General features: G+C 41.6%; 1 long non-coding RNA gene across 1 annotated transcript; it reads left to right on the top strand.

Annotated features, from left to right (window-relative positions):
- The first annotated feature begins 32,857 nt into the window (after window positions 1-32,857).
- LOC309622117 lies at window positions 32,858-88,188 on the top strand. Its single transcript, XR_014240525.1, has 3 exons — window positions 32,858-32,973; window positions 51,874-51,949; window positions 87,591-88,188. It is a non-coding gene; the product is annotated as an uncharacterized lncRNA (long non-coding RNA).
- The last annotated feature ends 23,812 nt before the right edge of the window (window positions 88,189-112,000 follow it).

Genomic DNA, 112,000 nt, shown 5'->3' with positions numbered 1-112,000 from the left:
TAATTTAGTTCTTTTATTTATAAAGATAGCTTAGCTTAATTCTGTCACTGCTATAAACACCGAAATCTGAAAGATTTGCTAGGTAAGGCTATGGGCTTTTTCTCTGTCTCCTCACTTCAGGATCCAGAGAGCATTTTTTTCCTATTGGAAAATAATGGTTCTCTATTACTTCATTTAGTGATTTATCCATGTAATACATAGCCATATATTAAGTGTTTATGAAGTATCGACTAATCTCAAGTACTTTGCTATGTATTCAAAATAAAAAGTGCATTCATTTTTGTGATATTTTGCTCTAATATGTTCTAATGAATATAGCACCTCATTTTAGAAATACATATATTGGGGCTTCCCTGGTGGCTCAGTGGTTGAGAATCTGCCTGCCAATGCAGGGGACACGGGTTCGAGCCCTGGTCTGGGAAGATCCCACATGCCGCGGAGCAACTGAGCCCGTGAGCCACAATTACTGAGCCTGCGCGTCTGGAGCCTGTGCTCCGCAACGGGAGAGGCCGCGATAGTGAGAGGCCCTCGCACCGCGATGAAGGGTGGCCCCCGCTCGCCACAACTGGAGAAAGCCCTCACACAGAAATGAAGACCCAACACAGCCAAAAATAAAAAAAAATTAAAAAAAAAAGAAATACATATATTGCTTTGTTTTAAAAAATTCTTAGTAAGAAAAGCAAAGTAGAATTATGTCCTAGTGGTAATTTACACATTATACATATATACATATGCATGCAAGATATGCATAATCATATGTTCATGTATACATTATACATATATAATGATGTGCATTAATATGTATATATATGCATTATAGATATACACACTATATATATAGGTATTTATAATTCATAAGAAGTAAAAGATAAAAGAACAATATAATAATGGGACCATAAGAACTTGATACTTTAAGAGGTAACTAAAATACAATTTTTCAGCTATTAGGTGATTTAATTTGCCCACTAACTATCCCAGATATCTCACTCTGGAACCAGGAATTTCATCAAATAAACTATTGAAGAGTTTTACTACTCTTTGATCTACTAAGAAGAGATGAGCAAAAGTCAAATCAGGAAAATCAGTGCTCATAGGCTGTATTGAAAAAGTGATTAAAAATTAAGCCTGCAGTTTTGATTTGCATTTCTCTAATAATTAGCGATGCTGAACATCTTTTCACGTGCCCCTTGCCCATCTGTATGTCTTCTTTGGAGAAATGTCTATTTAGATCTTCTGCCCATTTTTTGATCAGGTTGTTTGTTTTGATGATATTAAGCCACATGGGCTGTTTGTAAATTTTGGTGACTAATCCCTTGTCAGTCACATCATTTGCAAATATTTTCTCCCATTCTGTGGGTTGTCTTTTTGTTTTGTTTATGGTTTCCTTTGCTGTGCAAAAGCTTTTGAGTTTAATTAGGCCCCATTTGTTTATTTTTGTTTTTCTTTTCATTACGCGGGGAAGCAGATCGAAAAAGACATTGCTGCGATTTATGCCAGAGAGTATTCTGCCAATGTTTTCCTCAAAGAGTTTTATAGTGTCCGGTCTCACATTTTGGTCTTTATTCCATTTTGAGTTTATTTTTGTGTATGGTGTTAGAGAATGCTCTGATTTCATTCTTTTACATGTAGCTGTCCAGTTTTCCCAGCACCATTTATTATGAGACTCTTTCCTCCATTGTATAGTCTTGCTTCCTTTGTCGTAGATTAATTGACATTAGGTACATGGGTTTATTTCTGGGCTTTTTATCCTGTTCCATTGATCTATATCACACCAGTCAGAATGGCTATCATCAAAAAATCCACAAACAATAAATGCTGGAGAGGGTGTGGAGAGAAGGGAACCCTCTTGCACTGTTGGTGGGAATGCAAATTGGTGCTCCACTATGAGGAACAGTATGGAGGTTCCTTAAGAAACTAAAAACAGAGCTACCATACGATCCTGCAATCCCACTCCTGGGCATATACCCGGAGAAAAACATGGTCTGAAAGGATACATGCACTCCAATGTTCATTTCAGCACTGTTTACAATGGCCAAGATATGGAAGCACCCTAAATGTCCATCCATAGAGGAACGGATAAAGAAGATGTGGTACATATATACAATGGAATTTTACTCAGCCATTAAAAAGAATGAAACAATGCCATTTGCAGCAACATGGATGGACCTAGAGATTGTCATACTGAGTGAAGTAAGTCAGACAGAGAAAGAGAAGTATCCTATGATATTGCTTATATGTGGAATCTAAAAAAAAGGGATACAAATGAACTTATTTACAAAACAGAAACAGACTCACAGACTTAGAGAACAAACTTATGGTTACTGGGGGGAAGAGTGGGGGGGAGGGGTAGTTAGGGAGTTTGGGATTGACATGTACACACTGTTATATTTCAAATGGATAACCAACAAGGGCCTACTGTATAGCACAGGGAACTCTGCTCAATATTCTGTAACAACCTAATTGGGAAAAGAATTTGAAAAAGAATAGATACATGTATATGTATAACTGAGTCACTTTGTTGTACACCTAAAACTAACACAACATTGTTAATCAACTATACTCCAATATAAAATAAAAAGTTAAAAAATAAATAAATAAATCAGAAAATAAATAAATAAATAATTAAGCCTGTGCATAAACCTACTTTGGATCAGTATATGAGTCTCATTGTTAATGTTATGGGCTGAATTATGTTCCCCAAATATTAATATATGTTGAAACTCTAACCCCCAGTACCACATAATGTAACTGTATTTGGAGATAGGTTCCTTAAGGAGGCAGCTATGTTGAAATAAGTTTATTAGGGTGGACGGTAATCTGATTTGACTGGTGTCCTTATAAGAAAAGGAAATTAGGACACAGACGGGTACGGAGGGTAGACCATGTGAAGACTCACGGGATTAATGCCATCGACAAGCCATGGACAGAGGTCTCAGAAGAAAGCAATCTTGCTGACACTTTTATCTTGGACTTCCCAGCTTCCAAAACTGTGAGGAAATAAATTTTTGTTTGTAAGCTACCTAATCTGTGGTACTTTGTTATAGCAGCCCAGGAAAACTCATGTAGTTAATATTTGAGCATTTTGTCCTTTTAGAATGTGAGTGTTCCTTAAAATATGAATTTTTCCTGTTTTTGTCATAAAAATAATTTGTCAACTTAATAGTATATAAAGCTACAAAATTACCTTTATTGTTTTGTTGCCTGATTAACTCATATAATAAAAAGTATAGTGTGCTACATATTTGAAAGAAAGCATTTTATATGATATTACAGATAATGTTAGCATGAGAAATAATCTGCAAATTTTATTTAATATCTGAATACTGTTTTATAATTAAATACATGCTTTATTAGATAACAGATTAACATTTTAAAAGTTGACTTCAATTTAGGAATAGCGAATGTGAAAAAGAAAAATAGCTAATGGTTTTAAGACATCAGTAGTAATTGCTCTACAACTCAAATATGCAGAATAAAACCGTGATGTATTTTGATAAATTACAACATTTTAATGTAGCTTCACACAATTTAACATGCTTTGAAAAACATGGCATTCTAACAGGGATAGAATCAACAATGATATAATACTGGAAAATGTTAGTTAAATTTCTACCCACTCAATTCAATTGTTTTAAAAATTTAGCTTTAATTGATATGTGAAGTGTTTATTATTGTTGCATATGTATGTATGCATATATGTATATATGTGTATTTGTACATCTACATAAATACATAAATATGCATATGCTAAGTGATGTCTAATAATTAAAGACAGAATGAATAGATCCAGGTTTGACTCAAGTCTGTAAGTTATTAATGAAAAACATTTGTCAATGAAATAATTTTGTAATGCATTTATCCTTTATCTACCATGAATATTACATTACTGTGGAAACTATCTCTTGTCTCTCCAAAGTTATTAAAAATTATATGCATTTCAGTATCTTGTCTGGGGATGCAATTAAAGACTAGTAATCACAATTAAGACATTTAATTTTTTTCAAAATTGATTTAAAAAACTTTAAATATGACTTTAAATATGACTAAAATCACATCAATTAATGTCACATAAGATGGCACTAAAAGGAAGATGAAGCGCATATTTGCATTGCAATTGTCCCCTTGGAAATAAATGCAGTTCATACATTGAATAATAAAGGGAATAATTCAAATCCCATCTGAAAATCTAAATGAAATAATATGTCCGATTTCATTTGGTGACCAATTTGGAAAGCTCTTTGAAATACACTGCAAATGATAATTCTGCCTTATTAGTCATTGTTAGACCTTTTCGTAGCATGTGAAAAATAGAAATGCACAATTTGCCTTTGAAACCAGACACGAGAATGGGTAACCTCATGAAGTAGTGAGTTTACCAGGGGCTCTCAAAAAGCAGCTTTAAGGTGTTCTACCATAAGCTTTTAGGACAGTCTATCTAGGATGTTGTAAAAGATATATACATATATTAGGGTGTTAACATGAATCTATGGTTGGCAGACCAGAAATGAATTATGTTTATAGATCTCATTCCCTTAAAAACAGTGGGATCTAATTATCCTCCTTTTGCTTAGCAGGAATATAGATTAACCAGAGACAAATGGTTATATAAAATATTTTCAGTTTTTGGCAAAAAAAACCTCTTCTTTCTGAATGTAGTAAGCACTATAATACACAATCCTGTCCTTTGGCTGAGAGATATAAATAAAAAATGATCTTATTCTGTCAACAAAAGGATGCTTTCTATGTACTTTCTTTTTCTGCTTCAGGTACCGAGAGAGAGAGAAAGAGAGAGAGAGAGATTCCAAAAGACATGCAGGGAAATACTTCAGTACCAAACACTGAAAGAAGAGATGTGTTATTCTTTAAATTGAAATATTTATAACTAGTGCACAAGAGGAGTTATAAGAATGTTTTGGCAAGCTCTCTGGAATCTTCAAAGCAAATTGTAGGCCTTCAGGATGAATTTTGATTACATATTAGATTTCAAAGTAAGTTGGGAAAATTTTAATCAAAGCTTTTCTTAAGACTGGGCTTGGAATAAGTGGATAGCACTAAGGATTTATTGAAAATTTCAAAATTATTGTTTGTACGGTATATTCTGTTTAATTTTAGAATGTTTTCTCTATAAGAATGATCTACATTTTGACGTTTCCTATGCTTCTCTATTTCAGTGATGTTTTTATTATTTAAAAAGCAGAGAATTCTTCGATATCTTTATCTCATTTATGTCAGGCACACAGAATTAAGCATGTAAGGCCAAGATATTTACTGTCATATATGCACCTTGTTGAAGGAAAAGCCCATTAGAGAGAAAATACTAATAAATTATAAATTTTGAGTTAACAAACATTTAAAAAATGTTTCCCATTTTTCCAAAAGAATTTGTGGTGGACTACAAAATACGTCTAGTATAGGAACATAGAGATTGGCAGGATGGAAACAATAGAGTACTATTAAACTTGTAAGAGCCTGAAAATAGAAATGTGTGCAATAAATTCGGTGCAGTTTTCTAATTTGAATGACAAAATTAGCTTGTAGCTTTCTGGCAGCGAAAGCACAAAGAGAATTATGCTCAGTTACAACTTTCAAAACTTGTAACTGGTATGTTAGTTATATGAACAAGTTTCAAAATTCATAACTTGTTTATAAAATTAATACACCAGTCCACTAAGAAATTCTAACAGGGGAAATGGTGCAGTTCTGGCTTAAGTGAGGTGAAGATGCCAGCAGAAGGAAAAACAACACCATTACCCAGAGAAAAACAAGACAGTATAGAATTCACAAGGTTTCTGTGAAACCTATAAATAACTGAAATTACTTTCCCTTATAACTGAGTCATTTTGCTCCAAGGAAAACTGCTCCTCTTTGATAGTTTTCAGCAAATCAGCTTGCCGAGGGAGAGGAAAATAAAACAACAAATTCTTACACGTTTCTCTTTTCATTGAGTTTCTCCATTTTTTGAAATTCATAAGACTTCCCTCTGCTGACAGTTTATGTGTGATTAATTTTTTCTTGTATATAAGTAATTTCAGTTGTATGTATAAATTACATATTGCAGGGGTTTTTTATTTTCAGAAAAGTAAAATTTTTATCTCTTACTGACATCTGAGAAAGTTAATCCTGGAAACTCCCTTAATAAATTAAATGATTCTTGTAATTTTATATGACATGTTCAACAACATTCTTACAGTAAACACAATAAAGTTTTCAATGTATAGTTATAATATTGCTAAATGAGTTCAATTGCACAACTACAAAATGTATTTCTAGAAAGCAGCTCTATGTAGGAACAAGCCACTTGTGCTGCTGTGTGCTGATCAACATGATTTAACAGTAAGATTTAGAATGTCTCTATTAATAGTTCTAAAGTTTTAGGGTAAGTTAGATTCACTTGAAAGGTTTTTAAAGTGCAGATTCTTCTACAAGTTCCAATCATAATTCTGCTTATTGGGTTTGATTTTTAATCCAAGATTTTTCAATAACTAACGGGATAAGTCTAATGTCTATGGCCCAGGACAGCACATTGGAAAACACTGATTGGGGTTTTTTAAAAAAGTGCTTTGTAGATGCAGACGTAGAGAATGGACTTGAATACACGGGGAGGGGGAAGGGTAAGCTGGGACAAAGTGAGACAGTGGCATGGACTTATATATACTACCAAATGTAAAATAGATAGCTAGTGGGAAGCAGCTGCATAGCACAGGGAGATCAGCTCAGTGCTTTGTGACCACCTAGAGGGGTGGGATAGGGACGGTGGGAGGGAGATGCAAGAGGGAGGAGATATGAAGATATATGCATATGTATAGCTGATTCACTTTGTTATAAAGCAGAAACTAACACACCATTATAAAGCAATTATATTCCAATAAAGAGGTTAAAAAAATATGCACCTTAAAAAAAAATTTTTAAGTGCTTTGTAAATCAGAGAAAATATCTTACAGAGTTTATTTCTCCCAACTGAGAAGTAACTATGCTACCAGTCATTTTATTCATTTTCATACACAAATCTGCACATGAATATTCATAGCAGCTGCATTTCTAATAGTCTCAAACTGGAAAGAAGCCAAATGTTTATCAGCAGGTGAATGGATAAACAAAATGTTGTATAGCCATACAATGGAAGGCTACTCAACAATAAAAAGGAATAAACTACTGCATCTATGTAAGAACATGAATACATTTCAAAATTATTATGCTCAAAGAAGCTAACATGTGATTCTATTTCCATAAAATGCTATGGAATGTAAACACATCTTTAGTGAATCAAGTAGATCCAGGTTTCCTGGAGCAGGGGTACCGGATGGGATGAAGTGCAAAGAGACGTAGCAAATTTTTGGGTTGGTTTTTTTTCACCTCTTGGTTGTGGTAGTGATGTCATGGGTGTACAAAGATGTCAAAATCCATTAAACTGTGCACTTTAAATAGGTGAAGTTTACTGTACATAAATGATTTACCAAAAAAGTTGCTATTTCTGAAAAGAAGCAGCCATCTTCCTTCATTTGAACAGTCATTCTTACCCAAGAATGGCAAATGTTTTCCAAATAAGCTAGACCATAATTGTTTAAAAGGATAGCAAATAAACAACCAAAGTCTTAGAATTCTACATTATTCAAAATTTTTTTAAAAATTTTAAAATGGAATATTTTCACAGAAGTTATTATCATCTGGCTCTATTATACAAAATTCATTATTAGGTATAGATTGTTTTTATACACTTGACACATCACTTTTATAAATATAAACCAGTTATATAGTTGGGGCAGAGAAATTTCTTTCTCAAGGTACCTAAAATGAATTCAAGGGATTTGTGGTAAAACTCAGTCATTTTTTTTCAGTTTTAGAAATTTCACCTGACCAAATTCTATTTCCCTCCGGGTAGACATGACTAATAATCAAGCCCAGAGCTTGATTTTATGGATTGCAGAGTTGTAATTTCATTAAATGTTCTATATTAACAAGTCTCTTAGGCTAAGGAAAAGGTACTAAAGGGGAAAGAGTAGAACCTTGAGATACAAGATTGGGATATTTAGACATACATAATAGAGGTTGAGAAATCTGAATAATTAAATTCTCCTGAAACTCCCTTGTTTTGCAGAAAGCTCAATGCCTTTCTTTCCAAGGTAATTAGCCTTCACATGCATTAAAAAATAAACTACTGAGGGAATTCCCTGGCAGTCCAGTTGTTAGGACTCCAATCTTTCACTGCAGGGGGCACGGGTTAGACTCCTGGTCGAGGAGCTAAGCAGCGCAGCCAAAAAATAAAAAAATAATAAAATAGTAAACATAATTAAAAATAAATACTGACTGATCCTTAAAACTCTTCTTGAGACTAAACCTCAGGATCCCTCATTGCTTCCAGACCTATAAAAACTAAACACACAAAATTCAGATGGCAAAGTAAAAGTCTTTTTATGTGAGCATATAGCTTGCTTATCACTAAAAGTATTTCAGGTTCTCCTTTTCCTTTATTGGTAGAAGTCTGGGAATTCCCACGGTGTTAGGTCCAGGAGAATAAAACATAACGGTGAATTGGGCCAAATGCTCTTATAGTTAACATCACTTTGGATTGAGGATTTCATGTGATGGCTGAAGGAGCTGGAAGTGTTGTTTACAGTCTACTAAGTTGGCTAATTAAAGCCTGGACCTAAAAATGACTATTCATTAAGTTGAAATGCCAGAACTTCCCTCCAAACTATGGTTTTAAAGTCTTTGGGAATGATCATATAATAATGGATCTTTTTTTAAAGTTTGTTCAGTCACTTCTTACCCATACCACCCAGGAAGATCTGGAGTCGGTTCTTGAAGTAAGACATTAAAAGTTGATTAGTGAGAAGACACTAGTATCCTTCAAATAATTTATGGTGCTTGTCCTTTGTAGATTCAAGTTAATGGTGATGGATGCTGCAATTAAATTTTTTCCCTGATTTCCATGGAAATAATGGGATTCAGGAGATGTAGAGGCAAAGTGGCAGTAATTAACCATCAGAAAAAATCTTGGTGCAATTATCACAATAAATCACAGAAAGAGACTCTTAGTAGGAGTGTTGTATTATTCAAAGATCTGTAAATATGTCTAACTAATCACTGGGTAACCGGGAATGAAATAGGTTGGTCATACTAAGATAATATATGGAGGAGAGAAATTCTATCTGGTGGGCAGTCCCCATTTTTTAGTGGACTTTCTGGTTTTTTTGGCCGTGCTGTGCAGCTTGTGGGATCTTAGTTCCCCAACCAGGGATTGAACCCGGGCCCTTGGCAGTGAGAGCGTGGTCCTAACCACTGGACCACCACGGAATTCCCAAATTTAATGTTTTTTTTTTTTTTTTTTGGCAATCCCCATTTTTTTGAGGAAGCCCAAGCAACCCCTTGAGGGGTCATGTCTGAGTTCCCAGCTCTAGCCAGCACCAACCTGCCTGTAATATGTGTGAACCATCTTCAAAGTGGTTCCTTCTGCCCCAGTTGAGCCACTCCATCTCATACTATGTGGGTTAGTGATAAGCCACTCTCTACACCCTTTGAGTTTTATCTAGATTGCATATTCATAAGCAAAATAACTTACTTTTGCTCCTTTAAGTCATGAGGTCTTGAGGCGGCTGTTTATGCAACAATAAATTACTGGAACAGGCATATTGAATTTTTCCTCTAAATTGAAAGATGCATTCCTATAACTTGTACTACCCACCGCAAAGTTATATGGCGCAACTCTTAGCGCGCCTCTTTGAATTTTAGAGACAATATATACCACATAGGGCTACATTGCATTGATCTATTTTGAAAAGCAGTTCATGGCTTGATACTAAGACATCATAGGAACTAATGTCTAATTCTTGAAACCCCAGAGACTTTAACTGCTCATCATGAACTTGTTAATATAGTATCTGCCACATCATGGATTTGGACACATACAGTAGGAATCTATTTTTAAATGGGAATGGTATACATGAACCTGATTGCCTGCATTTCCTTCAGTTCCTGTCTCAAGCTTCATGATGAAGTCTCCACAATCAGACAACAGAGGAGAGAGAAAAAACAAAATGCATGGGTCTGGATGATGTTTGGGTTGGCTAAGCCTGCTGCACCGTATACATGTGAACACTTATGTTTTCCGAGCCCTACGGAGGGGTGACTGAAGACATGGGAGAGGCGAAATCCTCCCAAAGGACAGAAACACCTGTGTTTCAAATAATACACTATGCTGTTCACACGGTGTGGAAGAGAATGTGGCCTGAGGTTTGGGTCTTAACACAAGGTCAGTGATCGATGGTACAGATGACTGGACAAGGGCTTGGAAAAACAAGATAATTTAACTGGTAACATGGAGTCCTAGGGGGTTGGTCCAAAGGGTAATTGATTCTGATTATTTTGGAGGAAATTAAGTCGCTATTACAAAAGGGGAACAAGGAAGAATATTTCTGGAAATCAGGACATTCAATGAAATAACTTTTTCCCAGAGAGTTCAGGTCTATAGAAAGCTATAGCGATCCAAAAAAAGACTATCACTGGACTGAGGTACAGCGGGAGATAAGGATAAGAGGGAAAGGATGATGGAAGCAAAAAGCTATACTGACGACTAGGTAGAGACGTGGAGCTCTTACAGAGTCTGTGACTGCAGTGCCCACTGTTTCCCACCAGCTTCGGTTGTATAGAGTTCAGATTTACAGATGAACAAACAAGCTGAAAGAGGCTTCACCAATACCAAGCTTACTTAGCTTTAAAAATCAAGACAGATGATGTAATTGAAAATGATAGAAGGAGGATCTTCAAAAATCCTCTCCTTCTTAAACTCAATGAGAACACTGGCAAGGCTTTGGTTAGAATCTACTTTTTCAGAACTCTAGAACTTAACTAAATCATTGCAGCAATTCAGGGGGCCCTTATTTTTTAAAAATGGCTGAATTTTGGTAACAACAGCAAGCTTTGAGGTGTTTTTACTAGTCCTTATTTTCATTCCCTGTTCCCTCTCTACAGTAACCTTGAAAAACAACCACCTGTAAACATGGTGAAAATCAGCAGCCTGGCAGCCACTGGAAGAAGAGAGTAGGGTTGGGGCCGAGATTCTTTATATGAGCACTGCCATTGTTTGAGCTGTCTGGTGGTTTCCCAGACACCACTTACAAAGTTGTCATTATTATATTTGACTCAAAGCTTATCTAAGGAGAACAAACTTTTCCGGGGGTGGGTTTTCAAGAACAATCAGAGGCAACAGTTTAATATTGTGACTGCCTGGGGAGGTGAATAATGGTTTGGGAAAACAAAAGGTTAAAGAAAAAGCTTACAGTGAACGCTAAAAAAAGATGTCCATAGAGGACTTTGAAAGGCTCTAACATATTCCTGGAAATCTAAGATACCACATGAACAATTAGGGCTGTGCCTATACGCAAACTTGTGTCCATGCACAGGGAAGAACTGAGAAGCCCTAAGCTCTTACCTTAACCCAACCTGGAAGCTCTGTGCAAGTAGAAGGTGAAGACGAAGGTGTAGTGGAACACTGCCCCATGAGCGTCGAAGGTGGGTACCAACATGCATGTTGAATCACCCAGCAAAGACTGAGACACTTGTTAGTGTCAGGAATTTAAGGAGATCTGTGTTCAGTCTGACCACTAAGCTTGACCAGCAAGGTTGTCAACAGCCACACAAGATAAATAAAACAGACATCACATAATTATTTCAGAAAAGAAGCTAAACAAACAGCAATAACAAGCAGCAACAATAAAGAAGCCCTGGTGTGGAGTAGAATCTGATTTCCAGATTTGCTACATTATTTAAAAATGTTCACTGTCACAGCCAAGAAAAGCCCCGTTGACACAATGGCTAAGTATAATATGGTATCTTGGAACAGAAAAAGGACAACAGGTAAAAAGTAAGGAAATTTGAATAAAATATGGACTTTAATAATAATGCATCAATCTTGGTGACTTGGTTGTATTAATAATACTTAATTGGAACCAATGTACCATACTAATGTCAGGTAATAATTCGAGAAACTGGGTGTGTGGTATATGGGAACTCTTACATTATTTTTGTAATGACTCTCTAAATCTAAATCTGTGCTAAAGTGCAAAGTTCATTTTAAAATAAAATAAATGGGACTTCCTGAAAAAAAATTCAGACCATTTCATCTGACTTTCATTGTTAGAACATTACTTTGACTCACACAAGTGATTAATACAGGTGTGTCTTGTACTGATCCAGGGAAATACAGTTTTCAGAAGAACATGTAGGGAAGCAGTGGTGGGAAGTAGAAGACGCCAGGTAGCAGCAGCACCCTGAGAGGACTGTTGGCTGGAGAAAAGGAAAAGGCTGCACAGTGTTGATACCACGGCCACCTCCTAGTTTTCAAGGTTCTAGTAGGTGAGAGAAAAGCTCTCAGTTATTTAGAAAATATTATTTGAGGAAACTCTGATAACAGATAACAAATGTTTTGGTATTAATATGCTTAATTTTCACCTATAATATTAACACCTTCTTATTCTCACAAACTGTTGCATGTAAATCGGTTTCCATGTAAGTTGGTAAAAATAAAAAATGGTAGAATTCTTAAAATGCAATCAACTGCTGTTCCATTTATAGGAAGTTTTTTTTAAATTTTGAGGGCACATTCAATTGGTTAACTTAAAAATAATTGGAAATTTACCAAAACCCAAAGAGAAAAATGGGAAAAAATATATGATCTGTTGGTTCAAAAATCAGCAAATTCAAATCTTTAATAAACATACATCAGTCTCACTGCAAATTTCTGGTTTTACATGCAAAAATAAAGTATCTGTTGTTAGTTGTTCCTATTAAAAGAATAGCAAGCCTGCTATTATCCAGTTGTAGAAACTGCTCTGGGAAATATTCTCATACATTGCTGAAAATATAAATATTGCACATTTTCTAGAGGGTGTATTTTCCATGTGTACCAAAGTCATTTAAACTATGCATGCCCTTTGACACCAAAATCCAAATTATAAGAATTTATATTAAGAAAATTATTTGAAAAGTGATACTGGATATATATTTTCAAATTAAAAAAAAAAAAAAACCTCAGATATATATCCACAGGATATATTAATGATAGAATTAGCCATTAAAAAAATGAGACATTATCAGATGCATTTAAGTGAAAAATATGATATTTTGTGAATAGAAAATACATGAAAATAATAACGATGATAATGATAGTATTTGCTGAGTAATGACTTTGTATCAAACACTTCTGCAAATACTTAACATGTACTAAATCATACACTTCTATCTCCCCCTACCCTTACACAGTAAGATAAGTATTTTACAGAGGAGAAAACTGAGGCACAGAAAAATTAAATAACTTCTCTAAGGACACATAGCTAAAAATTGTAGCTGAGATACTAACTCAAACAGTCAGGCTCTGAATGCCAAGGTCTGAATCACCATCCCAATAACTCTCTAGCTACACTGAGGATGCAGAAGATGATTCAATTTGTATCACAGAGTGAACCAACAAATACAATACATGTCACTTATGTCCAGGGAACAATTTGTCATAGAAGCAAAATGGCCATTCTGCATTGGTTACACATCTGTAAGAAAAAGCTTTCTATCTCCAGTCCAAACAGAAACTTCTTTTACTCACTAATAATGAAGGCTCTGAAGTCAACCAATGAGATATATTTTATAAAGACAGAAGAGGCAATTTTTAGTTCCAATATATCATGCATCATATGGTTTACTCTGAGTTTTGCAATATTTATTTCGTCTCTGGCTAACAGGAAAATTTCATCTTGTCAACTGGTTGTCTAGGAGCAGTATTTGATCGCTAGCTGAACTTCTGCCAAATGCTTTCCTTCACCAAAAAAAAAAAAAAAAATGTATGTTTGAAGTAACTGTTTTATAGTTCAGTCAGCTGAGATTGTAGAGAATTCTTCTGAGCTAGGTTTAAAAAAGCGTTTGGTTTAGTAATAAGGACTTTCCCCTCTCTTGACCACAAAAGCACTCTGTGACTAGACACATGCACCTATAGGATTCAATATTGAACTAAAATTTGTTTTACTTTGTGGAGGTGTTTGAGTTTTTGTTTTTCTTCAAGTCTGCAAATTTGCACATTTATGTAATGTTGAGTATGCTTTGTGATATTTTGTGGAGATGTAGCTGAATAAAATCCTAAGTAGAAAATCAGTTTATATCATAAGATAGGTGAAACAGTACTCCAGTTATCTAGAACTATGTAAAAACCTATCATACAAATTGGTGAATTAAACGATACTGTATTGCTATGTTTGAAGATTTTGTGTGTCAGAATTTCAACTGTGTGATTGTTCAGTTCCCCCTGGGGTAAACTAGGATTCTAGGTAATGTTCAGCTGGCAGCATCTCTGGTCAGGAATGTCCAAGATGATATGATTCATAAGCCCAGGACCTTTGCAGGATGACCAGAAGGGTGGGCTCAGCTGGGCCTTCCTCTCCTTTCTAACCAGAGCATCCCCTGCCATCTGTCCTTTAGGGTTATCAGACATTTTACCTGTGTACTTAAGACTCCAAGATTCCAAGGCAGAAATTGCTAGTCCTCTTAAATGCTAGCCCCAGGACAGGCAGAGAGTCATACTGCCACACTCTACTGGTCAGAGCAGTCAGTGGCCAGTTTACATTCAAAAGAGAGGAAATAAACACCACTGCTCAATGGAAAAAAATACCAAAGAACTTGTAGCACTATCAATACCCCACAAACAATGATCTTTCTATAATTTTTAAAATACTTGCAGAATGTCAGAGAGTATACAGAATCTAAATTAGTTTATTGTTATTTCTTTACATGGAACTCTAACATAGACTTAGGAATACTTTTATCTATACACATTTAAATACACTTCATTTGCCTTCAGATTCAGCTTTGAGTACAGCCTGAAAAAAGAAGATTTTTATAATCAAGTTTTCACAACGAAATAATGTCTCAAAAATAAATTAAATTTTCATCAGTATCAACGACTCACAAAGCTCAAACCATAAACTAACACTGTCATTGAATTCCCATTTTCAACACCAAGACTGAAATATCAATCAATCTTTTGTAATGATTATTAAATCACATATACACTCAGTTGAGCCAAACTATTTCTCATTTCTCTTGGAATGTAAAATTCATATTATTAATTCTTCTTGGCAAGTTGGTAGTAAAAGCCACTATAATAACTATATCTGTTGTTAGAAATATTTGCATAATTAATTCACCTGGTTAATTATATTTTATGCTTAGGAAGCTGTTATATCAACAGAACATATAATTAACCCTCTTGTAATTTTTTGTTAAATTTCAGCTTTATTGAGGTATAATTGACATATAAAATTGAAAGATATTTAAAGAGTACATTGTGGTGATTTGATATATATATTTATAGTGAAAGGATCCCCCCTGCAATCCAGTTAATTGGCACATTCATCACCTGCTAGAATGACAGGAATACACATTTTTTGTCTTATTCTCACCAAAGTGTACTGTTTTATTTTATTTTCAACCATTTTTAATTAAAGCATAGTATAGATTTATACAAATATTACTAGACCACAAACTTATATTTATTCAAAAAATAAAAAATTTAATTCTAAAAACATTTTTGAAATTATTTTTCTCCTCCAGGTAGTGGACTCATACTCACATGTTGAAAACTTAAAAGGTCTGTTTCTTGCTATGTTTTCACTTCAGTGGGTCCAATTATTCACCTGTGGATCAGTGCCAATGCCACACCAGGTAAACGATGTTGACTGCTTGATTCATTTCTCATGATACTCAAAGCAAAATGCTGCATTTGGGTTGGAAGCTCATCAATCTTTGAGGTTGAGTGCAGTGAGAATCCTAAGTGCACTCTGTTCTGACAGCATTAAAGATGAGATTTGAAGCTCTCCCACTGCAGCACTACAGCTTACCTGTAGTTGATACTACTGTAAATGACAGCCTCATAGTAATCTAATCAATAATTTAAGTTTTCTCCCCTGGACTGCAACATCAACCAGGGAAGGCATTTCTAAAGTAATACATTTGGTGTTTGGATAAAAGAGTTTTGGCATTTCAGAGCAGTGATTCATCCAAATTGAAATGTTCTATTTGCAAACTCCGCCGCATTCATTAATGATTTAAAACCATCTACTGTCTTTCAGCAGTTTTTCCATTGTTTATTTCCACCAAGGTGGGGATAATTCACTTCATTTTTTTCCATTCCAGGTTGTAATTGAACAAATATATTTTATGGCATGTTACAGCATATCATTACTTTGGCACTCTGTAAATTTCTCACCTGAGAGGAGTGTTGAAATTGTGGCTATACAGTTAACCATTCACTATTTTTGTTCAATATTTGTAATTTATCCACTAACATCCATTCATTTATTATTTATACCTCACTACTTCTAAACTTAGTTTCAAGTGAATTATTAATCCAGAATTACAAATTGTAAAGTTCTAATGGAATAAGTAAAATATTAAGTAAAAGCACACATGTAAAATTACAACTTTTCTTTAAAAAATAATGAAAAAAAAGACTACTTTGTAAAAATATTTAGTTTATTTTTCTGATAGAATAGTAGAAACCTTGAGGTAATCACATGTCATGTATTTATGTTTAAACAAAATTTAATGTAATGAAGGTTTTCCTAAGATCATATATATATATATATATATATATATATGATCATAAGACTATCAGAAATTTATTTGCATTTATTCAGTTATTGCAATCTGCACCACATGTTTTTCAGGTTATGTTGACTCTCATTTTGTCTAAGACTGAAAATAACAATTTGCCATGTTAACAGAAAATTTATGAACAAGTAAGCACTTTTGGGACAATGGGAGCATCATTTAATCTATTGTGACTTTTATGTGAAAGTAATTAATGTGATGGGAAAAATAAAACTTAATAGTGTCTTTGCCCGTTTGCAAATATATACCAAAGAATGTGTTTACGTTTTAGAAAATTATAATCCTAAATTTTCTCAGAAAAAATTTTTGGTTTATTTTCTACCCAATGGATCAGGTGTTATGTATAAACACATAATACTTAAATTTTAAAATGAATTCATTTTAATCAAAAGCTGGGTTGTTTTAGAAAAGATCAACAAAATGTAAAAGCTTTCAAAATTGAAAGATTTCAATGGAAAAATAGGGAAGATTGAATTACAAAAGTCAGCAGTTAGAGAGAAAATTACAACCTACTTTACAGAGATTTAAAAAAGATTACAAAGAGATACTAAAAACAACTGTCTACCACAAATTAGACAATTCTTAGAAAACACAAACTACCACAAGTACCTCAAGAAGAAATAGAGCAATTATGAATGCAATAAACACATAGACAACATCATACTTAATGGAGTAAGACTGAATACTTTCCTCCTACCATCTGGAATAAGACAGAATTCCCTCTCTTGCCACTCCTATAAACATTGTACTGGAAGTTTAAGTTAGGATAATTAAAGAAAAATGTAATAAAAAGCATCCAGATAAATCCATTTTGCTAGGTATGGGGTAAAGTATTGTTCAGGGAGTTTAGCTGAAGACAGCAAAATCCACTCTAAGTTAAGCATGAAGAAAATTATTAAAGAAAACATATCAAATTACTGGAAGACCTACTGAAATAGGCTGTAAACTGAATTTCCAGGCATAATTCATAATAGAGCCCCAAATAGCTGCCCCAATAAAAAGCTGCAGTCTCCAGTGATCCTAGAAATACATAGCCTCTGCAGCTATATACAAGCAAAATGAAATTTTTTTTGGAAACAAATTTTCCTCCAAGAGTTTCCAAGGACATTTTTGTCATTTTGCAAACATGTAATATTACATATTACAAATATGTGCTCCATCAAGAAAATAAGGGTATATAAAGGGGAACAAAGATGCAAGAATCAAAGGTTAGTGTGGCAGGTAGACACACAGGAGGTCCCGCATGACCTCAGTCTCATGGTTCTTATGCAATTGTGTGACCTCCTCCAATTGAGTGTGAGTGAGGTATGTGGCTTGCTTCTAAACAATAGAGGATAGTGAGTTCCATATAATTTTCATGTTGACTTGTTCAACATGAAAAAAAAAATCCTAAGACTTTCTTTGATTTTTACAATGTTGTGACTTTTAAAGTTACTGGCAAGTTTTGTTCTATCTAATGTTTATCCTAATTAGATACAGATTATACATTTTTTTTTGGTCAAGAATACCGTTGCATCCTTTCAAGTGGTACAAAATTTTGAGTTGTCACATTAGTGATGAACTAATTTTTTTTTAAATTTTTATTGGAGTATAGTTGCTTTACAACTTTGTGTTAGTTTCTGCTGTGCGGCAAAGTGAATCAGCTATACGTATACATATATCGCCTCCTTTTTGGATTTCCTTCCCATTTAAGTCACCACAGAGCACTGAGTAGAGTTCCCTGTGCTATACAGTAGGTTCTCATTAGTTATCTGTTTTATACATAGTAGTGTATGTATGTCAATCCCAATCTCCCAATTCATCCCACCCCCCTTTCCCTCCTTGGTGTTCATACGTTTGTTCTCTACATCTGTGTCTCTCTTTATGTTTTGAAAATAAGTTCATCTGTACCATTTTTCTAGATTCCATATATATGTGTTAATATACAGTATTCGTTTTTCTCTTTCTGACTTACTTCACTCTGTATGACAGTCTTTAGGTCCATCCACGTCTCTGCAAATGGCACAATTTCGAACTAATTTTGATTGCATGATTTGTTGAAGTCAGCCAAGTTTCTCCACTGGAAAGTAACTGTTTGCCCCTTTGTGATTAGCAAGTGCATTTTGTGGGGAGCTATTCTGATATCATGCAATTTTTCATTTTTCATGGAACTTTTTCCCACAGTTTATGCATCCGTTTATATTTTATGCCAAAATTAATCATTGTGTCATAGTTGCCATATGGCGGTTTTCTAATTCCAACATTTGACTTACATTTATGATTTGTCCTTTTACTGTAAGAAAGAGCCCCCTTTTCTCCCTATTCATGGATTTATTTATTGTATCATTATAAGTACATATAACAGCTCTGAAGGAGCCTTGATTTTTTTAGTGGTGAATGTAATTAGAGCCCAAGTTTTCAGTGCTAGTTATGTTCCCAGCTCTCACTTTTTCAAAGGACATAGCTAAAGCACACACACACACACACACACACACACACACACACACACACACATTACAGTTGTTTTTCTCATCTATCTGTTGAAAACCATGAGTTCAACACTAGTACCTCTAATTCCAATTCTAATTCAATACCAGAATCTATAATCTAACTTCCTCCCTTTCATTTCTGTATCCCCTGACTGTGGGGTACTGTAGTGGGATTCTCTAAAGTAATATTTTTTTCCTAAAAACTCTATTAATTTCCATAAGTTTGATCTTTTTACACTCCTGATGTGGGTTAATCATCTAAACAAAATTTACTTAATTTGAAATTTCTTTGTGATAATCTCTTTGCTCACTTTTGGTATCTAATATCATTCAACTTAATATTTCAGCCAAAACTTACATATTGGTTCCCTGTTACATATATACTTTGGTACTGAAATAGTTAAAAATTATATTTACCTTATACGTTATTCTTTAAAAATAAAACATGGAGGTAGGACATCTGAAAATTTTTCAATGTAATAGTTCCCATAGTTTCTTACATTCTAAGAATTTAGTCTTAGAATGTAACTCTATAAATACTCTTAACTGCTTTAGTGGAACATCATCAGATTACCAGTAACTGTTTTCACCTTCCCTGTTCTTACTGCATGGCATCTTCTTATATAACTCTATGATTTGGATTTAAGTTGGATCTGAGTTACAATTTCAAACCTCTCAATCTAAATTGATAAGGGAAGAAGAGCTAAGAGTTATTTTTTACCTGAATAAAATATGTAGAACGCCACCTATTCAAACATGCTAAAGAATATGCAATTTACATGCCTAATAGGAAAAAATCCACAGTTGAATATGCTAATTTTGCCCTAAATCAGTAAATGTGGAGGAAAATACCCAAAATAAAAGTAGCAATTTTTGAATTCTAGATAATAAGTAATAAAATACCATCAAACAGGAATATTTTGTTCAAGTTATCCCTTTTTAAAATAATTTTCTATTTTTCTAATATTTTAAAAATTATTTATTATCACTCTTTGATATTTGATTAACATATGTTTCTTTGTTTTCCAAACTTTCATACAGAAAATTATTTTTTACTATATTAATACAAAGTTGACCTGTGTAAAAGCATCCCTAGAAGAAGCATCTGAGGCAAATCACACTGTAATATTCATACTTTCAAAATGGAAATTGATATAAAATTTTGTTAAAGCCTATATCATAGATTTAAAGTTCAATAAATTATTAATAAAGAATATTTGAGATAGAAGTGGTCTATATATACAAATATATATACACATTTGTATAGTGAACACTGACTTATTCTAATATTTTTATGCTTATCTTCCATTATAAAATCAAAATAAATGTTAAGCAATTCTAATTATTTTGCTGCCTGCATTATTCTTGAGGGATTAGGAAATAAGTATCAGTCAAATATTGTCTTTTGAATAATTGCAGGGTACAAAAAAAAAATCATAAAAATATCCAAGAGGTAATTTATATGATCTTTGAAAGTATTCATGTAGTGGTATAAATGTGAGGAAAAAAATAATTGAAGGATTTAGAATATGATATGATCTCTAAAGACATTTTGCAATTCTAAGATTTTCTAATTCTCTAATTACAGACTTCGAAGTGGTGAATATATTTTAAATTTAAGCCATTTATTACTATTATATAGTTCAAAGTCATAAATGAATTTACAATGTCAGTTCATTTTGTTTTTTAAGTGGTATATACTATTTTATTTCCCATAGTTAATTTTCCAAATCAGAATCTACCCTGCATTTTTAGAAGACTGCTGTGGTATCTTCTTCTTTGTAAATTAGATTCCTATTAACCAGATTCAGAGAGTATGGTACAAAAAAAAACATAATTAAAATGATAAATAGGGTTGTTTAAATCACTGTTAATGATCAATACATCATGGACTTCAAACAAAAGTCTGGACACTAGTATTGGCATATGTACTTGACTAGCAGGCCTCGGTAAGGGTCCTGAAAACCTGCTTAGTAGATCCTACTTATAAACGTGGCATTCTAAAAAGGAGGCCAAATTATAAGCAGAATTTTATTTGGACAGAGTGGAATAAGAATGAAGGGAATTGGCTGGTCATTTAAAGGTGGTTAACATGGCCAGCAATCAGCTAGTATCCCAGAAATGAGGCAGTATCTTTCCCAGGATAAGGTTCACACATCTCACTCCTCTCATGCCAAAGGGTAGGTAATATAACACCAACTCAACCCACCTTTGGAAAAAATCTGGTGCCCTATTCTGGTACATAACATATATAGTAGCCTGACCAAGGTCATTTTGTAATGATACAATTTTCAAGCCAACTTTCTTCTTCAGAATTTCACAAAATGAAATTTGCAATGTGCTTGAGATGAAAAAAAATTAAAGATTACTGTATATTAGAGAAGCTATATAAATGAAATCCTAAATTACAGAAGTTTTACATAGACATGTTACTTTTTAGCTCATATAATTCTTCCATGCATGTATTCTTGGTTAGTGAGTCTTTTTTCCACATGGTGATTCAGGTTCCCAGGCTCCTTCTACTTCGTTTTTTTTTTTAACATCTTTATTGGAGTATAATTGCTTTACAATGTTGTGTTAGTTTCTGCTGTATAACAAAGTGAATCAGCTATATTTATACATATATCCCCATATGCCCTTCCTCTTGCGTCTCCCTCCCACCCTCCTTATCCCACCCCTCTAGGTGGTCACAAAGCACCAAGCTGATCTCCCTGTGCTATGCAGCTGTTTCCCACTAGATATCTATTTTATATTTGGTAGTCACTGGGTCCATAGCACCCAGCTAATTGTAACTGAAAGTGATGGTGCAGATGCCCTTCTTCAATAAACTCTTGTCTAAGAGTGTCATACAGTTCCATTCAGAGTGGAAAGAAACAAGTCACTTGGCTGTACCTAGGTTTAATGAGGCCTAAGAAATATAGGCCCTGGTGGGCAGCTGATTCCCATCAACAACTACACACTTTGGAAGGAAAATCATAAATTTTTGTTGGATAACCAGCTATGTCTGAAACCTGTTGATTATCAATTCCATCTTATATAGCTGAGAACTGTGACTCAAAGGTTAATTTTTTTTCCAGTATTACACAGCTAGTATATGGTAGAGTTATGATTGAAAATTTCATATCTCTTTCCACTCCACCACCCTCAAAATGCTTGTGTTTTATTTCATTTGCCCTGTATTATTAGGTCACATAAATATAAACATGTACTAAGAAAAATATTGGCAATATTTATAAACTACTGCTCATAAAGTTTATAAATGCTCTTTTTCGTATACCAAATTCTTCAAAGAACAGAATATGAAGCAGAGGGCTTTTGTGCTTCTACATTACTCAGGACTGCAGAGAGAAGAGGATTACGTCACCTTACCTAAGGATGGGGCCTGGCTGCTGGGAGAACCACCCATGTGATTAGAGGGTTGGCACTTTCGGTCCCATCCCCCTGACCTCCTGCGAGAGGAGAGGGAGTGGAGGTTTCATCGATCACCAGTGGCTAATGGTTTAATCAGTCATGCCTGTGTAATGAAACTTCCATAAAAATCCAAAGGGACAAGTTTGGAGAGCCTCCTAGTTGATGAATAAGTGGAGATTTGGGAGAGCAGTGAGTTAGAAGTGGATTTGGAGGCTCCTTGCCTTCTCCTCATGCCCTGCCTTGAGCTTCTCTTCCATCTGGCTGTTCCTGAATTATATCCTTTTACAATAAACCAGTGATCTAGTAAGTAAAAGGTTTCTCTCAGTTCTCTGAGCCCCCCAAGCAAAATGAACAAAGGATGGGTCTTTAGAACCTTCAGTCTGTAACTGGTTGGGCAGAAGCACAGGTAACCATCTGGATCAGAATTGGCATCTGATGTGTGTGTGTGAGGGGCCATTCTTTGTGGGACTGAGCCCTTAACCTGTGGGATCTGACACTGTCTGGATAGTTAGTGTCAGAACTGAGTTGAATCATAGGACACTCGGCTGGTGTCAGAGAATTGCTTGGTGGTATGGAGACTTCTGACTCCTCTCCCTTCATCAGAATTGGAATTGGAAGTTGAATAATTTCAATGAAAAATACATAGTATTTTCCAAATCTAGTTCCTATATAATTAATCCCTTTAAATATACTATTTTTAAGCTGGTGAACTAAACTCAACCCTAGGCTCATTAAAGCTCAAGTAAGTCTTATTTCTAGGATTAGAATATTGTATTCAAGGATCCACAAAGAATATTTGAAGTTCCCATATATTTTCAAATATATATATATAATGGATAACATATATAATAACTTACAAAGTTTATGTACTAGACAAAATTGTACCGTTTATTCTATTTAAAATAGCCTATTACGGTATAAGATACAGAGCTTAAAATAAAATTGCTGTCACTGAGCTATTTGTTCCCTAGCAGATGTCAATAAAAAGCTTTCTATTACATGTTAAATAAAGCCTTAGTGAAGGTCGAATTTAGAATAAAGTAGAGATGACCTATTATAATTCATAATAGACAATGACAGCAACCCTTCTTATGTTCAATGTCAAACTCTCCCTGAAGAAAAATTTTAAGGAGTTACTGGAGAAGCAGGTATGCCTCATTTACAGGGGCTATTTTCTTCTCTTTAATTTCAAGTAGAGTGAAATATTGTTAGAGCCTACAGACAAGTTCAAGTGGAAATTTTACCTTTGTTAGAGTTGTTTGTGTAGCTGAAATGTCCACAGGCTCAATCTCTTCAGTTCATCCGTGGCCAGGTAGGTGTATGTAAACAATTAACCTCCAGATACAAAAACCAAGATGACAACTGCATGAGAACAACAAAATAGTCCTCTGGCTGGTGTCTCTACATAATATTTCATGGTGTCCTTTCTTTGCTTTACTGAGTCCCCATGTGTCCCAATGCACAACCCACGGTGCTTCCTGAGAAGGCTCACTGCCCATGTGCTAATGCACTGAGAACCCCCAAATTCGGGTGAACAAACTGTTAAAAACTCAAAGTTGCCATGATAAGTATGATTCTGTGTAGAATGAATAAAAGAGCCTTTCAACAATTTGTTATGTGTCTTTTTAACTGGGGTAGCTGGCATTGTTGCGGCTGCATCCCCCTCAAACTCAAGTCTATGTACCACAAAGCCACTTACTGCAGACACGTGTGGCTCTCTGATGGCTTTATTTCATTTCAGATGAGCGGGAGCCCGTGAACCTGGGGCCCTGTTTTCCCGAGAAAGTGTGCCTGCGATTCTCAAAGGCGAGCTCAGCCTGAGCTGCGGCCTTTCAAGGGGGCCTCAAGATCAGAGGGAGCTTGGCCTTCTCAGAGCCCCCTGAGCTTCTGCGGAAAGGAGGCTGTTAGCGCAGGCTGTACGTGACATCGTTTGGAAGAATGCCTCCTTCAGTTTGAAGGAATTCTCCTTGGTTGACTTGTTGTTTGCATTAGTGGAGGCAAGTTAGATTTTATGTATAATCTTAAATTCAGCAATAATTTGGATATTTCCCTTAACCAGAGCCATTGGGGTACAGTCTTTTTTCATTCTTCATAGAGTGCGTTGGCATAACTTTTACTGTGTTCTAGGTCCAGTTGTTGATGTAGTTACTCCTCCCTCCTAGGCTGTCGGCTCTTTGGTGGCAGGCTGTTCATTCACTTGGCGGGTGTTTTGGGGGCGTCTGCTGTGTGTGGGTGGAGGGCCTGGGGACACGGAGGGCGGGATGGGTATGGCCCTGCTCTCCAGGGGCTCTTACTGCAGTGGGGGGACAGAGCACACAAGTAAAGCAGTAGGGGGTGACACAGCTCGTGACACGCGCCATGGAGGAAATGCCGCGGGGCGTTGCCGTGTCCTGGCCTGCCACCTGTCCTCCGCAGCAGGTGGTCCAGCGCCTGGCATTTCACGGTGTGGAGTTGATCTGTTCTCTGGCCGTGACTTTACCAGCGTGGGGACGTGAGTGGCGCGGCCCGGGATCTCACGTGAGCCTCCGTGGCAGCTGAGGTGCACACGCCCTGTTTGGGAGCATCTCCCCCGCCTCTGGCCTTCTCTTCCTGTCCACGGTGCTGTCCCTCCGTCGGGTCCCTGCGCCCCCCACCCCCCTGCGTGAGACGCCGATGCACAGCTGTCTCCACGGCTCCCCTTCCCGCTAAGGAAGTCCAGCTCTGGAGCCTGTCGCCGGGGCCACGGAATCAGGGTCCTCACCGCCTCTTGTGCAGACGCCCGTGCCGCTTCCCGGCTCTGCCTCCTGAGGCCCCTCCCTCACGTCGCCTGCTTTCCCGTCACCGTGTGCTCTGTTCTGCGTCTTCCCAGGCCCAGTTGGGATGCCACGTCTCCCCTGCTCACGCCTCCCCGGGGGTCAGGGATCCTGTGCTCTTCTGAACCTTCTGTGTCTGCCCCTTGTCCCTGCTTACTCTCCAGCTGGCCGGTTCTTTGTTCACAGGCACCGCCATGTGAATTGCATCTCCCTGGAGATAAATCAGGTCAACAAATGTTATCAATGAACAAGGTCGATAAACAGAATGAGTGAGTCAGCGCATCCGTGGACGAGTGCATCGGCGCCCTCTCCCTCCAGACTCTGCGGGTGGTTCTTGGTTTCGTCTTCACCTGCCAGCCATCCCCACGTTTTCCTGCGTGTACAAGTGCTCAGTACAAGTTAATACAATCAATTGGTATTTCCACCAGTAGCGTTTCTGTTACCAAAAACTCCTACTCACAGAATTATGAAAAAAATCAAAGATCCCTTCAAGCTAAAAGAATGTTATGAGATTGAAAATTTTTCTTTTGCCAAAAGGACATTATGAAAACAAGGGTCACTAAAGATACAGAAATTTCCGTTCACTCTTGGGCTCCTTACCCACACCACCACTGCCGTTTTCCCGTGTTGCCGACAGGCCCTTTCCCCTGGGGATCAGAGACCCGCGTTGTTACAGGAAGAGACCAGTAGCTGCCCGGCCCCCCCGCTGTCCTGTTCCCAAGAGCGTGCCTTCCGCCTGGGGGTGCACGTCTGTGAGACTGGAAGCCCTGATTGGGGGTGTGCTTGGGGTGGGGTGGGACGGAAACAGAGCCTGTTGCTGCCGAGAGAAGGTCGATCCGTGTCACTGGGGTCCCTCTCAGGGCCGGAGGTTGACAGTTGAGCGTGGCCCAGTGGTGCCGTCTTGCCTGACCAGGGGGCAGCGCGCGGTCCTTGCTTTGTCCTTGATCTGTTACCCTTGTCTGCTGACAGCCCATCCACCCACGTGTGCCCGGGGCTGTGGGCTGCGGGTCTTCAACCGCGTCACAGAATTGGGCACTCTGACAGGGTATAGTCCGTGACCTTGCATTGAACATTGTTTATATTAGAATTAAACATTCCTACTGCTCAGCCAGTCTGATCATAGCATTCGTTCTTTTTGCCGGGCCGAGGAGTTTCATGAATTTACAGTCTTGAGTTGTGACACTTCTCTGGCCAAAGCAGGATTTTTCCCTACATTGGAGCCCAAATCTATGTAATGGAGTCTCCATCACCAAAGTGTCAGGGTTTCAAATTTAAAACTCCCAAGTTGAGCGATGCAGCAGATTAGACAGTAGAACGGTTCCAGTTTGCTCATACAGAAGGGACTATTTTTGATTACCAGCTAAGCTTCTAATTACGTGAAGGGGTTTATCGCAGGGCGCGTGCCCAGTGGGTGATGGACGTAGTCGTAACCGCAGTGTTGGTCCCCTCCCTGCCCTCGCCGTTCCCCAGCAGGGCCGGCGCTCTTCCCCACACCTCGTGCTGAGTGAGGCCACCGTCCAGCCCGCGCTGGCGATCCTGGAATCCCGTGATGGTCCCAGCGCTGTTTAAACTGAGCAATTTCCCCTTTCCAGTTAGCGAGGAGGCCGTGGGAATCCCGCCCCCAGCAGACGGAAAGCTCGGTGAGCTTGTGCGGCAGTCCCACGGGGCCGGGGACAGGGGAGTATTTCTTACGCACGAGGTCCTGCTTTTCTAGAGCTGTTGCCGTGCAGGGAGGTTAGGGACCAGGGTTCCTCCCTCCTCTCCACATGCAGTCAGAGGCCCCGGTGCCCGGCCCGTCCAGAGCGGCGGCGACACCGAGGGGACCAGCACAGCCTCTGGGCCCTGCCCTTCCCGGCCCGCCCTCTGCCCGCAGGCCCCGTGTCTGTCGGGTGGACGTGTTCTCCTCAGCGGGCTGTTTTCAGATGAAACGGCCCCGGCACCAGAGGACGCGCCGTGGAAACTCAGGAGCGACACTGGGTCCGTCCGTCCGTCGATGGGGGCGGTGTCCCGACTGCCTGGTGGGCACCCGCGTCCTCACAGTGTCCTAGGGTTTTGCGCTCATCAGCCTGCCTGTTCCTTTATCCACTGATGCTCTCTGTCTCCTGCACACGGAAACACGGGCAGGACATTTTCTGCTCTCTATTTGCCTCAGACAGGTTTTGCGATATTTCACAGCAGCAGTTATATCCCTGTGTGGTTTTCTCCTGACCAGGCTGAGTACCTTCCATTCTTTTTAAGTTTATTTATTTCTTTTTATTTATGGCTGTGTTGGGTCTTCATTTCCGTGCGAGGGCTTTCTCTAGTTGCGGCAAGTGGGGGCCACTCTTCATCGCGGTGCGCGGGCCTCTCATTATCGCGGCCTCTCTTGTTGAGGAGCACAGGCTGCAGACGCGCAGGCTCAGCAGTTGTGGCGCACGGGCCCAGTTGCTCCGCGGCATGTGGGATCTTCCCAGACCAGGGCTTAAACCCGTGTCCCCTGCATTGGCAGGCAGATTCTCAACCACTGCGCCACCAGGGAAGCCCCTTCCATTCTTTTAATAGTTTCCTGTATCTGCCCATCCGCCCACCTGCCCACCTGCCCAGTCTGGCAGAGGCTGGCTAGCACTGGCCCCACCCACTGAATGCCAGCGGGTCCCCTCACTCTAATCATTCTGACCCCCAAACACCCTGCAAGCTTCTCAAACCATTTACAGTACCACCACCGTTGGGCACTTTTTCTCTAGGGTTATTTACCTGTGGAAAAGACAGACTTTAGTTAAACTATCCCAATGGCTTAACCAACATTTTTTCCCCTATTGCTAAAATAACTGCATTGTGAAAATGGATGTTCCCTTTTTACCCTGTACCTTTCCATGGAGAATAAAGAGTGACAGCTTCCTACCCCACCAATCACACCCCGGGGCATTCACGGTTCTCCTCTGAGCAGTGTTCTCTGTGTGCAGGTCTACACAGACGTGCCGCGGTGGAGTTTTCCTTATAAATGGAGTTGTTGGTAAAGATGGGATTGTTTTACAAATTGCTTTTTAAACAGTCATATGGCAGAACAGCATTTTCAAAGAACTTATTTAAATCATCCCCTAAAGCTTTTCTATGATCTAAGAAGACAAGTGAGATTATTTTTAATTAAATGTCTGCTTTTACGTCCTGTGCCTTTATATTTGGTTGTGGTCTACTTGGGACTCCTGATCTACTGGCCGGGGCTGTGGTGGTCAGCGCCTTTTCTGCCCCCCCCCCCAGGCGCCCCTTGGGTTAGCCTGTGCACTTGTCGTCCTCCCTGGCACTCTGAGGGCTCTCTGGGGTCACCTTCCTCAACGTGGTGTCCCCGGGGTACAGGGCCTGGCCCCTGAAGGGAGGTGTCGTGGATAACGTGGGGAGGAGGGCTGGGTGCAGTGTTACTCGTGCCAGCGTTACTGTTTGTTTGTGATTAGAAGATAAACGCAAGACAGAGAATCTAGTCCGGTTTTTGATGAAACAGTTTGGTTTACATTCCGTTATTTTAAATAACATTTAAATGTTGCCATGGTGAGTCCCCAGCGGTCCTGGCTCCCAACCCTGCAGGGTGGGGGGGGGAGGCTGTGTGGGCCCTGCCCCGCCCTGGGGGGCCCTGTGCTGCGCCGCCCTCCCGCCTGGAGCATCTTCACGGGTTGTGTCAGAATGGGCCCACCCCCCAGGTCCCAGGGTGCTGCAGAGCCACTGCCGCGGCCACAGCCACAGCCACGTTGTTATTTAGGCCTCACCTCCGTCTGCTGCTGGCCTGGATCTGTCTGCTCTCCTGTACCTGTCAATGGATCATTTTTTCCCTTTGGGTCATGTTTCTTCCTTTGAACCCTGGGATGGCCCGGGAAGCCTCACTTCCGTGGGTCTCTCTCAGTGGTCTTGGCTGACGGCCTTTCTTCCGGCCTCTCCGCTGTCACTGAGTCCCACCTGGCGTGGGCTCCATGGCCGCCGGCCTGAAGCCCAGACTCCTGGGGCCTGTGCAGAGTGGGGCGGCTCCGTGTTTGGGTTTCCTCCCCTCCTGGTCGCCCCCCACCCCGACCCCCGGGCTGTCCCAGGCAGTGAGTGAGCTCTGGTGGCAGGTGTGCACCCTTGGGCCAGAGGGTCTTGACCCCGAGAGCTCGTCCCTGCCCCGTGGTGTGGGCTCTCTGGGGGGTTAGTAGCTTAGCCTCTATCAGACCGAGCCTGTACCACACCTGCCCTTTTGTTCGTGGTTTGGTCCAGCTGGGCCCCCTCGGAGCCACCAGTGCCCCCCGCCAGGGGCAGTCACCGTGTTTCCTGCTCTTGGGCCCGTCCCTCGGCTCTGACTGTGCTGCCCTCTGTACTCCCCTAAAAAAACCACGGGGGGTATTTATCTCATTCTGACAATAAGGGTCATTCCGATTCTCTTGGCTTTTCGAAGACAGATTAGCATAGGGGCTCTCTGAGTTAAATGCCATTACTTCGTTACATCCAAGAGTACCAAATGGCCCATTGTGAGAAATGACACCGATATTTCCTGGGATAAAATAATAAGCCAGCTAAACAGACGAAGAAAACTCACCCAGTCTCCTGCCCACAGCCCGCGGCAGCTCGCACCCTGCGGACCTGGGCTGAGGCAGCCCCGCTGCTCGTGACCCAGGAGAGGAGCCTGAGGTCTGGGGAGGGCTTTAGTCCCCTGCTTGCCTTTTCTTATAGCTGAGGAAGTTATCTCAGTGCTTTGAAGGCCCTTGAAAGAGAGTGCGTGGATGGAAGACCTCCAGAGGAGCCCTCTGATTATTGTTGACTGACTCGGTTCCCTGAGAACGGAAAATCAGTCCAGCTCTGCTCTAGTTTGGGGGGGATGCTGAATCGAGTTTCCCAGCGAGGAGGTCTCCGCCCTGACGAGGTGACTTGCACTCCTGTCTGCGAACTTGATCTTGCAGCAGGAAGGGCGTCGTGACGGGCGGGACCCGGTGCTGGGCGGCCCTTACAGCGCAGGGCAGTGAACCCCGGGGAGATGTGGTTTCCCCATCTGTGAACTGGCGGCGATGACACCTCCCGCCTCGGCTGCCACGAGAAATTCCGGAGCCAGACAGGCCATCCGCAGAATCAGGTGGGCCTCCATCCCAGAGTGTGCTCAGGGCGTGTGGGCCTAGGGTGCCTGCTGGGACCGCAGAGTTCCGAGGCCGGGCGCCTTGCTGGGCCAGCCCGGCGGGCAGAGCGGTGCCCAGTGCAGGAGGGAGGCCCCCAGCCCCGGAGTGGGGCAGCTGGGCTGGTGCAGGTTCATGGGCGCACTCGGGCAGAGGGGAGCTCAGGGCTGGCCCCGGTGCACTCTTCATCCCAGTCCCATGTCACAGGGAAGGGGACAGGGCCGCCTGGGTCTGCCTGCCAGGGCCTTGGCTGAGCACACAGCCTGGGTTCGAGTAACCCACCCCTCCCCCATCATCTGGGTGACTGTCTGGAACCTAAATGTTTTCGTTTTCCATTTATAAGGTGTTTTCCCCTTTAACCCACCAGCTTCTTGGGGGCGTTTGTTCCTCCTCATCTCTGTGCCCAAGGGTCCGGAGTTTAGGGACACAGGGAGGGCCTGCTGCCTCTCGTCACTTTGCCCCGACGTGGGGATGACCCAGTGACCACCGAGGGGCGGGGGATAAACACAGTGTGGCCCGTCCATACAGTGGAAAGTTATTATACCATAAAAAGGAGGGAAGCACTGTCACAGGCTATGACACGGTGACCCTTGGAAACATCGTGCTCAGTGAGAGAAGCCAGACACGAAAGGCCACGTGTCCTGTGATGCCACTGAGGTGAGATGTCCACACAGGCACGTCCACGGGGGCAGGACGCAGCCTGGCGGCTGCTGGGGGCTGGGAGGGGCAGGGGAATGGGGAGTGACTGCTAATGAGGCCAGGGTTTGTTTGGGGTGATGAAAATGTTCTGGAATTAGATCGTGGTGATGGTTACCCAACCCTGTGAATACACTAAAGCCCACTGAATGGTACACTTTAAAAGGGTGAGTTTTACGGTATGTGCATTGTATCTCAATAAAATAACCCTCCAAACCAAACCAAACCATCAGAAACTCGTTGCGTGAATGAGGGAGGAGATGAAGGAAGGCAGGTAAGAGTGCTGGTTTCCTTTGCCCAGAAGGACAGACGTGCCTCCAGGGAGACGCGGTGATTAGGAGTTGGATCTGCTGTGTGGTCTGCACGGCCGTGAGGCTGTGCCCGGTTGGATGTGTGTCCGGGGCCGTGGCCTCCTCTCTGGGCTCCTGAGGCCCCCCACAGAGGCCCCAGCTGGTTGGTTCCCTCACGGGGTGCTGGCCTGGAAGGACCCTCCCTGTTTTTACTTTCTGATTTCCGCTGTGAAGGGAGGACGGAGTGGGAGGGTGTTCCCCGGGCGGCTCTCCCAGCCCAGCACCTGGTGGGAGTCAGGCCGTGTCGGGCTGCTGCTGGGGAGGCGATCGAAGCCCGGGTGTGAGGTGTGCGCAGGTGTGGAGGGCTGGCCTGCTCTGTGGGAGCGGTTACGAGCCCGGGCTCCGGGACGGATGGCGGGTCCATACCCTGACCCCACTCCTTACCAGGCCGTCACCGGGCCGGCTCGTTGTTCCTCTGTACCCCATTTCCCAAGGGGCGCAACGGTGGCCGCAATAGAGTTAATGCATTTAAAACATGAAGAAGAGTGCCTGGCATCTAATAACCACTCAGTAAATGTTAGCAGTTATCATTGTTATGATTATTGTCATTTTTACCTGCTTAAAACTTTCTAAATATATTCCGGGCTGAAATGTTTCTTTTCGTAAAGAACATTTTCCTTGCAAAGTTACCATGCACCTTTGCAAAATACAACAAAAGTAAATAAAATTAAAAGAATACGATGCACAATTTTTAAAACATTTATGAGTGTTATGCTGGATGATAGCAATTTTTATAAGGATCTAAAGTTAATTTCTTCAAATGTCTGATAAGCCATTTCAATTAGGCATCTGTTTTGCATTTTAAAGCTTTTAAGTTATGCTTTCTCATTAGATTTTTTATGCTTGGAGGAGGAAATTATTTAGAGCACCATTGTCTATTCTTTCTTTCAAACACATCTGTGTTTTTGCTTTCTTGGTATTTGCTCATAGCATAGAAGTATTTACGCAGTGTGGTTTTGGGAACTCTCACCTTGGAAACGGGTTTTTAGAGGGGTTATTACTGAATGAATATGTGAATATATGAGAAGCATAATTTTAGAAATCTTAGGAAAAAACGTTCAGACCTCAGTTAGGAATAAGTAATAAATTGATATTTTAGGTCCTCTCTTATGAGGATGTGAAATGCCTGAGAAGCAATGATTTACAATATGTTAATTATGTTAATTGGAGAGGATTCAGAATATTAATTATCTGCAACTAATTAGGTATCAAAATGGAGACCCATTAAATGATGCGGTGGAAGATGCCAAGTCATCTAGCTGGAGCGAGGAGAACGGGGCGGGGGCGGGGGCGGGGAGGTGGGTCCTGCCCGCAGAGCGCACGCAGAGCGCACTTCCTCGTTCGCCCCGTGGGCTAACGGCTCCGTGTCTTCCCCCCGCCCCGCGGCACAGATGACGAGGACGTGGACACCGCCGACGTCTCCTGCGTGCCTGCAGACGCGCTGCGCAACGTGGAGGCCGACACGTACTGGTGCATGAGCCGGCTGCTGGACGGCATCCAGGTGAGCGCCCGGAGGCAGCGCCGCCCCGCCCCGCGGCGTCCCTCGGGCGGAGTTCATGCTCCTCAGGGTGACTGTGTGTCTGCGGGCGCACACGCGCCTCTGGAGCCGGTTGGGGGGCACAGTGCGGGGCTCGGAGGGACCAGGCCCCCCCCTGCAGAGTCCGATCCCCGCGGGTATTCCACCCCCCTGCCCCCCCCCCCAGCTCCACTCGGCCGCCGGTGACTGTGGTTCTGCCCCCCCAGCACGGGGGGTCGTTGACGGGCCGCTTCACTGTCTGCGTGAACTGTGTTCAGAGGAACCCGCCTCTTAAAGGGCATCAGATTTGGGGCTTCCCTGGTGGCGCAGTGGTTGGGAGCCTGCCTGCCAATGCAGGGGACACGGGTTCGAGCCCTGGTCTGGGAAGATCCCACATGCCGCGGAGCAACTGGGCCCGTGAGCCACAACTACTGAGCCTGCGCGTCTGGAGCCTGTGCTCCGCAACAAGAGAGGCCGCGACAGTGAGAGGCCCGCGCACCGCGATGAAGAGTGGCCCCAGCTCGCCGCAAGTAGAGAAAGCCCTCGCACAGAAACGAAGACCCAACACAGCCATAAAAAAAAAAAAAAAAAAAGTAACAAATGTTCAAGTACAATTGGGGTCTTTAAAAAAAAAAAGGGCATCAGATTCAAGGCCTTGGCTCCGCATCCGTGACACCGGGGCCCGTCAGCCGCCAGCCGCCAGCCCCACCATCCCCGCCCGCCTCGGGTCAGGGATCTCGGCGCTCGAGGACCAGTGACGCTGCCGGGTCCCAGAGGGAAGCGTGAGCTGGGGGGCATCCTGCCCCCCGTGGGTGGGGCTTCTGCTGGACCTGGTGTCAGCTGGGCCCCTGGCTGGGATTCTCCCTGGAAAGCCAGAGTCTTCCGGGGCCTGGGATGGTTTTATGGCATCATCCATTCCCCTAAATCAGGGGGAAACTCAAACACAGTGCCTGGGGAGGAAGACGTTGGCAGGTCAAGAGCAGGAGGACGGGCTGGAGCCTTGCGTGTGGCGGGAAGTGGCCGCGGTAGGTAGACGGCCCTCGAGCCAGCTGTGGGCCATTTTAGGCTTGTCTGGTGCCCACACAGCTTTCCCAGACGCTGGCCTGGGGCCGGGGCTGCACCCGCTCTGGGGCGGGAGAAGGGATTTAGGGCCGAGCTCCCGGGCTCACCGCGGGGTGAAGGGGAGAGGTGTGAGCGCTGCGGCACAAGGCATAAACCACGCTCCGCCGACACGCCTGCGGGGCAGACTGGGCCCTGGAGGGGGACCGTGAATTTGCCAACAGAGGAGGGGAAGAGCCCGGGGCAGGGTTTTGGTCTGAGGTTCGTTCTGGTCACTCACGGGAGGACGGTCCAAAGACGGCCGCCACAGGACGGAGGCTGTGCGGGGGCCTTGGGTTCTGCCAGGATCCCTTTGTCCCAGGTAAGGAGGGCCCTTCCCCCTGAAGAGAGAGGACTGGCGTTGCGGATGCACTCGTCACAGGCGTTTCCCGCCAGCTTTGGCTTTTCCTGAGCTGTTGTCATAGCAGGCATTCCTGATGCCGCCCACTGGAGAGGCCTCAGCTAAGCTGCCTGATTGGAAATGGTCCAAGCAAGGCTTTTCTAAGATGTCATCTAAAGACTGACTGAGGCCCTGAGGTTTAATTTGAATAAATCAGCTAGGACGATTCTGTTGAAGAAAACTGTGTGGGTTCTCATTCCCCTTGATAACTTAGGAATTGACAAAGAGAACGCAGAAGCCCTTTCTGGAGTTGAATAATAGAAAGCTTGTATCTGAGAGCCCATCAGAACGCCTCCTTACTGATTTTGTATCTTGTAAAGAAAAATGTGCCTGCTGGCGACAGATTTTGGCCCCAGCATCAATTCATCATTTCCCTACTCTGCTAATGTTTTCATATTTTTCAGTCTTTCTCCCAAAACTTAAGACTCTTTTCCTCCTTGGAAAGGAGATTGAATCGTAATCTGAAACTTTTTATAAATTTCAGATGTCACTTTTCTGATCATGAGTGATGGAACTTCTGCTATTTAAATACAAGATTGTCCGGCTTCTATTTGTAAATAAAATCAGCTGTACAATGAAACTGATGCTGGCTTTTCATTTTTCACCCGAGATTTGTTGTCTGATGAAATGGTTTCTTGACAGGGGTGCTGCGTGGAAGGCATAATGCTTCTCTGGCGTGTGTGTGTGTGTGTGATTACCACGCACGCCAGGCCAACGGCAGCCGTCTGTCTTTCTGTCACATGCTCACGACTGATTCCACGTGATCCTCACGTGAGCAAGCGTTCAGCGATGCCCATTACCAGCATCCAGGGAGTCTGGGGGGGCTCTTCTGTAATTCCCTTAGATGAGGCCATCCCCCGTGACCCTGTGCGAGCTCCGTGGGGGACTTTTCAGCGTGTGCAAGTACTGTCGCCATTGTAGTTTGGATAAGTGTGAGGCTATGAACTGACTTAAAATCAAGAGGAAACATGGACCAGGTGTCATAAACCCATTGTATGCTATTATAAATAACATATTTTTATGATAAATGAATATTTTCCAAAACAAAAATGTTTAGTGAGAAGAAAGGCATGGTTTTACTTTACGTGCCTTGACAGAAGACAGCTGAATTCTCATATGTGTTTCCCCAGTCAACCTGTTGTAATATGTTTTTTTGGTTGAAGTATATGAAGAAAACCCAGCCTCTCACAGGTATGTAGTTGGAAAAGGGAGAAGTATTTTAACAGCCCTTTCAGATGATTGTGGATGTTTTCCCTTTAATGCTGTACCACAGCCGAACAGATGGTAGTTTCTTAAAGGTCACTTGCAGTGTGAATGTGAAGCCGTAGCAGTGAACATTTTGTGCTCAGTCACAGTAAAATCCATTGACCTGTCTTGTACTTGGAATAGATCTTTTACAAATGCATGGTTCTGTCACATCAGACACTGGTCATTGGAAAATCCTGGATGCCTGAGGTATGTAGATCATCTAAACATTGGTGCGTTTCATCGTACAGTATCAAAAAATCACCTTTGTGAGTGTTACCACCATTCTCATAAGGAACTGTCAAGCCCAGAGTGGTGGATAAAAGTTCTCTAAAATTCAGATTTTGGCTTAAAAGTGCAAATATTATTATTGGCAGCAAACACTGTGAATTGGTTCCCTTGAGGTGACAGGGTAACTTTGTTCATTTTTGAGAAAATTTCTGCCAGATACCCAAGTTTGAATAACCAGTTTGCCTGTTGGTCATTCTTTCAAGTACGTTTTCTCTTGGAAAATGTATCCAGTTCTGCTCTCAGCTCAGAGAATTGCACCAAAAATTGCTTTTCTGGAAGAAATCAATGTTTTTGGGTTCACGTCTCCAGAGCTTTACATGTTCTTCCCATTTTTCCCATAGAATACTGAAAAGATGTTTATCAAGGGTCAAGATTTAACCCAATACTAATCATAAGATTAGGAACTTTTCCTGTGTCACCCAGGACATCCTTAAGTGAAGTGAAACTCTCTCTTTTTAAACCACGAATGTGTGGCGTTGAATACGGTTGTGAATGCTGCCTTGGTCCGTGCCGCGAGCCAGCACTTCTACTTGCCACCACTTCTGTAGCATGACAGCAAATGCCAACACGGCGACAGAGGTAGATGATGCCCCAGTCTCATTATGAATGCAGTTTGGACCTCACAGGCTGCTTGAAAGGATCCCAGGGAGCCCAGCGGTTGGCTGAGCACCGTGGGCGCTGCAGCCCCGCAGGGAGAGATGCTCGCAGGGAGAGGCCCCCAGGGTGAGCTCACAAGAGGAAAAGTACAAGACGGAGAAAGTGCGCCACGAGTGAACGTCGGCTGGCACTGGGACTGGGGGAGCTGTGCCCGGGGACTTGGGATCCTACAACAGTGGATCTTTCTGCCCGTGTCCTGCTCCTTGGATCCTGGGCATCGTGAGTTGACTGCATGTCCAGGGGCCATTGGGAACGTGAGGTGGAGGGCCCTGACGTGGGCTTTCCCGTCTCGTTGAAAGGATAGAGCCACACTCGGGTCTCATAATGAGGTCGATTGTCCTCAGGTATGACGTGAGGAGTCCAGCCAAAGACTTAAGGGGGAATTCCCTGGTGGTCCAGTGGTTAGGACTTGGCACATTCGCTGCCATGGGCCTGGGTTCAATCCCTGGTCGGGAAACTAAGATCCCACAAGCCACGCAGCGTGGCCAAAAAAAAAAAAAATTTGGTGGGCCATTATTTCTTCCAGTGGTTTCACGGATTGTGTCTTTCTAATGCCGCCTTTGGAGGTGATTTTTGGTTAGGTCACCAAAGGCCAGTCCAGCTGATGGGCTGCTGCTTTACAAAGGACCGCCTTGCGACAGGCCAGCAGGACCTGGGCCTTGGGGCCGAGGAGGAGAGTGCCCGTGGACTTTCTGAGGAAGGAAGCTGCTCGAAGGCTCTGCTGCGGCGCCGGGCAGGGCAGGCCCAGGTCCCAGTCCAGGTGGGCGAGCCCTTCTCTGGCTTCTCGGGGATTGTTCTTGGGCCTTTGCCCGCCTTCTCATTTCACCAACGACATGACGCCAGGGTTGTCGGGGAGCTCTCACCTCTTGAGTTACGGCTTCCATACTTGCCCGCCCTGCAGTCGTACTGTTACTCTCAGATTCATTACTTAGCAGGACAGCCTCTTTGAGTAGAAAAGAACTGTTGCCTTTTATAATTAGTCATTTACGTTTTCTTTCCTTGGGGAAGAATGACTCAATTCTAAGAACTGGTTGCTGGTGTGGAAGGGATGGGAATACTGGGGAAAGTGACGATATTATCTTGGAACTTGCCAGAGAAAAGGCTGGAAATGTGGTGGTGTAGTGACTGGCAGAGAAAGGCCGGGAACGACCAGACCTGTGACTGGGGGCTGGAGGGGACACTGTCTTGCGGGGGGCGGGGTGGTCCCTCAAATACAGCTGCTGTGAGTTAGCCAGGGGGAGAAAAGGGACGACGTATCACAGGGAACCAGAGCCTGCACAGGGAGCCCTTGGAGAAGGTTCTGCTCCTAAAAGGAGAGCGGCCCGAGGCACGCTCAGAAGGTGGCCCAGGATCTTCAGAAGGAGCCAGAACCTCGATCTGTTGCCACCTCTCAACCAAACTCCAAGGAAAGAGAACAGAGGGCCGGTGCGTTGCTTGGGAAGGTGGTGGAGAGGATGCGTACGTGGCCTTGACGTGGCTTTTGTTGTTTGCATCAGGAGTCTCCACCTGGAAAGGGCAGCGGAGCAGCAGGAGGAGGACGCAGAGCCAGACATCGTGCCCAGCCCGCGGGTGGACGGTGGATGGCCGGAGCGCCCGCTCCACGTGGCGCTTTCCCGTTTCACGTCCAGATGCGTCACGCGCGGGGTGGAAGCACCTTCAGAGCTGTGATGTTAGAGCTCCAGTCGATAACAGTGAGGACTCTTGGCAACATTTTAGAAACGTTTATTAAATAGACAAGAATGTGTGGGTTACTGGGCTGAAGCAGAAGATTCATTAAGAGTGAGTTATTGTGCGCCAGTGTAAAAATGAAGATTAAAAAAAATTCAATTTACAGTAGCATTGAAAACAGTGAAATCCATGTCGTTGCCTGGATGAATCGTTCATTCCTCTTAATTACAAAGCAGTGCTCCATCGTGTGACTCTGTCACAGTTTGGTTAAACATCCTCCAGCTGGTGGAAGCCAAGGCTGTTTCCAGTCTTCGGCCGTTAGGAGTGAAGTTTCCGTGAGCACTCATGTAGTCGTCCTCTTGTTGACGTGTATTTCTTGTCTCTTGGGTCAATACGTAGGAGTGGACTTGCTGGGTGATGGCGTAGGGCTATACTTAGTTTTTATGAAAAACATCCAGATCTTCTCCCCGAATTGGTTACGCTATTTCATAAGCCCGTCAGCAGTGAGGTCTGGTTGCTCCACGTCCTCACCAGCGTTGCACAGCCCTGTTTTCATCTCTGCTGGTTAGCAGTTGTGTGTGTGTGTGTGTGTGTGTGCGCGCGCGCGCGCGCATGCGTGTGTATCTATGTATCTGTATTGTTGGGCTGCACTCCACAGGCTTGCAAGGCCTTTACTTGCCCAGCTTTAAGAGTGAAGAAAGAGCCTGGAGTCAGCAACAGAGACATCAGCGGTTTAATGGACGGGGGAGCTTAGCTCCTGGAGCAATGCCTCACCACGTGCGGCGGGCGGTGGGCAGGACATAGCAGCTGTCTTCACTCCCGGGAGAAGGGGCCGTTGCCAGTTTTAGGGGGAATTGACCTCAGGTGGGCTTGTCAGTTACCAGGGAAACCAGCAGAGAGGCATGCCCCTCATGGCCCCTTTGATAAGAACAGTCACTAGCTGGGGCCTGGGGCAAGTATGAAGGAAGGTCAGTCACATGAGCAGGTGTAGGTGAAGCAGGCGCTGGTCCAGCAGGGATGTACAGAGAGCAAGAGAACAGCCATCCTGAGTGGCCTGACCATACGGTGTCTAGATATCTATATCTGTATAGCTATATCCATATCGAGAGAGGGAACGAGAATATTTTTTCCCAAGTTTGTGGCTTGTCAATTTACACTTTAAAAAAAAAATTTATTTATTTATTTATTTATTTATTTATTTTTGGCTGCATTGGGTCTTCGTTGCTGCACGCAGGCTTTCTCTAGTTGTGGCGAGCGGGGACTACTCTTCGTTGTGGTGCGCGGGCTTCTCATTGCAGTGGCTTCTCTTGTTGCGGAGCACAGGCTCTAGGCGTGTGGGCTTCAGTAGTTGTGGCACGTGGGCTCAGTAGTTGTGGCTCGCGGGCTCTAGAGCGCAGGCTCAGTAGTTGTGGCGCATGGGCTTAGTTGCTCCGCGGAATGTGGGATCTTCCCGGACAAGGGCTAGAACCTGCGTCCCCTGTGTTGGCAGACGGACTCTTAACCACTGCGCCACCAAGGAAGTCCCTCAATTTACTTTTAAAAAATGTCTTCTGCTGAGCAGAAAATTTTAATTTTGATGAATTCTAATTTATTATTTTTTGTGGTAATGGTTGTCTGTGTCCTAATCAAAAAGCCTTTTCCTACACCCAGCATACCAGGGTATTCTCCTATGTTTTTCTTCTAGAAACTATAATTTTAGTTTTTACTTTTAGGTCTGTCATCTAGCTTGACTTAATTTTTCTGTATGGTGTGAGGAAGGCCCCATGGTTCTTTTTTAAAATATAGATTTCCTAGTTAACACAGCACCATTTGTTGAAAACAGTTTTGTTATGTTTCCAGAGTAGATTGCTTTGGCACCTTTTCTGAAAATCAAATAACTGTATACATGTGTGTCCATTTCTGGACACTCTATCATGTTCCATTAATCTATTAATGGGTTGTTATACCAGTACGTACTGTCTTCACTACTGTAGCTTTTCTTGGAGTTCGGTAAAGTCCTCCAAGTGTGTTCTTTTTTAAAAAAAAATTATCTTGAGTATTTTTGGTCCTTTGCATTTTTATATAAAGTTTATCATTAGCCATTTCCTACCAAAAAAGCCTTACGGCCTGGGATTTAGAATGGAATTATAGGGCTTCCCTGGTGGCTCAGTGGTTGAGAATCTGCCTGCTAATGCAGGGGACACGGGTTCGAGCCCTGGTCTGGGAAGATCCCACATGCCGCGGAGCAACTGGGCCTGTGAGCCACAATTACTGAGCCTGTGCGTATGGAGCCTGTGCTCCGCAACAAGAGAGCCCACGATAGTGAGAGGCCCACGCACCGCGATGAAGAGTGGCCCCCGCTTGCCGCAACTAGAGAAAGCCCTCTCACAGAAACGAAGACCCAACACAGCCATAAATAAATAAAAATAAATAAATAAATAAAAAAGAAAGGCAAGTAGCTTTAAAAAAAAAAAAAAAGAATGGAATTATATTTTGAATCTATGTGTCAGTTGTCCCAGAATTAACAGTATTAACAGTGTTAATTTATTCTAATCTGTAAGCATGGTATAGTTTTAAATTTATTTAAATGTTCTTTAACTTACCCTAATAAACATTTTGTAGTTTTCAGTGTATGGGTTTTGCTCATCTTTTGTTAAATTTATTTCTAGATTTTTTTTTTTTTTTGATGCTCCTTTAAATGGTATAGCTTTCTTGGTAAATTTTGTTTTTTTGATTTTTACTGATAGTTTGTACAAATACAATTGAGTTTTGTAAACTGACAGTTTTTCAGTTCCTATTGTTGTGTAACAAATTACTCCAAAACTTCCTGACTTAGAACAACTGTTTTATCATTCTCACAGATCCTGTTGGTCAGGATTTCAGTCAGGACACACCACGAATCTCTGTCTGTGCACCACGGTGTCTGGCACCTTGGTGAGACGGCTTGAAATCTGGCACAAGTTGATGCCTAGGGACTGGAATCATCTGCAATCTCACTCTTTTACGTGTGTGGTGCCTGGGCTTGGACGACTCTAAGACTGAGACTGTAGATTGAGCTGCCCACACATGGCCTCTCCATGTGGCTTAACATCCTCATGGCACAGTGGCCTTAGGAAAGTCAGACTTCTGACATAATGGTTCAAGGCTCCCAGTAAGACTTCCAGAAAGCAAGTTGTTAGTTGCATTTTTTCATGACTGAACCTCAGAAGTCGCATAATATCACTTCCACTCTACTCTTTTGGGTAAAGAAGTCATAAGCCTACTTTAAAGAGAGGGAAATTAGACTCCATCTCTTGATGCAGGAGTGCCCTGGTCACATAAAAGAATATATGGGATAAGAGATATTGTTGTGGAAAATATATGCCACACCTCGTTTCTTGTAATCTTGCTAAATTCACTTATTAGTTTTAGGAGCTTTTGGGTAGATGCTTTAGGATTTTCTATGTGCATAATCATGTCACCTACAAATAAACAAAATTTTACTTCTTTCTAGGTAATATGTGTGGCTTTTATTTCCTCTTCTTGCCTTATTGCATTGTCAAGGACCTCAAGTACAATGTTGAACGGAAGTGATGAGAGCAGACATTTTTACCTCCTTCCAGGTATTGGTGGAGAGGGTGAAACATTTAGGTGCTCACCATTAACTTTGATGTTAGCTGTTGACTTTTCGTAGATGCCCTTTATCAGGGTGGTTTTGACAGTGCAAATTCCACAGACAAGGAGTCTGTATTTTTAATAAACATTCTGCCTTATTTTGGTAGGTCTTTTTCTTTACATTTGAGGAATACCAGTATATAAAGGGCAAAGAGATTGAGGATAGAATTTGTAAGACTTGGTGGAAGAAGAGCTGGAAGACAGATCATAGTTTGCTGAGACTTTTAAATAATTATGAATCAGTATTTTGCCAAATGCTTTTTCTTGTGTTGAGATGGATGGTCATATGATTTTTCTGACTTACTCTATTAATGTACTGAAGGACATTGATTAATTTTTAATGTTAAGCCAGCTTGCATTCCTGAGATAAGTCCCACTTTGTCGTGAGATGTTAGTCTTTTTATATGTTTCAGGATTCTCTTTGATATTTTATTTTATTGTATTGTATGTAATATATTTTAAAAGAGTTTTATATCTCTGTTCATGAGGAATACAATTGACCCTTGAACAACACAGGTTTGAACTGTGCAGGTCCACTTACACGTGCTTTTTTTTTTCCTCAATTAAATACGGGTAGTACTGCATGATCCAGGGTTTGCTGAATCCACAGATATAGCACTGCAGATACAGAGGGCTGACTATGCGACTTGAGCATCTATGGATTTTGGTATCCATGGGGGCTCTTGGAACCAACCCCCTTTGTATACCAAGGGATGACAGTATTGTCTTCCATTTTCTTTTCTTCTGTGTATTCTCTTTTTCTGTTTTGGCATTAGGGAAATGGTGATTTCATAAAATGCTCCTGTGATTTCTGAAAGAGTTTGTGCAAGATTGGTATTGTGTTTTTCTTAAATACTTGATAGAATTCAACAGTGAAGCCATCTTGGCCTGGAACTTTCTTTGTGGGAAAGTTTTAAGTACAAATTCAGTTTCTGCTCTGGGTAGGGCTCCAGATTTTCTATTTCTTTTCTTGTCAGTTTTGATAATTTGTGTATTTTAAAGAATTTGGTCATTTTAAACAATTGTAATTTATTGACATACTGTTGTTTACAATATTCCCTAATTCTTTTAATGTCTGTAAGAACTAAAGTGATGTCTTCAATTCCTAAAATTGGTAGTTAAACTAATTGATATGTGTCTTGAGATCTGTCACATAGTCTATCTTGATGAATGTTTCATGTGTCCTTGAGAAGAATGTGTGTTCTGCTTTGTTGGGGAAGTTTCTGTAAATATCAGTTAGGTCATGTTGGTTGATATGTAGTGTTTTTCCTGTGTTCTCTACCCTTACTGATTTTCCATCTGCTTTTTCTATCAACTGCTGAGTGAGGACTTCTGGAATTTCCAACTATAATGGTTGATTTGTCTCTTCTTTTAGTTTTGTGAGGTTTTGCTTCATGTTGTTTGAATCTTGGTTATTAGATACACACACATGTAAGATGATTGTTTTATTGATGAATTTATATGCTTATTGTTATGAAATATTCCTCTATTTCTGGTTATATCCCCTGTCCTCGATTCCAGTTCCTCTGATATTAATATAGCCGTTCCATCTTCCTTATGATTAGTATTTCCTTGGTATGTCTTTTCCATCCCTTTGCTTTTAATCTGTTTGTGTCTTCTTATTTAAAGTACTTTTCTTGTAGACAGCTTATAGTTGGATTTTGCTTTCCTACCCTTTTAGTGTGTGTTTAGTTCATTTACATTCAGTAATTATTTATATGGCTGGGGTTTACACTGCCATTTTGCTATTTATTTTCTATTCATTTCATCTTATTTCCTCCCTTTTTCCTCCCTTCTTTTGCATGCATTGGGTACTTTTTAAATTAATGGACCCTGTCTTTTAGGGCAGTTTCAGGTTTACAGAAATATTGAGCAGGAAGTACAGAGAGTTTGATATACTCTGTTGCCACCTCTTCACACACACAAGGTTTCTCCTGTTATTGACATCTTGTGTTCGTGTGGTGCCTTTGTTACAGTTGATGAGCCAATATCCATATGTCATTATTAACTAAAGTCCATAGTTGACATTGGGGTTCCCTCTCTGTGCTGTACATTCTGTGGGTTTGGACAAATGTATAATGACATGTATCCACCATTATGGTATCACACAGAGTAGTTTCACTGCCCTAAAAATCCTCTGTGCTCCACCTGTTCATCCCTCCCTCTCCCTGAACCCTTGACAACCACTGGTCTTTTCACTGTCTCCATGGTTTTGCCTCTTCCAGAATGTCATTTCCGTGGAACCACACAGTGTGTAGTCTTTTCAGATCGGCTCTTTTCACTCAGGGAGACTTTCTTATTATTCTTGTTAGTTTTCACTCTGGCTTATGGGCCATCTCTCCTCTCCCCACCTTTCTTTCAGTTAGTGGTTACTTTTTATAGCACGTATTTATAACTTACCTAGACTCCCTTCAAATACTGTTGATCTTGGTGAGACAGCAGTGAGTGGTGGCTTGAAGCGAGATCTTAGTTCCCTGCCCAGGAAGTGAACCTGGGGAGCCTGGGTGAAAACCAGGAACCCCAGCCACTAGACCAGCTAGGGCTAGAGGCTAGAAGCAAAGCTGCCGTGGCGTTTGCCCCCGTTGAAAAATGCATTTCTCACGGAGGCAAAAACTGTAAAAACAGGTACAAAGTTAATTATTAGAGACACAGCACAACAAGTGGGAGAGCACACAGAGAAACAGTTGCTTAGTTAAGACAGAAGCAGGGCAGAGATGCACACGGGGAGAGAAAGGGTGTGGGCGTCCCCCCATAATGAGGAGGAGCCCAATAAAGAGGCGGTGAAGTCATTCATATAGGGCAGTTCTTCCGGGTTTTTGTTTACCTTTGGCCAATCATCTGGTTTCTTCTTCCACACGTGACCTGCCGTAGGCCCCTCCCCAGCATGCGTGCGCAACTTTTTTCCAAGATGGGGTTTCAGCCCAGAGGCCTGTGGGACGGCCTTAGCATCACCTGTTATGGGGTGGTGCCCCCTCCTTTTTGACCCCCAAAGGAGGCTTACTGCGCGTGTGCAATCGGGGAGGTTTCCTTGACCTCAGGAATGGTCATCTTATCTCTTTACTCCGGCAGACCTCAGCTCCTGCTATTAACTTTGGCCTTGGAGTGTCTGGGGAAACAAAGCTCCAATTTACTCCGCTTGTCAGACTCCAGCTGTCCAGCCCAGGGGCCCATCTACCTCTACCTCACTGGTACACCACCTTCTGCTGCTGGCAGGCCCGTGTCTGAACGCAGGCATTCAGCATTTCCCGTTTCCCCCGCGGTTTACAGGAGGAGCACTGGCCGCTCTGCCAGGGCTGGGGGAGCCTTCAGCCTTCACCACGTCCCATGTCCGATGTCACCGGGGAAGCTGGGGAAGGGGTGGGTCGGTGGGCGGGTGGGCTCACCTTTGGTGTGGACGCTGTCTGGGCTCCTTGAGAGATAACAACTCATTTCACACCTCCAGCGCCTTGGGAAGGAGCCGTTCCTCATCATTTTACAGATGAGGAAAGAGAAGATCAGAGAAACTCGGCTCGCGGGTGGGAAAAGAGTTGGCTTGATAGATTTTTACAATGCTCTTCCATCTGCGAAACATGCCACGGAGCTCTGTCCTTGTCCTCGTCCTTCTCCCCTCTTCCCAGAGACCGTGGCGAAGACGTGGAGGGTGTGAGTTTACCCACTGCCTCTCAGCTTGGAAGGACAGCTAATGTGATCGATGACACGATCAAGGTGCAGAATGAGTTCCACTGACTGCAGTTCCGGCTGAGAGCCAATCAAACAAACGAGCTCACAGGAATAAGTGAGAAGCCCTACGTTCAAGTTCACAAAACCAAGCAGTACAGTTCGTTGAATGCAGCCTGGACAGCCTGGGTTGACTGCGTCGCCAGTGGGATGCTCTCATGGCTCTCGTGCCCAGATTCTGGCTTTGGTCTTGTAGCTGACCTCTCGCATCCTCGCTGGCCCCTTCTGTTACGCCCCACCTTGCGGCCAGAGTCATCTTTTCCAAATGCAAATCTCGTAACCGTGGTGGCTCCCCATTTCCGTGTCAGTAGCTTCCTTCTGTAGCTTTGCTGGGGTCTCACCCTTCGCTCCCCCGTGGCCTTCCAGCCTCCGAATGGTCTTCTCCCGTCAGCCCCAGCTTCCTTGCGGCCCCTCCCGCCGCACTGGCCTTCATTCACGCCTGGAGTGTGCCTAGCTTCCTTCTCCCTGCGTCTAGGCCCGGGCCTCACGTCCTCTGCACGCAGAGGTCAGGTCAGGTCCTCAGGTCAGGCCCCCGTTCTGTGCCGTGACGGCTGTGCTCCCCAGGGCACAGCGAGCCCCCATGCGCATTTGCGTGGCCTGCGTGATGAACGTTTGCTTAACGACCAGACCGTCATCTCTGGACAGAAGGCCCGTGCTGTTCTCCTGCCCAGCTGTGTTGGGAGGCCTAGGACTGCCCCCGGGCCCCGTGACTCCCAGCATGTAGCTGTGCTCCCGGCCGTGATTCCTCCCAGCGCGGTCGTGTGAGGCGGCAGCGGCCAAGGGAGAAGGCCCAGGGGGACCCAGGCGCCAGCTGCCCGGAGTCCTGCCCTGGTGGAGTCGCAGGAGACGCCTAACTCCCCAGCGACGAGTTGGCACCGTCTGCCAGGAGCTCGGTAGAGGCTCTGCGCCCGGGGTCTGTACCGAGGCTCTTCACATAGGTACCTCTGCCTGGCACAGACCGGCAGGAAAGCAGGAGCTCGGCGTAAACCACAGCGCTCAGCTGAGGCCAGCGAGCCATTCCTGCTGGTGCGGGAGAGGTGGGAAAACCCGAAATCCCCGGTCCCAGGCGCTGGCTGAGGGAGGGCCGACCTGGCAAACCGGCCTGTCTCAGGATGGCGGTCTCCGGCCTGCTTTTCCGCACCGTCTCTGCTCCGGCCTCGGGGTATTGTCTCACGCACGAGGCACGCAGGCAGTGTTCACTGCACAGAGGGAAGAGCTCCCGGTCTGCTGTGGTTCTGCTGATGCATCAGTTGCATGGATTGGGTCATCAGGGTGCCTGAAATGGGGCCTCGTACCGCTGAGTTGTTCCAGACGCAGGTCCAGGGCAGGTGAGGGAGGCCAGTGTGGTTTGAGCCTAAGAAGGCAGCTTTCTCGGAGTGAGACTGGCCAGGAAAGGGGTGTGGGACTTGCTGAGGGCTTGCATCTCTGGTCTGGGGGCACAGCCCCTTGTCAGAGGTAAGAGGGAGTCTCAGTTCTCTGGGAGCTGGGAGTTTTAATAGGCAGGTGCTGGGGTCCTTCCGGCTAAGCCGATATGAGTGTATCTTCCAGCTCTTCTCTGAAATGCTCCTTCAGAAGAGTTGATTCTGCTTGTCAGCTGAAGAGCGCGGAAAATGCTGTTCGGTATTGCTGGAGGGTGAGGCGGGAACAGCAGCATGTGCGAGGCAAGCCTGGTGTGCATTTTTTGATTTTTTTCTGTGAAAAGGTAAGCAGAAAGGTAAAGTCCGTCTGCTACGGACTTCACTTTCTGTAAAACATTTCCCAGAAGGTCGTTGTATTCTTCAGACCTTCCTTCCTTCCCTCTGACCCGTAAGTTTTACATATTCTATCGTTTCTTAAAGACACAAAATCAAATCTCAGTTTGAAAGGATAAGCATGTTTACTTTTCATGGAGTATTGTTAATATTATGACTGTTACTATTTCTGTAAATATACCACATTCTTATTTACTTCCTATTTTGCCTGCCTAGTCATACATCTATTCAGCAGATGTTTTCTGTGCCAGATGTGTTACTGGCGCGGGTTTGGATGGCATGCTGGGGCGGCGCCCCTGCCTGAAGTGGGCAGAACCCACGGTCTCATCAGGGGCGCTGGTGGAGCCCTGCTGGGCAGCCTGAGTGCCAAGTGCCTCTCCTGAGGCCACAGAACATTCTTTTCCCCTCACACCTTCCATCTCAGCCTCTGGCTCTGGAATGTCCTTGGTGTGCCCTTCAAAGGCTTCCTGGCTGCTAAGCGGGGCCGTCCTCAGCCGACCACGCTGTGCCCCTTCTGAAGGCTGGTCTTCTCTGCCCCCCGCTCCCTGCCTAAATCCAGATGCCAAGGCCACACCTGTCAATCTTCTCAGGTCCTTTCACAATACAGATTTTTTTTTTTATACTCTCGGGTGTCATTCTTTTCTTATTATTTGGATTTTCAAGAGAACTCATCTCCCCTATCTGGGTTTTGAACAAACTGAGAAATAAAATAGTGGCAGATGGTCAAAGAATAACTTTTATTTCTTTTAAATGAGAAGCTTGAAATCCTGTCTTAGTGTGAGAGCCAAATAACCTGGCTGACTGAATCCCAGGATCATTCAGGCTGACCCACCCTGTCAGAGCCAGTGCTGGGCCTGGGCAGGACCCCCTCACGTGCATCAGAGCTGTACCAGGAAGCAGCCTTCTGGGGGTTAGGGGGAGCAGTCTTCTTGGGGGAGCAGCCTTCCCGGGGTGGGAGCAGCCTTCCTGGGGGAGCAGACTTCCTGGAGGAGCAGCCTCCCTAGGGAAGCAACCTTCCCAGAGGGAGCAGCCTTCCCAGGGGGAGCAGGCTTCCTGGGGTGGGAGCAGCCTTCCCAGGGGGAGCAGCCTCCCTAGGGGAGCAACCTTCCCAGGGGGAGCAACCTTCCCAGGGGGAGCAGCCTTCCTGGGGTGGGAGCAGCCTTCCCTGGGGGAGCAGCCTCCCTAGGGAAGCAACCTTCCCAGGGGGAGCAACCTTCCCAGGGGGAGCAGCCTTCCTGGGGTGGGAGCAGCCTTCCCTGGGGGAGCAGCCTCCCTAGGGAAGCAATCTTCCCAGGGGGAGCAACCTTCCCAGAGGGAGCAGCCTTCCCAGGGGGAGCAGCCTCCCCAGGGGGAGCAACCTTCCCTGGGGGAGCAGCCTTCCTGGGGTGGGAGCAGCCTTCCTGGGGTGGGAGCAGCCTTCCCTGGGGGAGCAGCCTTCCCCAGGGGAGCGGTTTTCTTGGGGGAGCAACCTTCCTGGGGGGAGCAGCCTTCCAAAGGGGAGCAACCTTCCCAAGGGGAGCAGCCTTCCCTGGGGGAGCAGCTTTCTTGGGGGAACAGTCTTTCTGTGGGGAGCAGCCTTCCCCCGGGGGAGCAGCCTTCCTGGGGGATCAGCCGATTCTGAGAGCTGGAAGGAGGGCTGAACCTACTGGCTGTTTAGTCTCCCAGGCTTAGCAGTTGAAGTTGCCTTCTTGGGGTGAGTATTTCTGGGGATGGAGATAGTGCAGGAGAGGCACCAACTGAGTTCCCTCCACTGGGAAGCAGACCCCGGGTTTGAGAGTGCTTCCTTCAGCTGGCTGTTTGCGTAACCATTAGGTCCCTTCTCGGCCAGGGGTGTGGCCCGCCTTGGAGCCCACAGCCCATCGGGACAGGCCAGCCCCCAGTGGAACCCCCGCTCCTTTGAGGATTCTCTTGGGACGCCGGGGAGAGGGCATTAGAGCCTGGTCCTGATGGCTCTGAAACGTGTCAGAATTGAACATTAATTCGATAACCTGCAAGGCCTCTACCTAAGGCTGCAAAACCACTCTTAGTTTATTTCTCATCCTTAATTATGTCCTGCTTGACTGTTCCACCTGGCTCATCAGAAATTCCACCATGAGGTGAAATGCCAGTGTATAAGCTTCCAACTACACAGCATGCCCCGAATTTGAGTATAAATCTCCTTGTGTTACCCAGTTTCAGAGAGAAATTGTCTTAAAGACCAACCCTTGTAAGTTCAAGTCCAAAGCCAGAATTTCCGTTGCCCATTAATGTCTAAGTCTGTGAAAGCTCACGGCTTGTGCTTACCTTGTGGTGCTGCCCTGTCTCGGCCGGAGGGGCGCCCGGTGTCTCACCGGGACACGCACGGGCCTTTCAGGGCCCAGAGGTCCTGTCCATTGAGCGCCAGTCTGTGAAAGCCCTCGCGTCACAAGACTTCAAAGTGTGGCAAAACCCACGAGCTTGTCGCCGTGTCTAGAGGACACATCACGCCGGGCCCCTGTGGCAGCCGCCCCGGGAGCACCGTCCCCCTGCGCAGAGCAGGGCGCATGTGGGGCCTCAGCGTTGCTCTGGGTCGGGGCACCGCACGGAGCTGTCCTCGGTTTTGCCCTCGCGGGGATGTGACAGTTGGATCCAGAGGCTGTCGCTTGAAATCGACTTGGGGGAAACCTCAGCAAGAAGTTAGGTGTGAGTCTGCTCGTTTTCTGTTTCTGCGGGAAGGAGGTCCTTGTCGCCTTGTAGGAGTTTTAAGTTCTGTGTCATCGTGCTGCCACTCCTGCTCTAGCAGGAGGGGTGTGTGTGCGTGTGTGCGCACGCGTGTTAAACCCAGAGAGCGCCGACCGTGCCGGGATCGGAGCCCCCCACGTCTGACTGCTCAGCCTTAGGCGCTGCTGCTGGTGTGAAGGTCCTCCTCTCCCCCATGCTGTGTCGTTGGAGACCCCCTCGCAGGTCCTGGGGCGGGTGGCACCGGGAGTGCTGTTCCCACGTCCCTGGGGCCTCCCCCGTGCCTCCCTGAGGACAAGCCATCCTCTCCCAACACCGGCCCAGCAGGAGCTCCCCTGAACCGCCGGGGCCCGAGGCCCCACGCGCTCACTCGAGTTCAAGGACCCGCAGGCGCAGCGCGTCGTGGCTTGAAACAACACACGTTTGTTACCTCATCGTCCTGGAGGCCAGAAGGCTGCCATGCACCTGGGGTGCTGGATCAAGGTGTAGATCAAGGCGTGGGCAGGGCTGCGTCCCTTCTGGGGCTTCAGGGAATAATTCGCTCCTTGGTCTCTTTCGAGCCTGTGTTGCTTGGGTGGTGGCGCCTTTGCCCGCCTTCCATGTCCGCGGTGGCGAGTCAAGCGTCCTCGCAGCTCTGACTCTGACTCTCCTGTCTCCTCCTCCACCTTCAAGGGCCCCGGGTCACACTGGGCCCACCTGGGCCATCCAGGATGCTTTCCCGGGTTCAGTCCCTTGCTTAGCAATCTTTGTCCCCCTTGCCTGGCTCCAGGAATGTGCCCTGGACATCTCACATGCATCTTACATCTTACCTGCAGTGTAAGTGCATCACTGCAGGAGTCCAGTTGAAACCCTCATTCTGCAAATGGTCCCTGAGCGCCGGCAGAGGCTCCTGAGGGCAGTTCTGTGGGGATGCCCTGGGGCGGGACACAGAGGGCGCCACCTTCTCCTCCGGCTGGTTTGTGTTCTCAGGTGATGGCAGTGGGCACCCGGCCTCCTGTCCCTGAGCCTTCATGCACCTGCCACTCACAGTGCTTCCGGAAGCCTCAGAGCAGCCCTACACGTCGGCACTGTCATTCTCACTTTACAGATAATGAAACTGCAGCCCAGAGGGGTGGTGTTACTTGCCAGCGTCACACAGCATCTACGTGATAGAGCTGGGCTCTCGTTCCAGGTCTGCCTGACTGGAGACCCCCCTCCCCCCGCCCAGTGCCCACACTGGTTTTCCTGTCTTAGTTTATGAACTTCTTCACCTGAGTTCACTGAGACTGAAGTCCCATGTTCACTCTGCGCTCACGCAGTGACCACGTCCTTGGCCCTGGGACGGCCGGCGTGACGCTGGTACTGCCAGGTCGCTGTTACAGGTCGGCCCCCCTGCAGCGCTGAGGGCTTTGCCCCTGTGCCAGTCAGAGCAACTTCCGGCCGGCTCTGGCCCTCAGTGGGCTGTCTGTTCAATTTAAATGTAAATGTCTGCATTTACATATAGACACGCCCCATTAAACGTTCCTGAGATTGGTGTGTTCCCCTGTGACATCAGGGGGTGTCGGACTTCACCTTCTGGTTCGTGCTGCACACTGGTGGTGTAACGCAGCCTAATGCCTTGTGCGTTGATCACTTTGTGAATCTGTTATGTTGTGAAACTGTTCACCTTTGTTCCCGCTGCCTTTTTCCCCTTTGGAAAGCGGGTTTTATTTTCCATGCATATGATATTCGTTGTTATTTTTCCCTTAGGACAACTACACGTTTGCTCAACCTGGGATTCAAATGAAAGTGAAAATCTTGGAAGAACTCGTGAGCCGGATCAATGGTAAGCCAGCTTCCTGGGCTCCCCTTTCCCTGCGGGGCGGGGGAGAAGGTGGTGGAAGGCTCAGGACTCGCCGGCCATCAGCTGACAGGATGCCGTCCTCGCCCAGCCCGTGGCCCCTGGCTTGTGCCTTCCACGCATCCTTCTGAGGCCACCCGCCGCTAGAGCAGGAGCCGCTGCCATTCCTTTTACGAAGGCGATATAATCAGAATTCAGTGCCGTCACTTTGCAGGAAGTAATGAGTGCGTCCTAGAAGCAGGCAGCTCTTACTCCTTATTAAGCCTGGTGATTGTCATAATCTGGGTGACAGCCGGGTTGTTTATGGCCGTCCTCTGGCACACTGTTCCTGCCTCTGCACACATTTTGCTATCAAGGATGCTGGCATAATTTCTCCACGGAATCCAATTAATTACCGAGTCTGAAAATAGCATCTTTAATATTACAGAAAAATTATAGTATGTGCTCGGCCATTTTAGATTATGCTTTCATGTTTAAGTGGGGGCTTTGAAATACTTTCTCCCCTCATCCTTAAAATAATTCCCCCTATGATGTGCTGACTGTCATATTGCAATAGCAGAGTTTAATTAAAGTTGAGAGATAATGCTGCCCATTTCAAGCATACTCTCCTGATAGTTTGTTAAATTAATGAACAGAGCATTAACAGAGGGATACCAAGCAGACCTGGGCATGGATTTGTGACACCAGCTGGCTGGTCAGTGGTGATGTGCAGAGAAGACACAGGCTGTGCCATCAGGAGCCCTGTGTGAGCTTGGTGGGTGACTTCACTGAACCTGCAGAGAAATCGTACTTTGCTTAAAACGTAGACACGCCGCCCGTGTTCCAGGGCTGCCTTCCAAGGACAGGCATATCCCGGCGTCTCTTCCCCTTGCTGTACCTTCAGCAGTAGAAAGTATATCGGTAATCATCTTCCCAAGAAAGGCACTTGGTTTGGGAAATGATGGAATGACATTATAAAATGGAATCATACAAATTATCAACTCCATTCTGTTCCTTGATTGAACCTGATTTTCAGTTGTATCTAATGGTTATTACCTAATTTCCATATTATGAAGTTCTACACAGTTCTTCCACTAACACTTTGATTCAGTATATTTAGTTGCTTTGCAGCTACCTATTCAAAGTACTGTTTTTGGCTTATGTAACTGCATTTATGTACATTTATGCTTAACTTCATGGTGAGATCTTTGTTGGACGCTCTTGGGTTTTTTCCCTGCTAGCAGTTTCACACCTTTCCCCCAGCCTCGTTTTGTTCTTTGAAATACGATTTGCAGGAGCTGTGAATTACACTTCCTTAGCAGTTCTTCTTTTCCTCCTGTGTCTCTTAGAAGGCAGATTTTGTATTTTTGTGGAGGTTGGAAAGTTGCGGTTGGTGCTTATTTGTTCCAGGGTTGCAGTCTGGGAAATAGTTGAGTTGATTTTCTCTGGTGCTGTGGTTTAGAAGAAGCACATCACAGGTTTGCTGGATGATGGTTTAAAAGAACAGCAGAAGCAACCACAGGAATCCCAACCGGATCTGGGCTTTTCAGTAAATCCCGTTTGGCCCCGAGACTGGGGACAGAGTAATGGGTGAGGCATAGAGAGAAGTTCAGAGGTAAGAGCGGGTGCTCTCAGCATTTCTGTTAAATCAGTTTGTTCCCTACTTATGAAACAATTTTTGTACATAAGATTAACAGTTCATGCCAATCATTGAGTAATTTACTGCTTCAATAATAAATATACGTTAACACACCATGGGCTGATAGAATTTCAACGTACAGAGTACTGGAGGAGATTTTCACTCCAGATTACACCTGGAATGTTTACACATATTTGAAAGTGAGATTTCACATTTTTGCCGTGTATCCGAGTGACACACCTTGTACCTTTATTGTCCTTATGTCTGTTACATCTGATGTCAATCTTTGAGGTTGCACGATCCCTAGTTGCCCCCAAGTTCAGCCCTTGGGCTCTTCGAGAGGCTGCAGTCAGAGCCCCTGTGACTGAATCCGGGGGCTGGGCCCCCTGTGGGGCAGCCTCACCTTGGAGTCTATGCTCATGCATCTTTTGTGACATAAGATAATGTAAATGGAATATTTTTGCTATCTTTTTTATTTTTTTTATTTTTAGCTGTGTTGGGTCTTCGTTTCTGTGCGAGGGCTTTCTCTAGTTGCGGCGAGCGGGGGCCACTCTTCATCGCGGTGCACGGGCCTCTCACTATCGCGGCCTCTCTTGTTGTGGAGCACAGGCTCCAGATGCGCCGGCTCAGTAGTTGTGGCTCATGGGCCCAGTTGCTCCGCCGCACGTGGGATCTTCCCAGACCAGGGCTCGAACCCGCGTCCCCTGCATCGGCAGGCAGACTCTCAACCACTGCGCCACCAGGGAAGCCCAGAATATTTTTGCTATCTTTTGATTGAAAACACCGTGAGAACCTGTTTCAGTTTTTTTTTTTTAATAGATCCTTATTGGAGTATAATTGCTTCATGATACTGTGTTAGTTGATGTTACACAACAAAGCAAATCAGCCATATGCATACACATGTCCCCATATCCCCTCCCTCTTGAGCCTCCCTCCCATCCTCACTATCCCACCCCTCTAGGTCATCACAAAGCACTGAGCCGATCTCCCTGTGCTATGCTGCTGCTTCCCACCAGCCAACTGTTTTACATTCGGTAGTGTATATATGTCGATGCTAGTCTCACTTTGCCCCAGCTTCGCCCTCCCACCCCATGTCCTCAAGTCCATTTTCTATGTCTACCTCTTTATTCCTGCCCTGCAACTAGGTTCATCAGTACCAATTTTTTTTTTTTTTTTTTTTTTAGATTCCATATATATGTGTTAGCATACGGTATTTGTTTTTCTCTTTCTGACTTACTTCACTCTGTATGACAGACTCTAGGTCCATCCACCTCACTACAAGTAACTCAATTTCATTTCTTTTTATGGCTGAGTAATATTCCATTGTATATATGTGCCACATCTTGTTTCTCCGTTCATCTGTCGATGGACACTTAGGTTGCTTCCATGTCCTGGCTATTGTAAATAGTACTGCAGTGAACATTGTGGTACATGACTCTTTTTGAATTATGGTTTTCTCAGGGTATTTGCCCAGTAGTGGGATTGCTGTGTCATATGGTAGTACTATTTTTCATTTTTCAAGGAACCTCCATACTGTTTTCCATAGTGGTTGTATCAGTTTACATTCCCACCAACAGTGCAGGAGGGTTCCCTTTTCTCCACACCCTTTCCAGCATTTATTGTTTCTAGATTTTTTGATAATGGCCATTCTGACTGGCGTGAGGTGATACCTCATTGTAGTTTTGATTTGCATTTCTCTAATCATTAGTGATGTTGAGCAGCTTTTCATGTGCCTCTTGGCCATCTGTATGTCTTCCTTGGTGAAATGTCTATTTAGGTCTTCCACCCATTTTTTAATTGGATTGTTTGTTTTTTTTGATATTGAGCTCCATGAGCTGTTTGTATATTTCGGAGATTAACCCTTTGTTGTTTCATCTGCAAATATTTTCTCCCATTCTGAGGGTTGTCTTTTCATCTTGTTTATGGTTTCCTTTGCTGTGCAAAAGCTTTTAAGTTTAATTAAGTCCCATTTGTTTATTTTTGTTTTTATTTCCGTTACTCTAGGAGGTGGGTCAAAAAAGATCTTGCTGTGGTTTGTGTCAAAGGGCGTTTTTCCTATGTTTTCCTCTAAGAGTTTTATAGTGTTTGGTCTTACATTTAAGTCTTTAATCCGTTTGGAGTTTATTTTTGTGTATGGTGTTAGGTAGTGTTCTAATTTCATTCTTTTACATGTAGCTGTCTAGATTTCCCAGCACCACTTATTGAAGAGGCTGTCTTTTCTCCATTGTATGTTCTTGCTTCCTTTGTTGTAAATTAGGTGCCCGTATGTGCACGGGTTTATCTCTGGGCATTCTATCCTGTACCATTAATCTATATTTCTGTTTTTGTGCCAGTACATACTGTCTTGATTACTGTAGCTTTGTGGTATAGTTTGAAGTCAGGGAGCCTGATTCCTCCAGCTCTGTTTTTCTTTCTCAAGATTGCTTTGGCTATTCGGGGTCTTTTGTGTTTCCATACGAATTGTAAAAGTTTTTGTTCTAATTCTGTGAAGAATGCCATTGGGAGTTTGATAGGGATTGCACTGAACCTGTAGATTGCTTTGGGTAGTATAGTCGTTTTCACAATATTGATTCTTCCAATCCAAGAATATGGTATATTTCTCCATCTGTTTGTGTCATCTTTGATTTCTTTCTTCAGTGTTTTATAGTTTTCTGAGTACAAGTCTTTCTCCTCGTTAGGCAGGTTTATTCCTAGCTATTTTATTCTTTTTGTTGCAGTGGTAAATAGGAGTGTTTCCTTAATTTCTCTTTCTGATTTCTTGTTGTTGGTGTACAGGAATGCCAGAGATTTCTGTGCATTAATTTTGTGTCCTGCAACCTTACCAAATTCATTGATTAGTTCTAATAGTTTTCTGGTGGCATCTTTAGGATTTTCTATATATAGTATCATGTCATTGGCAAACAGTGACAGTTTTACTTCCTCTTTTCCAATTTGTATTCCTTTTATTTCTTTTTCTTCTCTGATTGCTGTGGCTAGGACTTCCAAAACTATGTTGAATAATAGTGACAAGAGTGGACATCCTTGTCTTGTTCTTGATCTTAGAGGAAACGCTTTCAGTTTTTCACCATTGAGTATGATGCTTGCTGTGGGTTTGTCATATATGGCCTTTCTTATGTTGAGGTAGGTTCCCTCTGTGCCCATTTTCTGGAGAGTTTTATCATAAATGGGTGTTGAATTTTGTCAAAAGCTTTTTCTGCATCTATTGAGTTGATCATATGGTTTTTATTCCTTAATTTGTTAATGTGGTGTATCACATTGATTGATCTGCATATATTGAAGAATCCTTGCATCACTGGGATAAATCCCACTTGATCATGGTGTATGGTCCTTTTAATGTGCTGTTGGATTCTGTTTGCTAGTATTTTGTTCTGGATTTTTGCATCTATGTTCATCAGTGATATTGGTCTATAATTTTCTTTTTTTGTGATACCTTTTTCTGGTTTTGGTATCAGGGTGATGGTGGCTTTGTAGAATGAATTTGGGAGTGTTCCTTCCTCTGCAAGTTTTGGAAGAGTTTGAGAAGGATCGGTGTTAGCTCTTCTCTAAATGCTTGATAGAATTCACCTGTGAAGCCATCTGGTCCTGGACTTTTGTTTATTGGAAGATTTTTAATTACGGTTTCTATTCCATTACTTGTGATGGGTCTGTTTATATTTTCTAATTCTTTCTGGTTCAGTCTTGGAAAGTTGTAACTTTCCAAGAATTTGTCCATTTCTTCGTGGTTGTCCATTTTATTGGCAAATAGTTGTTTGTAGTAGTCTCTTATAATCCTTTGTATTTCTGCAGTGTCAGTTGTGATTTCTCCTTTTTCATTTGTAATTTTATTGATTTGCATCCTCTCCCTTTTTTTCTTGATGAGTCTGGCTAAGGGTTTATCAATTTTGTTTATCTTCTCAAAGAACCAGCTTTTAGTTTTATTGATCTTTGCTATTGTTTTCTTCGTTTCTATTTCATTTATTTCTGCTCTGATCTTTATGATTTCTTTCCTTCTACTGACTTTGGGTTTTCTTTGTTCTTCTTTCTCTGGTTGTTTTAAGTGTAGGGTTAGATTTTTTATTTGAGATTTTTCTTGTTTCTTGAGGTGAGATTGTATTGCTATAAACTTCCCTCTTAGAACTGCTTTTGCTGCCTTCCATATGTTTTGGATCATCCTGTTTTCATTGTCATTTGTTTCTATGTACTTTTTTATTTCTTCTTTGATTTCTCCAGTGATCTCTTGGGTATTTAGTAGCGCACTGTTTAGCCTCCATGTATTCGTGTTTTTTATAGTTTTTTCTTGTAATTGATTTCCAATCTCATAGTGTTGTGGTCAGAAAAGATGCTTGATATGACTTTCAATTTTCTTAAATTTACTGAGGCTTGATTTGTGACCCAAGATGTGATCTATCCTGGAGAATGTTCCATGTGCACTTTAGAAGAAAGTGTATTCTGCCACTTTTGGGCGGGATGTTCTGTAAATATCAATTAGATCTATCTGGTCTGTTGTGTCATTTAAAGTTTGTGTTTCCTTATTTATTTTCTGTTTGGATGATCTGTCCATTGGTGTAAGTGCGGTGTTAAAGTCCCCCACTATTATTGTGTTACTGTCTATTTCTCCTTTCATGGTTGTTAATATTTGCCTTATGTATTGAGGTGCTCCTATGTTGGGCACATAAACATTTATAATTGTTATATCTTCTTCTTGGATTGATCCTTTGATCATTATGTAGTGTCCCTCCTTATCTCTTATAACAATCTTTATTTTAAAGTCTATTTTATCTGATATGAGTGTTGCTACTCCAGCTTTCTTTTGATTTATATTTGCATGGAATATCTTTTTCCATCCCTTCACTTTCAGTCTGTATGGGTCCCTAGGTCTGAAGTGGGTCTCCTGTAGACAGCATATATATGGGTCTTGTTTTTGTATCCATTCAACCAGTCTGTGTCTTTCGGTTGGGGAATTTAATCCATTTACATTCAAGGTTATTATTGATATGTATGTTCCTATTACCATTTTCTTAATTGTTTTGGGTTTGTTTTGTGGGTCTTTTTCTTCTCTTGTGTTTACCACTTAGAGAAGTTTCTTTAACATTTATTGTAAAGCTGGCTTGGCGGTGCTGAATTGTCTTAGCTTTTGCTTGTCTGAAAAGCTTTTGATTTCTCCATCGAATCTGAATGAGATCCTTGCTGGGTAGAGTAATCTTGGTTGTAGATTTTTCTCTCTCATCACTTTAAGTATATCCTGCCACTCCCTTCTGGCCTGCAGAGTTTCTGCTGAAAATTCAGCTGATAACCTTGTGAGCATTCCTTTGTATGTTATTTTTTGGTTTTTCCTCGCTGCTTTTAATATTTTTTCTTTGAATTTAATTTTTGTTAGTTTGATTACTATGTGTCTTGGCGTGTTTCTCCTTGGGTTTATCCTGTATGGGACTCTCTGTGCTTCCTGGACTTGGGTGACTGTTTCCTTTCCCATGTTAAGGAAGTTTTCAACTATAATCTCTTCAAATATGTTCTCAGACCCTTTCTTTTTCCCTTCTTCTTCTGGGACCCCTATAATTCGAATGTTTGTGCGTTTAGTGTTGTCCCAGAGGTCTCTGACATTGTCTTCAGTTCTTTTAATTCTTTTTTCTTTATTTTTCTCCTCGGCAGTTATTTCCACCATTTTGTCTTCCAGCTCACCTATTCGTTCTTCTGCCTCAGTTATTCTGTTATTGATTCCTTCTAGTGTATTTTTCATTTCAGTTATTGTGTTGTTCATCTCTGTTTGTTTGTCCTTTAGTTCTTCTAGATCTTTGTTAAACATTTCTTGTATTTTCTCAATCCGTGCCTCCGTTCTATTTCTGAGATTCTGGATCATCTTTACTATCATTACTCTGAATTCTTTTTCAGGTAGATTGCTATTTCCTCTTCATTTATTTGGTCTTGCAGGTTTTCACCTTGCTCCTTCATCTGTGACATATTTTTTTGCTGTTTTATTTATCTTTTATGAGTGGGATTGTGTTCCTGTCTTACTGTTTCTTTGGCCTGAGGCTTCCAACACTGGGGTTTGTAGGCTATTTGGTAGACCTGGGTCTTGGTAGTGAGATGAGGAACTCCATGAGACCTCACTCCGATGAATATTCCCTGGGGTCTGAGGGTCTCTGTTAGTCCAGTGGTTTGGACTCGGAGCTCCCACCACAGGAGCTTCGGCCCAACCCTGGGCTTGTGAGCCAAGATCCTGCAAGCCGCCTGGGGTGGCAAAAAAGAAAAAAAGCACAAAATAAAAAATAAAATTAGACTGGGAAACTAACAGATATGTTAGGAAGAATATAAAAGTAAAAATATAGATGAATCAACAACTGGAAGGTACATCAGTACCACGATAGTAAAAAAGAGGAGAAGGGAAAAGAAAAAAAAGGTGTGGGGGGGAAATGCCTTGGCTGTGGAGGGCAGGGCCTAAGCAAGGGCGAGGTTTGGGTGGTGGGCGGGGCCAATGCTCAGGACCCACAGGGCTGGAAAAGGCCCTGGGGACTGTGGGTGGGGGGATGGGCTTAGGCTCAAGGAACAGAAGGGGCCCAGGCGTGCCCCCCACCCCTGGTCTCATGGGGCAGGGACCTCACCTGGGAGCCCAGCAGGCTTCCTGGGCTCGAGTGGGCGGGGCAATCACCCTCCGCTTCTCTCCTGCTCCTCCTGGATGGCTCCTCCCTCCTGCCTCTCCTGATCTCCCCGGCCTCAGGGGCGCTGATCCTGTCTGGCCTCCACTTCTCCTCCCCCCTCAGTCCCCCTACGTCCTACTGGTTCACTTGTGGGTTCCTCCCATCTCCTTGGGCACCAGAGTCCCCCACCAGCGGCTGGCAGGTGCCCTAGTTGTGGAGAGACGCTAACTCCGTGTCTTCCCACACCGCCCTCTTGACTCCACCTCCCCTATTTCAGTTTTAAAAAGGAACATTTGAAGATACTCAGCCTCAGCAGACATGTAAATCTGGTTATATCTGTGCTTGGTTTTTCTCAGAACACTTAAAATCAAATCTTAAAGAACTGCTTCACAGACTAGTGAGTTTTCCCGTGGGGAAGGAAACAGACACAGAAAGGGACTTCGGTGCATAGTTCCTGGTGGGGCAGGCCCAGCGGAGGGGAAGCGGGAGGAGACAGGCGCGCCCACCCCCTAAAGGCCCGTGACTCCTTTGCAGGCCAAGGCCTGCTGGGGTCTGCCCTCAGCTGTGGAGGGACCAGAAAGCTGAGGCCCGGTGGGCCGGGGGGAGGTGGAGAGACCTGGTCATTAGTCAGCCGGCCTGGACCGGATGGCCAGTGAGCATAGCCCAGAGGGAGTTCTCTCCACACTCGAAACTGTCCTAGGGCTGCCTGGGGAGGCCAGAACCACCAGCAGAAATGCGCCTTCTCAAGCTCATCCAAGCTCTGCTTTCCCTTTCCTGGAGGAAAAATGGGGACAAATCCTTCCTACCTAATCTTAGCAGTGTCAGATTTAGCAAATAAAAATATGGAACACTCAGTTAAATTTGAATTTCAGATCAATAATGAACCATTTTTTGTTCGTTGGATGCAATATTGGGTACGTACTGAAATCCAGAGTTCACTGAGCCTCCTGTGTTTTATCTGGCAACTCCACAAAGGGAGAGTTCAAAGTTGCGTCAAGTTGGAATTTAAACTTAGTCCTAAGCTTGAGGCTGCCCTCTTCTCCTAGAGGTTACAGGTGGCGATGAAAATACAGCTCACACATGATGGGTCATTTGAAATTAAAGTATACACATGTGCACACACATATACACGCCAGTAGACACACACACACCCTTACACGTATATGCACACACACGCATCAGTATACACACTCCCCCACACCAATACACACATACATGCACACACACACCGCCACACACATACACACCAACACACGCACGCACCAATGTGCACACACCCCTCTGCGCTCATACGTGCCCACTTTAGATGTGGTTCATTTTCTGGGCGGGGCTGCCGTGCTTGAGGTTAGTTACTTTCCCATTCTGCTGAGGGGCAGACTGACCTCGTTACACATTCCGGCCACCCGACATGTCCACAGAGGGGCAGCCTGTCTCCCGGGAGGGCTTCTTGTTTATGCCAAAGGCTTGGATTGACCTGTACACCAGCTGAGCTCATTTGACTTTCCTCAGTGCAAACATTGTGATGAGGCTGGTCACCAAGTGATTTTTTTAAGTGAAGTTACTCCTCTTCATTTGGTTGGATCAGTTTCTGACTTATTAATCATTATGCTCTGAAAGGCTGGCTTAGGGCCCCTCGACCGTCTGGTGAATATATTCACAGTCGCCCTGGGGATGGTTGGATTTTTTTGCGCTGACCTTGGATGATGACCTTCGGAGATGTGTTGAGTGTCACTCAAGTCCTCGCGCACAGCCGCGCGGGGCTGCCCGTGCCACCCGGGACACTCACCTGGTTGATCCCTGCCCATGAGTGCAGGCGGGCTTGTAGGAGGTTCCTGCCTTCCGCCTCCTAACAAGATCCGCGTCTTCCTCCTCTCTGGTCCACCCTCCACGCTGCTGCTGATGTGACGGCAGTTGGACCTCGGAACTTGCGGTGCGGTGGCCGCCAAGGCCCTTCGCGGTTTGATCCCACACCCCTTCATCCTGCAGCCAGCTTTAGGCCGTGCTGAAGCCTGGGGCTGTTTATTTTTCCTTAAGCACGACATGTGACCTCAGCCGTGCTGGGATCCCTGTTCATGTTGTTTCCTTTGCCTGGAACGCCGCGGCCACCCCCCACAGGCAGTTAGGCACCCCCCCTCCCCATTTGCTGTGCGTGGCAGAACAGGGCAGTGCTCCAGGCTGGGGCGGGGTTTGACGGGTGGAGGGAGGGCAGGCAGGTGGGGTAAGTGACAGATGTGACTTTGGCCTTCAGGGAGCCCACGGCGGAGGAGGAGACCCGCCGCAGGACCAGGACATGCTGACGCAGCCTGGGGAAGCTCAGTGGCCCCGTGCTCGCCCACCCGGTGGGCCTGCTGCCGTAGAGGGTCTACGGGACGCCCTTCTTTAGGCCATAGCCCGGGAGGTGCCGTTGACAGTCCCAGGAAGATGTCACTGTCACCCTGGCCTAAGGTGGCACCAAGCCCCTGGGGCCCTGTAGTTTTCCTCTGAGATGTCCTTCATGGTTTGGGGCCACCACCAAATATTCCACAGCCAGTCCGCTGTGACAGGGCTGCTGGGGGCCCGGAGCGTGTGTGCATCCCTCCGCAGGGCGTCCGTGGTGCGCTGGGTGGGGTGGGGGCCGGTGTGCGGTCTGCAGGCCTGGATGTAGACGGCAGCCTGCCCGCCCCCACCCCGGCCCCGTGCTCCTGTGTTTCCCATCCTTCCTCTGAGGCCGTGGAAACCCTTCCCTTGGGGGGTCGTCCTGGGTGCTAAAGAGCAGTAGTAACAAGCTGGGGGCCTGTAAGCTGGTGGGAACCTGAGGGACGGGTTGACCTCCCACTAGGGGGTCAGAAGGAAATTAGACGCTAGAGTTTCCGTCCCCTGGTGACAGGGGCTGCTGGTCCACGAGCAGACACGGGAGGCAGGCTAAGCAGCCGAGGAGAGAAGGTGGGCCCTGCTTTGGGCTCCTTGGAAACCATTCCTGAACGTTTCTGGCTTGTCCTGAACCACCACTCAGCACAGGGCAGGACTCTGGAGGCTGGCGTGCGTTCAGATTCTGGTTCTGTTGCCCCAGCGGTGGGTGTGGGTGGGGAGTGATGGCCCCGCGGTGGCCGTGGTTTCCCTGGGAATGAGAGTCAGCGCAGGGAAGATGCTTAGGACGGTGCCTGGCCCGTCATGAGCCCAGCCAACTTTGTACCTGTATCATCTCACCATCATTTTTATCACCTGCGTAGCAGGCGGGTAGCCGTGGGTGGGCTAGCACTCCTTTGGTGGGGTTAGTCTGGGGCCTCTGCTCCCTGGGCAGGCGCCTCTGTCCACCCCCGGATGCCCGTTAGCGTGGCCGATACTGACCCAACGCAGGGGGGCCAAGGGGAGTGCCGGCTGTCATTATTATTAAAATTTACACTCTCACCCTTCGGGGAAGAAATGCCCGAATGCACTCCTGGAGAATAGTTTTATCTCAGTGTGTTAAAGGCTTAATCTGCGTGTACATTTTCCCTTCCCTGTGTTTTTAAATTTAGGTTAAATGCGATTTTAATGAAATTTCTCTGAAAGCTGTCTCGACTACATTGTAAGGTTAAAATTGACTTATTCTTTCAAGATAGAATTCAGTTACAGCTAGTAAACTAGATTCAGCTTTATTACCATCCAAGTGAAAATATTTTTATTACTGCTACAGTGTAAGCCGTCGGAGAGCAGAGGATAAATCAGCGGAGGGGCCCTGGCCCATGGAATATTCAGTGCGTGACAGTGAGAAATAACAAGCTCCCCTCCCCCGCTTGCATCTTCATTAGGCCCCGGAGTGGCTGATGGGAGCCGGGAAGGATGGCGATGTTTCCTTTGAGGCGCGGGGCCCTGGTGGCGGGCAGAGCACCCGCGTGACGGCAGTGCTGTCAGGCACGGGAAGTCACGTGGGCGCGGCGACTCCTCTGTGTGTCCCTCACCAGCCCGTCTCCCTGTCTCGGGCCAGGGCTTTTCCCCCACGGCCAGCGTCCTTATTCCGGTGGCTCCGTGCTGTGCCTGCCTGAGGCCTTTGGACAGCAGGTGGCCCATGGGTTCTCACTCTCCCAGGGCGTGTCCGGCTGATTTAATGTGCCTTCAACTGAAAACCCACATGGCTATTTGGTTGCATTTTTGGGAAGAGGGATCTATTACTCAGGCCAAAAAAATCAAAGAAGGAGAGGAAGTTTCCCGTAATCTAAAAAATAACGTATTATGAATAAACCCCTGGGTCTAGTTCAGCCTCCATCACCGACTCTGAACTTGGTTGCTGCTGCTGCTAATAATAATAATGATAATAATAATGGCAGCTGGCATCCATTCGGTGCCAGCGTACAAGGCACTGTTCTCGGCTCTTTCTTTGCATCACTGTGCTGGCTTTTCACAGCGCCCCTATGAAGTGGTGAGTGACCATCCCCATTTTGAGAGCCCTGCCCCTTCTCTGGCCTCAGTTTCCCCTCAGGCCGGATGATCTCCATGTGGCCTCCAGCTCTGCCCACCCTGCATTGGTACTGAACATGGGAGAGCCCACTGAGCTGTCTCCCAACCGTGCGGGGGACCCGGTGGTATCCTCGGGCTCTGAGTCACGCTCGTCCCCTCCTGCGCCCCAGATTTCCTTGGGGAGCAGCAGCCTGTGGCCGCACCGTGGCTGTGCCCACCACCAGACCCCCCATGCTCCGCCCCTCTGGGGACTCCTGGCCGCATCTCGCGCCCCGTGTGTGCAGGGTGTGCTCCGCGCCCGTTGGTGGGTTAACAGTCAGGTGTTTGCCGTGCTTCCTGCACAAGGGGGCGCCCTCAGCGTCCGTGGCTTCGAGTTGCTTCCGTAGAGTTTGAAGATGAAGCTCCCTGTGTACAAAGTGCAGGTGTGGGTGGGTGTTAAAGCAGTTTCTGTGTTGGTTATTCTAGTCTCTAGATGTTTGTTGCACCGCATAGGTTTCCTTGGAGGCTTTTGTTTTGCCTGAGACTCTCAGGTCCCCCTCCTCCTGCCCTTCAGTCCGTAGGATGGGCGGTCGGATGCCTGGGAAAGCTCGTAATATGTGCCAGTGTAGCCCCAGCTGCGGCTACATCATTTGTAAAAGGGACAGAAAAATGCTGCATATGCAGGACAGACGAGCAATTCCTGGCTGAGTCGCTGAGAGCCGACCCTCTCGTGGCCGTCTGAGAACTGTCCGCCTCAAAGTGAGTCCCCACTCCCACCCTCCCCCGCCAACCCCACCGCTGGCCGAGCTGGGCCTTCCTCGCTGGGACCCGAGGGCCTCTCGGACTTGCTGGCTTCTCCTGCTAACTGACCTCTGTGCTGCTGTAGAGACAGCGCTTTCTCTGTGCAAGAGCCTTGATCCCAAGTGACCATCTTCACAGACATTTCCCACCACCCCCAGGGGTGTCGCGTCATCGGGGGAAGGGGCGATGCCTGCCAGAGAGCTCGGAAGGACTCGGCTCCACTGTGCTTGAGGGGCTGTACCGGCCCGACGTGAAGGGTCAGTGGCTCAGGGGTCCCCGGGCTTAGCACCCCTGTAGCCGTGCTGGACGGCCCCGCCCTCCGCCCTCCGTCCCTGCCCCTGCCAGCCTTCGCTGCAGGAGCCCGGTCCCAGAGGCCTCCCCACCGTCGTCCTAGGGCCTGGGGTCAGGCCTGTAGCTGCCTCCAGAGCCTGAGTGGTGTGTGGGGGAGTCGGGCTGGGCCCTGCCACCTGGGACCCTGCCTGACCCTCTCTGGTTCCCCACTCCCTCCTTTCTAGGCCTCCCTGTCTCCCAGACCTTTGTGTTTTCCTCCCACCCCCCGAGCAGGTGGAGAGGGATCTGTTTCCTTAAAATCAAGGGGCAACTCTCCTCCCATGTCTGGGCTGGCAGGGTCCCGGGAGGGTCTTGGGGCTGGCGGCCGGCAGGTGGGACTGCACTGACATGCCCCCCAGGACAGAGCGGGGTTTTTAAGACCTGGAGCTGAGGCGTCGGTGGCTTTGACCATTGAGGACGTTCTGTCCTGTACGAGCAGACAGAAGGTTAACAGTTGCTCCGGGAGTTCTTCCTTCCAGGCCCGCACTTAGCACCGGCTCGTAAAAGACTCCCCGTTCACAGGCGGGGCCCTCGAGATGGCCGGGCCACCACCACCCAGCCCGCTTTACGGCCCCAGGAAGTGGGTGAAGGTGGGCTGGGGTGGGACGGGGAGGCGGGTCGGTGCTTGTGTTAGAGATGCTGCACCTGTGTCTTGGCCAGCCCTTCTTCCCGGAACCACCCGGAGGTGCCGGCACGGAAGGCCACGTGGGGATTACTTGTTCGCCTTCGGCTGCTCGAGTGGGGGCCTGTTTACCTGGGATGCGGTGATGACCACCCAGTGGGTAGGGAAAGGCGAGCACGCGAGGCCTCCCGAGCAGTGAATTAGCCGCCTTTCTCCTTAGTGATGCTATCTTTGTGACCCTCCACCCGAGATTGATGTCCGAGGTTTATTGCCAAACCGAGACGAGTTAATTAAATTGTGAGTAGAGACTTCCAAATAAAGCGATTCTCCTTGACTTTAAGAAGAAAAAGTTGTCTTGGTTTTGAATGTAGGCCATCAAGTCTGCTTTTGAAATGATTCCCCGAAGCCATTTTGTTCATGGTTACAAGCTGCTGGAGAGAGTGTGGGTGGCTTTATCTCCCTTACTGTAAAGAACCAACGTCCCTCTGAAATCAGGAAGGGAGGCCACCCCGGCAGCCGGGCTTTTCCACGCGGGGCTTGGTGGAAGGAGGACAGTTTATTGCACGGGGGTCAGACTCCTTTCCACAGTAATAAGCCCTTTCAAGAAGGCAGAGGAGGCACGTGCTGTTTCTGTGAAGGGAGACCTGAGATGGGCCCTCGGGGCCCCCCGTACCTCAGGCTGTGGTCCCTGGCGGGCCCACCCTCAGAGTGCTTTCCCTGGCCCATCCGAGCACCAGCTCCGCCCTGCACACACGCCCCCATCACCGTGCAGGGGACAGTGCAGTCCTCCGTGCTCTGCCGGGCCCGGGTCCCCCCCCACAGAGAGCCCTGGTGTCACGTCTGCGGTGGTAGCCCTCCTGTGTTCTGGGGGGTGGGCAGGATGGGGAGGGCCGGGGTGCGGGCACAGGCTGTCCAGCTGCTTCTCGAAGCCCCCCACTCTGTCCCAGCACCCCCTCCTCGCCTCTCTCCAGGGCCCAGGGCTGTGGGCTCGCCTCTTGGCTCCGCGTGGCCTGGGCGCAGGCTGAAGCTGGCCAGGCCATCGGGGGAGCCCTCTTGTTCGTCTGTCTCTGTCTCTCTGCCTTTCTCTGGCCCTCGAGTGTTTGCCCCCTCCTGTCGCTGTGCGGGGTGCCGGGAAGGAGGAGAGGTGCGCACAGGTGTCAGAAGCCCCTCTAACGGCCTCTCAAGCCGCCCTGGTCCAGGCTGGGATTCCGGATAGGGGGTGCCAGTGGTCTCCGCCGGGCGTTGCCTGGGAACAGCCCCGCAGCCAACAGCGGTGGGAGCGCTGGGGCGCTGGGCACTCAGCCCGTGATGCTCTGCCCGCAGCAGGCACTCGGTGCGTCACGCGTCCCCACGGCTGGTGAGGTCAGGGCTGATGGGATCTGCACCTGACACACGGGGACTGAGGCCGCCAGGAGCGTTCTGCTCAGGTCACACAGATGCAGTGTCCCTCCGTCCACTCTGATGAAGTGTCTATTGACCCTGGAGCCCATGCTTGTCGCCCCTCGGCCCGGGCTCCTGAGGGCCCCTAGTGTGTCCCTGCGTGTGCGTGTGTCCACGTGTGCGTGTGACCGTTCCAGTCTCTGGTTGGCGCCCTGCCGAGGGGGCTCTTAGCACCCCTCCTTGGAACCCGTGACAGCGACAAGGAGACCCACTCCCCCCATCTTCCCCAGTGCGTGGCAGCCAAGGGCCCTGAGCTGGACACTCATGCAGCCGGCTCTCTGGCGCGTGGGGACACGCTGGCACCGGGCGGTGAGAACGCGGACCTGCGGCTGTCCTCTGCAGCTGGCACCTGGGGGGCACCGGAGACCAGCAGGCGGTTAGGGGCTGGGGCGAGACGGGCACAGAGAGCCGTTGTCACAGAGCTGCCCGTCGTGTGTACCTGGGAAATGACACCGTGCGACGGGACTCAGGGCTGAGGGGTGCGGGTCCCCACGTGGCACCTGGGGAGCCTGGAGGGGGTCACTTTGGGTATCCTCACATTGTCAGCTGCGTGGGGAAGGTGTCTCTTCCTTTGATCTGCGCCAAGCAGCCTGAGGACAACGAATGCTTTTAGCTCCATGTTAAATGGGTGCCTTGCCGGGGTGTGCGGACACCGTGGCCCACCTCCTTCTTACACTTGGATGCCTCCCTCCTGATGGCAAGGAGACCTGCAATTCCCTCCTGGCGCCCTTATGCTCACTGTCTTCACACCGTCCCCGGGTGTGGAAAGCGCTCCAGCAGGAACGGCATCCTGGCCTGCGACCACACGTGTACAGGCGTTCCGGGTGAGCAAGGTTTCCCGCGGCACCACCCGTCTGGGCTGTTCTGCGTCGTTTGCTTGCTGACAACAGCAGCGGGAGAGCCAGGGCTGGGAAGAGCGGCTGGGACAGGAAATCCAGCCATGCTGGGGGGTCTCAGCAGGTAGGATGGGGGCGGGGAGGGCTGGCTCCTTCCCGGGAGCAGCCCGGCCCCTGGAACGTGCTGTGGGTCTCGGTTGTAGGCGAGCAGGGTCAGCCGAAGGCCGTTGTCTTCCTCCTGCTCGTCCCCTGGTGGAGAGCGGCCTCTGCTTATCTGCCACTCAGGCACCTGCAGAGCCCCGCCTGGCCTCCCGAGCCTCCGCTGAGCCCTCCTCACTTCAGATGCCCCCGGGCTGGCCGAGCAGCTGAGGGTTGAACTAGGGCCGCCAGGAGAGTCTCAAACACCCGTCTCCCTGGTTCGGTCCTTCCCTGCTTCGCAAGAGCCCAGCCCTTCCCGGTAGCATGGGGCTTTGCCGGCTCATTAACACTGTGTGCACTTGCGTGCTGGTGCCCGAAACCCTGGTGCACCCCCTCTGTCTTAGCACTGGGAGCCCTGGGGGGGCCTTCGGAGAGGCCCCCTGAGCACTTGCTGGCCTGTCAGCCAGCCTGGTCAGGGCAGCCCAGACCCTGGTGTGGGTGCTGGCCTCCTGGCGGGCAGATGCCCGGTATTCATGCCCCAGGTCCCCCGCTCCGCACCGTGGTCACCTGGCTGGCCGGCTCGCGCCTGAGGAGCCCCAGGTGGATGTTTGGGGAAGCTGCCTTCATGGCACCCACTGTTGAGTCTTTAGTTTATGCAGGTGTCCTCTGGGGGGAGGAGCCCCACCATTCACTCATCCCGAGGGCCAGGCCAGGAGCGGCTGCGTGTGTGCAGAGAGCACCCAGCCATGCAAACCTCAGGGCCACCAAAGTGTCACAGGCACTCTCTAGGAGTCGAGGTGAGGGCACTGAGGAAGGGGGCTCAGCTCCAGGGTGGAGAGAGGTCAGAAAAGGCTTCAAAAGGGCAGTGATGCTTGAGCTGAGTCTTGAATGTGGGGAGGCACGGACCAGCCAGTACCAGGCGTGGGGAGTCTCAAATCGATGTCAGACTCAGACACATGTTTTTTGTGGCGTATTCTCAGTCTTAAAGTGCATCAGGAGAGAGGGAAGACTTCTGGGAAAGCTGTACGTCTTCAGTTTCATTGCAGACTTGGGTGGTGTCAGGGCTGGCCGCCTGCCCACAGCGAGCTGAGATCTGTCCACAGTGCAGCTCGTTGAGATCTGCACGCCTCACCAGCCCCGCCCTGTGTCCCCTCTAGAACCTTGTACGGGTGTGGGGGGCATGGAGCCGAGACCCATCCGCCGGATCTGGCGTCGCACCCACTTCCTCTCTTCTCTGGGCGTGGCCAGGGCTGGGGGCAGGGAGCCCTCATGTGGCTTGTGGAGCGGTCGGTGCCCCGCGATGTGGGCTCCGTCTCCTGCACTGCGTGGAAACAGCCCCAGTTTGGGGTGTGTGTTGAGGTGCTCGTGAGCACACCTGTGAAGGGAGCATGACTTCATAGCTCGTCGCTTCAGTTCTGTGTCGCTCCGGAAGAACTCGTATTTTGAATGATGTTACTGTCGAAAACATAGACCTTGACACCTCTCCAGGGATGGAAAGATGGTGTGGGTGGTGTCAGATGAACGCTGTTTCCTTACAACCTGCTGGGAAGCTTCATTCCATCCCGCTCTCGTGTTTATGCTGGGGTCCTGAGAGTGTGGTGGTGTCCCTGTCCCCAAGGCCAGGTGTGCCTGGTGTGACCTCCTCCCGGGGGTGTACTGCCCACTTTACAAACGGGTGGCAGCCTGTAGGGTCTGACCCGCCGTCACCGCCACCCCCCTTCTTCCTATATAACAAGCTAGCGACCCCGCGGCCTGGCCTGGGTGTTGAACTAGCCTTGGAGGAGTGACCTGGGGGGAACGTATGCGCAGTTGGGCCCCTGCCCTGATGTCTGACTGGATCTGAACCTTCAGGGTCGTTTAATGCTGGAGGAAGTCCTCTGCTCGTACACCAAGTGCCGCGTGGGCGCCCCGCAGCACACTTCTGCTACTCCCTGCCAGGGTGAGCGCCAGACCCCCGTGCCGGCTCAGTTCTCCAGGAGGTGCCAGCCGCACGCCCGTGGCCCCCAGGCCGCCCGCACTTGTGACCCATCAGTGATCAAGGCAGCGGTTGCTGGGGCCCCAAGGCCTGATCCCTTGCTGGAGCAGCTCACAGAGCTCAGGAGAGCCGGCCAGGGAAGAGGGGCGCAGGGTGAGGTCGGGAGGGTCCCGGGGACTCGGCGCTTCCTCTCGGCCCTGGAGTCAGGGCCTGTCGCCCTCCACAGTTCACGTGTTCACCCGCTGAGCCCGTGCATCCGGAGTTTTTACTGGGGCTTCCTCACGTGGGCGTGATGGGCCGAATCACGGGCCCCCCTGATGGAGCTCAGTGCCCCACTCCAGGCAAGCTTGGAGGATCATAGAATTAATGACCTGAGTCATGTAGGAACCATCAATCCATGGCAGAGAGAGAGTTGGCTCCGTTGCCCCCAAGAGGGTAACTCTGAGGTGTGTGCTACATCTCTCTGAGCTTGGAAGCATGAAAAGCCTCATTCACCGACAGCAATAAGATGTTAATAAGGCACATTTTATTGGCTTTCTTCCTATCTTATCTCATTTTCCACTCTCATCTATTGCTTCCTGATTCTTCTCAAATAAATTATTTGTACACCAATTATTATCTTAGCATCTACTTCCGAAGGAAACCAAACTAAGAATCAAGGCGGTCCCATAAATCCTTCTTAAACGGTTCCACTGTTTTCCACTTACGCTATTTGTCCTCAGGATAATCCAAACCTTACCTGTAAGTTACATATTGTGTCTCATTTATATGTACCTTTCCTCATTATGTCCAAAATATGCCTTCTCCTCTGGCATTTAGAACAGATTGTTTAATTCTTGTGTTCAGCATCAGAGGACCTAATTGAATTTCGCTGCAGAGATATATTATAAAAAAGAGGTATCTTTAAAATTTGGGATCCCATTTAGTGTGGTGAAGTGTTCACACTTTCAGAATATGTATGAAATAAGGCAGACCGAGGGAACAAAATGTTAGAGCACGCTTCTCATATTCAGTTCATATAATCCTTGAGGGACCATAACAGGTTGAACCCCTTACTTTATCTCCCTCCCCTTCCCTGTTTTACTCCTTCCAGTGGAACAAAGAACTGACTATCTGATTTGATCAAGAAGCTAAAATTGGAAGATGTTTTCTTAATAGTTTCTTTAACAGACAGTAGGGGGAGCTTTTAGCTTGTATAGAGCAGAACAGTATTTGTAATTTATTATTTGGTAGAGAAAATCAGAGAAATGAAGCATTATGGTTCTTTCAAAATATGTTTCAGAAGAATTAAGTTGTCTCTGATGCCATTTTCATGGATGACGTGGTATCTTTAACTTGTTACACAGTTAAACAACATACTAGAAAAAGAAATATTGCTTCTTGCTGACTTTACTGAAGTGATCTGGTCTCTATTGCGTTACTAAATGTGGTTTATCTTGGAACAGTATGAGAATATTCTAGGGCTCTTGGAATTATGTTACAGTTGTCAGCTTCTCATTTCCTAAGGAAATGGATCTTTGGCAAACAGTAGTGAAGAAAGTAGACAACAACCAAACATATAATTCCAAAAATAAATAAATAGAAAGAAAGGGTGAATTATCCTGATCTTCAAAGCACGAGGACTATGGTACTATGCATACGTGTTTTTGTGTACATCCTGAACGCAAAAACCTTCTGAAGAGTCAATTAACCGTAAGTGAAAAGACTTGAATTCTATATCAAATTTACCTCATTTCTAAGACACTTCAATGTAGAATGAGAATATATATTGTTTTTCCTTTCCAGTTAAATAATTTATTATTTCATTAACTATCTAGATTTGAAGTTTTATATGAACACAGGTCCCTGAAATCACACTTAATGACCTGATAGTATAAAAATGCAGGCTGAAGAGGGGAAAAAAAATGGCTATAGGGGAATTGTTTTCTTACAGGAAGCCACATTCTCTCAACTATTTTTGTGATATGAATTGCATGATCTTTGTTTAGAGTCCCTCTGACACAGCATTCCTGCCTGTCACTATTTATTGAGCAGAGTGGCATAGTGAAAGTAGCACCGCTTTGCAATAATAAAACCTAGGCTCACAAGGGAAGGATATTAACATTTATTGAATATATACTGTGTCTCAGACTTTTTATTAGGTATGTTGCATTTATTATCCAGTTTAATTTGACCCTCAGAACAACATTATGATGTATCATAAATTGTGGATACAAGGATACATTAGAAATAGAATCTCTGGGTTAGAATAAAAACTCTACCACTTCTAGGCTGTGTAATCTTGGGAAAATCACTTAACTTCTCTGTGCTTCAGTTGTAAAACTACAAAAAGAAAAAAATGAAGATGATATTGGTAGTAACTACATTATAGAGTTATTATGGGGATTAGATATGTCCTTATAACTAAAGTGCTTATTTTACTACCTAGAAAATATTGAGACCTAAATAGTGTGGGGTGTTTAGTCCACACCTTTGAAATAAAAAGACTATTAGAAGGTTTATGGCAACTGTGTAGGATATTTTTCTAATGCGCAGATCATGCATTAGTTAGGATTTGCATCTGGATTTGTTTAAACAGGTATCCTGGCTCTTATACTGTAAAATCATGAGGCACTAAACTACCCACCATCCTAGATAAAAAGAGGCAAAAGGAGAATTAGAGCTCAGTGCCTGTGACACAGAAGACATTCAATGCATATCTGCATGGAAGATGAATGAATGTGTAAATTAATAATGTGTCTGACTTCTGAGTCTTTCCATTCTATCAGCTTGCTTCTAGCTCAGCCAGTATGCATATCAATTGAAGGAAAGCCCTGGATGTCCTTTGACAAGTCAGATGAGTGTTATCATCTGTCCTGTCAACTACAACCCCATTACAGTTCTCACATGATAAATGAGGTGGATTATGGAAGAAGTACTTTAAAAACCTTAGAACACCATTTAGGAGCATGCTCTTATCTGGCAGGTGATAGAGTACATATTAAAAAACTAACCTGGATTTGAATCTTGCTAGGTTTGCGACTTTATAATTACTTAATCTTTCTAAACTTTAGCTATCTCAAGGGTAAATGAGTGTAATAGTTCCCAACGCATAATGAGAAGTAAATGTGGCAGTACTACATGTAAAGTACTTAGCTTAATCCTTATTTTAGTGCTTTTCAACACAGAAAGTATTTGGTATCAGCCAGTTATTACTATGATGGTATGATTGTTGTACTCATTGTTATTTTAGCAAGACACACTTATAGGCAGCATTCTTTTCAGATAAGTAGCAAATACCAGACATACACGCTACAATGCCCCTATTCTATGACCACGACTGCTGTTGCTCCTTTGCTATGATCTTTCTCTTCCTGCTGCACGAGGCAACTGCTACTGACTGGAATGGTAAATGGGATGTAAGTTATTTGCTGTCTTTTTCTCTAAAGATTATTTTCATAAACTACACTGTATACGGACAATGAAGATAATAACTCAAAGGCAGTTTTTGTGCAAAGAGTAATGGCAACGAGATGGTGGAAGAGTAAGTCTTAGACTTCTTTTTCTCACAGAAGCAGTGATTTAACAGTACACAGACCAAAAGAGCTTTAGGAGAAATTCAGATCCCTGTCAAGAGGTTGTAGCACCCCAGCTGAGCACGAAACTGACCGTGAATAGTCACATTTAAAGAGGTAAGGAGAATAGTTTCACTTTACCTACATTAGTTCAGTCCCTACCCCAAACTGGCTCAACTCAGGGCTAAGAGAAATCACCACTGACTGTGACTTTTCCCTTGAGGGAAAAGCGTATGGAGAGTGACTCCAGTCTCCTGGGGCTGCCTAAAAAACCGATTTTTGTTTAGCCTCACCTAGAGTGCTGACAGAATGGGCATAGTTTGGATGCCTGGCCAGCTAAGAACAAAGGAAAGCAGAGGGCAGCTTGTTGCAGCTGGCACAGCTGTGTGAGACTGGGAGAAGGCACAGACCCTGAGGCTGATCTCTCTCTCAAATTGGAGGAAAAGAAATAGAGCCTCCTCCAATATCCAAGCTTGTGGTAAAACAGTCAGTAACCAGAGAGTGCAAGTGATTACAGGCTCTTGGATAAAAAAAACTATGTCTGATTAGTAATAAAAATGCACAAGTCCATAGAAGAGGTTTGAGAAGCCCCCAGAAACTCCAGCTGGGCTGATTGGTGAAGGTCATTCCCTCATGAAGCCATTCTGTAAAGACTAGGAGAGTTGTGTCTTCAAATACACAGCTACTGATGTAAATCTACAAGGAATACAAAGAATTAGGGCAACAACATGACTCATTAAAATACTCAAAATAAATCTCCAGTGATCAACCCTAAGAAAATGGAGATCTATAGATTATATTTTAAAAATTCAAGAGATCGCAGATAGACAACTAAAAATCAGAAAACAATACATGAACAGAATGAGATCAACAGAAGAAATAGATACTATTAAAAAAAAAGACCTAAACAGAAATTTTAGATCTGAAGAATACAATAATTGAACTGAAAAATTCACTACAGGAGTTCAACACCAGACATAAGCAAGCAGAAGAAAGAATGAGAGAATACAAAGACAGGTCATTAGTTATCCACTCAGAGGAGAAAAAAAAAAAAAAAAAAAATGAAAGAGAATCAAGAAATCCTAAGGGTTTTATGGGACTAAGAACATCTTAAATAAAGAGCAACAATAAAACTCTCTGGTAAAGGCAAACATATAGACAAATACAGACTATCATAATACTGTAGTGGTGGTTTTAATTGTACTATAAATGTTAAAACACAAAAGCATGAAAAATAATTATAATGACAAAAATGTTAATCAATATACAATATAAAAATATATAAATTTGGTATTAATAATATAAAACGTGTGTAAGGAAGAGAAGTAAAAAGGTAGAATTTTGTATTTGATTGAAGTTAAGTTGTAGTCAGCTTAAAATAGACTTTATAACTCTAAGAGGTTTTATGTAAGCCTCATGGTAAACACATACACACACACAGAATTGTTAAAACTAATAAACAAATTCAGCAAAGTTACAGGGTGCTAAAAATTGAAATACAAAAGTCAGTCGTGTCTCTGTAGACTAACAACAAACTATCCAAAAAGGAATTAACAAAACAGTCCCATTTACAATAGCATAAAATAGCATAATACTTTGACTAAAATGAATATAATATAAAATAATATAATATATATAATATATATATAATAATATAATATAAATATAATATAATATAAATATATAATATAAATATAATATAAAATGAATATAATATAATACTTTGAAATAAACAACCTAGCAGTTGAAAGATGTACAATGAAAACTACAAGAAATTAAAGGAGACATAAATAGTTGGAAAGACACCCCAATACTAAAATTAATATGGAACCACAAAGGGCCCTGAATGTTGAAAACAACTTTGAGAAAGAAGAACAAAGATGGAACCTCCTGACATTACCTGATTTTCAAAAATATTACAAATCTACAGCAATCAAAACAGTATGGCACTGGCATAGATCCAGACATAGACCAGTGGAGCAAAATAGAAAGCCAACAAATAAACCCATACTTAAATGTCAAATGATAGTCAACAAGTATGTCAAGTGTGCACAATGAGGAAACAATAGTCTCTTCAGCAAATGGTTATGGGAAAACTGGATAGGCGTAAGGAAAAAAAAAATAGAATTGGTCCTTTACCTTACATCATACACAAAATCAAGTCAAAATGGATTAAAGACTTATGTGTAAGATGTAAAACTCTAACACTTCTAGAAGAAAACATAGGTGAAAATCTTGATAATATTTGTCTTGGCAATAATTTCTTGGATATGACACCATAAGCATGGATAGCAAAAGAAAAAAATAGACAAATGGGACTACATTAAACTAAAAATTTCTGCATAGCAAAGGAAATAACCAACAAAATGAAAAGGCAACCTATAATATGGGAAAAATATTTTCAAACTGACAAAGGGTTAATATATGAAATACTCAAGGAATTCCTACAACAAAATAGTAAAAAAATAAAATAAAATAACTTAATTACAAAGTGGGCAAAAAATATGAAAAGACATTTCTCTAAGAAGCTTACACATAGCCAATAGGTATATAAAAATATTTCAACCTCACAAATCATTAGAAAAATGAAAATAAAAACCACAATGAAGAATTACCTCACACCTACTAGAGTGGCTATTATTATTATTACTTTTAAAAGTGATAAGTGTTGGTAAGGATGTGGAGATATTGGAACCCTTGTACAATGTTGTTGAGAATACAAAATAGGTGTAACTATTATGGAAAACAGTATGGAAGTTCCTCAAAAAATTGAAAATTAAAATACCATTTGACCCAGCAATATCATTTCTGGGTATATACCCAAAACCTCTGAATCAGAATCTCAAAAAGGTATCAATATCCTGAACTGATGTTCAGAAAGGTAAGTAACACATGCAAGGTCACACAGCAATTAAATATTGGAACAAGTGATTTGAGCCTCATAACCAGTAAATCACAAAACGAGTCTTCCTATAACCTGAGAATTCCCAGGAGATGAAGAAAGCCATGTTTACTCACTAAGACTTGAAAACCCAGCTCAAATCTGATTTCCTTGTCTGTGGCCTTGTCTACATGGTTCAGTTTTTCACTCTGCTTTCAACATTTCTCATTTTAATAATCATTTAATTACTATTTTAATAACTATTATGGAGCACCTTAAGTCACAATCTAGTGAAGAGATAAGATTCACATTCTAATAACTATAATACAGGGAAATGCCATAAATTCATTCGGCTAAGATAAAAAATTCTAAAAGAATTCAGAAGCAGGAAAGGTCATTTCAACTTGTCTGATCAGAAATAGCTTTATATGTGAAATGATATCAAAGCTGAGCTCAGATGTTGTCTAAGGCAGGAAAGAAAGAAGGATTATGAAACAATGGGGTGTACTTAGTTTTACTAGAATACTTAGATTCATACTGGGGAGACTGGGGAGTTGTGGGAAATAAAAGTATATAAACAGGTTAAGGATAGACTGGACACAGTTTTGAATTCCAGGCTTTGATTTTAGATTTTGTAGTTGTAGCTGATATTGTGCTGAGCAGTTCAGACTCACCAATAGGAATGAGAATTAAGTTTCCATCTGCTGGAGGTGCTGGTGGCAGACAGCACTCATCCATCAAGCTCCTTCCCAGGGGCAGTCCAGTGACTGGTGGATTTGGCTGTAAAGATTTGGACACTTTACCACAATTCAGGATAAAGCTGATGAGTTAACTCAGCTGCTGTGAATGCATCACAACATAACTTAATCTGCCCAGTCCTGCTGACTTCCCTTCTCCTGCAGGTGTTTATTTGGGAGCACTCCCTAATAAACCTAATGCATGCTAATCCACATCTCAGAGTCAGATTTCTTGGGGACCTGATTTTCCACAGTTGCAGTCAATTGAAACCCAGGGGATTATAGAACGTTTGACGCCCAAAAAATACATTAGAGAGTTTAGTATAATACAATTGTTCATCGTCCAAGATGGCTAATTAAGTTCAAGCTTTTGCTCTGCTCTTTTCCAAAGCACCAATAAAACTATATTAAGTAAAGAATCTTATAACAGCAAAAAAGAATGAGAGAAAACCTTCAGTGAAAAAAAAGACATTTGTACCAACTGCTGCAAACCACAAAGTATATGAGAACCAGTACTGATGAAAAGAAAAGCAATAAAGAGAGGTATTAAAAATAAAACAGAAAGGAACTACAGTAGGAGAGAAGGAAAAGGGATGCTAAAACAGGAGGTGTGAGTGAAATTCTTCCTCAAATTCAACGCATATTTTAAAAGCAAAATGATAAAAGGATTAAAATAATAATTTCATTGATTGAGAGGAGGAAAAGAGATGAAGTTGAATATCTGTGAACTAAATCACCATCCTTCTTAGAAGAGCATTAAGAGATAAGATGTTAAGTTGATAAATTAGAAAAGATTATTTAAGCAATTTAAGTAAAGTGTGTAATTTCCACATAAGGAGGTATGTCTGAATAAATACAGCTAAGTTTGAGAAGTTGAACTGGGAACAGGATATGGAAAAAATAGTAGTCTCTCTTATCGTAAGCACCTCTGTAATATTTTAATTTTTACATGCATATTCTTTATTTTTAATATATACATACAAAATACACATTTATTCATAGACACACATGCACACATCAAAATACACTTAATGTAAACATTTTCCTATGATATTGCATAATTTTGAAATGTGGTGATGAACATCTACAAGCATGTATTTTTCTATACAGACTCCTAACAGTGGAATTATAGAACCTAAAGGAAAAATACATGTATGAATATGTATAAAGAGCTCTTAGGGCTTTTTATGGAGATAAATAGACGAGGATATAGCTGTAGGTTATTGGTAGTGTTCCAGTATTCGGGCTGGGTGGTAGATTTATGTCTCCTTAAAAAGTAAACAAGAAAGCAAAGAAAAAAACTTTTATTGCTGGAATGGAGGTAGGGAAAGAGAAAGAGTTCTCTCAGTTTCCCTAGAACTTTCACTTCCATAGCCCTGAAAATAGTTTTAGTAAACATACAAGCTTTACTTAAAAATCTTTAGTGTTCCCTTTTTTCTTGTCACAAGACATTGCTGCTTGAATTTTATTAACATTAAATTATTTACCTTCTTCTACATGTTCTACATAATCTAGAATTAGGAAAGAAAACTAAAAGCAGTGAACTGGGGACTAAACTACTTCTAGACATTTGTGACAACTTCTCAGAATACTTTGCTAGTGTATTGGCTCTCTCGTAGCTCTTCTTTTCTTTTCTTCTCGTTTCTTTTTTCTTTTTCTTTCTTTTTTTCTTTTCTGTTCCTTCTTTACTCTTTTTCCTTCTTATTTTCTGTCCTAAATCCTTTTTTTTCATCTCCTTCTTGTGTTCTGACTTTCTTTTTTACAGTTTTGCTTTTGCCTCTTTTCCTTGTGTATCAGTTCTACTTTCAGGTGCAAGTAACAGATATGTGGATCAAATGTGCTTATTCTCCCACATAACTGCAAGTCTAGAGCCTTATATTATTATTTTATTATGTGTCTGCATTCCAATGATAATATTTAAATCAAGGGACTTATTATTCCAATAGCGACAATTAATCCAATAAAGAGATGAGTGGGGGAAAAGATGCAAATTGATGAAAAATTACAACATCACTGAAAGTTCAGCCAACTAATTATGGTGGCAATGGGAATGGAGAGTATCATTATCAATTTTCAAGACTGAGTGACTGAGACAACAGGAGCAGGACAAGAAGAAATAGTGTTCAGTAAGAACAGCAAGTTTGAAGGATCAGGGTAAACATTTTTTGGTTTACATGTATGTAGAACAGATGCTAAAATATGATCAGCAGATCACTGGAAATGTAAGAAAAAAGTATGAGAAAGAGTTAACCTGTAGATTTTGTAGTGTTACTTTAAAGAGAAAAGATCTTAAAATATTAATTATTGTACTTTCTTTACACCCTGTCCCTTCTCTTTTCATTTGAAGGGAAAGAAGTAACTTAAAAATGCCTAGAGTTGTTGTAGCAGAAGTGCAGAGGAAAAGGCACAACTACTACTATATAAATAAATTGTGACCAGGATCCTAATGTCCAGATAGTACAGAGAGGATGTAAATATCAAATTGATCCCACAGAAAACTTTAGAAAGCATATAGAGAGGAATAGAAAGCAACATCAGTGGTCCATGTAAGAGTAAAAGATAGTCTTATGGGATGTAAATGGGGTAGAGAAGACAGTGGACCATGGCCAAAATGGAAGCCCATGTCAAAACAGAAGGATATAACCTGGGGGATTTGGATGAGGTCATCAAAAGGCAGGAGCAACTTATGTAGGCTGTCAAGTAGAGGACAAGACAACAGCTGAAAATATTAACTCGTCATGATGTCAAGCGAGCAGCTTACTTCCCCTGAACAGAGGCCAGTTGGGTGTTACCTTCCTACAGAAGAATTCTTTCTATCAGTCATTGCCTATATAACACCAGAGACTCTTTCAACAGATGGATGCCCTCCCATGCTATGCACTTTTGAGTTTTCATCAAAACTACCTTGTGAGCAGATAACTCTTTGCCACAGCCAAGGACTTTGTAAGCATCACCAAAGCACAGAGAGTCCTTGACTTCTAAAGGGACTGCAGTAGAATGAGCTTTGGAAGGTAGTGGGGCTGGGCATGGGAAAAGCACACTCATTACACTACACAATTTAGTGGTTACTCGTATACTGAAATATCATCACTTGATTTTCAAATATCTATAAGTGATGTGTTTCCCAAATTTAGTAAAGTCTTGGTGGAAAAGAATAATTTTTATGTAACAACCTCCTACACTCACATAGAATGAGATCTTTAATGGACACTCATTAATAGTAGTTGACTTAAAATTGTAGGTGGTAAAAATGGAGGATGCTGGTCAAAGAGTACAAACTTTCAGTTTTAAGATGAATAAGTTCGGGGGATCTAATGTACAGCATAGTGACTATAGTTAATAATTCTGTACTGTATACTTGAAATTTGCAGAGAGTAGATCTTAAATGTACACACCACACAGACAAAAAATACTATGTGAGGTGATGGATGTATTAACTAACTTTATTAATTATGGCAATTATTTCACAATATATATGTATATCAAGTCATCGCATTGTACATGTTAAACTTAAACAATTATATCTCAAGAAACCTGAAACAAACCTTGTGGATTAGAAATGTTCCATTATATTATTTGATAATTAAAAACGAATTAGATACAGTTATACCCTATTCTGAAAAATACTGATTTAAAAGGTAAGTATAAATACATGAAAAAAATATTAGTATAAAAAGGACTCTTTTCTAACTGTCACACTTAATTTTCTTAGTAGTTCTCTCTATGAGAACAGGGAATTCTCTTCAAACATAAAAAATATCCAGAGAAAGTGAGAACATATAAACCATCTTGAGTTAGTCTCTGAAATATTTCAAAACCTATACTCATCTCTTTTTTTCTTTCTTCTTCTCCTTTAGGTATTTATTTCCTTGCTACTTCATTTCTTAGTCTCCCTTTGACTGATATTTAAAAGCCTGGGTAAAGATCAATGCATTTCAAACCTAAATATCCTTAAAACAATCTTTGCTAACAAAATGTGATTAAGGTTTCTTTAACCTCTGACTTCCTAATGCTGCTGGGACATTTATTTTCTCATTTTGTGTCCATCTGACAAAAGGCCTGTGAAATCATTTGGTAATAACTTTAGATACCATTCACTAGTGAACCCATGTGCCTGTTATGAGGCCTTGTCCAGCAAATTCACATTATATATTTATAGATAATTTATATATATATATATATATATATATATATACACACACACAGAATTTTATATATATATATATATATATATATATATATATATATATACACACACACACACACACAGTTTGCCTATGTAAATAAAAACCACCTCTGGTTAGTTTCTTAGCTCCTAATAGAATGGCTTAATTCTGACATCTTTCTATATGTTCATAAACAAGTAGACACGGGTATAACTTTTGCCCTGATCTGTACCCTTAATGCATAGGTATCACATATACACTATAAACTATAGGTAGAAGCTACGTCTTTCTTAAAGTGACACATCTGCTTAATTTCTCATTTACTCTAAGAAGATTGTCAAGTACAAATTTGGTATTATCACTAGAATAATTCATCCATTTATTCAAAAGTCTGCGCTCTACTCTGTGCCAGACACTAAAGTGAGCACAGGAATGGAAAGTTAAGGTACAGCTCCTGTACTCATCAAAGAATGTGTGATCTGGTGTGTCTGGTACCCACATAAGCAACCTGGCATGCTCTTTTGTCAGGGATTAGTAAGGATCAGAAAGGAAAAAGCTGAAGCTTTCACTGGCATAATTTTAGGGGCTATTTCTACACCTTCTCATATTGACCCATTTAGTAACCCCTGCTATGTAGTGTTAGCTGACGGGAGTGGATGGGCTATGCATGTGCATCTCCTTGTCAGAATCGGTACCAGGTTAAAAAAGAAACATTTAAGGACATTTTGCTTGACATTTTAGTCTTAGATTAATGGCTAACATATATGTTTACTCTTTTTTCGTTTAGGAAGTGTTGGTCTCAGGGACCTCCTTATTGTATTCTTAAGAGAAGGAAGAGCAAGTATCAGCGTATTTTGCCCCCCAACTGAGACCTACCTGCTTTATATTCAACCTCTTTGGAAACCCCAAAGAGCCTTCTGAGGTTAATATCTTATACTAATATCTTGTTATAGTGTTTAGGTCATGGGGTCTAAATTTAGTATGAGTTAAATTTTGGCTCTATCCCTTACTAAATTTGTGAATTTTAAGTTTGTTTCCTCTTCTGTAAAATGTGATGGATAATAATAGTGCTGACTATAATGTAGGGTTTTCAGTAATGAGACAATTTATTTAATGCCCTAATTCATAGCCTAAAATATATGAACACTCAAAAATGTCAGCTTTGGCACAATTGTTATTTTAAAATAAAAATGGAGTTTGGAGGAATGAAGATATTTATGAAGTTTCAAAGCTTGTATCACAGTCCGGTTGGATTTCAATGAATTTACTTCCAAAGCTTTCATTCTTTATTGCTTAGCTCAGAGAATCTCTCATCTGTTTCTTTAATCTGATTTCGTACTCTGAAATTATGATTTACTGTTTAAAGATTGTCATAAATAAAAGAATAATAGTCAACAGGACATAATACAGCTCTATAGTCCAGGGTAGAATCAATCAATATTTGTAATCCTAACTTTTTGGATTAAAAGATGAAATGTATCCTATACACATGAAAAGTGTTTAGAGTTTTCTATGTGTTGGATTTTAAAGTCCTGAGGATGGGGCTAATGTATTACCAAGGCCAACACAAGCCATGACATATATTAGAAACTCAATAAATACGGCAAAGTAAATTTGGACTCAAGATAATACATTAATTTTGGCAATATAATAATTCATATGTATTGCTAGACCATCAGATTGATGATAGACATTAGCAAGGTCATTATCATAGCCATAATTTACTAATTATGTTCTCTGTAATATTATAATATCATCAAGTTTGAAGTATTCTCAGATAAATTATTTTAGCTATAAAATTACTGAGGGGAAAGATTTTCAGGAGAATGGCTGGTGTGGATAACTATCCAAATAATTAATGAGTAGCTTTTTTCCCCATGTACTTGGATAGTCGTGTATTTCAGGAAAAAATGATATATGTTAGGAAGCAAATATGTAATCCTTTGCCCAGGTAGTGATTAGCATGAAGTGGAAAATAATGTCACTCCTTTGTAACTAGCATTGTGACATAAAATTGAGGATTAATGCCTGTCCCTTTTTTTCCTCAAAAATAACCTCTATTCGACTATTATTTGATATGAGGAGCATCAAATGGTTCATACATACTGATCCTTTTAATCATTTGCAGTGATTTTTTAGCTAATTAAGCTTGTGATTACTTTAAGAATATTAGCAATAATGTTTGATTTATAGTAAGAATTGCTTCCTTATCTTGACATGATTTTAACGATCACATGTGGCATTTGAGATGGATTTTACTCTTTCTGCTTAAACAACATTCTAGTTCATTTCTGATGTGCAGACAAGAAAATACCTTATCGTAGCATAACTGAATATGCAGTTTCATGGACAGGTAAAGACAGACCTAAAATACTTGGGGAAGATAAAGAGGAAAATGAGTCAAGAGAATGATCTTCGAAGAGTATACGATATGCTCAGTGTCACAAGCCTGAATTGTAGGAGTGAGTCTTGAAACTTCTTCCTCCCTTATGCTCTGCAATTAAATTTTCAGAGTACTTTGAGTTTTATCTTCAAAATTTCTCTCCAATGCATCTGCCTCTATATTATCAAACTATAACTGGCTAAAATGTCTGTTGGATGAAAAGCTCCATATCCACTCTTGTCTCCTTCCAATATCTTTAACGAATCCATTGCGATATTTTAAAATGGAAATATAAATATTTCACATCAGGCTTTTTGCTCAAAAGCATTCACCAACTTCTTATTGCTCTTAGGTAAATGTTCAAAATGTTTGCCATGGTCTATGAGGTCTTCAATAGTATGACCCCAACTCTCTTTATAGTTCTCACCCGTGCCATCCTCCTTCACCTCTCTTATCTCTCTTTGAAAAATTTCCTTCAAACAAACATGATCTCTGTCATTACAAAACATTTGCACATACTCTTTCATTTGCCTCAAACACTCTTCTCTCTGCCACAACACGTTCGGCTACATAGAATAATACCTAGTTCTCAGCTCGTTTGTTGTTTTCTGCATGAAGATTTCTTGAATTCTAGTGTTACGCCATTGCATAGCTTATACCACTTAGTATTTGCATTTAATTGCATTTAAAAAATTGTTTACTTATAGGTGTGTTTGTGCAATTGCTTGATTAGTAGCACTCACTGCTCCACTGGACTTTTGACTCCATGAAAGAAGACACCATGTTTATTTTTCTCACTTTGTATTTTTAGTGCTTTATATTGTACCAATCATATAATAGCTCTCAGTATACATTTTTTTAATAGGATGATTGAATGGATAGTTGAATAAATGGATGAATAAACTAATGTAGTAGAATGAAATATTATTTGCAAATTGTCAATCTACCCTTTGTTATAAGACTGGCTATGGTTAAGGAAATATAGTCCCCGAATGTGAATACATATAGAGTAGACTTGAACCCAACCCACAGCTTAGAGTCAATTAGCTGATCTGAGTTGAGCTCAGCAGATCCTGAGTTGACCCACACGTTTATGAGTGAGAAGTAAATTCTTTGCATAAATCAGTTGGTGTTCAGGTTGTTTTCAATAGCAGCTGATTGATAAATTCCTAATATATAAATATATTAGATTATAATTTATAATGGGTAACAAAGCCATGTATTAAAATTAAGAAAATATAATATTTTAATCTAACATAATTGTGTATATTATATAAATTTTATATATAATTATACTGTATACAATAACTATATCTTATCATATATAATATATATTTAAATTACTTCTTGCTCGTTAAATAAGAAAAATATTCTGATACTCACTGAAAACTTATTTAAAGCTTATGAAGAAGAAAATGTATTGAATTCTTTTGCACTTATCAAGAAGATTGTTTTCCTTATTTTAACTCTATACTTTTTCAAGTTACAGCCATATTAAACTTAGTATTGCCGTATTCTTTGTAGCTAAATATATGCACTGGAAGAAGTTGAATCTTGTAGATTCCTTTAAGTTCTTGGTTTCATCTTCTAAAACATATACCTTTGTTTGGCAGAGAAATGTCTTTGAAACAGAAACCTAAAGCCAGATTTTATTCTCGCTAGTTCCCTTCCAAGAACTGAAGAGTAATTGGAACAATAAGCTTATGTTCTGTAGCACTCACTGTACTGCTTTAGCAAATTGCTGTTACTTTTCTGAAGAAGGCAGACTGTATAGTAATAACCCACAGGGCATGTTTTTCTGATGAATGGCAAGTGTGGGATGCTTCAGTCACTAAAATCTCCAGGAAGAATCTATTCCTAGAAACACATGCTGATGCTCCCAGACAGTGCTACATAATCGTAAGAAATGAATAGGAATTATCATTTTTTTATATAGCACACGCATTTCAAGTTTTCCATAAGGGTATATTTTAGGTTCACTGGTTTCTAAATGCTTTGTCATATCAACATCTAGTTTATTCAACTCTTTTCAGACTTCTTTGAACTGCGAGAAACATTAAAGATCATCTAATCAAGTTTTATAAAATTTCTGGGGACTTTAAAATATAGTGATGCCCAAACCCACCCCAGACAAATTCTGGTCATTGGACTTGGGCATAAATATATTTTTTTAAATCTCTCAGGTTTATTTTAACATACATTCAAGTTTAAGAACCTTGATTCTAGTTTAATTCCTTTATTTAATGAAGGTGGGAACTGAGGCCCAGAGAAGTAGAATGATTTACCCAAGGTGACCAAGGAAATCAGTATAATTATTAGTGAAACCCACCCAGTTCCACAGCGTAATATTTCTTCTAATAGAGTAAGAAATGCCTCCTCTTAATTGGCATTATTTTATCTACAACTTTATTCATACATATCAGCAAGTATCACCTTGAAGTTTAAATTCAAGCTCACAGTACTGCTAACGATATGCTTTCTTATTTTACCTTTTACATAGATATCTGTAATTTGAACTAGTAAATATCATCTCAGAAATACTAAATTCAAAATAAAAATAATTTCATATGTAAGGTAATATAATGATGTCATATATATTCATTTTTTCCACTAGATATAAACCAGGATTTGATTATTATACCTATTGATCAATTGTGTACCCACCTAATAACAGAGAAAGTTTATAAGGAGGTCTGTTAACATTTCTTTTACATATGATGAAGAGTGTGAAGAGGACAAGTAAAAAAAGCAGAAAGCAAAAAGGGTGAAGAGGATTATTTGCAAATGTGAAGTTACGGTCAACCTTGTGTGATTTTGAATGAAACGTATATACAGAAGTGTTTGTAGGAAATGAATCTAAGTAAATATTGAGAGGGAGTCTGGAAGGAACACGTATTGTCTTTGTAAACTAACCTTTTATAGGCTAACAGAGCTGTAATTGGTGGTGAGTTAAAGTGTTTTGAATAGATTTTGCCAAATCCTGCTCTTGATAGAGTTACAATATAAGTAAAGCAAAAAACTTAAAAAATAGGTCATGTATTTGACCTATGGAAACATAAGAAAAAAAAAAGGGGATTAAATACAAGAACCCACAATGAATTTATTATTTTCAAAATTTTTCTTTCTCTTTCAAAAGGAGGACATACTGCAATTCAATACAGTATCATTCAGTATATCATATTATCATGGAGCTTTGTGTTTTCCACATGTCCTACTGATGCACATATTTGTCACTAGAAGGAGTAAAGACATTGACATCACAGGATAGTGAATATCTCTGCTCATATTAAAGTGCTCACTGGGGAAAAGCAGCCATTTGCATCGTTGGACAAAGGAATCATCTTATTAAAGATGATAGTGTTAATAACACCATCCGCAGCTAATGTTATCTAAGTCATATGACTGGAAGACTCAGAAGTGCCCAAAAGGGGGCTTCCCTGGTGGCGCAGTGGTTGAGAGTTTGCCTGCCAATGCAGGGGAAACGGGTTCGAGCCCTGGTCTGGGAAGATCCCACATGCCGCAGAGCAGCTGGGCCCGTGAGCCACAACTACTGAGCCTGCGCGTCTGGAGCCTGTGCTCTGCAACAAGAGAGGCCGCGATAGTGAGAGGCCCGCGCACCGCGATGAAGAGTGGCCCCCGCTTGCCACAACTAGAGAAAGCCCTCGCACAGAAACGAAGACCCAACACAGACATAAATAAATAAATAAATAAATAAATAAATAAATAAATAAAGTGTCCAAAAGATCTCTTCCTTTTTTGCTATGTTTCTAAATGTATCTCTGGGAGGGCTGAGGCTGCCTAATGCCTGTTTCACTGTAACAAGGTCATTTTTAATGAAAAAAAGTTAATTAGGCCCAAATGTATCTCTTTTGGTGCAACTGGTGCTATCACAATTTAAATAGTCTCAGACATGCTGGGCATGTGCAGGAAAAACTAGAAGTGTATCTCACTAAGGATGTCAATCTAGCAGTTTTAATGAAAGAAATTCCACTGGGAGCTAAGGAAGAGAAATATGAAAGGCTTAGAAATTATTTAAGGGGAAAGGGGACAGGAAATTTGCAGAATGAGGATAAGAAAACTATAAACTAGAAATAGAATGTATAATAAAAATGATTGTGGAAGGCAATTGAATATAAATGTTAAACACAGTTTCCAAAGTGTCACTAAGAGCAATTATTGTTAAAGTACTAGTTAAACACACAACACACACACACACATACACACACAGTGTTGAAACAGAAACACTTTGAGAGTCTCAGTTAATCCGCATGTCAGCACAACAGGGATTTCATTCAACCAAGGTTTTTTGGTTCACTTATTACTAAAATATGTTAATAAGATTGCCTTTTCTGTTTCTTCTAAACGTTAGTCATTTTATTTTTCAGCTGAAACATTTTTAGATCGACCTATCAGTTGTTTGCCATGAGAATATGATTATTCATTAACAGAGAATAAACAAAGAGAATGAAGATGAATTTTTATATAGTAATAAATGTGGAAATACGAGTGAGTTTATTACTGTAGACTGAATCATATAAAATTGTTCTTTTTATGTCAAAAATTTTCAATTATCAGCAATTCCATGTAATTCAGCATGTGAGGAGGGTTAACTGTACTTGAGAATGATAGAAATACACCAAGAAGAATCTAAATCATGAGATTAAATTCAGTAAGAAAGAGACAGAAGTATATGCCTTGCCAAAAATAATTTCATAATAAGCTTTCTTTCAAAGAAGTCCTAAGCAGCCTTTCTTCCCATCCCAACTCTGTTGACTATAACTTATCAAATCCCAAGTATTCTTCAGATTTTTTTGAATCAGCACTTGGTACACTGCTTTCTTCTTCCTCTGCTTGTGGCCCTCTATAGTCATTATAAAGTAATTTTTTCAGCAGCCCACTGTCATGATCTGTCTGCCTTCAAGCATTGAGACACATTCACTCATATTATTTCTCTGAGAAATTTCACCTATGAATTCTTGTACTCTGGTGTTTCTCGTATCCAAAGCAAAAGAGCTATTTAGAAGTTTACTTTTAAAACAGGGTAGAAATTCAGAAAAATCAAAGGTGCTCAATTGCAATATGTTTTCTTAAAAATGTGAACTTAGAGATTTGAAATAAAATTTTAAGAATCATTAACTACCTGGTTCATTTTACAGCGCCCTTTAGACTTGACATGGAAGATGAAGGTAAGGACCATGATGAAATATGGAGGGTAGACTGGACAAAATAAATCAACTGATTATTCATTTTATTTAACATTTGAAGAAGAGGATGAATATATATGTGAAGATCACTATTTGGAACAAGAAAGGAGTCAAATTTCTAAAAGAGTCAATTAAACAAAAAATGTCTAGGTATTTCCTTTATGTTTTCATTATTAGCAAGTGAAAATAAAATTATAAAATGCAGAAAATACAAAGTATATGAAATAGCATTTTCCTAGAATTATTAATGTAGGAGGAATTACAATATTCACTAACTTATACAAGTGATGGTTTTACCTTCAATATCTATCGTTAAATAAATAATTACTCACAAAATCTTAATGAGGATGTAATATCCAATTAGATAGTGTTACTCTGAAAGGCACCAATAGTGTATCTATTAGTTTTTACTTAACTCTATCATTGTAAATATTTTAAAACCATTCCATGCTATGATTACGTGGAAATAAAAGAAAAAAGTATTACTTTATATGAGATGTTTTAAATAACTTCAAATTTGATTTAGAATTGGGGAAAGTAGTGAGATATAATATTAGGTTACAGGATTGCACTTCTAAATCAGAATTGCTCTGCCTGTGTTGGTTTATGATGGTAAATTTTAACATGTCACTTAACCTCTCAGTTATTGGTTTCCTCATATGTAAAGTGAATAGGTCAAAAATCCCAGACTCCCTTACAGCTCATAAATGTTAACTATTATTCTAAGCTATTCGAGCATACCTTCTTTTATTATTCTTTACTTTACTGTGCTTCACAGAGATTATGCTTTTTACAAATTGAAGGTCTGTGGCAACCCTGCATCGGGCAAGTCTATCAGCGCTATTTTACCAACTGCCTTTGTTCACTTCACTCTTTTGGTGATTCTCACATTTCAAACTTTTTCATTATTATTCAGTTTGTTACGGTGATCTGTGATCAGTGATCTCTGATGTTACTATTGCAGAAAGATTACAGCTCACTGAAGGCTCAGATCATGGTTAGCATTTTTTAAGTAATATAGTATTTTTTAATTAAGGGCATGTACATGTTTTATTAGATATAATGCCATTGCGCACTTAATAAACTACAGTATAGTTTAAACATAACTTTTGTATGCACAGGGACACCAAAAACTTCATGTGACTCACTTTATTGCAATATTCACTTTACTGCAGTGGTCTGGAACGAAACATGGAATATCTTTGAGGTGGGCCTGTAGAAGTAAGCTGTTTTAAATTATTCACTGTTGTTCTTTTGATCAAGTATATATTTAAAAATTTTTATTGATATAAACTTGTAAAGAAATTCTAATATTAAATAAGGAACTTTATGATTTTCCATTGACCATTCTCAGGAGAGTAACAAGTTGGGCTTCTCAGAAAAACTAAATATGAATAGCACATCAGGAAGGAAAATAATCAGTGTAAATTTATCTTGAAAGTTACTGTCTATAGTAACAAGACTTATTGACGACCTCTGTGGTAAGCACGGTTCTAGGTTTTGGGGATGCTCAAGTTAAATACAAACAGAAAACAAATAAAAGCAATTGGTATTTTCAGAGTGCTTGGTTTCCACTAGACATTTATATACAAAACGTGAAATAAGTGAGTTATATAACATATTAGGTGGTGATGAGCGCTAGAGGGGAAAAAAGTGAGGAGAGACTTGCAATATTCAAAAGCGTGGTCAGGGAGAGTGACATAGGAAGCAGGTAAGAGGGGGAGCTCGCTCCTACCTGAGGCTGAGGAACGGTGTTCCAGGCAAAGTGCAAGCGCTCAGAGGTAAGAGCAAGATACACTTATTTGGAAAGAAAGTTGTCCAAAACGGCTGATGGACGCAGAGTCGAGGTGGTGAGAGCTTAGTTCAGGGAATTGGGAGTGGAGAGTCAGATTATTTTGAGCTCTGTATCCTCTAATTCAAAGGATTTTAAATTAAATCTGAGTGAAAAGTCACTGAAGGTTTGTGTAGGGACTTGAAAGGCTGGCACTGATGTGGTTAATAATATTGATGTGTTAAAAAATTTACAAAAATTACAAAAACTTTGACAATGCTTTGGAAAGAATTGAAGAGTGACTCTGAAAGCCTTTGTAGCCACGTTATCTTATTAGTGGTATAAAAAAGGACTCAGACTTCCTGTTTAATGCTTTATGTAATAGCAAAATGCAAAATATCCTATTTCATCCAGGAAGAACTTGATTTTCCTCCCATGGTGGAAAGCAAAAATATCTAGAAAACTATATGGCAATAAAGTAAAATGCAATTCTTTCCCAGAAAATACTGCTTTAAAAGTAATTGAAAATACTGCTGCAACTGTAAAGGGAAGAGCATTAGAACAAATTAGACTGTGTGGGAGGTTTGCTACACAGCAGATGAGAGAACAGATATTTCTAAGATGAATCAGCCTAAGGTATTTGCTGGATTCTCCTTCAATAATAAAACAAAATGAAGGGCTACTTTTTCTATGAGGCACTAAAAGAAAGCTATATCAGAGACATATATAAGCTCAACAGTAGATGACTTCTTATAAAAACTGTATTTTAGGAGAAAATTGTATCCATATAAACTCTGATGGAGTACCTACATGGCATGAACTTTTAAAAGGAAAGATAAATTAAATATCACATGCTATAAGAACCTATTACTTTCCTACTTAGTGCCAGAGACTGTATATGCATTTTGAGTTAAAATAAACAGATGCAAATGGCTTTTTATTTAACCATAATCATGCTTTGGATAATCTCCTGTAAGCAGACATTATATCCAGGTCTAACAAGGAACTGCTTTTATGTTAGCAGATGGAGTTTACTTATTAGACCATGCTTTACAAAAATTGTTAAAATAATAAATCTCTCCCCATGCCCTGAGGGTCAGTAATTCTCACTCCATAGGACAAACTGAGGGATAGTATTACAGAACTAAGAACACCCAACAGAGCATCCTGCATTTCTCATTTTCTGAGATACAGCTGAAAACATTATAGTTTTTGTGCTAAAAAAGCAAAAGTATGTTTTAGACATGTAGTTAAAGATAACGTGTGACTACTTTTGAAAGATTTTAAAACCATTCCATATCATGAAGTAAGAGGCTAAGAGGATCTAGTTCCTTTGCTAACATTCAAATATATTAATGTTAATATCCTCACACATGTAAATGAATATATGTTGGAGTGGTCATTTGAAATCTCCCTTTCAAAATAGTATAACATGAGCTCTCCCACAGTCTTATTTTTAACAGTTCACCAAAAAACATAATTTTTTTAAACTATTGTAATTTGAGCTTGGCTTGCTTGCTTCCTGTCTTTTCTCCCTTCTCCCTTCTTTCTTGCTTTCCTTCTAGTTCTCTTTCCTTTGCTTATTCCCTACTGCTTCTGTTCCTTTTTTTCTTCTATCACCAAGAATTAAAAAAAAACAAGAATGAAAAAATAAAATCTAAAAAGATCTAATAGAAAATCTTGCGGAGAGTGGTATGTTGAATGAATCTTTCTTCTAGCCCAGTGAAAGAAAACCACCACCACTGAAACCAGGTAATATGTTTACCTTAATGTTAAATGGGACTTTGTAGATGTGATTAAGGTAGGGATCATGAGATGGGACTGTTATCCTGGGTTATCGAAGTAGGCCCAGTGTAGTCACAAGGGTTTGTGTAAGAGGGAGGCAAGAGGATCAAATCAGAGAGAAAGAGATGTAATGACAGAGCAGAGGTTAGATTATACGAGGAAGACTCACAGGACAAAGAAGGCAAATGGCCTCCGGAAGTTGGAAAAGGCAAGGAAACATTGTCTCCTAAACCCTCCAGTAGGAGCTCAGTCCTCCAACACCTTGATTTTAAGACTTCTGACCTCCAGAATGATTGTGCAATACATTTGTTTTGTTTTAAGCTACAAAATTTATGGTAATGCTATAGCAGTAATCAAAAACTAATACAGAGAATGACTTATACAAATGCATGAAAGTTTGAGACCTTAGTCATATCAGGATATGTCAAGAAACGCAGTGTAGCTAGAGCCTTGGATGCATGCAGAAAAATAACAAGTAATTAGGTGTAATTTGTACCTTTTTTTGATCTGACTAGGTGCCTCTGCTTGGGCTCTCATACACAATTTTCACACCTTATTTTATTTAACTGTTTATTTTTCTGTCTCTTCTGATTTTCCGTAAACCCAGTGTGGATGAAGATCAGTGCCATTTTGCTCACTGTTTTATCCCCAGCATCTGGCACAAGGCATCAGTTAAGATTATTTTCATGATTGAGATGACTTGTAATTAATTTGAGATTGGAGTGGGGTCAAAGTATTTATAGTGTACGTCAGATGTACAAAAAAGTGTGATATTTCCTATAGTAGATATCTTTCCTCAATGATGGTGAATACATTTGATCTTGCCAATGAAAAAGTTTCTCAGTGATATACAGTTAAAAGAGTCAAGGTTATAAATTACTCGATATTCTAAGGTTTGTTACTTCTGAGGACTCCTTCTCTAGTGATCCAACTTCCAAAATGGCACCTGGAGCTCTGGTTTTTCTCATTCCATTGGGGAAGTGCCACACTCTATTTCACACTGTCCCCAGTGTCTCTCTGTGATCACAGCAGAAGAGCCTAATGGTTTCCTTGTGGTGACTCACTGTGTCTGCTGTGAGTGCAGCTCTGCTTGTACAGCCTAGCGGTGGCCCTCGTTTGTCCATATGGCTACCTACTCACCCCACCCCTTCCGCTCAACATCCTCAGCTCTATTGATTTTGCCTCACGGGGGCACACGGGAAAGTTTTGATTGTCTATATATTGTGTGTTGTCTGAGGAGAAGCAAGGGAACTACCTCAGGCCCCTCTACATAAGTATTTTCCTCAGCATCTACATTCTTACCCTCAGGCATCATTTTTGACTTAATATTAGGATTCTCTGAGGCAAGTACAGTCTTTCAGCATCGCAGGGATGGAAAAAAGACATCAGATATCAACCGCCTAGTCTTAACAACCAAACGCCTTTCAATCTAACCCTTGTCTAGATCCAGAAAACAAAGACAGGATTCATATCTAAAATTTGCCTTTTCTTTTCCTCTACTTATCTCATCAGCTTTTACCAACAAAAACGATATTCGTTTATCTCTTCTCTTTCTATATAACACTGTAATGCTCTCTAATTTTTCAGTTACCTTATAGACTAAAAAAGCAATGAAAAAACAAAACAAATATCAACAACAAAATTCTCTGAACTGAGACAACCAAGCTTGGATCCTAACATATAAAAATTCCACCTTGGGAATTTTGAGAAATCTTCTTCCTCTCTCCTCCAAGGAAAACTGAAACATAAAAAGCATTTGCTTTTAGCTTGTTTTCTCACCTGGACTTTTATTACACAACTTTAGCACTATCTTGATATCCACAGCAAAGCAACGGCCTCCTCATTTTCAGCCAGATTCTGTCTTCCTTGTAAAGCATGGAGTACATTTCACTTTCTGGCTAAAGAAGCCTTAAATCAGGTAGGATCTAGAAATCACCTGGAACAAAATTATTCTGATTTATTATCTTCCTCCTATACAAACTTTATTTTGAATGTGGTTGAAAGTCATTGAAGTATATTGAGCAGGAGAGTGACTGAGTCATAACTACAGGTTTGAAAGTCACTGTCAGAGGGTTGGAAATTTTTACTGAACCAGGATGATCCTGGAGGTAGGGAGATCCATTCATTGCTAGATCAGTGATTGAGTGGGGGAGTAAGATGACTGTGATTTTAGACTATGATGCTTCAGGTGAAAAAGAGAAGGTAAACTTGCGATATAATTTAGAGGTGATGTAGTGACTCATTGGATAAAGCAAAAAAGGAGCAGTGGCAGTGTCTTGGGCTTTATGTCATTTCTTGAGAGATAAAATGGAGGAGGAAGAGCAAATTCTAAGGAAACAATTATCATCCAGCTTCCTTTGGGGATGTGGATTACCAATGTGGTATGGAAACCCAGAAGTAGATTCAGAAATGGAATATCAGCAGGTGATATGAAGGCTTAGAAAATGTAAATATATGGAGAAGACAGTTTAAATTTGAGGAAACAATTAATAGTATAAACTGACTTTGTATATTGTTGTGGAGAAAGTCAACTTCCCTCTTTATAAACACCAGTTCCTAAGAGGCAGAAGTCAGTAAACAGAAATATTAGACAATATATTCTCTACATATTGTAAAATAGAATATTATTTTATATGTGCACATATAAAAATAACTGTTGGGCTTCCCTGGTGGCACAGTGGTTGAGAATCTGCCTGCCAATGCAGGGGACACGGGTTCGAGCCCTGGTCTGGGAAGATCCCACGTGCCGCGGAGCAGCTGGGCCCGTGAGCCACAACTACTGAGCCTGCGCGTCTGGAGCCTGTGCTCTGCAACAAGAGAGGCCGCGATAGTGAGAGGCCCGCGCACCGCGATGAAGAGTGGCCCCCGCTTGCCACAACTAGAGAAAGCCCTCGCACAGAAACGAAGACTCAACACAGCCAAAAATAAATAAATAAATAAAATTTAAAACAAACAAACAAACAAAAAAAACTATTCCCTTTAAAAAAATATACTCATTGTCTGCAATTCAAATTTAACTGAGCATCCTGGAATTAAAAAATAAAAATAAAAATAAAACTGTTATGGGAACAGTTATTTGCCTCTTTTCATACATTTATTTTCCTTTGTATAATTCTCATAGCTTTTTTATTTCGCAGCATTTCCCCCCTTCACCTCTCCTCAAACAGTGTCTTTAAAAAGTCCTCTTATACTTAAAGTGCATGAAATCTTTAGAATTTCACATACTGTTTCCATGAGGGAATTCCTTCCTGGCATTTCTGGGAAAACTGATATGTTTTTCCAAATCTTAAACCCTGCGAAAAATAAGTCCAGAACTTTAGAAAACAGGAAAAAATATAATTCTCCTACAGGAATTGAAGCTTAACAATCAGTATAGGGAAGTTAGGGGACCAAGGAATTCACTGACATCAAAAAGAAAGTCAGACCAGGGAGCCTGGAAGGCAGAGCTGAAGGTTAAGGTTGACCTTTTCGGGAAACTGAAAAGGATCGCATTAGGGAAAGCAGATACCACTAATAAAGTCAAAGCACAAATGATGGGCTGGAAAAAATATTTACAATTAAATCATAGAACAGGGAAAATTTCTCTAGTATATATATAAAATTTCTACACGTTATTGAGAAAAAGAATGTTACTGAATTACAAAATTGGTGAAGGGTATGAGGACTTTATGGAAAAAAGAAACATAAATGTGTCTTCAGCATATAAAAAGATATTTAAGACCATTCCTTATAACATAGATGCAAATAAATACTGTAATGAGATACAGTTCTTTTAAAACCTAAATGATGGGCACACAGTGGAAAATTTGGTAACAGATAACAAAGTGTAACCCAACTTTAAATAGCAAACCTCAATTCAACCACTCTCTACATATTCGTTTAAAAAGATAAAGTTACTCCATAGCACTTGTCAACATCTAACAAATTATATATTTTATTTGTATTTGAAATAAACTGCCTACACCAAGAAAACATAGGCTGCATATACACAGTTCTTCCAACACCTAGACTTAACCTCTGTCTTTATCATCCAACCTAGTCCCTGAAGCCAGCAGAGAGAGTGCTACTAGGCCATCCTTTCTTCTCCTCCTCCGTTTATCCTTATCCCACTTCTTCTTCTACTTTGTCTTCCTGGTCATCTTCATCTTCAACTTCCTCTTCCTACTTTGTGCCTGGCACGAAACTTTCAGCTATGTTAGGGAAAAATTTTTTCAGTGCAAAAAGTATCTGAGGATACTCAAAGCTCACTGATGTTGTAAAGAGTTAAATTCTAAAACTGTGTTGAGGTGGGACACAGATCTTTATTTACTGCTGTTGTTGTTTTATAGGATCAAATACTTTTATCAGGGGAGGAAGAAGGTAGATGGCTGTTGTAATTGAACTCTGTATAATCTCCACTACATTTCGATAACGATTAGTTTAGAAACAACATGCCAGCAATTCTCCTGTTACTAGGACTAATGGTAACTTGAATCATTTCAATGATCATACAGCTGAGGTAGGAAACAAACATGACTGTTGTGTTTTTAAACCACGATCCTTCTGAACTGCTATTTTCCTTCTAAATGAAAGATAGTGTGAACTACAAATTAAAATCAAATGGCTTATAGTGAAGGCTTAGCCAGTTTATATAATAAATAGTATTTTCTTATCATTTTACATTAGTTTTCATTGATCTGTTAGGATATTTTAATTTTAGAAGAAATGACTGGAAATGTCAGAATAAGCGACACTTGGAAAAAAAGATCTGTCAACTAGTAAAGATAGACACCACAGTGGTCCTTTATATAAAATACTGAGAAGACCCACCACATTATAAAAATTCAAAACTTTTTAATTTTATTACTATTTAAGGGATTATTTAATTGGAAAATCATTTAAGGGGTTTTTGAATTTGATATAATATGGATATTTACAAGTCCGAATGAAGCATTTTAAAATGACAGTATTTTACTTTTATTTATTTCAACTCTTTTGAAGTATTCTTTGAAGACAATAGAGCCATGGAAGAAATTGTGGGATAAAGAAATAAAGGAATAAAATAAACAACAATGGGACTCATGGGAAATATTTCATATGTAAATAGATAAATTTTCTGCTCAGATCAAACATTTTTTGTGTTCTTCCTCTCTCTCATCTCTTTCTAGATGCTATATCTATTCTGTTTTCAAAATCTCACCTCAAATAGCCTCAAATATAAAATTTAATTTCAAAAGAGGATGAACTTGTAAAAGAAGAATATACATGGCCTCCCTTTGGTGATAGCTTTCTGTCTATAAAGTGGGACATTTGAAAATAAAAAGAGGGGGACACCGGATCCCAGAGATCCTCCAGAGATCATCATTGTTCATCTTCTCTATTTATATACCATGACAGGGAGATCCAGAGACTCTATTTTTCTGTAGCACACTCAATGACTTAATTTTGCTAAAACTCACATTTTATCATTGATCATTTTCCACTCTTAAATATTAACATTTTCTCTTTGGTAAGAGAATCATTATTATCATGTGTCCTTTTCATAAACATTTCCTTGTGTTAATAAAAGACTATTAATTTCAAAGATGAAAGCAATTCCATTAAAGTATGGAATACCATAAAAAGAGAGTGTTACCTTGTCAGTTTCAGCATTGTATATGCATTTCTAGGAGATTTAGAAATCTTTTCTGTTGCAGGTATGTTTTCTTTATTGCACTATTTTATACTAGAGCATATTGCAGGGTTAACAGTTTTTAAAAATGACTCATAATTTTGTGCACATCTCTGCCGTATTATTACAATCTTCATTCTGTTTAAGGTTTAATTTTAAAAATAATTCCCTCTTATTAAAATATCCCACATTACATTATTGCTGGTCATGCAGAAAATTACTTTGCTGCAGGAAACAAAGCCATCCAGTATAATCTTTTCTCCTTATAGCAGAGGAGATAATAGGATTAATCGCAAGTCAATATCTTGGAAGTAGAATACTTTGCTGGCTGAACTGAGCCATGCCTGTCATTTAGAGATGATAGATAATTGAACTTATGTGATACTAGATAATCAAATGCATCCAGTCACCATAATAATGAATATTTTTAAAATCTTAAAATGTGTTAATTAGCCATTGAATATGAGGAGAAGCTGGATTAGCCCCATGGGGAACCAGGTGGCTTGTTGAGACATCATCATATAACCATGCCCACTTAGGCAACTTTCTCCTCAGCTTACCTGATACTATTTTGTACATGTAAAGACACTTGATAAAGTAGAAAAGGTCTCATACTGTGAATCTTTTAATGATTGTGTCTACTGCATGGCTTTGGGTATAACATTAGATCCTGATACTGCCCAGTGGCTTGATTCCTCAGTGGTTCTCTTCGTACTTAGTAGGGTTATTTTAAAATGTATTTTTTCAGAACAATGTCTATATTCATTTTTAGGAATGCAGTTTAAAAATGAAGATTTTTACAAGACATTTGAGAATCTTTAGGCAAGTGTTATTATCATGAAATTTTGGATATAAGAAGAACTTTATTTCATATTATAGATAAAAAAATGAGGTGCAGAGGGGCTATATTATTTACGGAGGAATATAGCATTGCTGAAAGTGTTAGAATGAGAATTCATGTCAACCACGCTCAGTAAAACACTCTGCACTACTTAAAGCTATCTAGGAGAATTGTGAAATGAATCACTTAGTGTATTTAGGAAATTATAAGAGGATTTTTTTTTTAAATTTAACTCTACAATAAATTTTTTAAATGACATATCTAAAGTGTACCATAAATTGATCTCACCCTGGTAACTACCACCTATATCAAGATACAGAACCACACCAGCACTTCAAACCCTCTCATATTTCCTCCTGACCCCTCTCTTCCCCAAAGGAAATGACTGTCTTGACTTCCAAACCCATAAATTAATTATATATATATGACATATATATTATATATATGACTTGTATTCTTTATGCCTTACATAATTTATTCAAAATTATGTTTGTTGGATTCCTTGATGTTCAAATATATAGTTGTAGTTCATCCAGTTGCACAATTGTATAATAAATCATCAGTTAAAGTTACCACAAAATATCCATTCTACTCGTGATAGATTTTTTTTTTTTATTAATTTTTTTTTTTTTTTTTTTTTGTATTTTCCCAGTGACATATGATGTGGAACATCTTTTCATATGCTGATTGGCCATGTGTATATCTTCTTTGGGGAGGTCTCTATTAAGGTCTTTTGCCCATTTTTAAAATCAAGTTGTTTTCTTATTTTTGAATATTAAAGAGTTCTTTGTATATTTTTGGATAATAGTCCTTTATCAGCTGTATCTTTTGCAAATATCTTCTCCCAGTCTGTGGCTTGTCTTCTAATTCTCTTGATATTTTCTTCACAGAGCAAAAGTTTTCAGTTTTAATGAAATCCAGCTTATCAATTATTTCCATCATGTCTTTGGTGTTGCACATATTTCTTTTCAGTATAAAATCAAAGGGATCGCTTCTAATGTTTCACCACTTATAATCTTTGTAGATTTCTGGCAAGTTCACTATATCAGGTTTAAAAGTTTTTTTATATTCATAGTTTTCTAAGAGTTTAAATATTTTATTTTTATTTCTCATCTATTGAGATTTAAAATGATCTTATTTTTTAATCTATTAACGTGGTGACTTGCACCAATAGATTTACTAATATTAAGCCATCTTTGTTTTCCTGAGATAAATTCAACTTAGTCTTGGTGTATTTTTAGTACGAAATTTAAGATGCATTTTGCCATTTTAAAAGGAATTTTGGGGCTTCCCTGGTGGCACAGCGGTCGAGAGCCCGCCCGCCAATGCGCGGGACACGGGCCCGAGCCCCGGTCCGGGAGGACCCCACACGCCGCGGAACAACTAGGCCCGCGAGCCACAACCACTGAGCGTGCGCGTCCGGAGCCTGTGCTCCGCAACAAGAGAGGCCGTGATAGTGAGAGGCCCGCGCACCGCGATGAAGAGTGGCCCCCGCTCGCCACAACCAGAGAAAGCCCTCGCACAGAAACGAAGACCCAACACAGCCACAGATAAATAAATAAATAAAAATACTTACAAAAAAAAAAAAAGGAATTTTGTATTTGTGTTCCTAAATGAGATTGGTCTACCATTTTTCTTTCTCACACTGTTTTTTCCAATTCTGGTATCATGGTTATCTCAGTCACAAGAAAAGAGATGGAGGTGAGGATTTGTTTCTTTCTATTCATGCAACAGCTTAAATAAGACAGCACTTACTTATTCATTGAAATTTTGGTAAAATTCACCTGAAAAATATCCAAATTCTTATGTTTTTCATTGTAGGTCAGATTCTAAAATGGTTATAGGTCTATTTGAGTTTTCTACTTTTTTCTGAAGCTGATCATTTTTTAGATTTCTAAACAATGTATTTATGTCATATAAGTTTCTAAATGCATTAGCATAGAGGCATTGAAAGTATTCCCTTGTGACCCTTTTCATCTCTACAGTGTCTGTACTTATGTCCCTTTAAAAAAATTCTTTTTTCCCTTCATCAACCTTGCCAGAAGTTGTCTATTTTATTAGTCTTTTTAAAGAATTAACTTTTGATTTTGTTGCTAATTTCTGTTGCTTCTTTTATCTTCTAGTTCACTTTTCTATCTTCTTGAATTAAAAATGTGGTTCAATTATTTTTAGTCATTTTGGTTTTTCTAATAAAGTTATTTTAAGGCTATAATTTTTAAAGTTCCACTTTGGCAGCAACCCACAACTTTTTTTTTTTTAAATAAATTTTATTCATTTATTTATTATTATTATTATTATTATTTTGGCTGTGTTGGGTCCCCGCCTCTGCGCGAGGGCTCCCTCCAGTTTCAGCGAGTGGGGGCCACTCCCCACCGCGGCGCACGGGCCCCTCACCACCGCGGCCTCCCCCGCCGCGGAGCACAGGCTCCAGACGCGCAGGCCCAGCAGCCGCGGCCCACGGGCCCAGCCGCTCCGCGGCACGCGGGATCCCCCCAGACCAGGGCCCGAAGCCATGCCCCCCGCACCGGCAGGCAGACTCCCAACCACTGCACCACCAGGGAAACCCACAACTTTTGACATGTAGAGTTTTAATTGTTCAGTTATAAATATTTGTAATTCATGTTATAATCTCTTCTTTAATCCATTAGTTATTTAGGGATGCTTTCCCATTCTGGCTAGCCTTTTATTATTAAATTCTAATTTCATGAGGTCTTTTAGATAGTGTGTCTTTGTTATTTTTTGAGTCTTCTTTTATGTGATAGAATGGTTGATATTTATAAACATTCCACATATGCATGAAGAGAATGTATTTATTAATTTTTATTGGAGTATGGTTGCTTTACAATGTTGTGTTAGCCTCCACTGCACAACAAAATGAATCAGCTATACACATACAGATATCCCCTCTCTTTTGGACTTCCCTCCCATTAGATTATTTATATTAATTAGATATTATGGCTAATGTGTTTATAATCATGTTAATAAAACTTTGGTGCAATAGTCACACAGTTTGATTATATATCAAGGAGTGAAATTGTTGACTCAAAGGGAATGTTTATGCTCAAATTGTGTAGAAAAGGCCAAACTTTTTCCAATGTAGTTATACCAATTTGCAGTCTGATCACGAGTGTATGAAAATCGTCTTTCCTCTAAAACTTTGCTTAACACTGGTATGTTAGCCTTTTTAATTGTAACCATTCCAGTGGTGTGTAATTACTAAGTTTTTAACAATCTGATGAGCTCACATAGAAAATTTACTAAGATAAACTACATTCTGAGCCACAAAACATGCCTTAACAAATTTCAGTGAACAGAAATCATAAAATCTCTGTCTTTTAATTGGTGTATTTAGGCCATTTTCACTTAAAGTGATTATCAGTATAGTTGGGTTAATATCTACCATGTTTATAACTGTTTTCTATTCATTGCCCTTGTTCTTCATTTCTTGTTTGTCCCTCTTTTGCTGCCTCCTCTGGTTTTAATTGAAGTTCCATAATTCCATTTTATATGCTCAGTTAGCATATCAACTATACTTCTTTTGTAAAAGTTTTAATATTTGCCCTTGCTTCTACAACAAATATTGTAAACTAACTTTTTAACTGCTTTTTTAAAAGAATTTTTTAATAAATGTATTTATTTATTTTTGGCTGCGTTGGGTCTTTGTTGCTGCACATGGACTTTCTCTTGTCACGGTGAGCTGAGGCTACTCTTTCTTGCAGTGCGCGGGCTTCTCGTTGTGGTGGCTTCGCTTGTTGTGGAGCACGGGGTCTAGGCGCATGGGCTTCAGTAGTTGTGGCACGGGGGGCTCAGTAGTTGTGGCTTGCAGGCTCTAGAGCACAGGCTCAGTAGTTGTGGTGCACAGACTTAGTTGCTCTGTGTCATGTGGGGATCTTCCCCAACCAGGGCTTGAACTCGTGTCCCCAGCAATGGCAGGCAGATTCTTAACCACTGCACCACCAGGGAAGTCCCTTAACTGCTTTTAAAAATACCACTTCCCTTGTAGTACAGACATCATATAAGTATACTCAATTTCTCCCTCTTGCACCATGTGACATTACTGTAATCTACTATAATTACCTGATATATTGTTAATATTACTTTACTTAGATCAATTAAGAATAAAAATAAAATATTTTTATTTTAACTTCCTTCCTTCCTTCCTCTTTTTCTCTCTTTCTTTCTTTTTTTCTTTCTTTCTTTCTTGTTGAATTCTGCTTATTTATTTATGTAGAGCCAAGTAAGCAGATCTCAGGTACTATATTTCTCTGGATGAAACTATATCCAGATTTGAGGGTAGTTGGCATGCTCTGAAATTTTAGTTCTCTGGTGGATCAACAAATGTTGATGATTTTTAGTTTATTTATCTTTTTCTTATTGTTATGGGAGTGATGACCCCCAAATATTTTACATGCTGAAGCTCACCCCAGAAATTTCCCAGAATTCAGTTTATATATTGATTTGTTAGCTTGCAATTTACTATAGTCACTTTACAATACTAATAACTTAGATTATATTGGATTTTCTACACATGAAATCATTCATTTGTAAATAGTCACAGTTCTATTTTCCATTTTTTATATATCTTTTTTTTTTTCTTTCCTTCCCTCTCCTTTCCCCCTCCCATGCTTTCATTGCTTTACTGGCTAAAACCTTCAGTCCAGTGTTTAAACTAATTAAAAGGTAAATTAGGGAATATTTGAACCAAATGAAATTTAAAACTTTGATATTTGTGGGGTGCAAGCAAAAGAGTGGTTCATAGAAAATTCACAACTGTAAATGCTAATAACAGACAAGAAGAAAAAGAATTGAAAATCAATCTTTACAGTGTCTACTATAAAAAAGCTAGGAAAAGAAGAGGTTACATACTAAGCAAAAGCATACTAAGGTTACATACTAAAACAGAAGATTAGAACAGGCATCCCTGAAAGAAAAAATAAACCAATAATAAGGAAATTGACAAATCTGAAAGCTGTTACTTTAAACAAATTATTAAATTTGATTTAAAAATAACTAGGTTGTAAGAAAAAGAGTAGACTCTACTATATATCTAACAAGTAGTGGATATTAAAGGAATATTATTAAACAACCTTATTCTACCAAAACTAAAAAACTAAGATGAAATTGGCAATATCTTGAAAGACATGAATGATCAAAACTGATTTAAAAAATACAAAACCTGAATCATCCTACTTCTAGCAAAGGGACACAATTTTTCATTGAAAACCTTCCTATAAAGAAAACTTCAAACCTCGGTGGATGCACTGGTAAATTCAATTACAAATATAAGGAATGAATAAGACAAGGAAATATAAGGAATCAACCATTCTTGCATGACTGAAATAAATCCCACTTGATCATGGTGTATGATCTTTTCGATGTGTTGTTGAATTCAGTTTGCTAATATTTGTTAAAAATTTTTGCATCTATGTTCATCAGAGATATTCACCTGTAGTTTTCTTTTTTGTGTTTTGTCTTTGTCTGGCTTTGGTATCATGTGATGTTGGCCTCATAAAATGAGTTAGCAAGTGTTCTCTTTTCTTCAGTGTTCTGCAACAGTTTGAGAATAGTAGGTATTAAATCTTCTTTGAATATTTGGTGGAATTCATCTGTGAAACTGTCTAGCCCTGGACTTTCGTTTTTTGGAAGGTTTTTGATTACTGTTTCAATCTTTGTACTATTGATCACTCTATTCAGATATTCTATTTCTTCCTGATTCAGTCTTGGAAGGTTTGTATGATTCCAAGAATTTATCCATTTCTTCTAGCTTGTCTAATTTATTGGTGTATAGCTGTTCATACTATTCTTTTACAAATCTTTGTATTTATTTCTTTTGTAATTATTTCTTGATTTTAATGATTATTCGGTGATACTTTGATGGGCAATGTTTCCCCCAAATCAAGTTGAAATCCATCAAGGAATTGCAGTTTTCTTTATGTCACTTTGGACATGAATATCTCAGGCCACGATAAAGGAATCGGTAATAATTCAGAATAGTTGACAAAATTATTTATAACAGTGATAAGTGGTGTGGGTATCTGAAAATGGATCTAAATCAGGTAAAGTTAATAGTTTTATTTCCAATTATGACAATCTTGACGACAAAAATATTTTATCAACCTTATGTCCTTTTTATAGCCTTGTGAGAAGTAGCAGCACACTGGCATTTCCAAGGATTCATTATTCATTGGCATAAATTTGCATAGTGAGAGTTTTTGCAGGTGGATATTTACTGCAAAATGTTTTAAAGAAAAATCTCTGCAGAGTCCCACTACCCCCACCTCCACTTATTTCCATTAATGACACTCTGTACCCAGTTTGTGGGCAATGCACCATTCACAAAGTCAGTTTCATGTTCATCAGTAGGTGAATACACATAGACTGATTTTCCTTCTACTTCAGTGCGAAATCAGAGGAGATGCATGTGAGATAAAACATTTCTCTGCTTAGCTAGAATAGCACGTTCATAATTGTATTTCCAAATATTGAGATAAGTAAATTGCAATTGGAATCTCATGGTTTATGCATCTTCTCGTCAACTAAATCCCTCAATTTACCTTTAAGATTTACATTGTTATGTGTAAAAAACATTTTTTTCAGTTCTAATGTTTATCAATTATCTTTAAACAGTGAGAGATAGTAACATAGAATGTCACAGTATCAACAAAGCATAAATCGATCTGTGTAACATAATGTGGAAGGGAGTACTATTTCAAAATCCACTTTGCAGAATTGAAATTAAACATCAATAGCTTGGAGACATTCCTGTCTTATTTTCTAAATTTAATTCATGTTGAACTTTTGTAGTTACTTTGTACAAAGAGTATAAATCTTAATAGTAGTTTTAGTGACCTGTTTAAAGTGAAGAAGCTTTTTTTTTTCCCTAAGAGAACTTTCATGTAAATGTCAGGAGCTAAAATGCATAATTTTTTAATTGTTTGCTAAGATTTAATTAAATATATATTTTGCATTAACATACCGATAAGAAAAATCCATATGATTGAAAATAGCTAGGAACACAAATATTTTACATCTCAAAAAGGAATCATTTTCCATTTACTAGCATTTAATACATTTTGTTATATGAATAAAGTCACATGTAGAAATTCATAGAAAAAAATAGAAAAAATGTGCTAAAATGTTAGTGATGACCACTTTTTAAGTAAATTTATCTTAAGAACTTAGGATAATATCTGTCAAAAAGTTGAATTTCATGTTTCATTTTGGTGTACTGCTTATTTATATCTTTCCTTGTTCTACAAATATGTTTTAAGGTGCTTTCTATCACAATGTAATGTTAATAACAGTCAAATAACACAATAATAATGAATTCTTATTGAAAAGTATTAAAACTATATCTTCCAATAACACTTCATATTTATTTACTATTTCAGTCCCACGATAAACACATGATGTATTTAGTATAATTATTCATTGTCTCCCAAGGACCCATAGCTAGATAGTGGTGAACCGAGCATCAGGCAGCTGAACCTCAAAGCCTCACTTTAAATGGAATATCCACAACTTTGTCATCATGGAAGGCAGAAATGAGATGAGTACATATTAATGTCAACATCTAATACCTAGGTTAGACTCTTAAAAAAGATTTGAGCAGAGGAATCTAAATCACCACTTTAAAACTTGTTTAATAGCAGTTTACTCAGCTTTATACAATGTCATAAAATAATCCTCCTCACTTCCTTATTTCTATGAGTAGAAATTTCCTTAAACTCTCCTGTCTACTTACCTCACTCCATACTCCCATCCAAGAGTGTTGTGTCCTATAGACAGTAGGAGAGCTAATCCAATGACCTGAGTGTTGGGCATTCAGTCTCCTCCTCCTTTCCTCTCCTCCCTTGTGGCAGTTGTAGTTTTCAACCTGGGTAAATGAGTTTGCAGACACAGATGGACTCTTCCAGGTAAAGAAGAGTAACTGGTAAATGGAGAGATAAGGAGTTAGAAAGGCCAATTAGCTCACAGACGAAGTTATGTTTTCTGATCTAGCATAGAGAAGAGCATTTTCACATAGAGATCTTGCAGAATTTAGGGGACAGAACGATTTTGCATATTTTACCCTCTTTCCCACTAGGTCTGCAGGAAACCGTTCTAGGCAGGCAGCATCTAGACTGCTTCAGAAGACTCTATTCCTCTTTTATGTTCTGAATTGCGTTCAAGAGTTTACTGTTCAAAGTTCTGTTGATCGCTGTATTTTTTTTTCAACGTAAAGTGAGTTTTTTGTTTTACTTTGTTTTGTTTTGTTTTACTTCTCTTCCAGCACTTTTGAGTTACTTATCAGAGAATGGATTTTTTTTTTCTCCTCTACATACTTGCTGCTTTAGGCTCTTGCTATAATTCTGTCCTGGTGGTGGTATGACCTTTTCTTTTGTTTTTAGGGCAAGCCACTTGGTATGATGAATAATTTATTCTGCTTGAATTTTTTCTTTTTTTTGGCCAGGAGAATCTTGAGAATTTTCCTTCCCAGTTTGAAAATGAACTTATACATAAACATACCCTGCATTATCTTTCCTGTGTAAAAATGTTAGTTATGCTTGGCTGCAACTGTTCAAGGACTTTCAACTTCAGATGATTTCCTCCCAGTACGTTATATCTATAATTCCCTTTCCAGACCTTGGCAGAAATTTACATTTTTTGATAAGCTAATATTGAGCATATTCAGAGCCTGTGTTTCCCAGCTTATTCCCTCTGTCTCTGGAATGAAGTGTTTTATCAAAGTACAATGTGCTCCAAAGAGGCCTTGCTTCAGAGCAGAAACAGTCTCAGGAGGAACAGGATATTTGACAAAATGAAACACACGTGCCATCAGGTATTATGTACGTTCTAGGAAGTTTCAGCTTATCCTAAGTGCTGTGCCCCACCTTAACTTTGCCACTTACCAAACAGAATGGCTGACTTTTATACAAGGATCCACATGTATTAATTCGGCTCCTCAAACTCATACGAAATGCATTCTGTTTAGATTGAAGTTTCTCCTTGCATCACCAGATAGTTCAGCTTTAACCCAAAGAATGCACTCACCTGCTCTTTTCTTCTGCCTGCCTCTTTGTCTATGGACTTCTGAGCTCTGGATATCTTGGCCTGTCCTCTAGCTTTTGCTCCATTGACAACATAGACACTGCTTTGATCTGTGTGGTCAATTCTAAGACCATATATATATACATATACACATATATATACATATGTATATCTATACTCTCAAGGAGTGAATAAGATCCACCAGAAAATTTCAGTAAGTTGTCATCTATGGTGATTATAATACTATCATAATTAGGTTACTTTATTTGGGGAATAAGAAATATCTTTGAAATGAGCTTTGTACTAGTTAGTTCTGTTCCAGTCTAATTCTATGGAGTTGTCAGATCTGGGACAAATGTAATTTACGGGCTGTTCTGTGCATTTTATACCAGCCGCTGGAGGTCATCCTCTAACCGTAACGTCAGTAGTTCTATGTTCTTTTCAAGAGGAAATCCAGAATTTGAGTCCCATTGCTGCAGAAACTGATTTGCAAAAGTATTCTGAGACTGTACAAAAAAAGACAAAAGCAATTCAAAATACAACTCCTACTCTGTGTTTCTATATTTCTTTTTTATTCCCCTCAGAATTGCATTTGAAGAATTTCCTGGCTGGATGCCAGTCCTATCCTAAGGCACTTTAAAGTGTTCTTGACAAGGCTGTTCATTCATTATATGAATACAAAAACAGTGAGCAAAAGAAGCCTGAAACTTAGCTCACCAGTAATTGCTTCTTTATTTTCCTGTTTCTTTATTTTCCTTTATTTTATATTTCTTTGCAAGCACAGCCAAATTTAACATCCTGGTTTCTCTTTGGCTGGTTAGAGACTAAACGTGTCCCCTGAACAGCATCTTTCTATCTGGGCAAAGGAAATGTAGATTCTGCTACTTAAATCCTATCCTTTTCTCACCACCAGACATGGACATTTCAATCTTGATGTTTTTGTCATGATGATTTTGACTGTCTGCTTATGAAATCAAATCTTTCCATTATTTTCCATAAAATGGATGAATCTTCATAGAAAATATTTTTCTGGGGCAGACTGTGTTATGCCAGTTTAATTCTTCTATCAATTTTTGTTGCACTGTATTTAAAACATTTCTATTTACTTTTCCTGTTTAATTTATATTTTACATATAATTTTTCTCAGGATATTGAAAATTTTATAATTGTTATTTGATTCATCTGTTTTACTCCACATGAAACTTGACAATTATACATAAGTTATAGTGGGTTTGCTATTCTGATGTTATTTCTACTGTTGAACAATAATTAGTATTGAAGCTGCAAAGAATAATGAGCTTTATTTGGGGTCTTAGGAACTGCGATTCCAGAAACACAGATTCAGGTAAAACCTAGAGTATTCTAGGAAAGGGAAAGAGTCAGGAGCTTATAAAGGCAAAAGCCACAAGGTTGTTAAACTTTTCTTGCAAGAATTATGATTGGCTCTGATGCAAAAAGGAAATATTTGTCCTTAAGGGATAGGCTATAACCAGTTATTTAGGGTAAGGGTCCGATAAGTATCTTGAGTTTCTGGAATACTGTGTGGAATTTCTGAATGGCTGCATTAAGACTATAAGTGATCAAAAGTTTAGATTCTATCAGGCTGAGACCTACGTAAGTCCCACGTTCTCAGTGGATTCCCGGCTCCATTTAAAAGAGCTCTCTTAGCAATACCGACGTCATCTTGATTTTTCTTTCATGCTAGCAAAGCTGCAGGTAAAACCATTGGCAGATTTATATCTTGCCAAAGATATTTTATTCTATCATTAGTTTTGAATAATACGGTATTTTTCAAATGCAATTTAAAATGTTTAAATAATATTTGTTTTTATTCTTTTTGGTGTACCATGTATATTTTTCCAGATAACTGACACCCCCCGCCCCAGTTTCATTACATTGCTGTATACCAGGTACAATCAGCTGAGTTTTTTAATAAGTATTATTTTTCTCTACTGCTCTGTAGCATTTATATAATTTATTTTTGATATTTTCAAGCTAAGTGGGCTTCCTCAATTAGTTTATTGTGGTGGTGGTTAGTAATTATTAATGTGTGTGTATTTTAGTAATTGATAATGTTGTTTGTGGTAATGTGGTCCAGACGTAATTTTTGCTATAAAGTATATACATGAAGCGAGTTAGTTATTATTTCCTAACTATTAACTAAGGAATAGTTTAGCTTTTTCCCACGAGATAATCTATAATTGGTGTTTTCTATTTACTAATTTCAATGCCCATTTAAGTCTTCAGTATAATTGTGATTATTTGCATATTTTAGTTTAATGGTCCATATAATTAGCAGAAGAAAGATAAAGTTGTTAGGGTCAGACAACGATGCCTAAATGTCCTTTAGGTCAAAATAAAGAGGTTAAGATATTATTTGTAATCTAAAGTTATGAAAACCAGAGGACTTTTTTTAAACTAACAATGGAGGTTATTATTCGTTTTAGTAAGGATATTTAAAGCAAATGTATGTCTTCAAAAACATTTTATATATATTTTTTGAATTTGCTAGAGATGCTATCTTTAAGCCTCTTAAACCTACATGAAAAAACTACTCACTGATTTTTATTCAACATTTTTTCAAGACAACTATGAATTAACAGGGCCTAAACATTTTTAGGACATGCTTAGAAAATACTATTTTTTAAGCCAAGAAGCTCAGAAAATTGGCCATCTGATAATTTTCCCTTCTTCTAGGAAAAATGGCATGAAACTTGGCATCTTTCTTAACACAAGATACTGAAAAGATTTCTAGATATTTAAATCACGGAAATATTTTGTACACTTTTCAATAAAGTAAAATAAATAAAAATCTGTACTGCTTAGTAATGTTCTTTATCCTAATAAAACATAATCATACTTGCTATTTTTTAAATTCCTTCTCCCCCCAGCTTTATTGACATATAATTGGTATATACATTACGCAAGTTTAAGGTGTACAACGTGTTGATTTGACACTCTTACATATTGCAAAATGATCACCACCATAATGTTAGCTAACACCTCTATCAGGTCACATAATTACCATTTTTTCTGTATGTGTGGTGAGGACATTTAACATCTACTCTCTTAGCAAGGCCAAGTATATAATACAGTATGATTAACTATAATCACCATGCTGTACTTTAGATCTCCAAAACTTATTAATCTTTTTTGCTATTTTCATATTTCTAGTTTTTTAATAGGAAAAAAACATTTCTCAGTGACTTGAACAAAGAAAATATCATGTTGCAATTATATACCATCACTGTGCATAATTTCTGCC

The sequence above is a fragment of the Balaenoptera borealis genome (assembly GCF_965194805.1).
Source record: "Balaenoptera borealis genome assembly, contig: HAP1_SCAFFOLD_1585, whole genome shotgun sequence".
In the NCBI taxonomy this organism is placed as follows: domain Eukaryota; kingdom Metazoa; phylum Chordata; class Mammalia; order Artiodactyla; family Balaenopteridae; genus Balaenoptera; species Balaenoptera borealis.
The sequence above is the reverse complement of the archived record's forward strand: the minus strand, read 5'-3'. Positions and strand labels throughout refer to the sequence as shown.